Source organism: Gavia stellata, chromosome 15, assembly GCF_030936135.1.
Source record: "Gavia stellata isolate bGavSte3 chromosome 15, bGavSte3.hap2, whole genome shotgun sequence".
Classification (NCBI taxonomy): domain Eukaryota; kingdom Metazoa; phylum Chordata; class Aves; order Gaviiformes; family Gaviidae; genus Gavia; species Gavia stellata.
The window spans coordinates 16399528-16543706 of NC_082608.1; the positions used below are offsets into that span (position 1 = coordinate 16399528).

Sequence of the window (144179 nt, forward strand, 5' to 3'; positions counted from 1 at the left end):
AAAAATGTATTTATACTACAAAGGGTCATTAGGTAATCCTTCTGTCCCTCTAACCTTATCTCTTCCCAAAATGTAATCTAAGAAATAAGGAAGACAGAAAAAGGAATCGCACTTGTTTCTAATTCCTTGCAGAAGCTATAATTCTGTAACCAGAATGCTCACTTAGTGTATGGGATTCTGAGTTTCAACAAATTTCTTTATGCTTTATGATGTTAATTACATTTCCCATACTGTATGGTTGCCTGTTACTTAGTACTTCAGATTTAGGGTAGGCTTTGTTTGTTTTGCAAAATGGAAAGTATGTGTGCTGGGAAGGAAAACATTCAACTAATAATGAAACATTAATGAAGAATAATCATCCTGTTTGTCAGAATGTGCTGCAGGGGAAAGATTGTTCACTGACTAGCAATAGACTTATTATTTTGGGCACATTTACCTCCTCTCATCCTCAATTCTAATCCTTTAGACTGTCCAGTCATGACCATTTATTGACCTACGTCTGTGTTGATCTCTACTCTATTATAAACTACTTTTGGACATACATTGTATTAAAGATATACTTCTAAAATTCATCCTCCAGCTCCTGCAGTGCTTGACCACTAGCACAGCTGCTTTAAAATATTTGCGTAGCTGTTCTTAATGAAGTGCTGGCATCCCCTTTTAGGCCTATAGTAAAATCCAGAACTACTGGCAACAAACAGAACTGTTCTTCAGAGGAAAGCTGAATTTGTCTGTGAGCACTGTGGTAGATCATAATGCTCCTCCAGAGCCCTGGTAAGAGTCAGATATCCAGTTGTTGAAATGAATACGAATAATTCCAGGCAAAGAGTTCTATGTATGTTTGAAAGATTAAGGACATAGCGATGTAAATCTGTATTGAGATGGATTTGTATATAGAAACAAACACCTGTAGAAAAGGGGTTGACAAACAGGACATTTAAATAGTGTTTATTTTATTCTCTATTTTAGAGAAAATTAATGAAACGAGTTTATTTTTCTAATATTTTAATTGCTGCAGATCTGTAGTTGGCATAAATCACAATAATTTCAATGACCTTAGCACATTTGTGCCGAAGTACATGCTCTGAGGCTTTGGTTTATACTGTATACCTACTTTAACTGATAATGTATGTTATCTCAATTATCTTTTCTCTTTTAATTCATTATTTTATTTCTTAACATTTGCATAAGAGGTGTATAAATGGTTCTTCTTAATAAATCCGTGCTTTTAAAGAAGCCTAAATTTGTTTTTAAAAATATTAGTGTGTAATTCTAAATCTAAGAGCAACATCTTTTTAGATCATCTACAGTAGTTATTCGCAGATATTTATGGGAAACAAACTGAATAAAATGGGAGTGCTATAGTTCATTGCCAGGTTTCATTGCTAAAAATGGAAGTAATACAGAATGCATTATTTGTGGATTTCAGCTATTAACTATTAAATCAGAAATGCAGTAATGGATGAATTAATAACAGATGTAAATGAAGGTCCACCAATGCTTGGAAAACTGGGAATGCTGTTAACAGAAAGGAAGTTGATGTTATACACCTGGCATCAAATTGTTCCTTACTTGAGGAAAAGAAAAAAGGTGAGTGCAATGGATGAAGCACATTTTCTACAATCATCAGGCTGAAAAGGGCTAAAAGGCAGCTGATCTGACTGAGAGCTTTGCATCTGTGAGAGCCTGTTAACCTGGACAGAGCTCTAGAAGGCTGCAAAAAAATACTGAGAAAAAGTGATTTGGATGTAAGAGCACAAGAGTTCTGAGATTAAGAAACAGAATCTATCTGGTGAGGGGAAATAGCAAGGGGTTGCTCTAGCAGGGGCTATGGTTAGATGTCCCGTCCAATAAGGGGAAAAGACTAAAGAAATAGAAAGGTGCCTAACGTCGAGGTGAGGATGTGCGTCCGGAGAAAAGGAGGGATGAGCAGCCAGCATCTCAGCATGCCGCCGCGAGAGGGTGCCACCGCCCAGGTGCTTCAGAGCAAGCCTGGCTCAGCCTCAGGCCAGCACAGGTACCCCTCAGGTAGCAGCTGGTTAGAGCTACCTTAGACTGGCTGTTATCTTCTGTGGGGCAGCTAGATACAGGGTTATCCAAACAGCATGATTTATAGCTATTTAGAATGGGACTATATTCATCTATCTCCTCACCATCACATGATTGACCACACAGAACCTTCTGGTTTGCTCACATTATGACATCTGGAACGATGGGTTTACTAAATAATTCTCCTGGAATTTGTTCTAACATGCTAGAAATAATGATATTCTTCCGATTCATTCAGACTGACTGTACATCAATGGCTGAGCGACATGAAGATACACTATAACTATGAAGCTTTTCTTCTACACTGAATGAGTAGCAGATCTCAACTATCCCTAGCCTGCCTTGTTCACTCTGTCTTACTAGTCCATTATATGGCTGTTTAGTGAAGCCATGCAAATTGATAATTGGTTTTCTTAAGCCCTAGAAATGAACAAGAAAGAGCGCTCTGCTAGGAAAAATATTTCTCTGAAGTGGAAGAAAAAAACCTCTTTGGTCTGAGAAAAGTCTTCCAAATATAATCCTGTTGTTTAAAACGATAACACTGATTTTAATTATTAGAATTTGCTGTGGTATTTACTCTAGCTTTGACTAAAGATAACTGACGACCACACTAATTTAGGTACTACATAAAACGTTGCTCTGAATTTAAGAGCATCAGTCAAAATAAATGCTCCAGTAAAACTTTACAGAATAGCATTGTTAGTTAGATTCTTCCCAGATAGCCCAGATGGGGGCTGGTATCTAATACTGCTAATATGCCACATTTAGATATTTCCTTGGGTCTTAACTGTCAGTAAGGAAGCTCTTTTGACATCCTCCAAGTTGTATCTTTTATACCTGAAGTGTTTTTCACAGATGTCCAAGCTGAAAAGTTTTAGGTCAGCATTTTTACCAGTTTATGTTGTGAGTGTAACATGAATAAAAAGAATTGAATTTAGAATTCAAAGAGAGAAGGAGGGAAGGATGAAGGATGGTGAATGAGAACAAAAAGATGGGAAACAAGTTTCTTAGTTGCTTGGAACTATTGATCCTATTTATTAATACCTACATTTGTGTCCAGACGCCCTGTTTAAGATGTAAGCATCCTTCTGCTGAACAAAAACATAGGAAAACTTTCTGCTCTTGAAGCTTGCTCATTAAGAAACATTAATTTCAGAAAGTGTCTGGCATCAGAGGAGTTCCTCAGCTACATCCACAGAGGCAGAAATGCAGCTGTGTACGTTCTGTTGGCCATTTTGTACTTGGCAACTGCGCAGCCTGCAGCCTGATTTCTGTAAATATTAAATATTTCATTTACTTACTAAACATTAAGGCTTATTAGGCAGGACAGACAGATGGTTCACAATTTTCTGTGGTGGGCAGTCATATGGTTCCTGGAGATGTATTGCAGAGCTCAGGATATAAAGACATTTCAGTCACATTTAAGCACTGTGAGTCAGATCTGCAGCTGGTGGAAATTAGTGCAGTTCCAGAGATACCAATGATTCGTCTGCTGTGTGGAGTTGTCCATTAGAAAAGCAGGCATGGTAAATTTTAGCTTTTTTCAGTACAAAAAATGTGCTTTGTTCAAAAGCTCGAAGTTTTCCTTGCTTTCAATGAGACTGATCAGATAAATAGGACCAGAGCTCTTACTGAATTGGTAATCCAAATTTTCTCCCAGGTGCCTGTCAGCATGAGTCCTTTTACACTTGCACAGAAGTGTCTTTCAGCCATCAGGGACTGAGAGTCCTAGGCTACCTTGCAAAGGCAGACGAAGCAGAGAAACACCCAATTCCCTCACACCAGCCTGGGCAGCAAAACTTATCCTTTTCACAATTTCTCATAACATTTCTGGATTTCTTCAAAATAATCATTGGTCTTTTATTTCCACTCTATAAAATTAAACCTTCTCTGGACTGAATTCCTTCAATTTGGCACTTTCTTTTGACTTTCAAGTGTATGTACCTGAGAACAACAGACTCTGAATCCTTAGGCTTCAAGCTTTCACAGTAGTACAATGGGATGATGCACCTCAAAAACAGTCATAACTTGTCTATTCTCCTAAAGTGAGGATTGTATCTTAAGTAAATGCTGATTTAGTTCATCCATCATTCTCTGCTTGAATCTGACAGCCCAGAAATGTGATACTGAGATGTTATCTTTTGAGAATACACTATTTAAGCTTTATGTGGCGTTGTGGGCATGATTGTTGCTGGGGTTTTGAGGAAGGAGTTGGCACTTTTTCTCTATGTATGTGTTTTTAAAGCAGGAAAAATACTGAAGGTAGAATTATTTCCTTTTTCTAATTTTTTAAAAATTACAATTAAAGTGATGCCAGGTAAGCTCACAGAGCCAGCCTGTTTAAAACTTTACTAGTGGAATCACTAGGGACTTGAGTCAGAAAAGTATCTCTATTAAAAAAAAAAAGTGTTTAATTTTAGGCATGAACTTATATCCCATTAGAAAAACACCATAGCCAAGAAGAACAAAAGTAAGTGGCTTAAATGCTTTCCTGAATGAGATCGTATATTATATTATTTAAAACATTCACTATCCTGTCAGACTCAATATTGGATAAAATTCACCTCAGTGTAAACTGTTCTGCACAGAATAATACGAACCAGACAAGGGCCACTTCAGTCTCTTGTTAAAATTCAAATGTGGTTTCACCGAACATTTACCTGGGCTAAATAGGACTTCATCATAGATCTGATGCTTCTTTTAGGATCAAAAATCAGTCTGGCCACTACCAGGATGTGACAGGGATGAAAATAATGATGATGGTGCTAACAGTTAAAGTCTTATCAGGTGCTCTATTAAGACTATGGCATGTTCTTTGTTTTGTTATTTCTCATCCACCTTCCTTCTGGTTTATGCCTTACTTACCTGGGCTCTATTTATTGCTATTGTTAAGTCCCTCACAATAATATTTTCTGACAGATAAATATACAGTAGGTAAAAGATGGAACATGAACATGCACTCGAACATTGAAAAAGCCATTGGTGTGAGATGATTGCAGGTGGATGTTATCTGTTCTTTATATTGCATTTACGTCCTCAACCTGCAGTAACCTCAACAACTTTCTAATATTTATCTATTCTTTTCCTTGGTGCTTTGTGTTTTCAGGGAGATATTGGAACAGTTATTCCTTTATGAAGCAACATTAGATTCCTTTTGTAGTGAAGGCAATTAAAACTTAGTTGTGACCTGAGCATTCATTTAGATATGTCAATTATTCCAGAGCCCCTAGATCTTTGGTGAGTGAAGCTGAGTAACTTAAGTTGCTATGCTGTATATTTCTAAAAGAGCATGCATTACGAAAGCCTGCTGATTTAAAGACAACCCTCAGGCTGGCAGTCATATTTGATTGTGCTACTTCTTTATGTAAAAACAGATTTTATTAGCAAGCAGATAGTTTACTGTTTATTTATCCACAAATTGTCCTTTTTTTCCTTTAATTATGGTAGAACTAGAAGCCAATTCTGGAAAGGTGACCTAATCAGCCAACCTCAAGGGAAGAATGGGGAGGATTGGGAGGAAAAGGAAGATGACAACAACTTGACCTGCATTTCTGCACTGTTAGAAGCAGCTAAATTCCTTTAACGATCCCAGCTGAGGTGCTCAGGAGAAGTGAGCAGTACTGAGTGGTACCTCATTTTCACCATTGCCTGGTTGGGAGGGGAGGAGGAGAGGCAGAGGGGTGGGGGACAGGTTCATTTGCACGTACACTCAAAATGCTTTGTGCTGAGGTAAAGATGATGCAGAGGACATGAGCTGCTGCTGCATACAGATATGTTTGTTTAGTTAATTGAGTTGTCATGACAACTACTTCATCTAAACTGCTACAGTGTATAGGTTGTCATTGGCACCTGATGGCTCTACACAAACCATTATACTTTCTAACAAAATCAGCAAACTCTGTTAGGTCTACTTAGGTCACCACAGCTTAATTTCAGTGAGTTCAGCTTCAGGCTGGAAGCACTCTTCTGGCTCATCCAGAAGAGCTAGCATTTCATCTTGTAATCCACAAAATATGAAACAATGCAGAGTTGTTCAGAACCTAGAAAATAAGCCAATAAAGAATCCTAAGAGACTGATGAAGCTCAGAAGAGCCTCTGAGTATATAATGTAGATGACTGACTGCTCAATGGTAAATACCCTGTAACCTGAAGAAAAGATAGAGCAGTTTAAATTTGAGTCAAGAAATAAAATACTATCATTTTTCACATGAAGTGAATATTGTTTCATTTACAGGGAGCTAGGATTCATTGTGATAATGTTTACCACTGAACAAATTGCAACTGGAATATCCCTGTCCTAGCACAATCTGGCAAGTGTTCACAGTTAGAAATCCACGTTCCTTGGCACAACTGGCACATCTGCAGTTAGTCAGGAGCTAGAGAGCATGCAAAAATGGGTGCTCGTGAGGATGCTCCTCTTGCTAAGCTCAGAAGCAAAGTAGCACAAGTTATGGCAGTGATTTTCACTTCAGAGTATCCTTGCCTTTGGGAGTGCACCTTACTGAGGCTTCTCCTCTTGAGTTTGAAATCTCAGTATTGATTGGTGGGAAAGTGTCTGGAAGGTAGGGGAAGAGCTGCAGCATCACGCCCAGTCCTGGCTGAAGGGTACCATGTAACTGCAGAGAGGGGGAAAATATTTAACAGCAGGAATCCCATATCTTTGCTTGTCCTCAGCTTGGCATATAAGGTGACATATTTTAGGGAAGAGGGTCTGTGGTACCACATGGGAAATGAAAAAGTCTGGGAAAGAGATCATTGAGTGAAAACGTATGGAAACTGTTCCTCTAAGTTCTTGTTGCATGGACATTTATTTTCCCATGGTTGACATTCTGGGGCATTTTAAGCCCCAGCAATTCCCTGGTGTGTCTCACAGTGTGGCCACGTAAGCAGCTGGGCCAGCCCAGCTGAGGAAGCAACACCTTGCAGCAGGTTGTGGGAATGAACGGCGAGCAGCTGAATGAGGGGTACGTGACAATACCCTGAACTGCTGGAAACTTTGTCTTCATGAGTTGCAGCTTGATTTATAGTTAGTTAGTTCCTGACAGCTAATCTTCCATAACTCTTTGTGGACTAATAATGTGCTCTTTTCTTACCCAGCTGTGAGGTACAATGTGTTGGGCTGGTTGAAAAAGAGGTTTACCTCACAGATGGGGTGATCTGTGGATGTGCAAAATCCCATTACAGCAGTTCAGATGATAGGAAGTAACTCAGCAAGGCATGATACCTATCATAGGCATAAATCAATAAGAGCAGGACTGGAAGTTGTGACTTAGGGGTTGTTTTAAGCTCTGTCACTGATTAGCAGCATATGCATGTTGTGCAGGTTGTGATACAGGCATCATGAACACGCTGGATGGTGTATTACAAGATCTACTGTACAAAGACTTTCTTCTTCGATGGCACAATTCAAAAGAGAGAGCAATGATAAAGGGGAGTTACTATCAGGATGTATCATTAAGTGTACCCTGTAATTCTGTCGAGGAGCACGTACGTTCAAGGATAAGGACATGCTGCTGTTAGGCTGGACTAGCCTAATAGACTCTCAGAATGGCTTTTTCCTGATGAAGGAATCTCCTGTTCTCCATTCCGGCAGAGAAACCCAGCTCCTGACTGAGGTGCTCGAGCAGAAAAATCAGAGCCTGGCAGGAACCTCTTCCTTCTGGGGCCATTCTGTCTCTTGCGCAGCAATACGGTATGATGGGGCTAATGTACCGTCACTGTTTTTGGCATTGATGTGGCTATGTCACAGTCTCCCAATTAAAGGCCTTTTAATTTCCTCTTATTTTAATGATTAAAATGATCTCTTCCATTTTAACTTCAGTTGTTCCATTTCTGATGTTGCTCACCAGCAACGTGGGCTGGGATCACTGTAACTGTTCATTAGAATCTTTGCTAAAATTCTTGGCAGTTCCCTCCAAAATTTGACAAGACTTAGCTCTGTATTTTTATTTGAGGAGGGCTTTGGTCACAAAATTTATGGCTGCCTGGTCATGCAGGAAGCTTGCTGATAGGTGTTCTGTTCAATTGTTTCTGTATAAATTTTGAAGTCTCCTGCAGAGGTCAGTCTCTGTAGCGGTGAAGCTGGAGCATCGTTAAAGGAAGTACTGTTCTGTGTCCCTGATGGTTCTTGCCCGCAGTACCTCAGACCACTGAACACTCATCCTGCTATTTAAAAGATTTCTTGCCTGTCTTAAAGGAATGTTTTATTGGATAGGGCATGCCTTTTCAAAAGTAACTCGCGAACCTTTTTTGAACAGCTTCACATGAATTTCTCTTTTGATGTGCTTGCTTCCCATGAAATGATACCAGATTCTTTCGCTTAGGTGTGTCTGTAGGGCACTGCCTTCTCTCTTCATTCCTTCATGTTCCTACCCACATTTCTCTCTCAAAATATAGGAAGTTCAACACCCACCGCCACTCCCCCTTCCCCCTCCTTTTTTCAATTTATTGCAATAAGAGAAAAATCCTACAATGTTGACTTTCTGGAGCACTGTTCTTCTTTTCTGAATGTAGCTAATAATTGCGGATAGGTTCTTGCTCCTCTTTTAACTCGATTAACCCAATAGTAGCTTTATCTTTTCTAAACTGGAGAAATTAAACCCTTCAATTAAAGACTTGAAAGTAGTTTAGGCCTCTTTAGGCCTCTTCCATCTTCCTACTAAGGAGGTGACTTCAAGGTGACTAAAGGTCTGGCCTCTTATTGGAAAAATTCCTTTTTTCATACTCTTTTGGGACTACACATGCCTGACAATCCCACTGATTTCAAGGTCTCTGAGGAAACTTGGGTGACATTCAGCAGAAATAATTCTGATGCTGCAGCTTAACAAAGGTAGTATTGGTATCTGGATCTGATTTAGTAACACAATCCCCCTTCTCCTCTACCTGACATTCCAGATACTAGTCAGCATCTCCACATTTAAAGACAGATGCTGGTTGATTACCTACCATGAAAGGACATTGCTTAGCTCATGGTTAAAATATCAAGCAGAAAAGTTTCTGTTTATTTTTCTTACACAACAAAATAAAAGGAAAAGCTTTTCTATTTGTATAGTCCAAAATACCCATTTCTCTGGAAATCTCAATTTCCTTTGTCCTGACTTCACTCTCCATGTTAGCCCTTCCTGACTTTTATTTTTAACTGTAGATGTAGACTGCATTTTGAATTATTTCTTTAAAGAGTAAGGCAAATGCCAGCACTTGTGAAATCACAGTACAAGGGGGACTATACAAAGTGACTCTTGGCTACATTCCAAACTGGTGCCTAAAATGGTTTCCAATTTTAATTTAAATCCTCTGGATATATCAATCAGCTAGCCTTTAGATATAAAATTATCTCAAAATGAGGGGGAATCGAACTGAATGCTCAGGAAGTAGTTGTGGCCCTTCCATTTTACCCTGAAAGAAAAAGATTTATCCAGAGTGCCCAAATTTTCTTGCAATTTTTCTTAGACTGGACAAAAGATCAAGCAAGTGATTGTTTACATGAATATCTAATTGGGTTAGGTCATACAGGGAGATAGCTGGTATGATCTAAAGCTTCCACATAAAAGATCGTTTCGCCAGGGCTTTGAAGCCCTTTAACGATGTCTAAAAAGACAGAAATTTTTGAAATGCACAGTGATCACAATCATGCAATGCAGTTACATCATGGTAGTAAGTAGTCCCCACTTTGACCCCTTAGTTGGGACATCAAGATCTAATGTCTACTGTGGCTAAGTTCTACAATTCATGTTTAAATACTTTCTCTGAATACTTATTCCTGATAGTTCACAAGTTACGAAAATTAGAATCTATCTGCACAGTTTCTAAAGAGAGAAAAATACGAATGCTTCCATTATGCAACAAGATATGTTGTCTACCTTGAGTCTACAACCATGTCCCACCCTGCTACTACCCTGTCTCTTACCACACAGACCTAGTATCAGTGAAACAAGTGTGAGAAAGTTGTATGGGCTCTCAACCCTTTTGAGAGTTGACTTTTTTCCCCCCAGAAGTTCCAAATACACTTATAAACCATGGAGTCTATTGGACCAGATCTGATTTCTCAAAAGCCTGGAGCACTGAAGAATCATTTCTCTCGGTTGCAACTATGAAGGTTTGCTATGCAAGGTTTACATTAATTTTGTCTCCAGAAGTCACCTTTAGCTAACATTTAGCTGGTTATTATTGAAAAGCACATTGGAAATTAAGCCAATACTTCTCCAAAGCCCCTAAGAAACAGAATGGCACAGTCAGTCCTTTTCTGTTGTAACACTGGTGTCAGCAAGTGGGCCCTACTTCAGACTACAATGCTTGTTTTTCAGTTTTCTTCCAGTACCGTGAAATACAGCTACAGATGCAATAAATAAGTCATAAAACTAGAACACTTATTCTAGTGCTGTTATAAATATTGGGTACAGTGCTGTTATCAATAGTATAAGCTTACCTAAAGTACTGCACTAGTATGCTTAACTGTAGTCTAAGAAACTATCTCTAGGTGGAAAAGGCATTAAGCCTTTTCAGGCCTGTTTCCTAATTTATCAGTTTACCTGTTAAAATTACTATAAAAAGAAGACAGCTGTCTTTTTGGTTGTGTGTGGGTTAACTCTGACAGGCAGATAAGCCCCACACAGCTGCTCACTCTCTCCCCTGCAGTGGGATGGGGGAGAGAATAGGAAGGGCAAAATTGAGAAAACTTGTGGGTTGAGACGAGTTTTGCAAGCAAAGCAAAATAAGGAAATTTATTCACTACTTCCCAGGCAAGCAGCTGTTTAGCCATTTCCAGGAAAGCAGGGCCCCAGCCGTAACCCCAAACGTCCCCCCTCCCTCCTTCTTTTCCCCAGCTTTTATCGCTCAGCACAGTGTCATATGGTATAGGATACCCCTTCCATCAGCTGGGGGCAGCTGTCCCAGCTGTCTCCCCTCCCAGCTTCCTGTGCACCCCCAACCTACTTGCTGCCGGGCCAGCGTGAGAAACAGAGGAGGCCTTGATGCTGTTTAAGCACTGCTCAGCAATAGCTAAAACATTGGTGTGTTATCAGCACTGTTAAGGTCACAAATCCAAAACATATCATCATACAAGCTGCTGTGAAGAAAATGAACTCCATCCCAGCAAAAAAGAATACAGGTTCTAAACCTTGCCTGCAAACTCATATGCTTTTATTCATTAAAATCCCTGTTTCTGCCAGCCCAAGTGAGATCTAACCTAGAAGCTTTGTAATGAACCGTTCCATTAGCATCTTAAGAGTGCTCAGAGTAAAGCAATCTGAATAAGCTGGCGTTTACGTTTTTTGTTACGGGTATTTTTTTTTCTCTGGAGGGAGAGCAGAAAAGAATATAGCGGCACACTCAGTTGGTTTATTAAAATCAATGAGTTAGAAAGCAGTAACTAGCTATGGAACTGAGGAAAAGGGACCATTAATAGACCATGATAAAACACTCCATAGAAAACACAATGATGCTGAAGAGCATCCTGTTCCTTTCTTCAAAAGGCCCATCACAACCAGAGTGGAACTGAAAGCTGCATCAAGAGTTTGTGGGGGAAAAGGAGAGATCTTTGTATTGTAAACCCTACAGAAATTCTGTGCTGTGGCAGAGCTCTCACAAGAGCTGTAAATTAGTATAATGCCTTCAAGTTTAAATTCAAGCTAGAGGCGTCACTGCTTCCAGAGCAGCAGCCTTTATGTTGCATGCTCTCGGACTGCAACTTCGGAAATATGCAAAACAGAGCTCAGCTTAGTAAACCTAAAAGCTCACTTTCGTTTCCTTGAGCAGATTCAGGAGCTACCTGTATTATACATATAAATACTTAACGAGAAAAAAACCTGAGAGCCACAAAAAGGTAAAATAGCTTGGTAATTTGTAGAAGGTAACTTTGATCAAAAATACAATGCGTTATTATATGTAATCAGTCTGGAAGACAACATTCACAGATGTTCCTGATGATACTGTGCACTGTATTGTAACAGTGGATAACAACTGGATAATAACTGGATATATCCAGTATAACAACTGGTTATGCTTTTCAAACTTATTCTCAGTATTCATTGAATTCTCCTTCTTCTGTACACTTCAGCTCTGTTGTAAAGTTCAGAGATATTTTATCACAAGCTTCTAACAAGTTACTCTGGATCCATAATTACTGAGACCAAATTGAGTCAAAATGCCAAGCAGTATTACTCTTTCTCAATGCCTGGAGTCACACAGAATGAATAAGTACATAAAGCATTGTGTGCAACCCTAGATATGTAACATTCCAGTTACTGACCACAGTACTTTTAACAGGAGATTTCACATATGCAGTATTTTTCACTTTTGCTATGAATTACCTTAAAGAACAAGGTATGAATAATGTCTTGAACCTGCTGGAATTCAGGGATGGCATTGTAATATCCTAAAAAAGTCTAAGGGTACTTGGTGCTTGCACAGTACTACAGGTGAATTGTAAGGGTGTATTACTACTAGTCATTATTCATATGGGGTAAACACGATTGACCTCTGCTTTACAAAGAGGGAAACAAGTCATAAAGAGTTGATATGATGGAGTCAGGACAGTAGAGCCAGTCTGCTTATGTCCTGAGTGATGCTTTTAAGCAATGACAGTACTAATGTACTCATCTCCTGTAACTTTGCCCATTGTGATTTACTATCCATCTCTGTAATTGTTTCCTGCCCTTTTTTTTCTTCATTTCTCAGAGTTGAGTCCAAAAAGGAAACATATAGCTTCAATTTCACACTAAAAAATAATATAATAGTATTTTTTTGGTGTAAAAAATACTCGGAGCTTTCAGAAAACACAGCAGAAGTGTTAGAATGTACAGACAGCAAGCAAAGACACTGAACAGTATTTTTTTCATTATATCATTGTATTCAGTTAGCCAAACAAATGGATAGTATGGCCCTAAAAATAAATACATAAATGAAGCTTTGTTAATAAGCATTATTTTGGTCCATCTGTGTTTATTCACAACTATCATTACCATGAGGTAAAGATTTCACAATCTATTTAAATTTTCTTAAATTGTATTGTTTCTTGATCAACAATAGTGTGATCCCTTTATTCAATTTCTATTGTATCCATCACTGAATTATCTGAGCACCCTTTCCATACAAGCCAAATGGTAAAATAATGAAGAAGTACAATAACTGAGCAGTCAATAGGATAAGTCAAACTGTCATATATTGGTCTTGCCAGATCCCGCGTGAATGCTTTGATTTCTTTTCCTCTTTAATTTAAAACGCAACACATTTTCATTACTCCTGAGGATTCTGAGGAGCTTTAAACTTCTCTCTACTGTAGGGAAATGTACAGTTCTTTTCAGTGACTATAACCAGAGAATTGCTTCATTGCTTCTATGATTCATGCATAGCTCCACCTGTAAGAGAAAGCCCCTGGCTAAGATAAAATAAAATAAAACAATTATCTCAATGTGAATTAACCTTAGGAAATAGAGGTCTCCTTTGTTTTTAAAAAACCCAAACAAATAAATCTAGCACCCTATACTCTTAGAGATTCCTTTGGAAATGCCTTTCTTTGTTAATACATTCTGTGCACGGATACAGGGGGAAAAAGTCACTAAAACCATTTTCTTATTGTTAAGAGATGTTGTGGACTATAGGTTATAACAACAGCTGGAACAGGTATTCTGAACATGCTCTCAAAACATAATGCATAGGATTGCATCTTATGTCAAGCAATATGGATGCTTTATACCACACAAAGCTGTAGGGAGAAGATGTTGAATAAGATTGAAAAGTTAAAGAGTCCTAAAGATTTGTTTTCTGTCCCTGCACTAAACAGAATTTTTTAACAGTAGACTGTAAAGAAAACAGTGTTTTGGAACACAACGTATTAACAGCTGCCTTGTTTATGCATTAAAGCAGCCAGAACGTATATCAATATGATTTTACTAATGTTATTTACAACTATTAGAAGAATGCATCATTTAACTTAAAAATATTTTTAATACTTTATTCTTTAAGACAAAATGTGATTTATGCCCTAGAGAAAACTACTGAGACAAAAACTGCAATATTATCCATTCTAACTGAGGGTTTGGTTTTGCCATCTATCTGTTACTTCCTTTGAGCAAAGTGATTAGCCATTATTCAGGGTCTTAAATGTTGTTCCTGGTAAGAAGGGAAACTGATACAATGACATCAAGTCCTTCTTGAACACAAACCTTGTTCTTCTTCTTCCAAAAAAAATCTAACACAAAGTACATAATAGGTTTCTAATATAGGATAGTTCTATTCCACAAAGGTCCAAGGGTTGTTTAGTTTGTTTTTTTTCATCTCCACACAGACTCAAACCTTGCATTTAACTCATCTACTTCAGTTTTTGATTGACCTTCCATGTGGTCTGTGTTTCCAGTAACAACTTCTATTCCTTCAGCTATCTTACTCCCAAAGTATGGTAATACTACAACTAGATTTATCCTGAACGGCTGCTCCCCGCCATGAAATTCAGGCATGAACCCTCTGAACAAAATCTGTGAAGACGACTGGTTTGTCCCTTACATAGGTTCTTTTTTTGCTGAATAAATGATTATGTTCTGAAAATAAAGGATCTGAATTAGGAAGAGATGTTGACTGCAAGTGCCAGCATTTATCCACAAGTACACTGTTCCATTTCTCTTCTTTTCTAGATAGCATTTTAAAAAATCACTATTGCAAAGAATAGATCACACCAACTTGACCAGTAGATAAAGATGGTGATCAAAGAACTCTTAATTCCCTTTTGTTCAGGTTCTCACAGCTTGTTCATTAATGTTGTCACTACCTGACTACACCCATCAAATCAAGTCCTATGTTTTCACTTTTACAGGCCTAATCCACCGGCCACTGAAGTCAATGGAAAGCCACCATTAGAATGTTTTTATTGAAGTCCTAAGTGATATGAATGGCCATCCCACAGCCTATTTCTAGAGTGGTTAAATTTAAAATGAAATGAAATTTAAAATTTCTAGAGTGTCAGAATAAATCCTGCTTTTACATCTTAGTGTAACCTTCTGTACTGCACCATCTAATATTCTTAAAGAAGTGGTTATGAATTAAATCAAAATAATGGAATCAGGATTATGCAAAAATATCTGCTATGTGTTACCTCAGTTGCCACAACCGATGTGTGCAAGTACTGGTTCTAACATAAGCAAGACATTATGTTTCTACAAAATGGCCATCCTTCAATCATTTCGACTTGCAAACAGTACATGGTTAATTCACTTAGGATAAATTACTTTTGCTTCAGGATCAAGGAGTAATAGCTTTAAATAAATAGCTTTGAATCATTATGGGTGGGGTAAATCAGAAAACTCCCAAGCCATCAGCATAAAACAGGACTACAGTAGCGGACAAACCAATGCAAAACAAATGCAGTCTAAAGGTCCAGATTCACTTCTTCGGATGTTTCAGACCGCTGGAGTGATGCAAGGGAGCTGCCCCACGGCCTCCTCATTATTCTGGATGTCACTTAGTTGACACATGCTATCTGCTTCACTTTCCCCAGTCATTCTGCACTTTACCATTCGTTTGAGTTAGAACTGTAACAAGACGCCAGCTGAGTGAATCATTTGCAGTCAAATGCATGTTATTCTTTATTCAGCTGCTGCCTGCCTGGTCATGCATTCAAATGGCCAGATCTAAAGTGATAGAACTTTATATTCCCTATTGCAGCACTGAATTAGCCAAGTGTAGGGAACAGGGAAGGGAATATTCATGGTAATACCAGGGGAGCAAGGGAGGGAAAAAAGCTTCCTGACCTTTAAAATGGTTAGATCCCTCCACAAGCTGTTACATAAAATGAAGCGGATGGCATCGCTGTACTACGTCACATAGAGAATTCTTGATGGTGTTAATGAGCTGGTTTTGGATCTTTGTCCAAAACATATCTTAAGGACAACGTAAGAGGTGTTTGAGGCATCAGACTTCACTTCCCATAAAATCTGTTTGAACTTCTTGAGATAAAGAAGCTAGTGAAGCTTCCCTGTGGCTAGTACTCCTTCTCCTTTGCTCCTAACATGTATTTGTTTACTGCTTCATTTATGACAGGCTTAGATGACAAATTCTCAGAAATGGGCTTTAAAAAATACTTTGTCTGCAAACTTTTTACAGACTACACAGAAAAAAAAACAAGTGTTACGTACTAAGTACAAAGAAATACAAAACCTCAATCCGTTCCTCCATTTTGTTTGTTAATGTGAATGAAAATGTTTTACCCCATTACTCGTTATAGCTAAGACACTTCCAAGTGTTTTTGCTTCCTCTAAATAAAATACACTGAATACATAACCTGAGATGAAATAAATGCATATCGTGAAATTAAGGAATAGTGATGAACTCAGACTGCAACAAATCCACAGCCCAAATAGATGGTGATGATAATCCCTACCACAAGTCAGAAAGATCCTGAAACTTCTTAAGAAGACCTCAGCTGCTGCAGGGGGGATGATGGAAGAACTGTGTCTGCAAAGAGGTCTGCAGGAACGCTCGCTATGCATACAGCACGCTGCAATGAATTTTGAAATTCTGTAAATACATGCATAGTTTTAGGCATGTAAGCAGTGGATTTATTCAGACTGAGAAGCCACCAGCAAACTGATGCAGGCATCTAATACTGAACTCAAAAGACAAAATTTAGACACCCATGCACTCACAACCAGAGTTCCCCCCAAATCCACGTTCAGCTGTCATAGGTGAAGCTGCAGGCATCCACCCTCCTTAACACAGAGCTAAGTGGCTGATGCCTGAGCCTCGTTAGGGCCCCCAAACCAGGCTGCTCCCAGGAAGCTCCAGCTGGTGGGTCTCTTACAGCACACCCTGTGCTCACATTAAAGGATTGAGCTCCCTGCAGAAACCCGCAAACACCGGCATCGATCACCAGGAAGACACCTGTTCTATAAAGGCTTAAATGTCCGTTACAGCAGAGGTTCAGGCTTGGGTCTCTTGCTTGCAAGTGCATGTGTCAGTTGTGAGGCAACTGCCCGCCTGCATGATTTTCCTGACGCTAAGAGTATTCACTCAGTTGGCCCCAAGAACAGCTTCAGGACAAGGAATGGGTAAGGAGCAACTTTGCACACCTGGTTCCCCAGTGATGATCAAGACCTGGGCACCTTGAGTGGGAAATTAAGCCATGATGACATTAAGTGTGGGGCACGGAGGGGACGAGGGGGTTGGAGGGAGGCTGGTCTGTGGAGACAACCTTCCCCCAGGCCCCAGCTTGCACACCGAGCTCCCTGGGGGCTCTGGGCTGCGCCCAGGCCTAAGATGAAAGTATCGGGGGGGGATTTTTCAGCTTTGCCTCGCAGGGGTGTGGAAGCACCTCCAGCACCGGACTCCTGCTCCGTGGGGAGAAGGGTGAGAGGTAGGGCCGCGGCCGCAGGCTCCTACCTGCGGCTTCAGGCGCTTCGCTCCCGCTCTGGGCCGCAGGCTGTGAGGAGAGGAGCCCGGCTGCCTCCCCGCCTCGGCAGCCCCTCAGGCAGGAGCGAGCGCGGGGCCCGCCCGAGGCCGCCTCAGGGGAACGCCCGGCCCGCCCCGCCCCGCCCGGCCGCCAGGTGCGATTTTCGGCACGGCGGCGGCCCCGGGCGCTCCCCTGACGACGCCGGCGGTCCCCTCCTCCCGCTCCGGCGGCCGGGCGAGGACACGGGACCCGCGGGGGGCGCCGCGGGGCCGCCTCCCGCCGCGCCGGGGCGGCGGATGGCGCTGCGCAGCTAGTCGGTGCATTGCGGCGGGCGGGCGGACCGACCGACCGACCGCCGTGCCGCTCCGCGCCGCGCCCGCGGCCATTCCACACGGCGGCACCGCGCCTCGCACAGGAGCAGCCGGCGGGAGCCGCGCCGCCGCAGCCCCGCCATGGCCAAGGAGGGAGCGCAGCGAGCGGAGGAGACGGAGCAGATGATCGAGAAGGAGGGCGGCAAGGAAGCCGCCGAGGGCAGCGCCGCCGGCAGCCTGCGGGCCGGGGACACGAAGGAGATGAGGGCCGTGGTGCTGTCCGCCTTCGGGGGGCTCAACAAGCTCCGCGTGTCCAAGAAAGCCATGCCGGAGCCGCAGGAGGGGGAGCTGAAGATCCGCGTCAAAGCCTGGTCCAGTATCGCCTCTCGCCCTCTCCTTCCCCCTGGGGCGGTTGAGGGGCCGCAGCCCCGCGGGCGGGGGGGGGCGGGGGGCGGGCCCCCCTCAGGCGGGCGCGAGGCCGCGGGGCTCCCCCACGCACACCCGCGTCGCGCCCGCCGCCTCTCCCCGCGCTGGCGGCTTCGCCCCGCAGCGGGGCTGGCCTGGGCGCGGGGGGCGGCGGGCGGAGGCTCCCGGCGGGCCGGGGCGCGGGCGTGAGCCCCGCAGCCGCCCGGGGCGGGCGGGCGGCTGTTGCACTAACTTCCCTCACTTGTGGCTTCCCCCTCGGCGGGGAGCCCCGCTCCGAGCTGCCGCTGCAGCTCCCGCCCGCTGCCCAGGTACCGGCCGCTCCCCGCGGCAGCGCCTGGGAAACCCACCCCGGGGTCCGGGCTGAGCTCCGAGTCGCTTGGCGCAAGGTGGGCACGGAGTAAAGCCGGGGGTTTGTCTGCTGTCAGCAGCAGCTACGAGGGGGAAAAATAGTCATTGCTTTTCAGAGTACCAGCAGGGAGAAGTGGGGGGAAAACCTGGCCAACTGCCTTCGGGGTGTGTTGTTTTCTTTCCGAGAAGCGTGGATGCCAGCCTGCGTGTGTTGCTCAGCACCTGTCCCTTTCCCTTCTGATACTAGCTGTTATTTTTCTCCTGGGAAGCACTTACTTCAGTCATCATAATTTTCCTTTGGAGCTGGTGTAACAGCGTAGCTGGAGCTGAGGATAACTTACCAGCGTTTAATTCCTGTGCCCAGCTGACAAGTGGCTAGCAATCTGGTAGCATCCTAAACGAGCTTTCCTAGAAGGCTATTTTTTTTTCCCAGACAATTGGAGCAGGCTGTTCTTCCTAGATAGCTGGTTCTCAGTACACATGTTCCTTCATGAAAACAGGATTATTTTTTTTTTAAGTAGCGGGAGCAACATTAGGATCTTATTACACAACTTGATCTGTACCGAAGACCAAATTAATTTCGCCTAGGCAGGGATTTATCTTTTGTTGTCCTCTTCTGCTGTGTGAAAACATGGTGCTTCCAGAAGATAAATCCCAAGGTGAAGGCCAAGTTGTTTACTTTAGAAGAAAGTTGCATTAAAAATTATACTGGTACAGGGCAGTGAGCTAGTTTTGAACAATGTATCCAGTGGATGTGTCTCAGATCTCGGAACATCCTGGCAGGATGTAGCTGAACATCCTGGCCTGTTCAGACACTGGGCTTTCCATCCTGCACTTAATGGGGATCATGAGGTTTGTGATATATGTGAGTATCTCCCCCCCCAAGGTGTTGACCACGAAAAATAGTGATATCCATCAGTCTGAATGAGGACTAATAAATGAAGGGCTGAGATTTTTTGCATTCTCATTTGTTTATTTTTTTTTCCTCTAATAGTCACAATGGGAAATGCAAGAAATTCCATGCTAGGTGAATATAAGATGTAATGGTAGCATAGTAGCTGCTGGGTAGCTCATTTTGCTATCAAGCAGGGTTGTAATTCCATTTGAGAATAGGCTGTATTGTTTTCAGAGTGATTTCCCCCCCCCCCCAGCCATTGAGTTAACAAAAGTTAACATGCAAAACTTAAAATGTTCTGAGCATGTGGATGTATTCCCTTAAATGCCTGAGAGGTTTACAGCACTTTCCAGTACCTGTATGAATTCCACTTTTATCGAAGCAGTAGATATGATTGTATTGCAAATAGCAAGTTACCTGCAAAAGAACACTCAGTTGTAAAATAGAAATATTCAGCCCTGCTGCAACTACAGTTGCTTTCCAGGGTTGCATTATCACTAGTGAGCTGTCTGAGTAGCCCACTTGCTGTTCGACATCAGTAGAGCCACTCAGCAGCTTCATAGTTACTGCCAGGTTGCACAATACTGTGTGTGTTTGGAAGCTTCCCTTAGTGCCAGAGGAGCTTGTAGGCTGTATAGTGTCTGCTTGTCATTCCTGGCTGGAAATGGCCACAGGGCTGAAATGTTATCAGGTCACCAAAGTGTGCTTCCAAACAAGGCAAAATCGATTTGCCGATCTTCTTGACCCGAGTCTGTAAATACAGAAGATTGATCAGGATGATGATGGACTTGCGGTCTAGTCTGGGAGAGCGAGTGAGAAAAATGTCTGTTGGCTTTGCCCGGTGTAGTATGCACATGTTAATGCATGCAGTGCTGAACATGCCAAAGATGGGCTGCTCTAGTAAGACATATTGATGACATATAATGTTTTTAGTTGAATTGGTTTTACAGTTGACCATCATTATAGATGATGATTATTTTTCTCCATCAACTTGTGGAGAAAAATAATATTTATTTTAAGAAGAATGTGTGCACATATGATAAATAGAACTTGCACTTTTTACTGATACATACTATGTGTTCTCTACATTCAACTGGTTTCGTCCCCCAGTGAATCATATGTATACACTTTGTAGAATGGTACTATAAATGGATGAGATGGAGGATATGTTGTTGTTAGCACTAAGCCAGATGAATAATTCTTTTGAAGGTTTGGAATATCAATGATCCAATTGAAAATGTGTCAGCTGAGATGAGTCATGTGCTAGCCTCATTCAGTGACTAAGAAATGGAACCGCCATCGATGTCCAAGCTGAGTCACAACTTCTGCATATTTCCTGAAATAATTTTTGATTGATAATGATGGAGCAGTTGAAATTGCTGTATTTGTTTGTATTGTAATTTGCAGCCTGCAGAACACTAGGATGCGTATTGCTTAAAAGATTAGACAAGTAGCTAGAACAAACCGAAGCAGTATTTCAGACAGGGTGTGCGCATGAGGAATGGCATCCTGTAACTACCTCCCTTTATTTTTCTTTTCTCTTTTATAATTATTTCTTCCTTGTGCTACTATACATGTGCATGATGAGGAATGAGGCAGAAGTGAGCCTTCCAACTATGTGACTGTGAGATAACAGCACTTTAAAAAAACTGGTAGCAAATGAAAGAGATCCAAAGTATAGCAGAGTAGTGGATAGTGTATCAATTTTGTTCTTAAAGGCAGTTTTGTTCATATGCTGTGGGTGTTTCTGGATAAAAAGCATGAGATCTGATAATTTTAAACCTTTCCACCTTTTTTAAAAAAATAGATTGTCAGGCAATTTGCTGGCCAGGGGTAAGAGAGGAAAGAATTTTGAGAATGTAAAACTCGGTGGTCCTCTTATTTGCTGTGTTGCATTTCATTAACTACAGTAATTAATTTCAGTGGAGTCTTACAGTGAAATAAGAAAAACAGATCAAAAGCAGCACCTCTCCAAACCAAAGTGTGAAGGATGGTCTGCATGATTTGAAATTTTGGAATGGAAGGTATTGGGCATCCTCGAGTACATGGAACAGAGCAAGGAGAACCAAGCTAACTGTTGCTGGTCTGATGGTGAAAGAAGTCTAGAATACAGCTTTCTATCTGCAGGACTTTCCACACTTAAAAAAAAAAAAATGCAGCAAAGCTAAACCACAAGTATAGAAAATAATATTCAAGATCCTGAAAATTGCTGTTCAGGCAGAGGTCTGTAGACTTAGAAAGTCAGATTCAAAGATACTTCCATGTTTGATAAACTCTGCCTCCAGAAATGCACAGGTAATTCAGTCTATGCAGTTCACACCAATATCCCTGCTCTTTCACAGAAAGGTTCTTGCAGAACCCCTATGTCAATGTATTGATCTTGGTAATTCATATCCTTCCCTATCTTCAGTTGCATCCAGCTCTTGATTTAGGATTAAAAACACAATGACTGCAAGAAATTGTGCACCTTCTGTCACTGGATCACTTTGCATTTATGCTTCTCCCTCTGCATATGCCCTTACTTAAAGTTCAGGAGTCACTTTCTCTGGCTACACACCAGAACAGGCTATGCTGGTTTGTACTGATCCAAGAAAAATTGTGCTTATTCTCTAAAACTATCACTCTTCATGAGACATATTTTCTTGTGATGTTCTGTGCAGCCAAACTTGCCTTTTCCTGTGTCTGCTGTAGGTTGAATCTCAATGAAGGACTTGATGAGGTTGGGTGTCTTAGGAGGTAGTTACTAAACTAGCCATTAATCCTTGGGGCCTCCAGGTTATTCAAAGGAAAAAAAAATTGCTCTTTTTAACATACATTGTAATTGCATTTTCAGGTCTGTTGGTGTTGATAAGGCTTGTTCAAATTTGGCAGGTAAAATAAAACAACTTATATCTGTCCTTACTTGAAAGTGGGGAAGAATGGAAACAAATGCATGTATGAGAGTAACAGGGATGTGACAACACATAGATATATAGGAGATTAAAGATGAAGTGAATGAAGAAGAAACTCTCTGGAAAGTGACTAGAAATGTTGATCAACACTCTATGTCCCAGCTAGTAATCCAAATGTTAAAAACATGTGAATTGGTATTACATACCTTGTGTAGTGTTTTTTCTCTCCTTGTCACACCTGTTCTAGTATCAAGTCTTGCAAGTTCATTGTAGTAGAGATGAACTCTATTTTATTTAATATTGCTGCTTTTTATTGAGGATAAAGACAGACGAAAGAGAAATGGAACTAGAACAGAACTGAATTGCTAGTATTTTGTTAGATGCAAAACTGAATATGTGCCCTTTCAAAAATTGTCTGACAAGTGATTTCGTAAGAATTAATGTTTCTGGAAAGAGCTGCAATAATGTGTTTGTAATTATATGTCATTATCAAATGGCTATGGTCTTTACCATATCCATCTGTCTGCTTGTTGCCTGCTTGTTACGATGTCATCATGCGTGTTCCTACACAGGCTTCCGCATCACAGTTCTGCCTCCAGCTGCCCTTTCTTGCAGGAACGTAGAAAGTTAACTTATTGTAAAATGCTCACAGTGTGGAAAGATGTATTCAAAAGATCGTCACTGAAGTTAATGTACACAGACAACAGTTGCCACCACGTATGTTGTGGGGTTTTTGGTTTTGTGGTGTGGTGGTTTGGGTTTTTTTTCCCTCCCAAATGATGACTGCCTTGCAGACATTCTGTTACTTGGAATTTCTCTTTCATTACCAACATTATAGTGGTGATGTAGGAGGTGGTCTTAGCCATTGGATAAGAAATGGCCTTTCCAAAATTATTTCAAAGCTCCCAACTTAATGGTGCCAAACCCCTCCTAACCTTTCATATAGTTAATCTTACAAGCTTTGTGTATGGGCGTGTTGTGGCTGTTTTTTTGGTTTGTTTTTTTATATTTTTCATTTTTCTCCTTAGTTTGTCAAGCTAGCTTGACAAAGTCATGTTTTTCAAAAATAATCTATAATCTTGCTTTTGCAGAGTGAAAAGTTATGGGTTCAGGTTGCTTTTAAACCTTCCACCGCAATAACAAATATTTACATTTGATGGAATTTCCTTTTTTTTTCTGCCAGTGACCTGCATCTCATGAATGCTGTCTTGTCTTTGTGCTTATGCTGTGTGTCTACTCTGTCTTTTTGTTTGTTGGGTCTGTTCAATCTGTTTGTTTCTTGATTAGTATCTGACTAAAGCTCCATCTTATAAATACTTGTGCACATCAGTAGTTTTATGTATCTAAGCAGTTGCTGGTATCATGTGCATGAGTAGGACTAGCTGTGTGCATAGCTTCATAGAGTGGGGGGAGTTAGTATGCAGCAATTTCAGCTAACAATAAATACAGGGCTGTGTTTTGGAACAATGGATTGATGCTAAAGCATATTTTAGCTGGTTAGGAGTTTTGGAAGTTTTAACCTTGTATGGCATTTGTGCCAGTAATCAGCATATGCATGTAGTAGATAAATGGTACCTTTTCTGGTTGGTTTTTTTTGTGGCTGCCTAGAAAACAACAAAATTTTACTTAATAAAATTGGATAGCATATAAAAGACAAAGCATAGATGCTTCAAGATTTTTGCAAAACTGAGACTACAGGGGAAAACCTGTATTTTTTTTTTTCTGAGCAGCAACCCTGAGGGCTCCAAAGACCTAAATAACCTTTGCAAAACTGGACAAAAGTAGTCCAAGAGGAACAGTAGGAACAGTTTTAAAACAGCCTATCTGATACTAATAAATTCATGTCAAAGTTTGGACTTCTGCCTGGGATGAGCACAAGATTCATTCCTGAAGTCACATCAGAGTTTAGGACAGTTACACCAGGTTGCTCTTGGCCCGAAACATCTATAATGTGTGAGGTTTGGGGTTTTCTTCTTAAATTGAGCTGGGTTTAGTTGCCAGCTAGTAATACATTCATAGAAATCATAATGTTTCACTGTATTGAATTTTTAAATGCCCTTTGTGAATTTCTACGTGTGACTCCTAAACAGTCTTGTAAGCTTTGGGGCTAATGACAGATGTGGCTGCCTTGCATATGTACTCTTCTGCCCAAGGCCTGTACAGCACAGTGTAAAATCAGTCTGTTCCACCCATGAAGAATGTGAATGTCTGCTGGGGTCCCTCTTATGCTGTGGAGCCCAGCTTTTTAATGCTGCCCTGAAGTTTTCTGGCTTTCTCGTCACTCAGGTCAAGTTTTCATCCTCTGCTTTGATCTATGGTAATAGTCTCGATTTTACTTTCTTCCTGTGTTTTACAGTGGTTTGAACTTTATTGATTTGATGGTGCGACAGGGGAATATTGACAATCCTCCTAAGACGCCGCTTGTTCCTGGGTTTGAATGCTCTGGAATTGTAGAAGCTCTTGGAGATAGCGTGAAAGGATTTGAGGTAATACTTTCTTTATTTTCAGAGCAAGACTAAATAATCACCAGTTCACTGAGCATGTTGTCCCCAATCCCTTCTGGTCTGCCAGCGACAGCAGCGTTTGCTACCCTGTTGAGATTTGAAAGGGCAATTTTTCCTTGCTGCTTCCCAAGCATGAGAATGACCTCTTGAATTAGTTTCTAAAGCCACCACTGTCATCTCCTTCAAATCCATCTTGAAAAGTCACTTGTGCCATGAGCGTATCCTGATGGCTAAATAGGAACTGGAAAGCATGACTGTGCATTAAGAAAGTAAAATAAATGAACTTGTTACGTTTCTTTTCTTGGCCATGTTTGCTATCATTGTTGCTCTGTTCCTCAAAGTTCATGTGCTGCTGATTCTAGTTCCAACTTTTGATCTTGAGTTAACAAGACCCCCATCTACAGTAAGCATTGCTTCTTACAACAATGTGAATTCATGAGACGCAGATAAAATTGGGACCCTGATTCTGGGTATATGACTTTTTCTGATCATTCAGGAAAAGGATCTATTTCACCTAACAGAGTAGTCGTAAATGACAGATAGTTAATGTATATAATAAAGCTTTCATAACTGGATGGCATTATGTACACTTTCGTATCTCTTAGTACATATAAACAGCATTGTGTCCTACCTCCTATTCCATTATTGATATTAAACATCTATATTCCCTCCAATCTTGCAGTTTATTTCCTAAGTAGATAGAAAAATTTTGAAATAAAAACTGAGTTGATGCATGTCAGTCTTATCTTAGCTATTTGCTGAGTCAGTCATGTCATCAAGTAATTGCATTTTCTGAATTCTTATTGTACCTTGATCTTAAGAAGGCAATTACCTAAAATATTTTTATTTAAAGGTAACATTTTTTCTCTTCTAGAAGAGCTGTGAAATTCCTCAGTTAAGTGAGGATAATGGCCAATTTAGTTTCTAGTAGGGTCTCAGTGATGAGCTCTTAGGACATTTCTCTACCTTCCCCCTCCTGCCCCATCTCTGCCTTGAAACAAGTCACCATCTTCCAGTGGTTTTTGACAAGCAATAACTGAACAATAACTCTGCTATATGAAAAAATCTACTGTTTCAGTTGTTCTACTCTAGTATCTGTGTTTTATAGTTATATTCCATATCAAAGAATGTTCTATGAAAGGAGTAGAGAAAGTCTCTGCTCTAGGTCAGCATTCTCAGTTTAAAAGTTCTTGCTATTTTTAAAGGGCGTGATGAGGCCACGACATATGGTGCTTGTCTGAACAGCATTGCACCTGACTGAATGTACTGGCTCTCTTTTAAAGTTATATCTTCATTCTGACTATAGAACATGCTTGTGCTCTGGTGTACTCCCTGAAATTGAAACAAGCCATGGTATTTTATTTTTTGCATGTAATCTGTATAGCCATGGTAGTGTTTGAGTGATCTAGAAGAAGGGTTGACACTCAGAATGACTGCTGTGCACAGGTATGAACCCATCAACAGGAGAACGTACCATGAGGAAGATGCAAGAACATTCTGTCAGTTTCTTTATGGATTTCTTGCACAGAATAGGAGCATGACAGATGCTTGTTGTCTCCTTGACACATGCAGTTACCACTGTCCATAGCAATGGTAGGAATGGCAAAGATTGCACCCTACATCTTCTGACCTTCTTTCCCTTTGTAGATCTCTTCCAGTTCAAGTCACATTAAAGTTGTGGGCATTTCATGCTCTGGAAGAATGTGTCTTACTGGCCCTTAGACTGTACTACCTGAGATACTACACCTGAGATATTGCCACACACTTACTGTCTTCATTTGTTGTGATTGCATTATCGTATGACAAACGACAGCACTGAATGGCAGTCTGTTTTGACAGCAATATGTAAGAACGTACTTTACATTGAAAGAAAGCCTTTTTTTATGGAACAATGCTGTAATGCCTATTCCTTCTTCCATTAAAAGAAAAAGCTGATTTCTACTGAGCTTAAATGTATTAGGCCTGATCTCTGTAGTTGTGGGGATGATTCTCAGGAGCTAAGGCCTAATCTGACATGATGACTAGGCTCTGGACAGTGTTTGTGGTAAAATATGGTATTTATTATTACTAAGAAATCCCTTGGGAATCACCAAGAGGGACTTCTCTGCATTCTTTTTGGTAATCATTTATGTTTGTTTGCAAGGATATAGGCCATATTAACATCACTAATTAATCCTAGCAGACCTTAGATTTTTAGAAGCTTCTCTAACAGCAAAAGGGAACCACAAGGTGGTTACCAGTGAGGCATTGTTAATTTGAATGTGTTTTTCAAAAGGAGGAGAGATTTTGGTGAAATAGTCTCATTCTAAAAGAGACAAACCCTTCAGAACTGCACCTTAGCTTTTAGCAAACCTGCAATATCCCAAAACCAAAGTGATGACAACCACTTAGGAGACCAAAATATGCTCATGCTCTAAACACTTGCCTGAAGGTAAGTGTTGTGCTTTACTCCATTGCTGTGGAATATAGTTGAAATAGTCCAATAACCTGTAGTATTTCTAAAGCATTAGTTGGGTATTAGTAGAATGCAAGATAAGCAAAGGTATTTTATTTAGTTTTAGTTAAAACATGAAGTCCTGAAGTTTCATGCTATTCATGCCTTGTTACTTATACTGTGGCTCCACTGAAGAGCTCCTTTCATGGTTAAGGATGCTATTTTTGTTGGTGTAGTATAGAAAAGCAAAGAGATCTAAGACAAGATAAAAGATGCGTAGGGGCTGCTGGTGACAAGCCATTATCGAGAGTTTGTAAGAGTCATGCCTATGAAGATTTTAATATATATTGGCCAAACGTCTGCTCATTGTGGGTCTCCCTAGCAGACCAATTTCTACTTTTATGCGAATGTTGCTTTCCAGGTCTGGTTGTACACCTGCAGGAGCCTCAGAGCTTCAGTTGCTTTGTTATTATTCCTCCTGTTTGTGGGGAGTTGCTATCTCCATTTTAAAAACCTGAAGCTGCAATGAAGGCCATCATACAAACATATGAATTTGATGTGCCTGGACCTCTGAAATGTTCTTAGGAGCAACCAACTGTATCCAATATTAACAAAATCTTTTATTTTGCCATAGTGAAATACCATTTCACTACTATATAATATTTTCCAAAGAAATTGAGTAGACAAATGTTGTATTCAAAGAGAATATTTAATTTCTTCTTTAATTCCTGTCAAATTCATTTTGTAGCCTTAGTAGTACCTCCGAATCCAGCTGTATATTTCTGATGTTTAAGGTGGCTATTTGAGGTTGCAGGATCAAGTTCTGTTCTGACACGTGGCTGTAGAAGTGACAATCACAGAAATGTATTGGTAGAATCAGTTATTAAGTTAATAAAATAGAGTGGATACAGATGGTGTTATCTTCTAAATGAGTGGTTTCCAAACCCTTTCAGGTGGTCTCTCTACCAGAGTACAAGGCCTCCCCTTCTCAATCCACAGAGAGGAAAAGTAGCTCTAAATTAGTGTGAAGACTGAGAAGGCAAAGTGAAAATTATCTTAGGTGTAATTTGGTTTATTCCGTGCATGTCATCAATATCATCATAATCTTTTTTCCTTTTTTCTTTTTTCTGTAAGCAGAGTTCCTGGTTATTAGTAAGAATGCTGTTTTCATTGTTTACAGCCCCATCTAGCAAAAGATCTGTATTACTGGTAATGGAAGACTGCTTCATCAGAGAAGCAGTGTAGCAAAAAAGAGGTGGCTTTAACTTTGTTTGGCTATTTTTGTTAAATTAAACATTTTAAACACAATTAAAAATGGTAAAAGCCCAAAGCTGAGCAGCTTAACTGCTGTTTTGCCAAAGATGTGGAGCACCATTATCTTCACAGTCAGTCAGTGACCTACAGGAGAGCTGCAGGTCTTACAAGTTGCTCTCTACAGTCTGAGTTGCAGCCATATCCTTAATGTTGTTTTCTTCCTTGTTTATAGATTGGAGACAGAGTCATGGCTTTTGTAAACTACAATGCATGGGCTGAAGTAGTATGTACCCCAGTAGAATTTGTCTACAAGATCCCAGATGACATGAGTTTTTCTGAAGCTGCTGCGTTTCCCATGAACTTTGTAACTGCCTACATGATGCTCTTTGAAGTTGCTAACCTAAGAGAAGGCATGTCTGTGCTGGTTCACTCGGCAGGAGGTGGGGTGGTAAGTTGGAACTTTTCTTACTTTCCTGTCACCAAGTAACTGAAGCAGTTTGATGCATCTCGACTTCTGAAATGAGCCAGACCCTGCAGTTTGATTCGATATCAGACTTCCCTATGTGAGGGATTGCGGTGGGAGGAACTGCATGTGTTTTCCCATAAAAACACTGATGTGAACGGTTGGCAGGAGCTTTTGGTGAAATAAAAATGTTCTGACAAGAAACTCAACCCAAAAACCCCTTCAAAAACCCCTAACTGGTTGTCAGAGATCAAGGAGCAAATGTCCCAAACATTGACTTCCTGAACTTATGCACCTTGTACTTCTGTGTAAAAGAAGGCTGTAATGAAAGGAATAAATAGGTCAAGTCCTGGCACAAGGTATTTGTAGGTAACCATAATCCTCCTTGCGGTAAATGGCCCTCTTGGAATACTCCTGCAAATACCATGTGTGAGTGTGTGTGATGCTTTCTCTGTGAAAGATTTTTTTTCCTTTGTTGTAGAAGGATTGAAAGCAATGACAAGCATTATAATGCCAACCCTGAGAAAAATATACAAATGCTGAATCTGAGTCAGTGGTGGCTGCTGCATGTCATAGTTTGGATTATTAGTAAGGAGGCGTTGTGTTGCATGGGCAAAGCAACAGTAGGATGAATTCGGTGGAATACCAGGCCACACAATGAAATAAAAAGTCAGCATTTTGTGTTACCAGTTCCTTGAACAATCTTTTAGGAAAAATCTCTCTCCTTTGGAAAATATTTAAGCTTGTGCAAAATATTAAGATACTGACAGGGGAGTTTGTTTACATTTGAAATGACACAGTCCTTTTCCATAAGGCAGATTTTATGCCTGGATAACATTAGCAGATCTCAGCCTTTCAAATAGGAGTACCTCTTCTGTTTTCCTGTTACGCCTTATTTATGCTAAATTAATATTCTGTTGTCTACTGAGATCTGGTGGGCAGCTCCAAACACCTTATCCCTAATTCTGTGCCCTTAGACCTTCTTTCAGGTTCTCATATAAAAGAAGGCTGTAATCAAAGGAATAAATTCATGAGTTCCCTGTACAAAGTATTTTTAGCTAACGATAATCCTACTTGCAGTAAATGATCCTCTTGGAATACTTCTCTAAATGAATGGAATTTATAATCGTATTATGCTTCGGCACAGTACAACCTAGAGCGTTATGGCTGACTTTATTGTTCTTTAATATTAAATCTTTTTGTGTGGAATTTAGGACTGTTAAAGCAACACGAGGCCACACATTCAGGGGGACTGTATATTCTACAGGAATTGAAGGCTCAGCTTTAGCTGTAAGGGCATTTGCCCAGCTGACACTATACAGACCCAGGCTGAGCATACAGAATTAGCAAACCACCCAAAAGCAATCTGTGTGCATATGCATGTATCTAGAGAAAATGAACTCCTCCTCTGCGTTAAGGTAAAGCGTCCCTGTAAAATTTCTTTATTTCTTTCTCTCTTCCTCTTTCTAACCTCACTCACCTCTGTTACTACTTCCTTCTCTTCCTGAAGCACTGTTAATGCTCTACCAACTCTCATGTATTCTTCCTCACTAGTGCCCAGCCTCTGTGCTGGGCTGTTCCTGTAAGGAGCCGCTGGCTTCCTCTTTTATCGCAGTGAGCAGCTTTTGACTGGTCCTCTGCTGTGGCTGCTTGTGGACCTTTGCTAAGAGAAGCTAAAGGAAGGATGGGTCTTGGTTGGCTGCCAGGAGAATAAGGAGAAACCAGATCCATCACCTGCTAAGTAGTTAAATAAACCAGAGTTTCCAAGGGAAAGACCAGAGATGCAGGCAGAACAGCCAAGTTGGCCAATAACTGATAAAGGTCTGTGTATGATTTGGGGGGGGTCACTGTACGTAAGAGGGAGACAGGGCTGGCTGGCCTGCAAGACAGGGTGCTGATCACTGTGTCACAGGGGAAAGTGCCCAATGCAGCCTGTTCTTCCATGTAAGGAAAGAGCATGTGTAGCTAGAATTGGAAAGGAAAGACTTTTCCCATTGCTTGATAAGTCTTACAGGTAAAATATCACTCTGGAGATGCGAGGAATTTTTTTCCTTCCTACTAACTAGACATAAAGATTGCAGAGGGGTCTGTGTTACTCTTTAAACTGCTCTAATAATCTGTCTGTTAATCCTTTGAAAAATTTAACAGCCTCAATCAAATCATTCTCACAAAGTTCTTAGTTAATAAAACAGAAAACTGGCACTGAAATCGCTATGGGAAGAGGTATTTTTTGTGCTGTTGCTTTAATAGATAGAAGGCCCATTCCCACTTTCAGCAAGTGGGAAACCTGTCCAGTTTGTTTCTAAATGTCATAGAAATTCCAGAACACTTTAATGAGACAATAGGCTCCCTGTGGGACTAGAATTTTGTAATTGTTCCTTTCTCATTATGCAAGATCATTATTTTAGCTGCTTCAGGCTGTTTATGAAAACTTGTTGCTTCAAAAATGTTTGTGAGGTTCTTTGTTCTGGCTCCCTAGTCTCCTTTAGGAGGATCCTGCAGCTTTTTCAATAATTTGAGTCAGGGAAAATTCTCTAGGACCTTTACTTATGTATTGCCTCAGTTTATTTATGTGGCCTTACTTTTGTTTGTAGATATTTTTGGTAGTGAGGTAACTACAGCAGTTGTCTTCCCATCTGTGGCTGGGGTATGATTAGTATGTGACAGTAGCCTTTAATGTCTGACAGGATGCTTTAGATAAGTCAGTTTAGTTATTTCCAGAAGTTCCAGGGGATATTGGAAGATGATGCAGAGAAAAAGGAAATGTACCAAGATAACTTACCTTGGAAAAAGTATCATGTACCTGTGTCTCTGTTACAGAGACTTGAATCCCGTTCCATGTACCAAATGAGTACCCTCCCTGCCTCCCACTCAGCTGAAAGGTCAGGGCATCATGCGATCTTCCCTGTTCACAGTAGGAAACGTGTCTAGTTGTATGTAGGGAAGCACCTTCTCTCTCTGAACCAGGAGGAGAGGGGTGGACACTTTCAAACTCTGCTTCTGACACTGTTGGTATATTGTAGCCTTCCATCTGAAGAGGAGGACCTGCTGCAGTGCTTAAAAGGGGGTTTGAAAGGAGAGATCGTATTTGCTTTTGTTTCCTAGGGCCAGCTTGTTGATTTTGATTGTTTGGAAAGGGGGCTGCTTTGGGGGTTGGTTTGGTTTTCCTGTCTCTTTTTTTCCCCTTGAGATAAGGGCAGTTGAGAGAGACTGACTCTCAGCTCTCAACCTTGACGGTGAAGTAGGCTGGAGAAATTTCAGGGGCCTTCTAGGAAAGCATGGTACAGGCTCACAGTTGCATTGCATGATTCAATCAGACTTCAACGAGAAATTAATGCCTTGCAAAGCATTCTGTTATCATTGCTCGAGCTGCTACTGAGCAAGATCTAACAAGGACAAGTGGTTGTCATTCGCTCTCTTTCAGGCCTCTGCTTGGCAGGATGCTTAAAACTTCTGCTTAAACCATTGTATTGAGTAGCATGGCAGTTCAATAATTAATGTGTAATACACATGGAGTTAATTGCTTAAAGCTACGGAAGTGTTTAAGTGTCCTTCTGAACTGATTGCTAAAAAAAGGACAAAGTTGGCTAACAATGAACTTCAAAATTTCCTATTATCCATGCCTAGAAATTATGCTCAGAAATATGAGTTTTCAAGACTTACTGTAGGACACATATTGGCCTATTGTAACTGTAAAATGCTGTAATTAATGTTTGAAATGACTGTAAGACAATGGTAGAGTAGCTCCCTTCACAAATATACACCCACGTCTTTTTTTCAAGTGAAGCAAAGTGGCGACTGAAGAAAACACACTGAGAAAGCTGAGCAATAGCGTGCACCCTGCTGGGACTGATCTGCTGTATGAAGCAATTAGTTCTTTAAAATGAAGACTGTTTAAGTCAGTGCATTCAGTGCAAGTCACGGCACAGGCTTGTGTGAGATCATAAAGTTGCTCTTAAAGTTATTAATGTAAACTTGTAAACTGTATTCTAGATTAGTTGAATTAGTATAAATACAGGACTGTTGTATTAAAGAAAAACACAAAGCCCCAACAAAACAACAACAAAATCCCAAAGCAAAAAAACTTAGGCTCTTCTTTTCTAGCTTTAATAAATCCAGTCTCTATGATATCTACCTGGAAAATTAATTCTTTCAGGGATGTAGATTTGTGAGAGACATCCATTATGCCCATTTGCTTATTTGTTTGCTCTTTATATACTTCCTATTCTGAATATTTAGAGCACAAAATTTTGGTAATTTACCAAGATTGTGTAAACACTTCAATTTCATCACTTAACCCCTCAGGTGCAAGGCAGAATTATTAGCCAATTCTTTAGCATTTTGATCTTACAGATAAAATTAAGCTGCCTTTCATGCAGGAGCATTGATTGCAATCCTGAAGCTGTGATCTGACCTCTTTCAGGCTGAGCAACAGAGGAAGTGCAAGTAGAGTAAGTTACAGATGCAGCTCTCATGTTTGAATTTGAAGGGTAAATCTGACTTGGCAACAGATTTAGGTCATCCTGGCAGGATTGGTTACTGCTTGGCAGGAACCCTCTCTTTTTATTGTGTCTCCCCTGCATAAATGGCGAATATTGGAGGATGTGTTCCAAACTGAATCACTGAAGTGGTGATACTTTATCTGACAAAGAACTGGCACTCCTTAGTAAATCTAGTCACCTGCTATCACAGGCAGTGTATAGGAACCCTTTCAAGAGAATTATCAAATTTCTTCTTAAAAAAAAAAAAAAAAGACGACCTATGTGTTTATCCTGTCAAATTCTCTCTGCTCTGTCTTGCTTGGTGAGAAATCTTTCTCTATTTCCAGATGTTATTTGTGACCAGTTAATGTATCTTTGTTCTTCTGCTGGTGTTATCCATTAATTAAATTTAGCTATTCTTTCCTCTTGGGGTACTTCCTTCAGATCTTCTTGGTAGGCTGTATATGTGTTTATGGCTAGAACAAGCTCAGAATCAAATCTCTCCTTGGCCTGTATTTTTCAGGCTGAAAGCAGGTTTGTTTGTTCATACCCCTTTTTTGTAAGGTCAGATATCTGTTTCCTTGGTCACCCTGCAGACACTGGTCCAGGCAGATACATACACATTTCCTGGCCTCTGAGGTAGTTGGCAGCAAAGCAGCAGTAAGCTGGTACAAAAGCCAGAGCCTTTTAAAATAGGTCTCACAGCATCCCTGATCCTTTTAAACATTGTATGGGTAGACTGAATTTAGGTCTGTCTGCACCTAGCAGGTAGGAGCACATTAAATAGCACTCTTGTGTTTGAGTCAGTCCTTCTTGAATGTGAATAATTAGAATTTACTCCACTCTTCTGATTGTCCTGGCCAGCATACTGTATGATGGCATTAATACTTCCCACTTTGCTGAAATCTTTACTTGATACCTCCCAGGACTGCACTTGGTATTTTCATATTAGCAGTTCATAGCTATTCTGCATTTGATGAATACACCCCAAGTGCTTTCCGCTTATTTCATCTCCAGCAGCCAAGGAGGGGAATAAATCAGCTCACACAGAGCTCTGTGTAACCAAGTTTAAGCTGCTTTAAGTACCAAGGTGTCTCGCTTAAAGCCAGACAGGGTATCTCTACACTGAGCTGCCCTGTGCTGCTGAATGCCTCTAAAGCAATGGATGTGCTCCCTCAGCAGCTCAGGAGAGTCCCAGTGCCATGCCTGAGTCTATTTCCAGACACTGCATCAGACCATAATCTGATAATCAAACACGAAAGCCTGGCGAGTCATACACAAAGAGCTATTTCCCTGACCAAAGCAGGCTGCAGTCTCTGAAGGCCTTTCTTTTTGCCTGGTGCAGCTCTGCGCTCCCCAGAGGACATGTCCTTTCCCCGAATCCCCTGCTGAGTCATGTCACAGATGGGCAGTGCTTAACTTTTTCTTGGCTATTCTACCTTTTCAGATAGAGCTTATATCCTCTGGGGGAGGATCTCGGCTGAGGTACGCTGTCGTAGCACCACTAAACTGAAGAGGATTTATACCAGATGGAGATTCAGCCCCGAGTTTTGGATGCACCTCAGCTGCACGATTTTGCAAGGGGATAGGGATAAACACACCCTGCTAGTTGTTGCAGAAAAGAAGAGATTTTGAGGGTAAAAGAGATCATTATCTCATGGTGACTCTTTCTTCCCCTCCCTCTACTCCAAAACTTATTTGTGGTGCACTGAGCGTAGCAGAGATGCTGCTTTACACTTGTTCAAGAATCACATTTCAGTTTGTCCACTCTGCAATGTTCACCTTCGTGTTTGGTTTCCAATTTCCTCTGCTGTAATTGGAAAAACAACACCTTCAGGAGATGGAGTGTTGTGTATCTGACTTCTCCTAACACTAGAGAAGTTTTCCTTGATGCCAGGAGATTAGGAGATGTCTTCTCTTGCAGTTTTCTTACTATGTTTGTGTGCAGCATAACACCTTCAGATATGGTTATGTGGCATCAAAACATTTTGGAAATGTGGATTCTCCTCACATTCAGTTCCAGGGAGGTTTCTTGCACAAGATTAAGTCTGAATGATTTTTTTAAATGCTGTAATATCTCTGGGCTGCAAAAATATCATAGAAATGGTAATTTCTTACTGATGCTATTTGTTCTAATGTAGTTTTGCAGGGTGGTATCTTTTAGATGGCTTGTTCTCGCCTGCTATAAAGCTGGGCTCAGTTTACATAATAGCAAAAAAGATGCTTTCTTGAAAGTATACTGATCTATAGCTGCTGTAATTCAGTGCACAGCTTGCACATCAGACTGAGGTCTTGCTTGTGCCATTAGGTCAGACCCCTTTCGGAAATCCGCTTATACCCCTTATTTAGATTACATCCAGTGAAATGAATAAGCTAATAAATAAGCTAATTAGATTAGTAAGTTTTCTTCTATTCATGCTTTTTTATATAGACTTTTCAATGTCAATGATTACTTTTACTTTGAAATTGTTTAAATGCACAGAACAGTATTTCATTTTTACTTCCTGAAAATCTACTTTTCCATTCTTTTATGTGATTATCTCAGTATGAGAAGTTTCCAATCCTGTAGGTTTAAAGTAAAGGAATGTAAAGAAATATCAATCTTTTTACTGGATCTAAAACTACTATAAGCATATCTGTTTATAATAAATTCTGTAATAATCATATGTGTAGTTTAGGTTCAACATACTGGTTTTATAAATTGACAGGATACCTTGAAAAGGAATCCATCAAACAGACTTTGAAGCTAAACACAAGACTCCTATGCCAAATCCAGTATTAGGAGACATGCTTCACTTTCACAGAACGCTTTAATCCAAGTTATTAATTTCTTGGAAGACTCACAGTGTGGAGTTCTGCATGATAAGTAGTATATAAAATATATATATTTTAAAGGAGACTAATTCCATTTTAAGGGAATATTTTGTAACCATGTCTATCCCTTCAGTGAAGCAATTGATCAGTTTTTTCAAAGACTGCTAAATCCTGTTAAAGGTAAAATTAATAGTCTGAGTGAGAATTACTTTTTGCCACTTATTAATTTTCGCAGGTTCAGGAAGCAAGAAACTAGTCTGTACTTATATGTAGAAATTTGCATTGTATATGAAAAATTAGATGTGTGAAGAGTTTTATTTTCATTTTTTAAATCATGCCTATCTAATTAAGACACCCTCTCAGCAATTTTTAGAGTTCATACATTACTTCTGACAACATGGTGCCTGCATCCGTATCCATGTGGTCTCCACAGTGAAAGCTGGTAGCAGAAATGATGTGGCTTTGTCTGGGCAGGGAGGAGACAGAAAGCTCTCTTGTCTCGGTCTGCCCCAAAGCAGTTTTTAGGAGGGAAATGGCTTTGAAATCCAAACGATGACAGGGCTCGTGTACCCCCGTGATCAAAGGATGCTGTGTGGTGGGACAGGAGCCAGCATGGATACCTCGCCTGCCCCACTACAGCCCTGGGAAGAGGAATGTTCTTCCTTCCAGCTGCAACACTCTTTGTGCATACTTTGTGTGTGAACTATGGACATTCTGAACACCAGGGCCTCACATACGTGCAATTAAAATGGAGAGCCCTCTAAACACCAGCTGCTAATCCAGAGGTAGCTAGATGACTTGAGGGATTAGAAAAGAGACTTAAGAGTGACTTGCATAGGCACAGTGCTGTTTTGGAGCTTAGCTAAATGCCACAGAAATTAATGAAATGTTTGAGTTCATAGCTTGAGTTCAATTCTCTTGTTTTGGTGGGGAAAGCATGAGATGTCCAATTATCAGCCTTTATTCCAAGATTTCTGAAATATGAATACTAAGAATACTTTGCACAAAAATAAGTAAGAGTCAATGTCAAATTAAGATCGTCAGAAAGCTGTAGAAGAATACTTTGTGGAATTGCCTCAAAATACTTAAGTGATATTCATCCAATTATGAAAGTACTGGTCATGAGAGTCAGTTTTAGGCTTTAAATACCTACAGAAAGCTGAAAAGTATTCTGATCTGGGATTTTAGATAAGCTTATCTCTGTGGGGGGAGGGAGGGGCATACTAACGCATTTGAGTCAGGAGAAAAATAGGTTATGCACATCCTGGGGTTTTTGTGCATTTCTCCTATTCATCTGACTGTCAGTTTGTTAAATGTTAAATCACCTTCTGCAGGATAAAAATCAACATGTTTTCTACTCTAATATTTGACCTTTTAAACATTCAGTGTTTTTGATTCAGGATATACTCATTATCTCTCATCTTCCCAAGTTAGATTGAAAATGCAGAAAACGATTTAGAGAATAGATCAATAATATCAGAATTTCACTCAATTAGCATACATTATAGAATACTGACATACCTAAATCACCGTGGGTGACGGTTTTCTGGGAGGCACAGAAAGCGAGAAAAGAGGACTGCTAGTGAAAATGACTAGAAAAGGAGAGATAAAATCAGAAGAAAAATTAATTGGGATTTTGTATGTTACAATATTTGTGGAGGCTAAAATCTGGGCTTCAGAATGAGATGGTAAGTAATAGAGAAATGAAGTATGAGAAGAGTGAAACCTTTCTGCTCCCAGAAGACATTACATCTTGGGAGATGAAGCCCCTCAGGAACGGATTTTCCTGTGATTTCTAAGAGATCAGGGATTCCAACCCAGGGAAATGGTGCATGATTTTAAAAAGAAAAGATCATTTATGTTTGGTATTGGATTACCATGCTACGAATCAGCATTCATACATGGCTTCTGCTATAAGTTTCTCTGAGCTGTTGGACAGGTTGTTCAATTTGCTGTGCTATTCCGTTTCTCATCTGTAAAGCAAGAATGAGAATGCATCCCTTCTCCTGCTCTCTTCTCTATGTCTGTTGGTACTTGTCCAAATGATCACATAAACCTTGCCTTGCTGTCTAGCTGTTTACTGACTAATCCAATGGGGAACCAATCTGAAACTCCTGGATGCCATCATATATAAAATTGTCTTCTCTTGCGATGCTCACCTCAGAGGATTGTCGCTAGCAATTATGTTCAGCGTTACATGTGAGGATGCTAAGATCCTCAGGGTATGCAGGGTTATCTAATTATTCTACTGTAAATAAAACCCAAGCACTGATTACTGGTATTTACAGACAAAAAAAAAACCTGCCTGTCTGGGTGGTCAGGCCCAAAGGTTGTGGTGAATGGAGTGAAATCCAGTTGGTGGCCAGTCACAAGCGGAGTCCCCCAGGGCTCAGTTTTGGGGCCAGTCTTGTTTAATATCTTTATCAATGTTCTGGAGGAGGGAATCAAGTGCTCCCTCAGTAAGTTTGCAGATGACACCAAGTTGGGCGGGAGTGTTGGTCTGCTTGAGGGTAGGAAGGCTTTTCAGAGGGATCTGGACAGGCTGGATCAATGGGCCAAGGCCAGTTTTATGAGGTTCAACAAGGCCGAGGGCCGAGTCCTACACTTTGGTCACAACAACCCCATGCAACGCTACAGGCTTGGGGATGAGTGACTGGAAAGCTGCCCAGTGGAAAAAGAACTGGGGGTGTTGATTGACAGCTGGCTGAATATGAGCCAGCAGTGTGCCCAGGTGGCCAAGGAGGCCAACGGCATCCTGGCCTGTATCAGAAACAGGGTGGCCAGCAGGAGTAGGGAGGTGATTGTCCCCCTGTACTCGGCATTGGTGAGGCCACACCTCGAATACTGTGTTCAGTTTTGGGCCCCTCACTACAAGAAGGCCATTGAGGTGCTGGAATGTGTCCAGAGAAGGGTGATGAAGCTGGTGAGGGGTCTGGAGCACAAGTCTTGTGAGGAGCGGCTGAGGGAACTGGGGGTTGTTCAGTCTGGAGAAGAGGAGGCTGAGGGGAGACCTTATTACTCTCTACAACTACCTGAAAGGGGGTTGTAGAGAGGTGGGTGTTGGTCTCTTCTCCCAGGCAACAAGTGACAGGACAAGAGGAAATGGCCACAAGTTGTGCCAGGGGAGGTTCAGGCTGGATATTATGAAAAATTTCTTCACTGAAGGGTTGTCAGACACTGGAACAGGCTGCCCAGGGAGGTGGTGGAGTCACCATCCTTGGAGGTATTTAAAAGACGTGTGGATGAGGCGCTTAGGGACATGGTTTAGTGGTGGACTTAGCAGTGTTAGGTTTACAGTTGGACTTGATGATCTTAAAGGTCTTTTCAAACCTGAACAATTCTAGGATTCTCATAATCAGGGTTTCTGGTTGGAAGGAATAGAAATGTGTTTATCCATGCATGATTTTACTGGTCATGCTTACAGTTTACAAATGACAATCTTTTGACTGTAAATATAAGTAAGAATCTGCTAAATTCTGTCAGACATTATTTTTAGAATGACAGTGCCATTTCTTGCTTCTGGGCATATCTGCGTACCTGTGCTAGCTCCAGTGGAATAACGTGGTTACAACAGGAGGCAGGATGTGGCTACCAAAAGTCTGTCTTCCATTTGTTAGTTGTTATGGGTAAACTAAAACCCAGAGTTCTAAAGATATGACCTGTTAGGATCTTTTTTTGAAATCTAGATGGCTCAGCATTTATGCAGTGCTTCCCTTCTTCTCTCAGCCTCATGAAATTAGAGGTTAAAACTTAGAGAAGTTAAAGTCTTCTGGGGCCAAAAGCTGGAAAGTCGAAGTACAGATGTTTGAATGTACAAATTCTCTAATGCCACAAGTCCTACCTAAACACTGACATAGCATCAGATTGACTCCACTGGATTCCTGCCCAGACGTGAGGGTGATACACTAGAAGAATGATTTTCCTGTACATGCTCTGGGCCACTTTATTTCCTTTGCTGTTGATCGGTTTTGAGGTTGGGGCACTGGCCTAAGCAGACCTAGTGTGACTCAAGGCTGTTCCTGCATTTTGAATAATCAGTAATAATTTATTTTTATTGAGAAGAGGTAAACCAGATTTGCTTTACTGTGCAGTACTTGTTATACCAACTTGCTGTCTCCCACTGAAACCATAAGAAAATGTGATCGCTTAGGAATGGTAGACTATATGCTGTCCTGGGACTGACTACACTAGACCTTCTGTATTAGGACTGCAAAAAAACTGAAGCCTTAAAGCTGTATCTGAGTACCAGAGGAGCTAAGTACTTTTACATTGTCTGCCAGAAATTCTGTTCTGGCATCAGGTGCTGTAAGGCCTTCCGTGTGAGCAGAGAGGATTTGAATGATGTGCGAAAGTGGTCAACACTGTTCTGAAGTATGAAGTGCAGAGAGGACTGCTGACCTTACTCAAGGGGCTCTGGGTGAAATGCACATAGGTTGGAAGTAGCAAATGAGAAATATACCTCTAGTACTCTTTGAGTAATCATTTTTTTTGGTGGTCCTTGTAAACTAATGCCATTTCTCTTAAATTACACTGCCTTTGTTAAAAGATCAAGAAGAACTCTTTTCCAATACAATTTTTGATACTAAATTACTTCTATCCCTGCAGTTGCTTTGTCTTCAGAATATCCTTTTGATTTAATAGTATTTTTTTCCTGTGGCTGAACTGCATTGCACTGGCAAGAAATCGGTTTGGGAAGTCCTTGCACTTGTTTGGTCTTGGATTTTGCTGTGTCATGAGTGAATTGGCAGCTGCAAAGTCTGTGAACCTATTTTCATGTCAGTGAACTAATATAATAATGTGTTTGCAGGGTCAAGCTGTTGCTCAGCTCTGTTCAACTATTCCCAATGTTACTGTTTTTGGAACAGCTTCATCTTTCAAACATGAAGCAATCAAAGATTCAGTAACTCACCTGTTCGACAGAAATGCAGACTATGTTCAAGAAGTAAAAAGGTAATCTTTTATTTTCCTGAGTAAGTGTTCTATAATATCTGGCAAAATACTATGAAAGATGACAGGCTGATTGTATTTATGGGAAGAGATTACATGTGTGAGTTTGGGGTCTGTAGTTATTCCAGATATTCCATTTGTTTACTACAAGGGACAAGATAGCAAGCATCTCTCTATTTCTTTCTAAGCCACAAAAGCTTTGTTAGTCCATGTTCATACTTAGACATCTGTTGTGAGCAAAGTAAATTAAGTGAAAAAGAATAAAGGTCTTAAAGAAGGATGTACTTTGCTATTATGTGCATATGTAATAGCTCGCTGCAATGCACTGAGTAATGTATTTTCAGTGGATCTGTAAGTTATCCAGGTTTTGAAGTTCTCTGGTGTATTTCTATCTGCTTGAGTTTTTATCCTCTGCCAGGGATTGATATCTGAGCACATGATGTCTGTTTTAATTTCAGATCCTTAGATTTTGTTTGTTTGCATTCAGATTAGAATCATCCTGTTGCCTTTTGAAGTCATCCTGTGTGTTTCTATTTACATGCTTTCAAATACTTTGTTTTCCAATTTGTCTGTTTTTAGATATTGATGTTGATACAGGTGGCAAAACTTTAGAATTGATAAGAAAATCTTAGTAAAAAATGTTTTTGATTTTATGTGTCAGACAGATAAGAATAATGTTTTCCCTTCATCCTGTATCTGTCAAAATACTAGATTACGTAGCTGGGCATAAACCAAGAAATTTCTCAAAGGGGCACCCCAAGGTAGTACCATTGACAAACTGTCAAACTTCTGTATTCCTCAGTGTGACATGCTAAGTCTCAGAAGTATGAGGGCTACTGGCCCTTAAAGAGGGCCTTCAGTAGATAGCAGACTTCTGCCTGAGCTGTTAGTAATCTGGACTGGTGTTGGAGGAGAAAGCAGGGTGTCTTGCTACTGTTTCTGGACCACTCCCAAGGGTTCAGCAGAACACTTGAAACAATCCATCTCAAGGGATGTTTTATACCAAAGGAAAACTTTTCCATATGGGAAGTTTCGCCAAAAAAGATAAAACTGGTCCAGCAGATGATACCCCTACCATTTTCCTACAGCTCAGAAGAATTGCAGCACATCTCTTCAGCCCTTTGATAGTCTTTCTCTTGGGGAAGTGTACATACCTAAGTGTTTCGCTGCCCCTGGAAAATTGCTGTAGTGAGATGAAGACCGAATTCTAGCAATCCCCACTTTACAAACCTTGATTCAGCAAGAAAGAACACTTGAAAGCATTAATCAGAGTTCAGCACCAACCTTAATCCTAACTCTTGGCAGGGGCAGCAGAAGATCTGATCTAAGTGGGTATGTGATGTGGGGACATCAAAAAGAAATCAGTGCTTAAAAAAAGGAATTAAGCCCCTTTAACTTCTGATAACTTTATGATTGCAGATAATGTGGGCTGCTTCTGCCCTTCATCAGGACAGTTTTTTGGGAGAGTTCCCTGACACCACCCCTGACTCTATGTAACAGACTGTAACTACTGAAATCAAAAGACCTGGTTACGAAGGGGTGGAATTCTGCTCTGTTAAGTCTGTTTAAAATCTCTTTTGGTGATCCTGCATTTTCACATACTTTTCCACCTTGCAATAGACCAATGAGGCAGAGAACTAGAGGGTACAAAAGATAAAATGTAGATGTAACAAGCTAGTTTGTGCTTCTTTCCTGGAATAGAGGTGTGCAGTATTAGCACAATTGATAGTCCTGATTCAAAGTCAAAATTGGCACCCTGTAGAATATGCCAATACTCTGATTTGCTCTCAGATCTGTGTATTTTCACTTTGCACTGAAAAAATAAAAAGTAGTGGTAATTCTGAGAATGTTATGAAGACAAATTGTCTTTTGAAAGAGGCAGTGGGGGGAACAGTGTAGTTGTTTGGTTTGCTGGATATTAGCTGTATACTATGTTCTGCTTAAAAAGTTTGGCTGGCCAGCAGGGAAGACAGCTCGTCTGCGTTTGCCTGCTGCACACTGGGTCAGGAGGAGTCCTAAGGGAAGGGGAAGGGTCTTCATTTGTTGAGAGTTTGTGAGCAGGAAAGGGTGGGCCCATGGTTGAGAAAGGATAGTGGTAGGAACCTGTGTTCCTACCAGGTGACTGGGGTATTCCAGGAAAGACCTTTCATCAGGGAGCAAAGTCAAAAAAAACCCCAAACCAGCCCCAACCCCCCAAAACCCCAACCAAATGAGCAAACAAAAAATCCAGAGGGGATATAAATGTGGAAATGTTCCTAGGGGATGAGGAATCAGTTCAACCGTGGAAGCCACCGAAAGCTGTTTGATTGCAAAGTCATCATTCATTTACAGTGAAAACTCATCCAGTGGCCTGAATGTAAGCAATTTATTACCCCACATACAGTACCAGTACCAAAGAGTAAAGTTGTCTTGATTTTGGTGCTGTTTGTAACCAGTGAATGTCTGAGTATCACCTTTGTTTTGTGAGGAAACAGAAAGATGTATTACAAGCCATAAAGCTTTACCTCTTTCCTGACTTCTAATTGCAGTTATACCACTGCAGAAGGCATGGTCATCAGGAGCTAACTGATGTTCCTGGGGATTAGATGCTATTGACTGCCCCCTAAACTTTTGATAGTCTCCAGGTTGCAATTTTCTTGTAGTGTCTGCACCAGTTATTTGCATAATTGTTTAAGAGTATTAATCAAGAATTTACTACTGCTTGGGCTGTTTACTTGGTTAGGAGGTAGGATATTAGACTTAGATCAAACTAGTGATAGGGTTTTGCAGACTGGTGTTTTGCCGGAAAAAAAGAACTAAATGAGGACATTTGGGTGTATCTATTTTCTTCTTCAGCATCATATTGACATTGCATTTACAAAGCTATTCATTGGGAAATCATAAATATGCAAACAATTTATTGAATACATTCTGTTTTCTATAATATGGCCCGGTTGTATCCTTAGAGCAGGGTTTCTAGCTCTTGGTGACCTCACTATGCTTGATTTAACTCTTTGCTGATGTCTAGCTGATACAAAGTCTGAAACAGAAGACTCATTTAACTTTACAAAGACATCATTTTATCTGAGAACTAGGATAAGAAGTTTCATTTCCTTTTGAATTCAGAAAAAGAATATAAGATGTGTATAACAAAAATGTCCGTTTTCTCTATGACATTCACTGACCAAAAATAAGAGTTTCTCTGACATTTCCATTCACTCAAAAAGAACTTTATATCTATCACCTGTTTTTTGATAATATAATTTATTATTATTATTATTTTGATAATATAATTTATAATTCCCCTCAAAAAAGGGGAATAAGGTGGTTTCCCACTCTTCTAAGCCTGAAAGGTGTGGGTTGGCTAGCCCAACAAACTCACATTCCAGCACTGAATGAGTTTGAATTGTCTTTTGATGACGAGAAAGTTTTCACATAGTCAAAGCCTCAGCCTTAGAGCCCTTTCTAAAGTACCTCAAAAATGTTACTATTATGTTAACCATCAGCCTGTATCATGCTGGCTGACAAGTCCTGTGGATCTTGATGCAAAGTGAGACTTCTTTCTTGCTTTTTAGAATCTCGACAGATGGAATAGATATTGTTTTGGACTGTCTTTGTGGAGAAAATACTGGGAAAGGCCTCAGTCTTCTCAAACCACTTGGAACTTACATTTTGTATGGTGAGTGGAAAAAGCCAAGTACATATTTCAAAACTAAAGCTTTGCAAAGCTTAAAATCTCTTAAAATCACCCATGCCACTCCTTCCAGAACTGGAAGCTGCCATGTTATACTTTCCAATCAAGGATTTTAGTGAAGCTGAGAATGGACTAAGTTATTGAGAAACAATAGATAATACAAAGAAACTCTTTAAAAACAATTTTAAAAAATCCAAAAGTGAATCTGCACATATGTTTCAGATTGTTAAACGTTATTGGGTGATAGAGGAGAAGTGTAGGAGAAAGCCTGGATCTCTCATTCTACACACCATAGGAATCACAGTGTGGCCAAGGAAACTGTAATATAGTTCTTGTGGGAGGGAATCTTGGAGGAAGATTTCGGGAAGAATGCTATCTTTTTTTTTTTTTTGACATGTGTTGTGGTTTAACCCCAGCCAGCAACTAAGCGCCACACAGCCATTCGCTCACTCACTCCCCCCCAGTGGGATGGGGGAGACAATCAGAGAAAAGGTAAAACTCACGGACTGAGATAAAAACAATTTAATAGGACAGAAAAGGAAGAAAATAATAATGATAAAAGAATATACAGAACAAGTGATGCACAACGCAATTGCTCACCACCCACTGACCAGTGCCCAGCCAGTTCCTGAGCAGCGCGCCCCCCCCCGCCCCCCCCCCCCCGCCCCCCGGCCAACTCCCCCAGGTTTTTTTGTTCAGCATGATGTCATATGGTGTGGAATATCCCTTTGGCCAGTTTGGGTCAGCTGTCCTGGCTGCGTCCCCTCCCAGCCTCTTGTGCACCTAGCAGGGCAGTGTGAGAAGCTGAAAGTCCTTGACTTAGTGTAAGCCCTGCTCAGCAACAACTAAAACAGTGTGTTATCAACATTATTCTCATGCTAAATCCAAAACACAGTGCTATACCAGCTACTAGGAAGAAAATTAACTCTATAGCAGCCAAAACCAGGACAACATGACTTTGAGGAATTCAAGCCCAGGCTTCTGTTCACAAATTTCCATTCATGTACATGGATTGCTCTACATAGTGAGTAAAACATGTCTTTCCTGCAGTTCTGCCAGGTTGCCATGTTGTGTGTTGATAAAGCAGGTCAAGCTTCTGTAGGAGGACAGCTGAAGGGGTTGCTAAACTTTTGAAACGAAGAATATATCTGTATCTCTGTGGAGGGTGCAGTGGCATCATGGATAAGCATACCTGCTTCCTTGGGCTTTCAGCTAGCTAGAAGGGTGGCAATAATGAATGCATTGTCACTCGGATATCTGCTTGGGCTGTACGAGCCAACCTGGTTGCCTGTTTGTAATGAAGTCCCTGCCAGTGAATTGTCATTACGTTTGTTAACAGGTTGCAGTGTACAGTGCATGTATGTTCACACATGTAGTAGTCAGATGAATGTATCTTTACAGATACAGAGAAAGGACACCTGTGTGGTGATTGCTGCTAAATAATAATGTGTCAGAGACAAATGGCATTTTACTGCAGAGAAGAGAGCTATAGAAGAGTTTTGGTGTCAAGATGCCTAGTGGCACTTGTCCTGTTCCTGGTTTTGGAAGATTTGATAGATTGTTCTTGTCATCTCAGAATACCTATAAACTTGTAGGGCTCAGTCACCTCGGCCTCTTTGTGATTTATTCCGAAAGTATAAGGATGTCTACTAGTCCCTTTTTAAACCTGGGGAATATTTTTTTCTTAAATATGAATCATGGAAGTGATTTTACATACAATAAATGGTCTGCTTGTCAGCATGTAATAAGTTGTGTGTGAATGTACTCATATTTTACAGGATCATCTAACATGGTTACTGGGGAGACAAAAAGCTTCTTCAGTTTTGCAAAATCAGTAAGTGTCCCAGTGCTGTGATTCTGCTTTTTCCTCTAACTTCAGTTTTTTCTGTAGCATTTTCATCTTTATCATTCTCCTTTATCTCTACTAAGTTGTGACTTCTGATGTTGCTAAAGAGCATTTTCCTGACTGCAATGTGGTCTGACATGTTTTCTTCTGATATGATAGCTAGACAGGAGTTGGATCTGTGTGCAATGGATATTTAAATTGTTATCTATCAGACATATATCTCTTATAAAGCTAAGTTTAAAGTTAGACTATTAATTATTTACTTATGGCAGAATATCCTATCCATGGATATGGATAACTGTACGCTGTAGCTTCCTCATATCTGAAAACACTGTCAGGACAGTGCAGTGAATTAAAGGAGATATTAAAGGAGATATATCTCTTAAGATGGGGCTTGTGTCCAGTCATTTCCAGTTTTTCAGAAATTAGTTCCATACAGAAATGCGTTTTTCAGTTCTCTGTTAATTTCTAGTGACATCAAAGAGATGATGATGTTTCATTTGTTTCCTAATTGATGTCAACAAAGCCAAAACTCAAATGTTAATTTTTTGTTCTTCAGCTTACTACAACAAAAATCTGCTTAGAAATCCTAGAGATCAAAAAAAAGGGACAAATATATCAAATAAACTGCTAGCGAGAAATAAGTTAACCAGGAGTGAAAGTGATTCCTTCAGACAGAAAAACAGAGGGAGAAGTCTTGACTGAAGATCTGTCATACAATCTTTCTGCCAAGAGCTCATTTACAGCTTCCAGCAGCAACCCCTTCCCAGGAGAAATTAGCTTCGAAAGTCTCTATGTAGTTGAAAACAAAATAAATCAAAGACTATAGCAAGAAGCTATTCTTTGCCTCCTACATTTTCTTAATGGTTGTAGTGGCACGATCTTTGTTATTGTCATGCATTTGAACTAAAACAAGGTAGTCTCTACTATGCAGCCTTTTTACTGTTAATATAAACATGTCCAGATGCGTATAATTTGTAGGGTAGGTTGGCCCAACAAAATCAATTTCAACTGAAACGTTTTTCAGAGAGTACTGGTATTTATTGACTGAATAAATATGAATAAATCGAATTAATAAAAAAAGCATATAAAATTTTGTATAAAAGTATAACTAGTTTATTTATGTAATTATACTGCCACATTAACTAAAATTGTATGAAAATTTTCATTAAAAATTGACCCATTCAATTAAACTTGCTAGGAAGTGGGATCTCGGTCTCAAGGATGCTCTTGGGCTAAATGAGATAAAATAATTTCAGTAGATATTATGAGGCTTGCTCAAATATCACAAACATAATAATGGGTGAAAAGTAAATGGAAGCTGATAAGCAGTGCATGGTTTCCTTGCTTTTGAGAGAAGAGTAATAGTCAAGAGCTGCTTGCGAACGTTTGGGAAGCTTGCATGGCTCTCTTGAGATAGCAAAGAAGGATAGCAGAAGTAAGAAGGGAGGTCCAAATTCCTTACTTCTAGACCCACATCCTAAAACCAGATCTGTTCACCATTCTTCTAACACCCTAATCTCATGCAACACAAGTCTGTGTCTTATTTCTGCATGTCAGTCAGCTGTGTACTTTTTTTGCCTCTTCCTTAAATAAAATCCTTACTGCTTCTCTTGGCTGTTGCTTCAGATCTGATAGATGAGTCGTGTATCGCGTCTGCCCAGACAGTTTTCTTGTGAACTTTCCTGTACGTTTCTTGAAAAATGTTTTTCTAATCCTGCTGTTGTTTATTGCTTTCCAGTGGTGGCAGGTTGAGAAAGTAAATCCTATCAAGCTGTATGAGGAGAACAAAGTCATTGCTGGATTTTCCCTCTTGAATCTACTTTTCAAACAGAATCGAGGTGGCCTGATCAAGGGTGTGATGGACAAACTCCTAAATCTATATAACAATAAGAAGATCAAGCCTGTGGTTGATTCATTATGGGCTTTGGAAGAGGTAGGAGCAAAATTTCTTTCCACATTTTGAAATTTCAGAAATATATGCACTTTTAGATGTAAACTTAGATTTAAATGTGTTTTCTAGTTATTAATGTATTCTGCTTTTTATTTTGTGCACAAGTTGTCTCCAAAGCCCCTGCTATTCAGAAACTCCATGATCCAGAGTTATCCACATACTTGTCTAATAAATATTTCTGGACTTTCAAATGCTCTGTGCAAAGTTCTTAAATACTAATAATAAATGTGGTTTTCCAATCTTAGAAAATTGTTTCTGTTTCCTAAGTGCATGAAACATGTGACTAACAAGTGCAGCATGAAATGCAGACATTATAATTGAAAGCAACTTAAAATCTGTTCTGAGGAAAAGATCTAATACATAAGCTTTAGTTTCAGAGTTTATTTGTGCTAGCAAGCCTTGGAAGCTTGGAGGTTTTCAGGAAGTTCCTGAAAACGTATCACAGGCAGTCAAATCAGAAATCACTTTTAATGTAAGTTATGTTTGTGTGGGTTTTTGGTTCTTTTTTCCCTTCTAATTACTCAGGTCTTCTTAAAAACATGTTAAAGAAACTAATCTGATCATAGCCTGGGCAGTTATAAGCCCCATGACCAAAGCACTGTTTCAGAGACCTTTATGCTTAAGATGCTGATGAATGAATGTAAGTATCTTTGGAGGTGTGAACAGTCATTAACATATAAAGAAACAGCATGATTATAGTAGCACCACTAGATTAATATTTGTGTTTTATGTGTTTGAAGTGCACTGAGCCTGACACATCACTTAAGATGCATGATCTGTAAAAGCTCTGCTAAATGTGAATTGTGGTTGTATCGTTGTATGGTTGCTATTCAGAAGGTGCTGCCACAAAATTCTGTCTGTGTCTGAACACATTAGCTGGCATTACCATGCATCCATGAGGAAATAGTAACCATCAGACTTAATACATTCATAATCTTGTATTTTAGTAAGATTTTGAATGCCCTATGGGCACAGTTTTGAGCCCAGCATGTTGTTCGTTACTCAAGTGGCATTATAGCACCGCCATTGTCATGGACACAGGTGAGATATTTTGAGTTGCGTGGCAGGACTCCGCAGCCTGTGACAGCTCTTGGAGCAGGATGCATTGCATGTTCACTGGGGCTTGTATGTGCCTGGGCCAGGTTATATGACAAGGCGTGTACTGCCTTAGGTTGTGCTAATGTGGGAACTATATGTCTCTTCATGCTATCACTACATCTGCCCCAGTATACCCCAACATACCACTTACGTGGTACAGCAGAGGCAAACTGTCCAGCATGACATGGGCTCCGTTTGTTCCTCTCCAGCAAAACAGAGGAATGATAGCTTCCCCAGGAATCTCTTCCTGTTTCTCTAAAATGTCTACCTGAGGCCACGTTGTCACTGACAGCAACTCGGTAACACCTCTGCCAGCCACTGGCATGGGAGTGGATAATTCTCACCATCCACTGCTTAAGGGAAATCCGATCTTATGATAAAGGGCACCTGTCTCGGGCAAGACAAAATCCTCTGCTAGTGTCTGAAAGGGAGAGCCCTTTGGAGAGCGGTGTAAAAAGAAATGGAGTAAGATTTAGATTTTTGATGTGAGGTTTTTAATAAGCTTAGAAAGTATTTAAAAAATGTAAGTGGCACAAGTCTCTAGGCATTCTGCAATTTCATTGTTCATGTAAATATGTACTTTTCATGTATTGGTGAGTAAGAAAAGGATAATTAAAATAGCAACAATAGCTTAAAAAAAAAATCTTGATCGAGGACATAATACGAAAAATTACTCATGGCAGGCTGATCTTAGTAGTCAACGTAATGGGAATTTGTTGGGAGACTTCTGTTTGATAACATTTCATCTAACATTTGGCAGTGACACGCACCATCCCTACTGGTAGATTGTGAAATGTGTAAATACATCTGTTAAAAAGTGCAGTCTAGAAAACTACAGCTCATTTATCATGCCTGTTCACTTTCCATGAGCTATCTGGTGATTTACAAAGGAAATGTCTGGCTAGTATCTTCAGGGATAGAACAGTGCTAGAGGTGTCCTTAATCAATTGCAAAGTATTACTGAAATATTAACTCATGCAGGGCGTTATAATTTTGGGGATATATTTTTTGTAGGTATAAAAATAACTTAGGGCTGACTCTCAAATTAATATGATACACAGAAAAATGTGGCATAGATGAGGACTAAATGGAACCAGACTGAAGAAAGGTTGGTATGTATTTTTGTTCTGTTTTGGGAGGTTTCTTTTTTTAGCTCCATAGCTCTAACATATCTCCCCCCTTCAGAGTTTGACATTTGATTGCTTTTCATTCCCTATTAAGTAAGCCTGACTTTCTCCAAATGTCCACTTTCATTTGACCGTTCTCAATAGTCTTCGTCAGAGACTAAACCAATTTTTACCATTGATGTTTCCTGAGGAAATTTCCTGACCCATGAGAGCATTGAGAATAAATATGTTTAACTAGTGAGTGGCAGAAGGGTGGAATCCCTGCATGGCATTTGAAAATGAATGATTGAATAGTTTTCTATGGAAGAATATCATCCTCTCCAGAGGCTCATGGGAGAATCCATTTGTCCTCTGACAAGTAATTCTGCCATAGAGATGAGCTTGAATCCAGTAAGTGACATTCAAAATGAAAATATTTTAAGGAAAAATCTCAAAGGAGCCTTAACTATGGGACACCTTTCCAAATGTTTAATGTTAAATACCTGAATGTATCATCACATACATAAAAGTTTTGGTCTATATATGAAAGGCATATCCCCAACATACCCCTTCAGCTTGCTTTATCCATTCTGCATCTGCATTTGTTTTCGTGTATTCCTTCTTTGTGCAAATATCAATTCACAAATTAATGCAGATTCTCTAAAGCTAACATGGAAGACACCTGGTTTTCTTCCAGAACTGTATTATAGTACAAGTACTTATCTCTCCAATCCTGTATCTCTTGCAATAGCCATCTGTGTATCAACGCTGAAAAGTATCTTTGCAGTCTTAGAAGACAATGAGTTATATCTACAGTGGTGTTCCCCTTTGCTTAAGGCTGGTTGCTACAGGACTGCTTCCTTGCATGACAACCCCAAAATTCAGGGCTTTATGTTCTAGTGCTTGTGAGAACAGCCAGAAAAAGGTTTTGTGCCTGTTATAAATGGTCTCCGTGAACTGTGTAGAAAAAAGATTTCATTGTTCTAAAAGCCTGGTATGGTTCCTTGAACAGCATTTATTTCTTAATACTTTCTGCAGGAGTACACAGTTTGAATTTAAAAGAATATACTGATTAGAGAATATTATAATTGCAGTGAGATTTTGCATTTTAAAGTGTTTCAAGTGGCAGTAATACAGGGTTTAGAGAAAGTTATTAGATTCCCATTTGTCTCTCACGTAGTGTATGTTAAGTGATGTCTAGCTGATTGTCGAAAAATACTCAAGATAGCAGTGTTCAGAAATTATTAGACAGACTTAGCTTGATACTATTCCTGTTGAACAATGAAGGTTTGTCTGAGTGTCAATGAGATCATTCTAATTAGGCTATAATCCCTTCTGGTGTTCTGAGCTCTCTGTTTTAGGGCCTCATCCAAAGGCCATGGAAGGCAGTGGATGGACTCCTAGTTTCACTGGCCTTTGTTTTAGGATGAGGATTGCTGGGCCTCTTCAGTACGGGCTGCTTAAACAAATTTACCAGTTGACTGAAGAGGGAGTGGGACAGAATTTATTCTGGTGAAAATTAATGGTTGGACTTGATGATCTTGATGATCTTACAGGTCTTTTCCAACCTTAGTGATTCTGTGAAAACTTAGAAGTGACTGCATTTTCTTCAGTGCATCAGATTATTGCTGGCACAAGGGAGACCACGGTCTAGACTACTGACTACTGCTATGGAGCAAAACTGCTTGTATTGCTGTGTTATCTGTTGGTGTGGGCTTGGGAAAGGTAATTTTTATCTCAAATTTACATCCATAAATCCTAGTAAAGTCAAGTCTCTTCTCAAGTAGGCCAGTAGAGCCATTTTATGATGTTAATGTAAGAAAGATTTAACTGAGACAGTAACAAAATCCATAGATACTTTAAAATTGAAATCTAACTGGGGAATTATTCATCATGAGATGAGTGAAGTCATACAATAAATTAGCTGCTGTTGAGATGTCTCACTATTTTGCAGCTATTTGTTTGTGCGTTCAAGTGTTTAAAAGGAGTTAATTTGTAGATGGTGCATGCTTAAAATACTGTTCTGTAGTAAAAAGCTGATTGTCTGGTAAGATTGACATTTCATTACAAGTAGTAGAGTTTAAAACAGAATTAGTATTCAGTGAAAATTTGTTGAGCTTTGTGGCTGTTTCTTTGTTAGTAACTGCTTATCTAACCCTTAATTTGCAGTTAGTGACTCTTCTTCCTTCTGATTATTTTGTAGTGTGCATTTGCGCATTAGCATTCTCCTGAGGGTCTGTGAATCTTTGGCTTTACCCAGTAGACGATTCTAGATTATTAAACAGGATGAAAATGGAAGGTTCTCACATCTGGTGTGTTGAATAAGAATGTAAACATAGCATTTTTCTATTAAAATTCTGTTTTCTTCAGCTTTCTATAATTGCAAAAGAAAATATATACTCAAGGTAGAACGGGATATTGACACAGAAGTTACATGCACCTTCTTTGGTGATTTACAGCAGTTAAAAGTAGCACTGATAGCGTATAAAACAAAACTTACAAATTCTGGCACATGAACTGCCAGTCAGGAAAGAGACAGGGAAAAACATGGTCCGTGTCGTCAAAATATCTGTAGGCCCCTTTCCCTCACGCTAGACTAGCTTTTTCAGAAAGGACTCTCAATATGTCAGAAAATTTTCAGACTTGGGCTATTTTGGCCCATATGGGTGACCAGTGAGACTATGGAAAAACATCCTGACTATGGATCTGTGTAGCGTACCAAAGGATTCATTGCGCTCTTGTCTCTCAGATGATTTATGTACACTGTTACATAGTAATAATGGTATCAAAGACCTGTACTGCCTTAGGGCCAGTAAGAATGATGAAGATACTGAAACCTGTGGAATAGAGTTGCTATTTACTCTTAAAAAGTAAGTGGATAATCTGATAATATTACAAGATCAGGCCGGTACCTTATAGTAGGCACTGAACGTCACCCCATGTTATAGTTTTGTAGTGGTAATGTAGTAATGTCTTTAGCAACTCCTTACTTAGCAAAGAGTAATGCAACAGCAGATCCACGAATATACCGTGGCACTCAGCTGTGATTGAAATCAGTGGAATCAAGGCACTAAATACACTTATGGATCAAGCCCTGTGGATTTTGACGTGAGTATCAAAGGACTCTAATGACTGTGCCTCGTGGTCGGTGCATAGAATATTTTTCACTGGAAAGAGCCCTGCACCTTAATTTAGTTTGTAAGGATCACTGCACTATCAGTAGCTGGTTTTTTTGGCTGAATAATTATGAGAGATGTTGCAGGGAGAGCTGTAAATACAATTTTTATGTAAGTGAGATTTGCTTGTCTTGAAACCAGAGCTTTTCTCCATAGTAAATTGCTAAGGAAAAAACAGGCTGTGTTTTAAGAACCTAAACCTAAAGGAGTGCAGTGCAACCGACCACACTGTAGTAACATTATAGAATACCTGCTGATACAATAATTTCCTTAAAAGAAACATTTTCTCCTATGTTGCTGTTCGCACAGACTTTGTTCTCTGTGTTAGCTTTTAATGTTATTAGCATGCAAAGGAAAACAGTAGAAACCTTAAGATCATAGCCTTATCAAGTTGCAGTCCTCTGACAAAACTGGATGAAGGAACACTTCCCATACAGAATTTATAGCATGTTTTTGGGAGGGCAAAGCCATCACAATATGTCTGGTTTTAGCACTGCTCTGTGGCTTCAAAAGATTCAGGTACTGTAAACCTGGGGTTTTTTTCCACTGAACTCATCCTCTCATATAAATTACCATCTCAGTGCGTGCTTTCAGATCTCAACAATATCAAAATTATTTGGGGCGGGGGGACAGGAGATATCAAACCTGTGATAGCAGAATAAGAACAGTGAACCCCCTAAAGCAGAGACTTTAAATCAGATTCAGTTTAATCAAAAGCTATTCATGTCTTTCTACTGATCTTAGCTTTAGGGCAAAAAGCCTTTCATGTATCACTATAGTAAGACACAGAGAAGTTTGACCCATTAGTTACTTTTAACATAATAAGAGGGCAATCTAATAATATCAGATCAGGTTGGTACCTTGTTATGAATACCGAATGCCATCTTGTGTCCTTTTTTTTTGTTTGTGATAATACAATAATGGCATGTGCAGGTTTTTCTCTTTTCTGCTTGATGAAAACAGATTCTTCAGCTGAACAACCTACACCTTTTTTGAAGTCAAGTGACTTCTATAGCATTTAGAACCTGTATTTGTTCTTCAAGGTATGCAAAATAATCTAGAGTAACATGATAAAAGGTCATTTATAACCAATCTAATAACCCACCCTGAAATACAGAAAAAAATAATTTTTTCATAAGCATAAAACATTTCGCTTTGCAGTATTATATTGTAGAAAGTGGGAAAAATGTAACTTACCCTGTGAAAACACCCATGAGCATAGCGGTGTTTCCTTTGCTATGATTGCTCCTCTAGCATTACAGTGCAGAGTCTGCTTGTTTTGATGCTGTGAATATTTCTTTGACAGTACTTCATTTGCAGTTGTTCATGAACTGCTTTCCTGATTTGCAGCTCTGCATATATACTGTCCTGTGATACTGCCTTAGAACTCTTTGTTCTTCCTATGTGTGAGATTCTGTTCCCTTTGACTGTATAAAATAAACATCAGTAGTTCAAAGTAAATTTAAATGTTTTATCTGTACATCACCATTGTTTCTTTGTATACAAACAAGTCTAACACAAGTTTAATACAAGCTTCATACAGATATCAAAGTGTGCAAAAATGCAAGGTGCTATGTCTTACTGATGTAACACGTTTCAAAATAGAGATGTGGGGAAAGCAGCCTGAGAAGCAAAACCTGAATAATTCAAGGTAGCTTGCTTCTGTGTTCGTGATCCAATTATATGCAGTTATAGGCCAAAATATCTTTCAAATTTTGGGAAGAGTAAGGGCAAAGCTATTCCACTTGAATTTTACCTCACTAACATTAAATGTAATGAACACAACTTCTAAATGAATGAAAACTGAGCCATGAGTAAGATGATTTTTAATAAAGACCTTGCAAAGAATCTTTCCCAAGATGCTTATCTGAAGTAAATATTAATTAAAACTGCAAATAATTTCAGTGCTATATGCTTAGAGGAATAAAACATACCTTGAAAGTACTGGAGATAATTAGGTATTGCGGTTGTTTTTTTTTTTCCCCTCTAAAACATTATGTATACCTGATCATGGGATCCTTGTTGCTTTTATATGAATTATTAAGTTCCTACTAAATGCCTATATAATTTCATTTATATTTCTTCCCCATTTAATGCTATTTAACAACACTTCATATTACTTCATAATTCATTCTACCCTTCCTACCTGTATCAGCAAGTGATGGCAGAACCCAGTAGTCTTTTTGGCTTTCGCACACTGTTGATGGCAATGTAATGTGATTATAATTTTATTGTTAAGAGTAAGATAGAAGCAAGCCAAGACTTAGATATAGGCACTGTGGTTCCATAGTAAGGCCTCAGATACACGACATGAGCTGTGATTATGACAAAATCAGGTTGGGTAAATGAGCTGTTTTAGGAAACTCAGACTTCACTTGTTAGGTCTGTTAAGTATGTAAGCAAAAATCTGTTTTCAATTGCTATATATTATTCATAAACACTGCATGAAATTCAAGCTACATAAATGGAATTTAATTAAACAAGTAATTTATTTCAGCTCTGTGCTTTCTTTTCTTTTATTTTCTTTACAGCTTCTGAAATTTAGCTTGTTTTGTCTAGCCTGCCAGTTGAATACCTGTGTTTAAACAATTTTACCATCTAGAGTCTTCAAAATGTCTCTTTGTGCATGCTGAAAATACTCATGCTATAATACTCATTTAATAGATAAATAACAAAAGAGAGAGTGGCTATCTTCACTAGCCTGATGCTGTGCAGCATGTTAATGGAAGGATCATGGACCAGCCTGAAAATCCCTATTTCCAGTTCTGGCCTCTAACAGCCAAGCCCCTGGGCTGTGTCTCAGCATCTCTGCCAGCCTTTGTGATTCAGTGCGTTTATTGGGGGCTCTAATCTCAGAATGGTATGTGTTCTACCAAATTTCAGTAAGCTGTTTCATTTCAGGGGAATGGTATCTTAATGTTTTGGAATGAAGTAGCAGACATGGAAAAGTATTTTGGCAATATTTCTGATAAACGTTGATTCTGTGTTCAAATATTGCTGTTACAAAGGTTAAAAGCTGACTAGTGTGAGACTAAACCTCTCTCAATTAACATAAATACAGCCCGCAGCTACAGCACTTTTCTACTCTACTTAGTAAGCACTCTGCTAAGAATTAATTAGTTATGGAGATACACAGGCAGAAAATACTTTCTAGAAGGCACGAGACACTGGAAGTTGAAAGCGCAGTGGTGAGTCATGATACGTGTTTCTGGGTCAGGACAGATTGTCATTTCTATTTGCCCTTGTGTGCTACAGAGGTAATAGCTTTCTGCAACTGCAGGCCAAAGGAAAACAACATGTAGACCTGGTTCCTGATGGATAATGTCAGGGCAGGGGGAAAATAATATAGGCAGGAAAATAATACAGGAAGCATTGATAGATTCTAGTCAAGAAAGTGTGTACTATTAAAGATAAACTAGTCACATGCTTCCAGTTAATTAAATTAGCAACAATGGTGAAAAACTGGTTTGTCATTTATTAGAAAAAAATAAGAAGAAACTTGTTACAGGAAGCTGCTGATTAATTACTGTGAAGAAGCAGTATTTAACAGGACTAGTCTGCTTACTGAAATATATTAGCTGGCTTTTAAGTAATAAATTGGCATACGTTCCTTATGCATTGAACTGATATGGTGATCCAGTACCCGTGCAAGAAAATAACCAGAGATCTAGCTAGGGAAAGCTTTACCAAAGCAGAGGGGGGATATACTTCAGACATCAAGGACACCTTTAAAAACATTGTGTATGCATAAGTCCAGGAGATAGGGTGTATTTCGTCTATGTTTATCTTGAATGTTTGACTCTCACATATTTCTTTTATACTTCATTTTTTACTGTTTCTGTCATAGAATTTAAGCTGCTTTCAAGAGTCAGGAAAACAGGGTTTCACGGAGTCGTTTTCCTTGTTCAAAAATAATTTCTAGAATCTTCATGAAGTATTAGAACAAAAGCTACTTGCTTTTACACCTTTGATCCAAACATGCTTCAATCCATTCCTTTTTATTTCTACCTGATAATGCAATGAAACGTCTGCCTGTCTTCTCCCAGTCTTGCATGCAGGTTGATTAAATATTTGCCAATACATTACATCCACCAGCAGAAATAATTTCAAATGGATTCTAACAGAAAGTTTTCTTTATCTCCTGTTCCACGGAGTTTGTAGTACCACTAACTGGCAAGGAATTCTTAAGATTTGGAACAGTGAGTGTTTTCTGTCACTCAGAGATAATGCTTGGATGCCATAAATGAAAAACACTAGATAAATAGCAGGTACTAAAGGGAAAATATTATAAACTAAGTTTTCAAAGACACTTTTAGATGCTATTTCAATCTTGTGCTATGTGCTATTAGTATGTGTAGTTTAAGCCATAGCGCCTGTGAATGGAACCTAGGATTTTCCTCTGCGTCAAAAAATTCCACTCATGCTTCTTTGTTAATTAGTTGACTGGTTTGGAAAGAAAGCCTTTGGTTGTTCAAGTTGAACTGGCAGGGACTGCTAATGTGAGAAACTCAGCTTTTCTCTGAGGGTATCATGAAGGAGAAATCTGAGGTTTGCATTAACAGTTCCTAGTAATTGTTCTCATTCTCTCAGAAACTTTTTTTGGTCTCAGTTCGAATTTAAAAAGACCTGTTTTCCCAGGTGCTAAGGATTTAAAAAAAAAAAAAACTGAGATAGAAATAATGAAGTCTACTTGGTGATCTTGAGAGAGCTGAGAAATGTCATCCTTATATGTCTGGCATAATACAAATAACTCAGATTCCTTCTGCCTTTGAAACCTTCCCAGTTTCAGACTGGGAAGAGATCCCTGATGATTTTGGATGAGGTTTTGCAAAAAAATCAGACTAGTTCTTTTGGGGTTTTTTTCTGGGTATAATCTGTGAGTCTAATACTTCATTAATCAATGAATGCCTAGAAAGCCATCTAAGGAGTCACTGAAAAGAATCAAAAGGGAGTGGGACATAAGAATAAGGAAAATATCTCTCTATATTTAAATGTGATAGGTCCATTTTGTCTAAATGATGCTACACTGGCAGCATTGGTTGCTGTGGCCGTCTTCCATGACTGACAGCAAGCAGAAAGGTTAATAGAGCAGAAGGAACTGAGATGCTTTCAGAGACTGCAAAATTGCTGTGGTGAGAAACATCAGTGGATACTATGCCTTCAGCATTTCTGCTGTATAGTCTAGCTCACATTTTTCTGCTTTTGGGGATTTTGGTCATTTGGCCTATATAAAGAGGTAACATTGACATAAGCTTTTAGCTATAGTATGAGGATGTTTAGTTGTTGATAGACACAGAACTCTGGTAAATGAAATGAATTGGGCCTTTTTGGTTTTCGAAATGCCTTTCTAAAGTGAACATTCTAGCTATTGTCCTGGGATCTGCTTATCAGTGTATCTATGTAACAATAGCCAAAGAAAAAAATAAATTATTAGTTCTATCAGCAAAACCAAGTTTGGCTCTCAGCAACTTACCATGTTGATGACTAGTTTTGGCAGACTGGTAGAAGTTTCGGAAATCTCACAAGCAGTAGCACAAAAGTAATCTCCGGGGTTGTTTTTTTTTCTTTTGTTTGTTTTCATACTAGTAGTCTAATTAGGTTACTAGATTCTCTTTATTGCAAAGACGACACAAGTTTTGTGTTTCATACAACTTTGGCGATATCCCAAAACAAGCACTTATTACTGTCTTATCTACAAGACTTGTAGGTAAGATAATTTTGTAGTTTTATGTAGATAATCTTCTACATATTAAGCAGATGATCCATTGCTGGTATTGATTGTAATTAGGAAGGACAGTTGAATATTAAACTTCATGAGTCAACATATTGCAGTGTTTGAGTCCTACCTTACAAACCTTGAGATTCATTACTGGACCAATTCGCTACTCTCTAGAGAGCAAGAGAATGAATATCCCAGTCAGTGGAAACTAGCATCTTCCAGGTTGTGCTTCAAGCCCACATTTGGGGTTCAGACTCATGCGCTTTCCCCAAAGGCTGTGAATGTTGGTCATGGGCACTCAGTAGTAGTAGCAGCACACACTATGTACAACTCTGTTCTGATGCCACCTGATTATTAGGCTGTTCTGATTTGGAATTTTTTTTTTATTATCCAAAAGTCCCTGTCATGTGATTTTTAAAGTCTTAAAGCTTTAAGATTTTATAACATTTTACAGCATTCATGCATACTATGGTTAAATTCTCCTTTTCTAATTATAGTGGGGAACTTTAGTTAGAAGCAAGTTTACTTTTCTGGTTTACATAATTTTTAACCTGAACAAAATGCAATGATTGTATCCAAAATAACACTTTATTTTAGTGCATAATAATCATTAAGCAAGATAATCGTTCTCACCTAATGAAAATGGCTCATACATTCTTTTCAATTGTTTTAAATACAGATGAGTTTTAAAAGCAAAATTACTCTTGGGCATAAAGACATCTCTTAGCATAATATAATCCAAATTTAATGTGATAATTGAGAGGTTTATGTGGTATTACAGTTTAGGAATTATATTATTGCTCATTACAGATAATGATATCAATTAACACCAAGCCAGCAAAGCAGATATATTGCTGATACTAAAAGGTTCTTTTTTATATATACATATATATATATATTTAGAGAAAACAATACTAAAAGGAAGCAGTGTAACTTAAGATTTTCAAGTGAGCAACTGATTTTCCACTGTTTTGATTTTACTGAATATGCTGGTTTGAATATCAAAGTTCAGGCTTTGAACATGGTATAAAAGTGCACACACCTGAAAATGTAGGCCATATCTATAAGAAATAAAGCCTCACACATCACAGACAGCTCCAAATCTTTGTTTAAATGCATTCAGTTTAGTAGAATAAAGGTTGCATAAAAGTGAATTCCCTACCATCACCAACTACCAACAACCTTGAGAAGAACCTGAGTTTTTTTCTATTATATGCTATGGTTATGTCCTGGGTAAAATATCTTAGAGATCTTAAACCTTCCTGAGGAAAAAGAACACAACCTTTGAATTCTTTAGCAGAAGTAATACAATGCTGTATCTTTTCCTTCAATTTGAAGGAAACATCCAGCATAATTCTAAGAGCTCCTACAGTTAAGCCTACATTAGCCTAGAGCTAGCAAAATGTGTGTTATTAACGTTCTTGCCAATTTTCCTGAATTACTGTAGCTAGTATACATGCCGTTTGCTTTTTTGGTGCATCTACACATGCAAGTTAATTAAATTAGATTAGAAACTGTCTCAGCTGAATCAGGGACATTCTATCACATGAACACTTCAGCTTTGGCTCCCTGCTACCAATTACATAGTGATTTGATTTCAGTCGATACAATGTAATGCTAAGCTGAGTGAGTATTCACACGTAAGCGTTAAACTTGTTGTAAACTAAATCAATTTTTATAGCAATCACATTGGTACAATACTTATGTGGAGTTAAGATCTTTAATATAGGCTTAGAATGAGACATTTTTTAACAGTGCCAGGAGAAATATTAAGTAATAAAGCAAATAGAACTGCAAAATATATTGTAAAACTGTCAACTAGCGAACAAGATAAATTCAAATACCTTTCACCTTACCTAGATGAACAATTTCAATCTTACTGTAAACTGATGTAGCTCAAACTGAGGATAAGGATGAATCATACTCTCTAATATTACAACTGTATTACAATTTAATATATCAGTGGGTTTTGTTTAAGTATAATTTTAATGAAGTTATGGAGTGGCACCCAATGGTAGGATCTGACTTAGAGAGCTTTTTGAATAACCAAAAAATCCAATGATGATTTATGAATAATTAGATTTGCAATCCTTATGGTACTACTTTCTGAAGCAACAAAAAAAAAAATTGCACAAGAAATCAAAGGAGAAATATTTTCTCATTTGTATCTTTAGAGACCTTTGGGATTTACTTTAGTGAGTTTCAAGAATTTACATAATTGGTTTACTGATTAGGGATGGATTTTATTGGAGATAATCCATTTTTACAAAAGAACGTGGAGATTTTTTCAAAGACACAATATTAATGTGTTCTTGTAATCTGATCCTAGTTGGTGGATTTGTATATGAAGCTTCTCAGACTTTGGAAATTACAGTGTCAAGGCTTTTTAGTGATTATGTCTTTACTATCTGGAAGACTGAATGTTTACTGTATTTTGTAACCAGTAAGTTTAATTTCCATGGTTTGGAATAGTGGCTCTGCAATAGAGGACAATTTCTTCTCCATAGTAGTAATAAAGGAAGACTTGAACTTTTTTCTTTGAATAAGCAGATGGGTAGTACAGGAATTTCTAATTTTTTATTACTGATTTTAAGATCCCATATTGTGACATGAATAGTTCAAAACAGAGCTCAAGGAAGAGTCTGAGGAATATGTGATAGAAGGTCTTTGGGAGTAAAAATATTTGACTCAATTGAATTGTTTAGAAAATATGATGAAAAGTTACAGTGGCAGAAGTCATGTTGGTCACAGGTTTTGTGCCTGACTTCCAAAAAAATCACCTGCCATTTGGGAAAAGTAGGGGAAGAAGCACATGTTTTCGTAAGGCATGATCTTATTACAAGGTTCAAGTTGAAGAAAGCAAGGCACAGTCAGCAACCCCTACTACTGCAAGACAAAGAAAAGAGGCCATGACAGGGAAGGTTAAGGGAGAAAAAAAAGGAAACTACTGTCTTGCCGGTTGTAGTGCTTTAAGTCTGGGTTTAAAAGTGTTGGTGTGAAATACTGAAAAAATCAGTGGTTCTGGTAAGCTATGGAGAAGTTTCTTAATAGCGAGACTGTAGAAATGAGGTGGTTTTGTGAAGATCCAGTTATTGAATGATGGTTCTGATGGATTAGAGAACTGGAACAAGCCTGAAAGACAAATGAGGTGGGAGTAATGTAGGTCATCAGCATGGAGTGCTGGTCAAATAGTATGAGATAAAAAAGGACCTTCCTTTTGGGAAGTTTTCTGTAGTTTTGCAGCTTCCTAAAACAAAGCAAATCCTCTCTAGTGAGGTACACTCTTGCCAATAAACAGAAATTTGTATAAACAGGTACTGATAAAAGCTTGGGAAAGAGCAAGAAAGTAATCACATGTGGGTTCTTGTTGTGTCCAGGAAGACACAATAGGGCTTTGGGTCTAAACATACAACTGTAAAAAAAGAACAGCTGTTTTTTCTTCATAGTAGCAAAAAAGTGATAGTACAAATTATCTTTTGCATACATATGCAAACCCAAATGGTGTGTGTAGGTCTGCATCCTGGAATGAGGCAGAGTAACCAGTACTAATAACACATATGAGTTAAATGTCCATCTTTATTCATGCCTCAATCTTCAATGTACCTGGGTGAGCTCAGGTTGCATTATCCCTAATTTGATTGCATTTGGAGCATATGAACAATCATAGGAGGTCAGAACAGGGTTTCATCTACACCAATATCCAGCTTCTAAGTCCAGACAAGGACTGTTGGTTAGAGAGACAATAAAAGAAACAGCATATAGAACAGGCACTTTGAGCTTTCTTGAAGAATTTTTTAATATTATTTGACTTTGAACACTAAAAATTGTAATAGCCTGTACACTAAAGCTGTGGTATGGTTTAAAGGGCCACCTGACTGATGCACTAGCACACAGCAGTATTCCTGGTTTTTTACAGACTATGTAAATACTGTGTGGTGTTGTTAAGATGAAGAAACCAAGGCATGTAATTCAAATGTTTTTCACACAGCAATACAGTGAAGCAGTGTTAAATCCACAAATAATATCTACGGGTGCTGTCACTGTGAAGGTTTAACACTGCCATGAATGTAAAGTCTGCTGTGCCTAGAAACCTTGGGAATCAGGGCCCCATAGTCCCCAGTGTCGCTCAAATGAAGCGAAGTCCCTGCAGAAAAGAGTCTAGTCTTTGGTATTTCATTTGTATTCTGGTGTAACTGCATACATGTACAAAAACATGGTAGAATTGGCATTGATTCTTGATAAATGCATGTGAAGAATTGCCTAATATTTTGCAAGCTGGTTTGTTGGGTTCCACCCCACCCCGCCAGAGTGCAGAGTTAAGACATGGATTGATTTGGAACACCTTGAAGCTAGTTACCTTAGGGCAATTCAGAATATGGTGTTGAAGAAAAGATTCTTCTGTCTTTAAAAAGTGTCCTGCAAGTGTCTAGACAGTCTGTGTGAAAAGCTGTGGTTCTGGAAGTATTTCAGACTTGGAGTTCTCATATGGCTGTGAAACAATATAGTTCCAGAAAGGCTGTCTGATCTTTCACTTGTGTGTGAAGAGGGATCTCTCTTTGCCAGATTCCCACAGAGAAGTGACCAGACAGGATTGCTGCTGCAAGGCTGTGCAGAGGAGATCAACAACATTCACCTTCTACAGTCTAGGCATTATAATTAGAAAGACAACACTACAACACTACACAAAGCAGTATGCTTACAATTAAGTCTGCATGTTCTGGGACTGAAGGAGGGGGAGAGTTTACTGGCACTCTAACTATTAGAGCATGCTTATGTGAAAGAGAACAAATGAGACATACTTGCGGGTTGGTGCAGTTTTTCTCCAAATGTTTTTTCGAAGACATCACAAGGCAACATTGCTGAGGCAAGAATTTAAAAACTGATGTCATGGAGCTTGATAGTCAATAACAACATAAAATGTCTTTTTTAATTGCATAGTGATAAATGTAATAAACTGTATTTCCTGCCATAAATTGTTATAACAGATTGTGATGGAATATAGGAATACACCAAACTGAGCATTATATATGAATTCAATTTAGGCAGGAGACTGCTGCAACTTAACCAAATACAGAGGGCCTGTTTCTTTTGCCTGTGACTGCCAAAACTCCTTTGCAGCCAAAGGAATTTTCCCCAGTGTAAGAGCTGCTGCTGCAGACCAAACCAGACTCACTAGAGTGGAATCTGAACCACTAGACTTTTGAATATCCCAAGGTTCAGGAGTGTCTGGGGCATCCCTGTGTGCACAGTTGGCTGCAACTTACTAGAAGATGCATTATTGCTCAGAGTGGAGAAAGTACCATACAGCTGACCACTTCTGAGCTCCTCTACTCGTGGCTTTGATGTTCTTAAAGCTGTCTTCCTAGTATAACTGGGACCATGCTATCATAATTTCTACTAGCAATCCCAAAGACTCAGACAGCAGCTGGGAGTCAGTGGCTCACAGACATATAGTGACAACCAGAAGTGTGATGTAGGAGGGATCCCCCTTTGGTCAATGGATTTGAGGAACTTTTTAACTTTATCACATTTCTATAGCCGTTCCATGCAACACTGTGCTTGCCTTCAGACTGGTTAATCTCAGTATAGAGTCAATATGATTGTATTGTGCTATCAACTAGACAGACTGCTGCAGAAGATTTGGGTCCAGAAGTTCTGGCTTTATTGCTGCTCTAAAAGAAATTCCAGTGCAGGATCTGTAAAGCTTCATCCTGATTCACAAGATGTGGCTTTTCTCCTTGAGTGTGTTCCAGGGATTTATTCACCAAATTTCTACCCTTCAGAAACAACCCCTGACTTTGAAAGTAATAAGGTAATTATTTCCTATATTAATGCAGAAAAAATTCCCTTTTTCTTCGAGCTTACGTTAATAACAAGTGATAATGAGAAAAGCTGTGCTGCACCAGTTGAAATCAAAAATAGCTTTCCCTCTCACTCTGTGCAGGTTTTTCTAATATAATACACATATTCTTACAGAGATGTTCTTTCTATAGCACTTCGCTTGCAACCAAAGCACTAGTCTTTAACTTTCAAAGTGCTGAATACCACTGAGCCTGTCCTAACTTGCTGGAATTCTGTGTTGATGGATCAAATTTCAAGGTCTTTTCTCCTCTTTTACCATGTAGGAAAGCTTCCACCAAATTGATAATGTAGGCACTGCTGTTTAGTCCTTCTAAATATTTAATTTTATGTTGGTTCTGCCTTTTTTCTGCTTTATCCCTGTTGACTCCATAAGTGAAAGCTGGCAAGATTTGGCTCAGTTATTCTGTAATTACAGGCTTTAAATCTCTCTTTCTTTGAATTTTACTGAGGCAAAACAAATATTCATTGACGTCAGCAGGAGCTTATAGGAATAAGGAAAGAGTGAAAACGGCACAGTTCTGCAGCTGTAGCTCTCCATCTAAATGATGTATAACTTAATATATATCTTCAGTAGCCGAGGGAGGACTCAGAGTCAGGATTTGCCTGTAGCATCAGTTTTTATTCCTTTGACATTTTTCTCATCTTGGGTCTGGTTTTAGTCTTGCTGCCATGGCAACATACAGTGAGGCTAAAAGGTATTCCAGAGAAAAGGTCTGTCCTCGCTGACAGGCAGCAGAAGGGAATAGAGGCCAGAGCTGTGTTTGCAGCTGTGAATAACAATGGGGGAATGAAAAGGATTTAAAAAATACTTTCTATTTGCATGTATGTAGGCAAAACTATTGGTGCAAAAGTTCAATGTAACAGAGCATAAACAGGTGAGTTGGATAAAATAGTTGTTGATTTCAGATGGATACTAGCAGGATGACATGACATGTTAGCTTCACAGCAAGTAAATAGACTCCATGACCCAAGTTACTTTCCTACTCCTGAGTCTAAAATACTCAAAGAAATCATTGCTAATGATACTAACTTTTTAACACTGTAGTAGTTGATTTTGATTATATCCATGTTGTCCCTATGCACTTTTTTTTTCAGTAGATGTTTATGAAAATTGGGCCCTAGATACCCTGAGTTTGATGTGTCTTCTTGCATATGCTCAGTGCTTGATTTCTGTATGTTAAGAGCTGGCTGTATTCACCATGGGCAGGAATAGAGCCTATTCAAAATCCTTTAAATATTATGCTGCTTTTCCATCTGTCTTGTAAGATGCTGCATACCCTCAGCCTCCAGGAGAACAAAGAGAGTTTGAGAGGTCTCTTCGTCGAATTAATGGTGTAGGTAAGAGAAGAGAATCAGCCTGGGAAAGAGAGGATAGTCCAGGCCAATTGCAGATGCGGGTTTGCCAGCCTCCCATATACCCGGCTCCCATGCGAATAGATAATCGGAGGATTTTGTCACAGCAGTTAGGTCAATTAAATACTAGAAGCACTTTTCTGCTAGCTATTCTGATACACAGTGCAAGGAAAATATTCCTATCGTGAATGCAGATCATTCCCATGGAAGTGTGTTGTGGTCAAGACAGGTTATTCCGTTGCTCCCAAGGGAAATAATCCCTATCAGTAAAAGGATGTTTTTGTCCAAGTAACTGTGTCTGTGATAGGGTAAATTGCCAGTACTCACACCCAGGCAGACAGCTTTTCTACAAAAGCTTGTACAGAGGGCTTAGCCTGAGAAAGGAAAGTATTGCAAACTCATTAAAAAAAAAAAAAAAGCTATAAAAAAAGTCAGCATGTTTCCTAATGAAATATTACTCCGCTAAATCATATTGCATAAACATGAGAGAGACATTTCAAGATTAGCAAGGAGGAAATGTGCCAGCAAAACAATAGGACTGAATTTTCACGGATGTCAGTTTTCAGAGTAGAAGGACACAGTGCAAAGGAGCCCAGTGACTGCTCACCGTGTGTGTGTCAGGATAGCCAGGGAGCCTGTGTCCTGTCCATTCTCTTAGCCCAAGCCACGTTAACAGGGCTGTGGCAAAGGTAGCCTAGAAGGAAGATTTACTTTCGCTCTGTACTTCCCATGCCCTAATGCCCTGGCAAAATCTGCATGGAGTAGTATACCAGTTCACTGCCCTCAGAGCTGCCAGCAAATTAAGAAACTGTTATCCTTGGTTTCTTGAGTTTCCTCCCTTCCACAGACCAGAGCTAAACAGACATAATCCAGAAGACAGACTACCTGATTTTTCTTCATATGGAGTGCTGTGTTCAGTTTTAAAAGCTGTATATGCCAATGACATGAAAGAAAACTCTTCTCCTGGTCTGAGAAGAGCATATGCAATTATAATGCAGCTCACAATTCATATTAAAGACAACAGCTTTGTGATAGACCACGGCAGTGAGTCTGATAATAAAAATCATGTTGCCTTATAGCACTAATGAAAGCTATATTATTAAAGCTTTGCTTATGTGGTATCTCAGCTAGAATAGACTGCAGTATGCATCTTCATTACTGCACACAAATGATGCTTAAATAAATATTATTGATATTAGTGTTTGTAATTCTAATGGAGATAGCTCTGGGCTCATTGAAATAGTGTGTTATGAACAGCAACAGAACAGAACCAGCACTAGAATGAAAAATGGGCAAGTTTTTAATTCAGATTATTCTTTCATAAATCTGAACAAGATTTGGATTATTACCTGTGACACTTGGGTTGCCAAAGTAACCTTGACTAGCCAGCTGATGTTTGCATACCGCGTGGCACGATCACCATGGAGATCCTGTCCATGTGATTTTGCAGACATGATGCAGTTGCAGGCTTCTCAGACACACGACAGTGAGCAAGAGAGGAATTAATTATTGGTAAGGAATGCTCTTGCAGACAGCTCTTCTCTCTGTCAGAGCCTGCACAGAAGTAATGCAGAAGCTAAACTTTCCCGTGTTGTTTTAGCTGTGTATAGAGGACTAGGCCAAGGGTACTAGGAGGAAGCTTTCATAAGGAAAATACTGAGTTCTCCTAATGGAAGGTTTGTGGTCTGCGAATATTGGAGGAGTGGTCGGAAAGTGTTGACCTGTGTGAAAACCATGTTTGAAGGATAATATTCATTTACAGAACATATGTTTGAGTAATTGAAGCCTATTGAATACTACTAGTATTTCTTTAGCAACAGAGAATTTTGTCCTCTCCCAATAACTACTCTTCTCATTCACGTGCAACCTAGTGATGTCAGGGAAGTTACATCAGTAGAACAGGGAGTGACATTTGTTTGCATACATAAAATATTCCAAATCCTCCTCAAAAAGTAGCTGGCATCCTGTGCACTTTCCTTTCCAACATCTACTGAACCTCACAATAGCACTGTGAAGTAGATGTTGGACCTGTTCTGCACAACAATACCAAACCAAAGACCGCACTGAGTGTTAGAAAGATCCTATGAGATAATTTAATATGTTTTTGTCTTTTCCAACCTATTTCTGCACCAAGGCTTCTAACTTTAAGTTCTAGCACGTGCCTGTATATTTAGGCAATTATCTAAATCCCTTTGCTAGTTCCTGCATTTCTTGTATTTGGTCTCTATGTTACTGCTATTTCTTTCTCTCCTGAACTTGAAAGTTCTTTTATTGACAATACAGTTCAAATAAACAAACAAAACTTTGAAGAAAAGACATGATTCTGTTTCTGATGGTTAAGCAGGCTAAATGGGTGCTCCCTTCTTTCTCCCCATATTCTTTGGAGAACAGAAGTAAGAGAGCCTTAGGATAAAGCTATTTTGCTGTTGCAAAATGCTTTGTTCCACCTCTTTTACTTATATATGAAATTGGCTGTACAATGACAGATGGTTAAAAGGTGCTGTTACTATTTCTGTGTCCTACGACTGTGATTAGCAGGCTTGGCTATGATCAGGTGGGGGTTCAGTTGACATGATATACACACACCTTAGAAGCACAGTCCCTGCTTCAAAAAACTGTCCAAGAGCATCCCATGGTATGAGCCAGTAAGTGAGGGAGCATGGGGTAACTGTTACATGACTATGGCAGCTTTTAGTCTGAAGAATCATCTGAAGGATTAAGGAGGGAAGGGACATAGTTGGAAAAGTAAGACTTTGGGGTGATCTTTGCAGCACAGGTTTCAATGGATGAGGGGATTATTTCAGGGCTAGAGGGAAACATCTTGACATGCTGGAAGGCTTGGATATTTTCAGTGTGTAAACAGAGGACAAAAGGTGATTTTTTGAGATGCTATGTGAAAATAAACAGCAACATTGAACCTAAAGGTGTGGAAGTAATGAGAGGGAAAAATTACAGTTGTAGATCATAAACTAAATTGATGCTCTGTTCCACTGTGCCTATCTGGAGGTGAGGGATGTTCCCTTTATTTGGGTGCTGATCACGTTTTTGACAACACGTGATGATACAGTGTTAGAGCGATTGGCAAGTTTGACAGATTGCACTGAGATAATTGAAATAATTTCACTTCTGGCTTGGATTAAATTTGTAACCTTGGCATAAGATTCTTTAGTCTTTCATACTGTGGCCTAATTTACCAAAAAGGGGAATAAAGGATTCCTTTATTGTAAGCATAAATCCTTTCATATAGCTCAGGGAAACCCACTATCACCAGAGGGGCCCAAGACAAGGCCCCCAAGAAAAGTTTCTGCAACAAACTGCATTCAACCTCATGGAGTTAAAAGAATATCTACTCTTCTATTGCACCAGTGTCTTTCAATTCCATTTTTTTTCTAAAGTAAATGTGTAACTTTGAAAAAAATTGATAAAATTCATGATATTACTGAGCTGAACAGCTTCATGTAGGATGATGAAAGCACTATATTTTGACATTCACACTAGGAAGTTTTTCCATGGCATGTTGCCTTTACTGTTTCTCTCTACTAAACATCCATATTACTAACATGAGCCTAAAGACCCCAATGTGTTTTGTTGGCATAGCAAGCGGCTTAGTGTTCCAACTTTACAGTCTCTCTTATTTTACTCCTGAGATTGGTTCCTTATAGGAGCCAAATACAGATATGGATCATTATGTGTAAAATAATATCCAAAGGCTTGAAAATAGCATCCATTTCTTAGGCAGGCTGCATTTATCTTTCACACTGCGAAATGGTGCAACAGATAATTAGTAATACATTTTCCATTTAACTTTTCCAATATTTATAAAGCAGTTGACTGCTTTTGCTATATTCTAACAACAAAATGAAGTTCCAGAGACAACTGAATGTCAGCAAGCATTTATGAATACCTCAGTAGAGACTACTGTTGGCTTTTGGTTTCAAACGCAGAACAGCCAACAAATCAGTTTGAAGTAAAATGGGTAAATAAGTTGAGGCTTGACTATAGCAATGCAAAGTTGGAGCATAATTGTTTGTTTCAGGCATATATTATTTATAAAGGGTCAGACTTACATCCAGGAAAACATCTCTGTTCAGGAACTTTCCAAAGTAATCATGGTCTCAGCACAGTCTTCAAGCTTGTTCTGTAACAGGGATCCAAGGTTAAATCATAAGATATCTTCTGTAAGGCACTGCACTCCTCACTTCATCTCACTTCAGTTGCAGGCTTCAGCAGATTGAAGGATCAGTGCCATGACTACCAGGACAGTAGAGGTGGAGACCTGAAATTAATTACTTAAGATGAAAAGCCAGACAAAAATCTGTCCCAGTTACTAATTTCAGCTGGGGAAAACATAGTGCTAAAAGCAAACAAGAAAAATCCAAGGACAACATAGAAAAAACCCCTCGTACTAAGGCAGGTGTACAAGATGCATTTCAGGAAAAAAAGTCTTTTAGTCAATTTAAAATGGACTGGTTTTACACACTCCCATCAAAAGCTATGGAAAACCAATGTAATCAGAAGCTAGTTGAAAATATCCAAATGTAATGTCATAATCTGATAGCATATTATGTTACTGGCTCTGTTTGGAATACACCTTGTTTTTCATGATTTTAGATTTGCAGAAACTATTTGAGGAAAACAACTGTGTTGTGGCTGTTATTTTTAATTTCAGTATGAAGATATTTTTTCCAGTCTGAGTGGTTACAGGTAAAAACATGCTTAATGTTGTGCTTTTTTTACATATATTTCTCACATAGAAATATATTGCAAATTAGTCAGGAGTGCTGACGGAGCACTTAATTAAACTTACATAAGTCATTTGTGGATATAACGTGATTCCTAAAAGCTGATTTCTTAGTTGCAGTATTAGTACTTTACTATTAGCACTCTGCTATTTTTAGTACTTTACTATTTTAGAAATGCCAGTAAGAAACCAAAATAATTTTTTTCTCTTTTTTTTATGCAAGCTTGTACTTTATTTTAAATTAGAATTGCTATCAGCTCACTACTGACAGAATGGCTACAATAAAATCATACCATGTTCCCAGTGCATACACTGCTGTTGTATTCAGTAGAGGAAAATAATTTATGGCTGTTGTTGTACTGTATTCTCTTTTGCTTTTAGTGAAATAAAAACTTTGCAAATCATATGGTCTGCCATGAGGTATTAGTGAAAGAAACATGGAAATCTGTCTTTCTTTTAGAGATACTACATCAATTTAGCATATTATTGCTACAAGGAACAGGGAATCTTTTGTGTTTATAATACCATGCTATTTTGCCATAACAATATCTAGAGCTAATGTGATACTACTAAATTAGCTGTTTTGTTAAATTGAGGCTATATAGGCATCTCTGTGAACTACAGCCTAGTTGAAAACATTCCCTTTGCTGCAGTGACAATTTTTTTACAAAAAGATTTTTTGTGTCTTCTTTTTTGGCTTATTTTGGTAATAGGTAGTATCAAGACCTAAGTATCAGTAATTTCAAGGTACATAATCGGTCTTTCTAAAATTATGTCAAATTCCCCAAATCCAATAGAATCATCAACACTGAATGAATCATTTTAGCAACCTACTCCATTGGAAAGTTATCTTTATAAAACCCCACAGAGTAAAGACCAGACTAACCTTTTCCCCATCACAAAGTGCAGAAATAAACACTCACCCAAAACACACGGACAGAATACCCCAAAATACATACAACTGCCTAGTTGAAGCATTGTCCTGAGATGTGCTGAGATTTTCCTGTTGATTCCTTTGTGTTACTCTTGTATGAACAGGACAGGATTATAATTTTCAATAATTTTAATTTTTTAATCAGTGAAGGAAGGTTGAGCAAAATGTTGCATGCCGTTACCCCGAGTGTGGCATCATTTCTGAATTTGCAAACAACTATTAGCACAGTCAGTGATTGTCAAAGTTCTCATTAGGAGGAACAAGTATTGAGCTTTCTCAATCCAGGTTTTAAAAATCTGTTACACCCACATGGAATACCAGACTTGGCCATTGTTAGAATTTCCAAAACCCTATTCTTTACTGTATATCATTACCTGCATTGTTTTTGAGAGCCTGTAGAGCTCAGATGTTTGAAAGTAGGAAGACAAGGCAACTATCTGTCCCTTGAATCTAGAACCCAGTGTGGCCAGTCAACTTGCTTTTTCTTTGCTTTTCTGTTTTAGTTTGTAAGCAGACTTTTAAAAATACTAACTTTTTGCAATACTTACCTGTATAAAAATTGTTAGAGGGAGGCTTTGTTGTTACAGCTTGTTTGTGAAGAGAGAGAAAATCTAGTCTGGTAGGAGATGAAAGTATTAAACAATAAAATTATCATTGAAAATTACCATTTTAAGATAAGTGCCTCGGCTTGATTTTTAAAAGATTTGAAGGCTGGAGAAGATGAGCCTATTTGAAGCAAAATAAGAAATTTTAAAGAGGACACAATATCCAAAGTTCTTGATACTTTTGAGGAGTACCCCAAGAGAGACACTATGGTGGCGTTAGAGAGGATTCAGTACAGCTGTCAAACTTCATACTTCCAGAGAACACAGCTGTCGTGAAACACTTAGAACATTCTCTGACTGGTAACATGAAGGCATTTCTGCCCTTACTCTCCTACCAAGGTCTACTGACAGTAATTGTTGCTCTTCTCAGTATGATACACAATACAGATGGCCAGAAATGGCTCTGATCCAAGAGAAGCTCTGAGATCCCGACCATAACATCCCCTCAGGAAAATATACTTGAATAGGCTTTTTCACAACAGGTCTTCTTTGCCAGCTTTGTGATTTTTTTTATCCTGTGGTTGTATCAAGACTTCTTTGAAGAATTCTGTTGGTAGCGTTGGTAGCATAACACCTTTTTAAATGTGCAAGGGTGTGTTAATAGATTAAAATTTTCGAAGAAATGTTAAAGCTGCTAAATTTTGCCTACAACGCTAACATAGTGCAATGGTTCTGTACATTCCCAGTTAAGCTCTATATATGTTATATTCCTTGCCTCTCTGCTTGGGTCGAGCAGAGTGGTATGAGGAAGGAGCTCATAGAAGGCTCAGAAAATCTGCAGCACTCGGGGAGTTATGATGGAAAATGAGAATTTGAATATTTCTCACAGGGCATGGTAAGCATGACTTGTAAAGGACCTTGAGGTACATTGGGTTTGTCTTTCTAGACCGTGGTTTTTGTTTTACAAATTACCTCATTATTGCATAGGTCATCTTAATTTCCAGATTCACTGTCATTGCTGAAAAATACTTGAATGAGGATATGTGATAATATATCCATGACTGTACCATTTGTAGAGCTGAAAGGGATCAGAGAAATATACTTGTTCAAAATTGTTTCTCCAATTACAAAAGCATATTCCCTAAAGCAAATGCAAATTGTTTCAAACTGAGTTAGAAAGTGTGGTTTGGGTTTTTTTCCTGTGTTTGCTCTCATTTTCCACTAGACTGAACAGAGAGGGGAAGATGATTCTATTCTAGAGTATGCTTAAAAACACTATGTCAAACTAAAATACAAATTAATGCAAGTGTGCTTGAGGGAAAAGGCAAACTTGGGATTCTTTTTATTTCTCCTTTGCTATTAATCATTTTCCTCTACTGCTGCCTAGGAGTGCCTATGTTGGGTTCATCAGACAGTGCATGGCTGTGCAGCATTCTGGGTCTTCCTTGTTTTTCAGTAACTGGTTTGCCAATGTTCCTTACATAAACAACATGGAAAGTGGAAGCATTTTCCAATTGTCCACTAATGTGTAAAAATAGTTCTGATTCCAGTGCAGAGCTCTGTGATACATACTGTGTCAATTTTGGGGCTCTCAAGGCTAAAATCTGTAGTTCAGCATTAGTTTAGACACAAACCCTCTAAGGGCTGAGCTATACTGAAAGCAAAGACCAACAGAATTTTTGTCCTTTATTCCAGCGAAAACTCTTTATATTAGTAAATGCTCCTTTGCACTATTTCCAATCCAAGAGCCTTTTGCTGATGATACTGCACAAGAAGAAATTCAATTAACTTGTCCATATAAACAAAAGTACGTCAGATCCATTTACTTGGATTTGAGCTGACAAATGCAAATAGCAACCAATACAGAATAATTGATGAAAAGTAATTTGGGGACGGAATTCTGTAAGAAGAGGAAAACCCTTTTGATCCTTGCTACTGGAAGGGATATTTATTTTGAATCAAGCTTCAACCACTTCAGAGAACCTCCAGTAAATTCCAGGATTTCCACATGCCTCACTGTACTACCAGTTAAGCCTGGGTCTGATTTTAACCAAGTGGAGAGTGATTCACTGTCTTCATTGGTAACATGCAAACACTCAGGCACAGGCTTAGCAGAAGCTCCCTACCATGCTCTGTGAAAGGCAGACAGCAGCTTAAATGTTCACATGAAAAAGTAAATGCTTTTATATAGTCTGCATAGAACTTAAGCCTTAACCATACTTGCATAGCAAAGAAGGTTTTTAATTCTCTCTGCCCTCTATAGTATAAGAGGGAATGGTTTCAATATTCAGGCACGTTGGGAAACAAGTAGTTGCAGTCTTGGTTGAATAAGGGGACTTTTAGCAGCCATAAACATAAAAATTACTCATTTATAAAATAGCTCATGGGCTCTTAACTCAGACATAGTGTACTGAATGGCATTGCACTAGTACAGAATTTGACTAACTGGGTAGGTAAGTTACAAATAACACTAAAATATGCAGATGTTGTATCAGCTCTTCAAACTTTTTTTTTCAAATTTTTAATATATTTTAATAGCTCCATCTGGATTCCATAGCCCCTATTATTGTTATAAGTTTTATTGTTCCCTTTGCCTCTGCCTGCTATTTGCATTTGCAAGCTACGTACAAGCGTCCTGGAAACAACTCCTGAACCTTTCTCCAGAGTCTTAAATTTGATACTGTGCATGCGAAAAATGCAGGGAAAGCACATTTTCCTCAAATTTGCCTTGCTAAATGTGATATGGTACAAATGAAAATAAATTTTGCATACCCTGCTTTCCACATGATGTTCTGGTAATAAATTTCAATGGATGGGCAATTGTGTTTGCTGATTTCTCCAATTCTGTCACATCTATGTTGGTTATTTATGCTGTGCTATAGACTCCTAGAAGCTTGATTTGGCTAGTAAGAGTAATAAAAAAGAATACAGCTGCTGCTTCTTCAGAGTCTTTGTTGGATATTCTTAAAGGAATATTGTCCATAGCACAGAACAATTAGGGATTGTTTATGCTGTAAGGTAACTTCATAAAAGTTACTGTGATTTTGTGGACTACATTTAGAGGTCAACCTCCTATCCAGTGGGATTCATAAGACTGTGTTTTCCAAGGTTAATTTACAATTATGCCCTAAGTTAAAAAGTCATTATGTTTTGAAGTGCAATTTTTCTTTTTTTCTAACAGATTGGATATTTTTAAGTCTCGTATTTACTAATTGAGGGAACCACTTGGCAAAATTAAGGTTGTAATACTGAGTTCACTCCAGTCAGCTTTCAAAATAAGGCCGACAGATGCTAAAGACATTTTGTGCCCAGCATCCATTAAATTTAATTGAAAGTTGAAAGCTGTATTTGCTTAGTATCTTTAAAAATCTCATACTTCCTTCTGTATTAGACATTCAGGAATTATCTTAGGTGCCTGGACCCCAATTCAGGCTTTTAAATGTACTGTGGGACCCACCTGTTCCCAAGTCAGCATATTGTTTCAAACTTTTATGCCATTACTCTTAAAATATTCAATAAAACTATGTCACAGATGGTAGATCCTATTAACATAAAACTCTTTCTTGTCTGAACATATCCTGTTATGCCAGCAAAAAATAGCGTGATGAGGATATGAAACAGCCTTTATGTGTACATTTTCAGTTCCTGAAGTTTCCCACCGTGAAAGTGAGGAAACTTTTGACATTTCCAATTTTCAGTGATTTAATAGTGGTCTGCATGCTGCACATTGAACATTCAGTGCAACACACACAATTTCAATTCATCAACACTGAGCTCTCATGAGTTCTGAAACTTCATACATCAAAATAAGCTCCTCTCCAGTGCACTAGCAAGAAGAGGTTTTTGTTCCTTTCTCACATGTGCTAATTGCAGCCAGCTGTTAAATGTCTAGTCTTAGTGGTATCTGTAGGACTCTACTTATTTAAAATTAAAAAAAAAAAAAAAAGTGGAAAAAGAAGGAAAGAAATACTTATGCAGTGAGAACCACAGTATTGCATTGATCACAGCCACTGTCTGGATATGGCATTCTCTTTATAGGAACACAAAAGAAATTAATTGAAAAATATCATAGGTCAATTGGAAAAACATTCCATACTTTTAGTGAAAGTAGGGTTTCTTGATAAATATTCTGCAAAGAGAAAATCTAATGAACAGCCTGTAAGGATTAACTCCCTGAGCCTATATTTCTTTCTGCACCTCAGCTAACCGTTGCTTTTGTACTGCATTAACATTATGTATGTATCACACTATTCAGAAACTGTCATCGAGACTCACATCCCATTTTTGCAAACACAATGCAAAAATCAGGCCTTGCAAATGAACTAAAAATGTTTAACTATTAATTTTGTTTCAAGCAGCTGTTTGAATGACCTTGCACATAGCATGCCTTAAATGTATTGCTGGTTTTGGAAGGAAGGAATTCAGGCTTCTCTTAGTGTGTACCTGAAAATGATCAGTAGGTTATCTTTCTTTCAGGTGAAGGAGGCCATGCAGAGAATCCATGACCGAGGAAATATAGGAAAACTGATTCTGGATGTGGAGAAAGCACCAACTCCCCTGGTGAGTGCAAAGCACTACACATTCAGTGTACAGTCACACAAGTTAAAGCATGGTAGTGACTTTTGGAGACATGTCCCTTACTTTTTTTTATACAGTTTTCTTCTAAATCCATAGCACCTAAATACAACCAATAATCATAATTTATATATTTAATCCAAAGTGGAATAGAATTGTAATTCCTAGAGTCCCAGCAGTTACTTTTCTATAACGAATGGCTATCAGCCTCTCCAAAAATGCATCTATAAGTCTTAGGTCAGGGTGAAACTGCCACATCTATTTCTGTCCCTGTGATGGAAAACAAATAGACATTTCACATAATAAAAAATTCCTGTATTAATAAGTGGATTGAACAGAAAAAGACACAGTCATTAGTTCAGTGTACAAACATAGATGTGCTTTCTGATTTCCATGCAAAAGTCAGAGTATACCTTTGGTAGGAATTTCTTTTACTTTTTTTATAATATATGAAGTATAATATCTAAATACTTCCTGCTAGAAATGTTCTGAAGGAAGATAGTTGTGATGGAGCTCTGGTCCACTGGATTTGGAGCACTTAACATGGTACTGAAATGTTACAGAGAGCAGTAGTAAATGAAAAGTCAGGCTCACACCTAAACATTAGATGATGATGTAGGAAAGAGCAGTAAAGATCATGAAAAACTGACTTCAAAACAATACTGATGTATGAAGTTTGCTTTCAGACCTGAGGTATCTCCTCTTTCAAAAGAACAGAAAAGAACCTGGAATTACAGTTAAGGTCTTACTCGCGCTTAATCTGACATTGGCCCCAAATCTCATACAAAATCACTACAAGGAAAAGGAAGGCTTTTGGGACCTCACATATGGAAACTGGGCATTATTTTGTAGCTGAAATGCATCTTAAAACTGAAAAAATAATCCATAACACAACATTAATATGTTTATTCCATTGGTTCTCTTGGTATTGTATATTCACAATAGCCGTTGGTTAGAAGGTGAGAACAAATTTGATACACTTTCACAAAAGGGTGTTAATTCAAAAATATGGGGAACTTCAGAGCATTGCTCTTCCATTGGAATCAGGTTCTGTTTGAGATTTTTATTTCCAGCAGAGGCTAGTGATCAAACAGGGAAGGTACAACGTCACTGCATTTCTCTTTAAAAAGTGAATGGGTCCCTTGCTTAGTTGGTTTTGAAATAGTTATAAGCTAATACAAGAATCTTCTTGTGTCCTAAGAGAGCTAATGCTGGTGTATAAGAGAATTCAGTCATACTAATCTATGCTGTTAAATGCTACCACCTGTCAGGTTAACCAGACTCTTGTGCCTCCAGCGACAAGTCAAACTGACAAGGTGAAGTACAGGAGAGTCTTGCACCTTTACACAGCTTGTAATAAATATTCCCATGGGAAGAAATACAATGTTCTCCTTAAATGCTACCCTGAGTTACAACTTTCTGCAATTGCCTACTATTTGTACAGACATCTTCGATAAAATATGGAAATGCAGCTTCTCCCCAGTCCTGTATGATCCAAGATGAGTACTCAGTCCTGTATGATCCAAGATGAGCACTCTGTCATGGGTATATTCTGCCAGCCTCTACACATCCACTGCTCTATACAGTTTCATTGTTTTTTATATAAAACAGTTGCGCTCTCAGTTTTCATGACACTATGCCTCATGTGGGACCCGATTCCATCCATTAGCTGGCGTTAAAGAATAACATTACCTGTTTCTGGAAGAGCAGATACAGAAGGAGGTAAACCAGAGGTCTCACACATTCTGCAAACTTCATACACAGTCATATTTCCTGTCTGAGAGCCTTAATATCAGTTTGCTACAAGTGCACAGATCAGAGTCTGCTTGTGCAACTGTCCTACAAAGCAGCTTTCTGTTACATAATTCAGCTGTAAGCCGTGAGGGAACAGCTTACCATTTTAGCTGGAAGTGGTGTAGTGCCAACAAAAGTTTTGCACAGACAGAATGTTTATTTTCATGTTGCAACCATGTCTTCTTTCATTTTTGATTCACTTTATCAAATGAATCAAACTGAAATAAGAATGAATAAAACAATGTGAAAGGTGCTTTAATGTCCTTCATCTTTCATCCTACAGATGGCCAACGACAGCACAGAGACAAGCGAGGCTGGAGAAGAGGAAGAAGACCATGAAGGGGACAATGAGAATAAAGAGCGCATGCCATTCATCCAGTAACAGCCAGAGGTGGCAGAAGCAGGAAGATTGATGAAGTAGAAGGGAACAAGACTGGGAAATCTATTCTGTGCATCAGTGAACAAATGCTGTAGTACAGTGTGTGTTGTATTTGTCTGCAGTCAGCTGAGCTATGAGCTGTTGATCATTGTTGTTTTGAACACAAGTGCCATTCTCATCCAGTGCAGTATTATGACATTCCTGTGTAATAACCAATTTCCCTGTAGGAGTCCCGTGGATTTTTCTGTTCTGGTTTAAAAGCCTTATTAACTTACTGTGTAATTTTAGATGGGCATCTTTCTCATGCAAATTCCAACATTTTGAATAAAGTTATTTGGGGGGTTTGGGCTTTTTTTGCAAGTTGGAAACAGTAACAAAAAAAATTCCCCACTTGCTGTCTGGAAGATTCTAGTAACTAGAGGGAGGATTTTAAGTTTGTGGATTTTCAGTGTTAAAATAGTTTTCCTTTTATGAACCACAGATAAAAGTTGCAAAAAAGATGAGTTTTCATTTTCCTCAGTCATGCTTTATCATTTTATAAGCAATCCTATCTTCATTTTCAAAAATACCTCATTTAGAATTGTGGAATCTGAAATTGTGCAAGAAATCATTAATTGAGAGACTTTGATTAGTATTGTATAATCACGTTAGTCATCAGTACCAGTAATTAAACACTTCAGAGTGCCAACTATCATGCTTTCCTGTTGATCTGAGCTATCACCCTGTACGTTACAGGCAAAGAGAAGGATCAGTGAGCCACTCTTTTTAGACCCAGGACTTTAATTGCCTGTAGTGTTTAGCATTGTTATTGACAGATCAACATCTTCTGCTAAGGACACATTGATTCATCTGTGTCCAAAATCCAAACCAATTTAAATTTAATTTTTAAATCATATTGGTAAGGATCACTCATCAGTATGTGGAAAAATTTGTTGACGGAGTTTACTGCTCTGAAATAGCTAATGCATTGATCAACTATCAAGCTGGAGCTGAACTCCTATGGATGTTAACCCTGTTAAAAATGAGTTTTAGGCCTTAATCCCATCAGAAAGTATGCACAGGGATAACTTTATCTAGGTGAGTAGTTACAGAATCACAGAATAAAAAGCTCTGCTCCACATGTACAGTTACGTTTGTAATTATTTGCAGGATCAAGACCAGCTAGTCTTATCTACCTCCCACTAGTGGAAACTATATCTGAACATGACAAAAGTAAATATTTTTCCATGTCTTTCAGCTATCCAAGCAGCAGCTACTCAGGTCCTCAATTGTCTTGTTAAAACAATTATTTTAAAATGACTGCAATCACCTACAGCAGAAATGCTAAAGGAATGTCAGAGACCTTGTATAATGCCATAAATCTTTGAATTAATAGATTTTTTTCAAAAGAAAGTATTTCCCTGGGCATGGCTAGTTGTTCACCTAAATCTACAAGTATCCTGTAGTGATAGAAGTTAAAAACTAATACAGAAAAGTGGAGAGGGAGGGCTTCTCAGGCTTTTCTCAATGTGAAAGGACTTGTGGGTCTGGATGACTTTTATGTGTGGTTTTAGAAGATTCTCTCTTGTTTTTTCTGTTTTTTTCATCTTGCTGCCTGAGTATTAATGTCCATCTCTTTACACTGTACTCACTAAGTTGCTGTTCTAATACCAGATAATTGTGCAGAATGTTCATTCTGAAGGAGTTTCCCTTGGGTTAAACAAAAAATAATGAGAAGAAATAACTCTGAAAAAAAATGCCAAAAAAGCTTTTGAAATATTAATTGAACCAGAACTTCAGTTTTCTCTAGATGTTGATGCAGAACTTCACTATAGTTGATTTTCTTTTCAAGCTGGACTTGCCTACACTTCCAGTGCCATATTGGGCCCAAATAGGGACTTCATCCACAGAAAAAATATATATTCAGTGAGAGTTTTCCATGTATTGGGCTTGCCAGTTGGGCTTTTAAGGAAAGCCATTAAGTTTTCACGACTCATAAGCCAACAATGGTAGGAAACATGCCCAATTTTGTTTTGCAGTTAGTGTAATGCTGTTGTCCTGCAACAAACCTTAGCATAACTAGGAATTTTGATTTGACGCCAAAGTGAGCAATATTGCTGGTGACCTTCAAGCTGGCAGTAAAGTGGCATTCTCAAGGCCTTAAATTAGTAGGGCAAGCAGAATAGCAAATCCGTTCTTCTGTTACAAACCGCAGTATGGTTGGCTCTACAGTTAAATTGCCCTTCAGGACAAATAAAGATGGGTGATCTTGGTCAGGGCCACAGACACCATAGGGACAACAATCAAATTAAATAATTTTGGCTAGTTCTTTCTGGTTTTGTTAGCAAGGCAAAAATAGTCTTCATGCTAATTCATACCAATTTTAGGGCCATTTTCTGATCAGCAGAATATCAGGTAATTGCAGTTGAGTACAAAGAAATACTTCTGAATCTACCTAAGTAAGTGCAACACAGATGAGTATTACCATCAGCAAGCTAAACTCTACTCTGTGTTTTACTGGTATTAATATGGCATATATGAAAGTTACTGCTGAAATGAATGGAAATTTTTCAGGTATCTGTTCTGGAGGCAGGATTTGTGCTAGCAGGATTTGGCCCACAAGCCCCAAGTACCTTTTAGAATACCACAAACGGTAGTATCGCATCTGAAGTGGTAGAGGGCATGCTATACAAAATGATGATGCCGAGACTTGTTAATGACCAAGTCTTGTTGTAGTAGAAATGAAGGTTTGTGCTTACTACTGACAGTGTTGTTTAAACAACTATAAAGACAATTGGATACTTTCTTGAAGTGAAACAAATTATTTCTCAATTTGCCTTAAAGGAACTGTGAAAGCTTCTCTTTAACTTAAGCTTGATTGAAGTGAACTGAAACACTGTTCAATTGTATTTGTTGCTTTAGAGCTTTTGTTATATTGTGCCTACAAAGCAAATTATGTTTACATAAAAATATAAATAAAATATTGAGCATAGCATTATCCTTGGCTTGTATGTTTTATTCTAATATTATGGCCACATTAGGGAACTGACTTTGAATTGGTTACGAGGAAAATTTGAGGTCTTATTTTCCATTTTGGTCACTGAGGGATATACAAAGAATTTTTTTATTCCAGAGTACATGAAGATTATTAAAATGGCTGAGTGTGCAACTTTACAATTTAACAATTTGGGTAGACTGTAACATTCAACATTTTCTAAGAAATTCAAAATACTTTATAAGCACCATTCATGAAGTGTTCATGGCAGTGTGTTTTGATACGGATAGAAACTAGTTTCCAGAATTTTTGCACTCAGATTGCACTGGGAGATGGATTGACACACGGGTTATCCTCACAGAGACAGTTCCTTCCAGAAATGAAGATATGTAAGGGAATAATCTTAAAATAGGATCCAAAACAGCCACCACAGAATTAGCTAATAGAAAGCAGGAGAACATGTTTGAATCTAAAACCCCACTCTCCCTGGGTCTTGGTCTTAACTCGGGGCTGCAAGGAGGCTTACACCTTTTCTTGCAAAGACCTGATTACAGTTACCAAACCTTACAGGTCATCTCAAGCCTGTACTTGAGTACATGGCTTTAAAGGTCTCCCTGCATGAAAAGAAGAAATGGTTCAATGAACTTGAGTTTAATATCTAAACAAAGAGGAAATGTTAGCTTTGGTTCATTCCAGTCATGCAGGACGTGTTCTAAAGCCTGTAATGTCCCTGGAAAATCTCACTTCGGTAGTTACTGCATCTGCTCTATACTAAAAGCTCATATGAACACGTGCCGATTGTGAAAAGGAGCAGAGTAAGTTTCCGCCTTCTGTTTTCAAGTCTTAATAAGCAAATAATGATCAGTGCATCCCTAATCACAGGGTCAGGATAAGGCTGAAAGCAAACAGCCATAGCCTTTTGCAAATTCTCTGTGATTACTAATAAAGCTCTGCCTTTCACCAGCTTTCCCGCTGGGCCATCAACTCGACTGTCACACAATCTAACACACAGAGGCTGCTACCAGGCAAACAGGGATGCAGCAGGCAGCCTCTGTGTGGCATCTGGCCAGATAAAATGCAGAAATTATCCTAGGATACTGAATAACCCTGGGTCTCACCTCATCTCTCATCCTATCCTCCATTTTGTGCTTCCCTTCTCATTTTCTGTGAGCTTAGTGATTAATCCTGGTTGGTTTTTTTATCAGAAAAGATTCTTCTAGTATGGCCATGATTGCCAGCACACAGCACACTTAAAACCTCCAACTCCTAGAGAACCGTGCAGTTTCTCCCCCTGGCAGCACCTAAGTCCCTTGGTGTGAGCTACTGTTTTGTTTCACTGCAGAAAGAGCCAAAACGATCAACACCCTATAATTGCTAACTGCATCAAGGTACCTTTTTTCCAAGTAATTTGTAACATCTAGGCAAACATCCTAATGTTCTCCTTTGAGAGAACAGGTTAGAGTATAAATGCAAACGTAGCTTTGTCTCCTCAGTCTTAGCTGTCGTGCTGATTGATTGCACTCGGTTGATCCTAACTAAGCCATTTCTTTCATGTTTATCTGGGCTATCTCTGTCAACTAGTTCTGCAGCAAATGGCATGTTTTTCTGAACATTGCCTCAATCTTTGGCATTTGTACCGATGGTGTGTTGGGCACCTCACCACCAGGATGCTGTGCTGAAACTGGAAGGTGTTGTGAGAACAGTGCAGATGATGAAGAGTTAGAGGATGAATGTATGAAGAGAAATGAATCATGTATGTCTCTGCCCAAGAGCAACAAGTGAGTAGAAGCTGTAGTATGTTATCTGTTGATCTATTTGTATGCTTGAAAGGGAGGCTGTGGGGTGATTTGTCACAGGCGTGGGGTTTAGTCACTGCCCAGACTGTTGCACTCCTGTGTGGCAGCCTCTAAGGCTTTCTAGTCTTGCTCTTTTTTTACCACATCACTAGAAACCTGAGTCACTTCAGGGAACGTTCAGTGCTCAGAGTTCAATTTAGCTCCTGTCTCTCTGTATGAAGCCATGCACGTTTACCAGGCTGCAGAACAGCCCATCAACACAGCCCTGAGGGGTAAACAGGGCAGCTGCACCATTGCTTTCTACCCCAGACAGCCAGGCCTGCACAAAGCTGAAAAAGGCAACGTTCAAAGGATGCTGCTTTTTGCTGTATAAAGGGGTGCCTGACACTGACACAGGTCTTGCTGAAGTCAGTATCCTCATTGGAGCTACTCTTACAACCCCCCACCTCTCACCAGATTTGACGTGAGGCTCCCAGCCTTTCTCTGCGGGGTTTCTAGAGTCCCTGCAATACTCAATAATCATCGTTGTTTTCTAGTAGCACTTCAGGAAAATTAATTTTTTACCTCCTGAAGAATACTGGGTCATGTCTACTTTCATCCCCCACAGAGAGTGACAGACAAACTCCTAGTGGACTTAACGCAGGTAGATTAACCCTTCACATAAGGGAATGTTTCTTTTCTGCAGGCATTTTCGGCAAGATGAGAAAAAAAAGCCAGGAACAAGCATTGACAACCTTCATAGTGATTGGCCGGCCTCTTAAAAACTCAAATACCTGCCATGATGTAAAATCAGCTTTCATTTAGAAAGGAACAGTCTTCACAGTTGTTGGTAAAAGCTTTAAAACTGACTGAACTAAAACAATCTAAAAAATGACAAAGGAAGACGCTGTGATCTTGCAGCTTCTGAACGCTTGTGACGTTTAATGCTTGGTACAGACACCACTAGACAAAGTTGCAAACTGGGCAGCCAGGGATTAAATGGGTGGGCTAAGAGATCCCACTGGCACTTATTAGTTTAGGAACAGCAGCTGCCAGCTATAAAAAGGGGAAGAAGGTTGTGGTTTGGGTGGATGGGATCTGTGACAGTGGGAGGGCTGCAGGGCTGGGGGCCTGCTTGTTTTCCTTCTGAGATGAGGAGGGCTTTGATCTGTCTGGAAGAGCTTTTTTTTTTTTCTTGCTTAGTGACCATGCTGAGATGCTACAATTAGTCCAAAAGAACTGGGAAAAATAGTGGAGGAAAAACTGTTCTACTGCAAGGGCTGAGGGGTTGGGGAACAGCAGGTGAGCACTTCTCTGGGGGCAGGTTTGCTCTCAGAGCTGCAGCTGTGAAGTACTTGCGCCACTCATGCCCACAGCTCCTGCAAGCTGCCATGCCCACCAGACACCGGGACTCTCTCGGTCCCTGGTCCGGTTCTGGTCCAAGGCCCGGCTGCCATCAATCAGCCTCCTGCTACCTGCAGCCCTGCTGGAAGCAGCTCTGCCTCTGCAACTGCCAGAACTGGAAACGTGCTACATTCTGCTAGACATTAGCTGTGTCCCTGCCAAACATCATTTTCCTGATAAGCTGCAGGTTCCAGTACAAATAATTTTGTGCTCTTCTGCTGGGTAATCTTTGCAAATACATTTCCCACATGGAGCGATGTGTTTCACTATACAGTGAAGCAGTAAATGATGCAGCATCTTAGCTGCCCTAGAAGAACAGAGTGAGATGGCAGATGTGCTAGGTGCATTATTTATGGTAAGGATTTCTGTACTTTCCCTGAAATGGCTAGCCCTTGGGCTGGCCAGGTGATAAGCTAATAACCAAGCAATATTTGTAAAGGCTGGTGGGTGAAGTTAGCTGAATGGTGACTAGGGTGTCTTCTGGTGATACAGGCACCGTGTGTCCTGGAGGATGTGTCAGATCAGTGATGTTTTCCAGAGGAGAAAACGTTTCTTTTGTTGCTAACGCAGAAGAGAGATGATGACAAGTGAAGTGTTTTTCTTTTCTAAGTCAGTTTGCTTTGGCAGATTATTTTTCTGTTTCTCTGCTGCTGTTTTTTCCTTCTAGTGTCTGCATTTTATATTAGGAATATTTTCCCATTGTAAAAAAAAAAAACAAACCAGGTTTTCTGTGACTCACCAAGTATCTCATTAGTCCTATAAAAGCATCCCATTGAGTTCCTGGACCATTTCTATTGCAGAAAGGAAAAATGAAATTAAGTGACTTGTCCAATGCCATATTATTGCCATTTGGTTTAAGGACTTACAGTTCTCCGGTATTTAATTCTCCACTTACTGAAGGAATCCTGATTAAACTTTGCAGCTGAGGCGGAAGTTTTGCCTCCATGGCTGAAAGCTATGTCTGAAATCATACTTGTTCCAAAGCAAAGGAGATGCACAGAACCTTATACTAAATACCCTGAGACCCTGTCAGCAAAGCCCCATAGAAATATATGCAGCTGAGAGACAATAGTCTAAATTTGCCTTGCTTTCTCATCAAATACAACACGTCAGAGCCTAAACCAACACTCGATGTGGCCATTATAAGCATTTTCTACTATTTTCTTGACCATCCTCTCCATGTATATCTGAGTAATTGCCTCTGGTAGGGCATCACAGGGAAAGGAACAACTCAGATCCCCAAACCAAGCCTTTTCCGACAAGCAGTGCCTGGATTCAGACGAGACTGCAAATCCCACCGTTCGGGCTCATCCTCGCCTCATGGGTGGAACTGGCTTGCTCCATCTGAGGATCAGATGGGAAACGGTGTTGTATACTGGGCTGTAAAAATGAGTGCCATAATGAAGTCTGATTGCCAAGTGATGTTGGACCCATACATCAGTGGTGTGTTTATGCAGTGTGTCACTAGAGAGAGGCAGTACTCAGACACTCAGCATAGGCACGCAACAGAACATTTACAGAAGGAATTGTCTTTAAGGTCTCACCTGAATGATCAATCTGCAACTGCTCACCTAAAGGTATTAGATGCCATTGGCTGTGCTGCATGACACTTCCTCTAACCAATTCTCACAGTTCACATATTAAATGTTAGTCTCATTTCAATACTGTCTTTCTTGCAACGCATTCCCTGGCATTGTAGGTTAATTTAATAAAGCATACATAATATGATTCATATGAGATTTTTGATCTGCATTTTGTTCAACATGTCAGTGATGTATAAAGTTATTACACAGTGTTCTGTTTGCTAATCATCAAGCAAAACAAGATAATAAAAGGGTAATTGTCACAAGCTTCCTTCCTTATTCCCATTAAAATGGTAAATTCAACTCAAACTGGAATCTCACAGGAGTTTTACCGCTGGCTTTGATAGGGCCAGCGTCAAGCTGATTGGTCCTCTAAATGAACCTAGTCATAGCTGCAGTATTAAAAATTCAGGGAGTAATATTTTTTTCCATGTCATAACTTTTTTGGTAGGGGGAAAAAAACATAATTCTTTTTTTAATTCCTACTCAATTCTCCATATTAAAATAAACTATATGCATTTCCAAACCCAGTTACCTTTCTTGAGGATGCAGTATTGGTTTATACTGGTTTTATGGAGCCACTGGAGCAAACAAGTGAAGTATAAAATGGAAAATCCTTGCACAGAAAATGCAGCTGCTCCTCTGCATTTGCAGCTGTGCTGCTTCTGACGCTCCAGGGACCCACGGCCCTCTGCTCGACCAGAAGCTGTGTGCAAAGGCCGGCCAAGCTGCTGCGTCAAGTGCCCATTTGTATAAGAATCTGGGATACGTAAAGCAAGCACTTGTCTGACAGGTCCTGCATTGAGAGATGAATTTGCTAGCCTTTCTTTAGAACAGCTGTTTTGTTTCCTGGTCACAAGGCCTGCCTTGATAGAGATCATTCATTGCTTGCAACCTGGGGAACATCTACATCAAGCAGCAGTGTGCAGTGCCAAGTTCCTCAAACTAATGGACACCTAAGCTGTTAAGCTTACCTAGCAGCATGTAGTTCTGTGCAAACGTGCCAGCTCATATCTGGAAGCAGTCTTGCCATCTCAGCAGGCTGGACTAGCTCAGATCTAATGCTGCACAAATATTACTGGCTCACTTGTACATGTCCAGCTTTGGTGACCTGGCACCACTTTTCCTCTGCATGAGGAGATGGTCCCTGACTGTTTTGCCATTAATTATCAGAGAAGGAGCAAAGGCCGTTGGCCTTAAGCAGGCAAAACTCTTGCCTTTAGTGAGAATTTAACTCACAGGAACTTCCCCTTCCCCATTTCTGTGGGCTGAGAGCCTTCCAGTAACGTGCAAGTCTGTTGAGCAAGGGAGAACACAGGGCTTGATAAAGCCATAAAATAGCAGCTCTCTCCACTATTTGATTGCCCAGCGCATGTGAGCGGAGAGGAACCATGGCACATGGCTGCAACCTGAGCCTGCGCTTACCAGCACTGCACCGCAGCTGCATACAGCTACCAGTGCTGCAAGAGAAGCAGCACAGGGCAAGGAGCAATGTAAAGCATAAGACTTGGCGGGTTCGTGTTAGCTGCAGGCCTCCACATCAGCAAGGAACCTGGCTCTGCAGGGAAGGGTATGAGAACTGCAAAGATTTGTCCTATGGCTGGAGAGGCACCAAGAATGAACATAGGTAGTGAATGTCAAATCCAGGCAAACCTAACCTGTTCGCTATCCCACTGCAATGAAGCGGTGTCAAACACATATAATCCTGAGACTCAAAAATCTTTAGAAGATTAATCAGCCAATTTAATCAGTCAGATGTTCATGTAACTTGTAAAATCCTGTCACCTTTTTATATGAAGCTGATTTAATCTGGGCAGAACCCATAGCATTATTTTAGGAAACAATATTGACAAACCCAGTACAAACGATCTCCCATTCCTTCTGAAACCCCAACTGTACAAACATGTTTGACCTGATGGATGTCTGTCTGCAATTGCTCTTCCTACAGTAATGAAGTCTGTATAATCAGACTGAGCCTGATCCTCTACTGGGTAACACTGGTGTAGGGCCATACAACAAAATGGATTTACCCTGAGTATTAAGCAGACAGAGGAGACCCTGGTCTTTTACTTTGATGGATGAGTAATATAAAATCAGAGCTCTCCTAATCATTCCTAGGGCACTTAAGACATCTGCTGGAAATGAGAATAAACTGCAGTAAGAATGTATATGACAGAATGAATAATGAAATAATGAAAAATTCTGTGAAGTTTACATTTACAGTGTCTAGATTACTTGGCAAATGCCAGAATATTTTCCATTTGAAAGTACTATTTGAAAATATTTGAATAAATAGCCTGTTTATTCCTGCTGTTCTAGTTGCCACTGAGGAATCAAATTTCAGTCTCAAAAAACTTCAAGTCTGAATACAGTCTTTGAACTCCCTTCTTTCCTGGTGCGTAAGGTCACGCAACTGACATACATGCACAATATGAAACATCGTGTGCTGGGAAGAGGCTCTGACACTAAACTGCAGGCCACGTTTCAGGCTTTGGATGGATGTGAGCATCCATGTAGTTGGATACAGGGCATCACACAAATCTCTCCCCCTTTACTTACAAATCTTGCTTACAAACATCTTGCTTGCAAATAATAATGTGACTCCAAGTCCTCTTTAAAGAGCTTGCCAGAACACTGTATATTTTGTCAGAATGTGTGGGCCTGCCGCTTGCACATCCTCAGCTGCTTAATGCCACACTATAAACCCACAGCTCAAGTTCTCCAGTGGCACCTGGCTTGTGGCATCATGGCGCAGGGAGAGGATGCAGCACCAGGCTGGAAATACATGGGAGATGGACAGCGATCCGGGAGTGTGACATGAGGCTCACATGTAGCCCAAGCAATGCACAGAGAGATACATGTCTTACAGCATCCCCCATCTGTATCAGAGGAATCTCATTTTTCAGGAAGAAAAGAAAATGAGAAGTGAGGATTTGTATCCCCCTTTTCATGACGAGTAGCCACTTTTAGCTAGTTATAATATTATAACATGAATTCCTTCAGTTCTGAATCCCAAAGAATGACATGTCCAGACCCATAACCCCTGCTTCTGAAATCTACCTAAACTGCAGATGAGTGCACCCTCTCAGGTATAACTGCAGCTACCTTCTTGCTGATCCCTTCAGCTTTTCATTAAAAACTCTGGGGTTCTCCCAAACATGTAGTGCAGGAGCTGGAACATCCCACAATTTCTGGAACAGACTAATTCTCCTCATTAAATATTGCCAGTATCTCAACCAGGGTCTATCTGCATAGACAGTGTAGACAGTGCAGTGAGTGTGTTTTATACAGACATTAGCAAGCTGGCTTTATACTAGATATCTTGAGTGCTATCAGCAAAAAAGCTACAGAACATATCAGAAAAGAGAGGTAAATATGTGTTCTGCTAGTTTGCACTGGAGGCCATGCTAGTCTGGCTACAATACCCACCCAAGACATGTACTAAGATTTCAAATCCTTAAAGACAGCAGCTAACAGGAAAGGCAGATGCTGTGCTACCTCATCATGTTTCTTTCTGCCCAAGCTAGAATTCAGCTGGGAAAAGTAACCAAGACTTTGAAACAGTCCTCACAGATTTCTGTGTTGTAAACAGGAAAATTTTAGGGACGGCGTTTGAAGCGACATCTAATACAGTAACAGCATATAACTCATCTGTATATCACCAAAACACATCAAAAACATCCTACATTAAGGGTAGGAGGGCTGAAGATGGGAGGGAATGCCATACTGTTGACCTTTCACAAGAGGGCAGCATTCCCAGCAACGAGTGTTAACTTCTCAACAGACATACTGGGCTGCTAAAATTGCACTGACACAGGTTATTTTTTCTTTTCCACCCTCAGCACCCAGTAGGTGATGTGTGATTTGCACTTTTATCCCATCATGGGGTCAGGGATGTGCATGGCGTGTGGTGGTAGGGCTTGCTAGGTAGGAGCTAGGCACTGCCCCCAACTGCCCCTGTCCCAGCCTCCAGCAAGGCAGGGTCACTTTCCACTTCTCACCCCTTGAGTTTGCTTTCGGAGACAAGCAGACATCTCCCCAGCATTTACATTTAGATGCTGTTTTTCCTTCCTGACCAGGCAGCTAAAAACTTCTTTTAAATTTTAAAGAACAGTGTTTTACTTGGACCACACCACATGTTTTCCAACCCTGGGCCCTGGTGCATGAGCTCATTATGCCGGTGCATGGGGCTAGTGCTACTTCTAAGACACAGTAAAGCAGAGCCAGCTGTTTGCAGATCCTGTGACAGCCCTGAACTGCAGAGACATGGTTTGACTTCTTGGCCCAAGCCAGGCTGGCAGCCCCCAGCTGAAGCATCTCCTTGTCAGTGGGCAGCCATGCTGGCTGGGTGGGAGCAGCAGCACTGAGAGTGTCTTTGTAGAAGGGTCATGGCGCAGGAGTTAGGGACCTCAAAGGTTATATGGCCATACATGAGGTGGGAACGTGAGTTTCTGGGCTGGCAAAGCAGAAGGCCTCAGCCCTTGAGCAGAACCTTCAAGTCCTCAGTGAAGTGCAGCCGCCAAAGGAAGACATGATCCCACTCCTGAGAAGGTCTGATTTTCCATCTGTTATAGGAAAATCCTCCAAACATCTACACAAGCCAAAACGTAATCCTCATTCTGGCCAGCCCTACTGGCAGTACGCAAAGCTGTACTGTTGGTAACCTGCTATGAACCTGTGAATGTACGATTCAGACTGTCTGGAGAGCTTCACAGTGCCTAAATCAAGGCTTTGTCCAAATCATTTTGTCTGGCACATGCAAGGATGAGCAGAACCTATTAAGATCATGTTAATGTGAAGCTGAAAAACTTCATATTAGGGAGATTTTTGGTGATCAAAAATAAAATATTTAAAGGGAGAAATTAAATGCTCAGGATGTTTTCAGATCATTTCCAGGAAGGAAAAAAGGCAGCATGCATTACAGGAGAAAAATTATCACAACAGGTAATTTGTGTTTACAAAAGAGAAAGAGAGACGCATTCTCACAAACATCCTGAGGGCTAAACAAGCTGAGCTGCTGCCAGTAATTCCCAACATGGATGTTTTGCCAAGTCCGCAGGAGTAGCGTTTTAAAAGACCCCATTCAACTCTTCTATTTGCACCTGGACTGCAAAGAAACTGCTTTAAATTTTCTCCTAAAGTCCCTTGTCTTTAGAGATGACACAGAGTCAGCTGATCTGTAAAAAAGTCTCTGTTTTGAGGGGGATTATGGTTTGCTCTCTTTGCACATTTCACATAGCAATCAAAACACTTATCTCTAAATAAATAGCTATTTCTTTGGGGTCCTTCCTGCATAAAGAAATAGGCAATGACAGTCAGCAAAACACTCATCACCTACTTATTTTTGCAGCTAAAGGAAAAAGGATCTGGCAACTGTGCCATTCCTTTGAGATATCCAAACCCTATAAGAAGGCAACTTTATCAGTGCAGAGTGGCATTGGATAGGTAACAAAAAGAGAGTGCAATGGCTTTGCTAACATTGCTTCAAGTAGATTCGGTGAATCTCTTCTGACTTTGATAAGCAGTATTTTCTCAGCTTTACAACCTGTAATCTATATTCACTGCCATTACAAGAGCATGAAAGGAGTACAGGTGAGATAGTTTGGTCTATAGACAAGATAATGATACTTGCCTTAAATACGTGTGATAGATGTAAGGCAAGTCGTTCTGCTGCCTCTTGCAAATTGTTTACCCTCCTTTTTGCTTGCTAAGACCCAGCTGTGAGATGCTGTTGTGACAAAGACCCCAAAAAAGAGATACAAAAAGTACTTATTCTGGAAGCTCAAAATACTGCCCTGATTCATCTTTTCAGTACACATACATTATTTATATCACAAATTTCTTCATTTTTTGATGCTTGCATTTACAGCATGGGAAGTGAAAAGCACTAGACCTGTAGGTAATAGCAGCTAGGTTTGGAACTGAAAAATACCACCTCGAGAAGCCTATTTATTGATCAATCCCATTATCAGTGCCACAGTGCCAAGGTGAGGCATGCATTTGGGATAGCAGCACCACATATCTAAAGAAGGCCTGAATGCCCTCATTTCAACACTCAGTGACCTTCAGTGCAGGTCACTGGTGGGCAGCCGGGTTTTGCAATAAAACTGGAACCTCCTTTAATTCTAACAGACAGAGCAGATCACTTGTAGCCAGAAAATTTTCTTTCCAAAGAGCAAATTAGCACAACAGGAAAAAGCTTGAATTGATTGCAAAAACCCAAAATACCATTAATAAGTTTCAAAGAACCTCACATACCATAAGGTTAGCCCTTCCCTTTTGTAAACACACAGTTTGTTTGTACAAATTTCCCCAAAATAACTTTGGTACTGGGATGTCAGCCATAATCTTGCCTCATACCTGGTTGGGCTGAGATCAAATCCTTAAGAAAGACTTTGCAAGACTTTTCAAGGCCAAAGAAACCAATCATACCGTAATTTTCCAAGCACTACATAATCCATGACTAGCAGAATTTGCAAAATTTGTTACATTTAATTGAAACAAATGAAAATCAACCAGTGGATCCCATTTACCATGACCCAAGGCAGTCATAAAAACTGTTGCATGAGAGGTGATAAACCTTTTACTAACCTTTGTGTTATCTACTTTTCTTGGCTATGCTGGCTCTTTGGATTGCCCCACTTGAAATTCCTTAGCCTGGTGACAGCTCTGATCAGTTTTCATTTTTTCTTCATACTCTGACTAAAAGGGGCAAATAGTTACCCACATAGAAGCTTTTTTTCCAAATCCTATGCTGAGCAGAATTTTCCACAACTGAAATGCTGGGGGAAAAAAAAAGTTTGCTATGATTTCAGTAGCAGATATAGCCCATCAGTTTCCCATTTGGTCAAACATGCCACAACACAATTAGCTCTGAAGCATGGAGTGGACTGTAGATCTCAGTAAAACATAGCCAGTCTACTAGCAATGTGTGAGCAGTTCACTTTTCAACAGACTGAAGCATTAATTTTCTTTAAAGATACATTTTACAAGTAGTGTTTTATCTGTAGGTCTACTACCTCAGGAGATAAGTAAAGGACACAATTTCCCTACATAAGATCTTACTCCACACAACAGGAAATGGCTTCTGCAGCCAGACCTATTTCAGGATCTCAGCCCAGCATCCAGTCCTCCCCTCACACTGACTTCTCATACTCTGTGCCCAATTGCATGTTCTTTCCACAAACCCAGTGATGGCTGAGAGCAGAGGGGAAAAAACAACTGTATGAAGAGTTTTTCTGAGCCAGTTTACAGGAGCATATAAAGGTAGAACTGTCTCTGAGGGGAATAGACTTTTTACCTTGAAAAGCCTCTGTGGAGAAACTGAAATAAATCCTTTACCAAAGGATGCTTATGCTCTGAATGGTTCAGTTGTCTGAAAGCGAACGGAATGAGGTGGGGAGATGGGAGCCATAAAACCAGGTGCCTGTGCAGTACAGCAGCTATAGCTTTTGCAAGACGTTTCTTATCAAACAAAGCACTTCAAGAGTGCTTTGAAGTGAACTAAGCACTTCAAGAGAAACTACGATTTTGTCTGTATGTAGAAGTTCTACTATACTGGTGTAAATAAAAAAAGCACAATCCCATCCTAGTCTGGATGCAGCTATAAAGGTATGAGGCTATTTATACTTGTCTAGCACATTCTGATATGGAAAGAGGAATAATTTGTCCCAGGAAAAATTACACCTATACATAGGTGTATAGGGCTGTATTATCACTCTCTGGGCTGTATTATATTACTGTAACTATGCTAGTAAAAGAAAAATTACAGCTATAAATGACATTGTATTGCTGGTTTCAAGACCATACACAGACCAGGTACTCACTTCAGTGAGGCTCTAGGCCTCCTATGTGGTTCCATTTCCTGCTTCCTCACAGTAGCACTGGGAGTTTACGTCTTCTCAGCAACATATTTTGACTTTTCTCTGACTCTCCTGCCCACACACTGTATACAAGAAGTTAAGCTTTCTTCCTCAGTTGCTATAGATTAGCCGTAAGTGTGAAACCTATTTCTTAGGTACTCTAGACAAATTCTAGACAAACAAATCCCCCTTGTGGTCTCTCACAGCAGCTGCAAGAACAGCTTTGTGATTCAGATTTTAGGACTGAAGTCCAGCTGAGCTGCTTGCAGGCTGGTAAAATGCTCAGAGAGACTACTGAACAAGGGGGATGAAGCTTTCAAAACAAAGTTTCAGTCTGTTCTTAAAAGGACCTAACGTAGCATACTCCAAAAAGCACAGGTTTTTACTCAGGCTCTTGGCCGAGAACTCTCAGAATACCAAATCTGTGGGGTTTTTGTACCTCCATTTCTAAGGAGTTGTGTGCTTGCCTCAGTAGAGTACAAATCTTTTTCTGTCAGACTCATTTCACAGAAAGAAAAGAAAGACTGTGTTAGAAAACTCAAGTTCCTAGGAGCAGGAAAAAATACATTCTGGCATTGAGTCCTTAAACATGCACTCTAAAATGCTTGCTGACCCCAGCTGCTGGTCCTGCCTCCCTCAGAGCCTGTGGGACAGCTAAGCTCCATGTGAAACACCTCCAGGGGTTTACAGCTCCCTTACTGAGGTAACCCAAAATTAGCACTAGTTTAATATGTCAGACTAAAAGCTGCAGTGGTTCAGGGTCAGCTTCATGTGCAATTCCACAACCTCTGAGAAAGGACCGAGTGAAAAACTAACTGGAGGCAGTTATTGATTCAGCTGTCAGCCCTTAATTAGCTTATATTGATGCCCCAGTATTACTGGGATAAAACATGGATCAACCCTGAACTTAGGGTTAGTTCTAAATGACAGATTAAATCTTGAACTAGATGCTTGCAAAGCTCCTTGTTTTCCCCTCTGACAGCTCACATTTCAGTTTCTGGTGTGCTAGTTGGAATGACAGCCTTTTCCACATTTAACTGTGTACTGAAACATGCAGCTGTGTGAGTGGTTTTTTAGACAGTCCTGGGCGGGTGGAACCTTATAGTAACTGTCTCTGGTGTGCTATGCTCCGTAATAGCACTTGAGGACTTAGCATTCTTGATCCAGAGGTTTCCCTACACAATGTAACATACTTCAATATTCTGAAGCAGGACCACTGAAACTAAGTTTTATCATATCAGGGTGCATTTATGAAAAGTTTAGTAACTAATGATTATAGATGCTTACTAGTTATAGATTATTAGAATACAGCTAGTTGTTTAAAGGTATACAAAACAGATGGCATAGGTGTGTTTTACATTGTAAGTACTGAAGTGCTTTTAGACTGTATGTGGGGATTGGAAAAAGCCAGTATGCATTCATGTAGTATAGCAGAACGTCCCTAAATCTCAGCTTTCATTTAATAAAGTAGTAAGTCTTTTGCTGTTACAGTTCTGAAAAAATCTGGCAACATGAGCAGAATGTAACCAAGGCAGAGATGGCAAAGAGATGTCTGGAACAACAGCTCTGAGGGGCATGAACTGTGCTGGCCGGCCTCCCATTACCCAATGATGACTTCAGTGTCAACATTTTAAACAAGCCCTCTCTTACTGGGGGTGGCGAGGGGAAAAAAAAAAAAAAAAAAAAGAAAATGGTGTGATGGATGGGCACATTATTGTGACAATTTCATTTGTCCACCAAAATCAGTGAGAGGTTCTACTACATATAGCAATCCCAATTAAAAGGCAGCCCCACAAAACTCAACAGAGCCCAAGGGCAAATGAAAGAGATCCAAATGCAGAGAGCTCTCCTGTGTCCGGAGGGACACTGTCCTGCTTTGAGCATCTTGTGCTTTACTGAGAGCAGCATCTCGTTCTCTGACCATATAGTCAGGACTTGGGAACCTTTGGAAGAGTATTGCTATCTTTTGTTCCCCTGACTAGACCCTGCTGATAGCACATACTGTTCTTAATCAGAAATGCAGTTATATCTACTAGGTATTTATTAACTCTTCATAAATTAATAAATGCACTCCTCAAATGATGTGATCTTCATGTATATATACACCTAAGTGTGTGTGTGTGTAGCTGCAATGTTTGCTTACTCAGGAGTGAATAAATTCTTTTTTTGTTTCAACGTAAATAAGATCATGACCTTTGTCACGACTTAGCCAGCTTGGGTAAGAGCCGGGCTGGGTGAGCCTGTTGTATTTGTAGAAATCTTTTAGCTACCCCTCCTTGAGGCTGGCATTGCACAAGGTGTTTTTGAGCATCCATCTGCTTTTCCATACATTTTGGCGTCAAAGTTAAAACAGGAGATACGGCATTCATAAGTGGCAATCAGTGCACTGTTCAGTGCTGGTACAGCCTCTGTAAAAGCAACCTGTCCCAGCTGAACTCAAAACAGCAATAGGAATTTCAGATGAGATGTGAGAACAAGGGGGTTCCTTATGCTACAGCCAAAGTATTAAACACATTTCGTAAGCAAGGAGTACAGCCAACCCTATCACTACACTTTTATAAAATTGACCTCAGTCAGTCCCTACTGAGATGTGTCTATGTGACTTGCTCTCAGAGCTGCTAAAGAGAATCTCTTGAAGCTTCTAGCTAAGTTCTTTAGAAGAGACATGGCACAAACTGGACTTATGATTTTTCTACTCATAAGCATACTACTGCTGGATCAGACCATCAGCCAGGCTTCCAAATTCAAAGCCAGGAAGCACAGCAAACGTAGAGTGAAAGGTACTGGGTTTTAACTGGGAGGAGGGATAGAAGCTTATAGACTATGCAAGTTTACTGTGTACTTAAATAACATTGCATGAACCAGAAACTAACGTTATACAAATACTTATCAATAAAGGACAGCTGAGTCTATAATATATCTGACTTTAAAATATTTTTATGTGAGTTAGTAAAGCTAAAAATAAGGTCGCAGAATGAGTTATGGAAATAGAACTGTATAACAATTGTAAATATGTTGCTCTGTTATGCCTATTCATCTCTGTCAACATTATTTAGGACACAAAGGTACAGTTGAGAAAGGACTCTGGCCGATCATTCTTAGTTACGTAGTTATATTGACTAAGATCAGAAGAATGGAAATTCATGTACATATGGTGGAAAAGAACAGAATAAAATATTCGGTCTCCAAGCGTTATTGTTCAGATTTTTGTACTATTTCCTAATTTTAACAGAATGTCTGTCTAATATTTGTGGAATATTACTTTACCTGTGTGACAAGTACTGTGAAATGGCAAGTCAAACTAATGAAAAAGAATTAGCAGAAAAAGATAAAGCCTAAATTCCCAGAGCAAAGCTTACAGAGCAAATAAAAAACTGCTGAATGCTGTTTGGAAACGTTTGTGTATTTAATTTAAAGACTTATTTCTAATAAAAGAGGGTATGATGGAGGTTACACTAATGGCAAATATTTAAACTCTTAGTCAATGAAAAACCCGCAGCTTTGATAAAGCCGTTGTACAACATGATTACACTGCTCTGGAGCTATACAGTTGTATATACTTCCTTCTCCTTTTGAATCCCTATAGTTTTTAGCTTGGTGTCCTAAGGACAGGCTGGTGTCCTAAGGACAGGCTGGTTATACATTTGTCTGTCAACCTTCCACTACTTTTGAACTTGAAAAAATTTGGCAGAAGAATGGAGCTCCTGAGGATAAGTTTCCCAATATTCTATGAAGTTCAGAATGGGGTGGGTGGGGAAGATCTGCATTAGTGTCCCACTATGAAAAGGTTGCACCAGGAGCTCAGCTTGTTCTGCTTTTTGCCTCTTCTGAGGCATACAGGGGACATGGAGAGGCTACTGGGAATCGCAGGGAGGAGCATGGATTGAGGAACTGGGAGTCCCACCTTGGGGAACCAGGGAGTCACAAAGGACAGCTGGGGTTATCCCCACAGGCAGTAGGGAATATGGAGAAGAGATGAACTTTCTGGGGTGCAGCTAGAGGATTAGATGATGTAACACACATCTGTAGGAACTGTGGTTTTGTTAGTTCTGCTGCGCGTGAAAGAGCTTATTTATTCCTCATGTTCATTACTGTGGCTTCTGGAAGGTCTGGTTACTGCTGCAATCAAATTGTCATCTTGTGCAATGGAAACATGCCTGCTAGTTGTTTGGTGGTGGTGGAATATTATAATGATTAAGAAAAAAGAACAGAAAAGAGGACATGAAAATGGAGTTACGTGCACATTAGATTCTTTTCTTGTCCCACCGTCTTCTTGGTGCTTTTGTAAGTGCTACAATATGGTACTTCAGACTGAATTTGTGTGACTCAAGTCACCAGGACCTCTCTGTACTGAGGGAGAGAGGGAGGCTCCTCCTGGGAAGGGGAAATTGCAGCTCAGCAAGCTTGTCTGCATACATTCAGGCTGTGAAGTTGGATTGTATTAGTTGTTCCTCACTGTGTTAAAACAAGAGTTGTGTGAAACTTCCATGCTCATTGAATTTCTTTGAATAAACACAACTTGTGTCCTGCTATTATTTGTATGTCATATACACACACACCACGGTGTACAGGTTCAAAAGTAAATAGGCAAATTTTGCTGTAAATTAGATGCTGGCATGCTAAATAATGATTAGCTGCAACAATCCATGGTTTTCAAGCAGTTACTAGGATACAGTCCAACTGAAAATGAGATTTAAACTATGAGGGTGAAATGTAAAGGTGGGTTCCTCCTGTTTTTTATAGGAACCCTACAGGAATCCTTTCATTAAGGAAAAAAACTTTAAAAGAAATCAAAATCTATCTCAACAATGCAGAAACCAATGATATTTTGAAACAGCTTTTAACATAAAATTTTCAAATTTTTTTTTGCATGCATATCTGTTAATTTCTCTATATTTCTTTTATTTAAGAAAAAGATGACCTAAAGACCCAGATTGACAAATTGTGGCGAGAAGTAAATGCTTTGAAAGAAATGCAAGCACTTCAGACAGGTAAAGCAGCTTACACTGGTCAATGGTGCCCAAAAGTTATCACTGCCATTCCTCTCTCCTTCAGTCCCATCCTTCTCTTTAATGGGGATTTGCGACTGAGAAATACAACTCCTTAAAGAGCATGGTATGCCATAGCTGTAACGGGGAGACAAATGTTGAAGCAGGCATTCAAGTAAAATCAAGTCTGAACTAATGGCATACAAGTGACGATTCTTCACTAAGAGCAAGAACTACTTTTGTCTTTGCTATGCACAACCCCGAGCTGTGATTTTAGGTATGATCAGGCAAAGGCAACACAATGAGGGTTACTGGGTTTGAGAGTTTAGATGGGCAATGAATTAAGTCCCCAGCTTTGATATGAACATGGCCTAACTATCAAGGCAAAAGTATTCATGGAAAAGGCTGAAAATACCCCCAAAAGGAAGATAAAAGGACTGAGCCTTTTTATTTTAAAGTGTGCAGTTTGCGACATTCAAATGTGAACGTCGCCATAAAACTTCAAAGTAATACCCACTGTGAGTTCAGAAATATCCCGTATCAATCTGCAGAATCCTTTAAGTATTTAAATAGCCAGATGGAAATTTCCAAACAAAATAAGAAGGGTAAATACACATGCACCTACTAGACAGTTGTGCTTTTTCACAGCTGTTGACACAAAACTTGGCATTTAAATATGTACAAGAGGACACTACAAAGGAAATTACATCATTCACATGAAACAGAACATATTTTCCTTAGGGATGGTAATATCTGGGTTGTCCTGTTTTACATCTTGGCTTACATAGAGCTTTTTGAGCTTTACAAAATATTTTTAGTTTAAATTTCTTTTAAGACGACATTAGAAGTTTCTTAAAAGAGGGAGCCTGTGCTAGACAAGTAACTCTTGTTTAAAAGTGATTCTTGTATTGCTTCCAGAAGGAGCTTAAGATTAAGCATGCAGTGGCTCAGAAATGAAACCAGCATCAGGAGATTTTCTATCCTCAAAACTTATTTTGAGCTATATTCTAAATTCAGAACCCACACTGTTTGACTTGATTCCAATTTTGGCAAAAAGATCTATCACCCCTCTAGCTCTGACTGCATTTATTAATGGCCTTATGATACTTGAAAAAGGAGCTGCTTTTTTAGCTTGTGGACATTTCCAAGACACACATTACAATCTGATTTCTTCTTTTGCTTGAATTTCCTAGGTTTCCTTTCTAGATACCGTGAAATGTTGCCACACGCCATTTAGCAGAACATACTTTCTCCCTAAAGAGGGCCAGTCTCCATCATTACTGCAGCATTGTTGAAATAGATAAGGTCTCTCTGATCTTTCCCATGAATATAAATTTGTTAAAGAATTCAACATTTAGCAAATATGTTCATTACTTTTCTTTGGCCATTAGTAGTTGGAAAGGATAAAATTTGAAGGATAAATCCTAATACAAAATGATGACCCTGAAAATGCAGCTAAGAAATGCAACGAATACTACAACTGGAAATACTGAAAAACTGAGACATATAGGATATGGTCCAAAGTGGATTTCCATATCCTGTTAATCAGATACATAATTACCTTTTTACAAGAACAGATGACAGGAATTGGAAACAGATTATAGAAAACATCAGGACAGAAGATATTCATATTGTTTCACAACATATTTCTAATATAAGATGAGTTTAAGCAATAAATGAAATAATCTGGAAGTAATCACATGCAGGATTCTAAAAATAATTGTTACAGGAGTTTATTCAAGGCCTTTGCTACCTTCCTCAGCTCAGAAAGAACACTCCTTCGAGGAGGGTTCTCTTGTAAGTATTTTTCTTGGGATAATCAGTTTTTCACATATCTGCATTAGGAGAGCTGGAAAGCAAAGTTTAAGGATTCATTCCTGCAAGCCTGCCCACACCAGACCTTGGCCTGGAAGAACTCTGACAGCGGTTCTGCAAGGCAATTCCAGTTACAGAGCATATGCCAAATTAATGTTCTAGTACATTTGGACTTTACATCAAGACTTCCCTGATATGTTCCAGTAGAACTAAAAGCAAACAGATTTATAAATGCAAATGTTTAGATTACTTGGTTCAGATTGTCATGCAAGCTCAGTAATAAGTGTTCACTTTTTTAAAGTGTTTATAGATTTAAGTCACTTTACCTCATTTGAATTTAGAGTTGAAGGGATAGACTTTGCTGGAAAGACCAGAAATTAAGAACTAAAGAGGTGAATGTATACTGTTCTGCAGGTGGAAATATACTTTTATCAATCATCCAGACAGAGATTTGCATTATGAATTTAAAAATCAATATTTTTTCTGGTGAGCAGGACACATTTAAAATAGCAGTTTTCTGTCCTGCCTTTGTTTGCTAGGAACTAGGCTTAGTTAATGCATAAAACTTTACTTTTCTGTGGCACTTAAATATCATAAATATGAAAAGACCTTTAGATCTGTCTCTCTACTATAAAGCCAAGTATAGATTCCCTGATGACCAACTCACATCTGCCAACAATACAAACATCCATACCTCAACCATTCCATCAGTTTTAAGACCGATGAAATAAGGTAAAAATGTGTGAAAGCAGGACTATTTGCTAGAAGACGACGTAAGATACACTGACAACAGGCCTGGGTTATATTTTAATATTGTGAAACAACAAAAGAAAAAAATCCTTGAAAGAATTACATTGCTGGAGGGAATCTGGGGCTCAAGATCATGCCTGAGGTTTATCATTATAAACACAGGAAAGATTCTCCAAAGCACTTTATGGTGTTAAGATCACAGCTATGTCTGTCCTTCCTCTTAAATGCCTCTTCTCTGGAGCAGCTATAAGAGCATGCTCTGCTTTTCACCATCCCTTGTAGTCCAAGCTGCTTTGATGAGTGCCTGTGAGCTGTCTGTTCAGACTTCCCAAAGGCATACTAACATGCTGGCTGCATACAAGGTCCTACATGAACAGGAGGAAGAGCAGGGAGGTCTGATCTTACTGCTACTTTCAGGCCCACTCTGTGGAGGCAAGAGCCTTTCACTTGCTGAGGGACTTGTCTGCTTAATTCCCAACATACCTTTAGAAAATTATAATTTTAGGAAATATTATTCAAAGCTATAGCTCAAGCTTTTACTGAACATGCAAACCAATATCTATTCACAGTCTGTCTTCGTGGGACAAAGGCCCATAAGAAGTGCTATCTCATATCAGAAGGTACCAAACATTTTCATGAAGCCAACGAAGACTGCATAGCCAAGGGAGGAACACTGGCTATCCCAAGGAATAACGATGAAACAAACACTCTTCGAGATTATGGCAAGAAAAGTATGCCTAGAGTATCTGAGTTTTGGTTGGGTGTCAATGACATGATAAATGAAGGGAAATTTGTTGATGTCAATGGCATGGCTCTACAGTACTTCAATTGGGATCATGCCCAACCAAATGGGGGGAAGCGCAAAAACTGTGTCTTCTTTTCTCAGTCATCACAAGGCAAGTGGGTGGATGAAGTCTGCCGTACTGCCAAGAGATACATTTGTGAATTTCTGATCCCATAATTACATATACAAATGACCATGACCATATTTTTGGTTATTAACATGCAGTTTTGCTTGTTAGTAACCCCTCCCACTTAGACAGTGGTAAGTTAAAAATATCCATCTTCTGCATTGTACTCACTCTTTCCTGAAACAGAAGTTTACTCTATTAATTTATTTTCTATTCAGATGCTAAAAATGTTATGTTTAGTGAGTGCTTTCATTATGTACAGGAATATATATTACATTTTGACCTATATTGTATCATATTTTGGCATATTATTTCAGCCTGATGTTCGGGTTGCTGGAATTCACCTCCTATTTCTATACTTTATAACTCCGTGGTAGGATAGTACTTACTTGAACTCAGAGCTCTAGTGATTTTTATTGAAAGTTTACTTTCACTTTTACTACAGAAGATTGCTGTATGGTGACATGTGCCAATATAAGGTGTAGGTGCCAGTGCTTAAGAGGGACTTTGGGATTATGTGAGCTCCTATGAAAAATGGCCATCATCCATGCAGAGTTGAACAGGATGGATCTGTGACCAAGAGTTTTACCTATGGATTAAGAAAGGCAAACGAAACAGAAAAACCTGATGTTAATTTTTAAACTACATGGAGTTAAAAGTGATACACTGCTAGAAAATGGGGGAAGTAGCTGTTCTAAAACATCAGTTAGTCTAAACATGTTTGCTTCTAAATGTCTCAATTATGGTTAAATATTAGATGTTATTTGGAACATTCCCAAAGAAGAAACCAACCTGGGACTAGACCATACCTCTACTATGTCATGCTTTAATACGATGTGCAAAAGCCTTCTCTCCTGCAGGATCAGAAACAGGCTTTATAATTCAGACAGTAACACTGCCTGAAAACACAAGTAGAGAGGAAGGATCCCCTTTCTGGGCATAACATCACCGCGCATTCACCTCTCTCCACATGGCAGGCAACAAGCCCAACTGGCACACAAGTGTGGGGCCAAACCATGGCTCATTTGGCCACATGCAAATTTTCACAATTTAAGACCTGACATTTGAAAATTAAGTAAAATGCGCTGGTTGTTTTTTGCTGTTCTTAACCTCACAATAGAGATTTGCCTTCACGTTATATGTAGCAGTTTCTCTCTTGTGTAAAGGAATTTCATTTAAATATTTAAATGTATTGCTGCTCGGAGGCTAATTCCTACTTTTTAATCTTTTAGTTGTGCAAGATTTTCTTAAATTATGCAATAAATTTGTGATTACTGGTATTTAATTGTAGTAGTATTTTTGACAGCTTATGCATCCATATGAAGGCCACTCTTTCCTAGGACTTTTCTTGAGAACTCCAAAGGGCTACTGTCTTGGGGCACATTATACTATACTTCCCCCCCACACACACGCCACAGGACAAAATTCGGATCCCTGCTTGCTTAAGTGCTGTATGAGATGCAACTGTTCAATGCACCGCTGGAATGTGTTGTAACTAATTTCATTTTCCAACACATAATGTATTTGTAAAGTAGGCCTGATTCTGAATTCTCTCACTTAGCTCCTCAGTTAAAATAAAGGAGAAAGAAGTCCCCAAATATCTCCAATTTTCTTTCAGGAATCTACCAACCTTTGCTAAGGTTAGGATCAATATTCCTTTTACCTCCATTTTAACATGATTTAAAAAGTCTGCAGTAATTTTATATGGCTTCTTTACCTCTGGCTTGTCTGAAATAGGTCAGTATCTCAGCATAACCCTACAGCTATAGTCAAATTAAAAATTCACCACAAATTCCAGAATTTGTTTACCTTTGAGGAGTTTACAAATTTATGTCCTATTCAATCTATTTTAGCCAAGATTCTAAAGCTGTACACAGGAATTGAAAACATTTATAGATATTATTGGTGGATGTTTATTAACTGGTGGATACAGATACCAGAGACAGAAATAACTATTTGTTTAGTAGTGATTTACTGCACAAAGACAAAATTCACCATACAGAAATCAGTAATCAATTTGAAGATTCCCAGCAGAATGCTTAGTTAAGAAATAACAAAGAGACGTAAAGTAAACAGGAAAAACAATGGAGGAAAATTCAGGCAGATAGAGTTGGAGAGGAGAGGGAGAGGAGATGGTAGGAGGATAAAAAACTCCTCCAGAAATGCCTGCAATGGGAGCAAGACAGACAGAAAATGAAGTAGAAACACAGCAGGGAGACGAACTTTGTCCTGTCAAATTAACTGCCACTATCTTTCCTCTCAATGACTGAATGTGCCTGTGCAAAGTGAGCCAAGAGTGAGAATGAGTATTTGCTGCCTGGTGGGCCTGCTCTGACCTGCTGCTGCACCAGTTCTTGTCCCCAGACCTTTGCTCCCTGCCTTCCCTCTCTCCTGACAAACATGTGGTATTGCCCATCTTTTCCATTCAAGCAGATTAGGCTCCCTTCTCTACACCTGTCTCCCACAATTAGTTTCTGGAATCCTCTGAGGTCTCCCAGTGATGTTTTCCCTTCAAATTACAGCTCCAGGTTCCTCATCTCTGCAAAAGTCACACAAAACTGTGCACCAAGGACCCCTGCTCCCCAGTACGTGCATGTACAGCTGGCAAAAGGGATGTAAGAGGCCGAGTTTCACATGCAGCTGGGGTATTCTGCTCTGCAGATGTGTGCTGTTTCATGGAGTGGGCAGTCACTTCGTGATTTCCCATTTGCACACTGGATAGTCATCACGGTTCAATTGGGAATTGCTTGGGAGACTAGGAATTCAGCAGGGCACACGGTAGCAACTTTTATATACATTACTGCAAAACCAACAGAAAAAGCTCCAACACTCACACCTAGCGGTATAACAGGAGAATGCAGAGTTTACAAAGTTTGAAGTGCCACTTAAATGCAATTACTGTAACAAACATTGCTTCTAGTTGCTTGCTAAAGGAAAAAGGTCCAATGTAACATGTCCAAACACCTACTAGCATCTTTGCAAGAAAATAAAAAAAATTTGAAAGACTTTATACTAATTTTCAAAAGTGCTTGACATTCAGCTGCTAAGCCTACATTCTTTTTACTTTTTAGGACAAATATTAGGAAATTTTCATTTTAGGCAGAAAAAAAAAAGATTTTTTTTTTTTAACCTGAAACTGTTTCATGGACTCTCTCTTGGCAGACCAAGCAGTCATTGTGATAAAAACCTCAGGAATGATGCCCTGAATATATGATACAACAGCATAAAAAAACCCTAAACCCACTCCTTGCATTGCAGCATCACAACAGGTTAAATAATACATGTTTTTTTCTCCCCACTTGTTTCATACTTACATTTGTCCTCCTGCCTTGTATCTGATGTGTCTGTAGATTTCCCTCCTCCTTTGTCTCACCCCAAGAGAGGTCTCATTTTTCCACCTTCCTGCCCTAAAAGAACGCAAAGCTGGCTGTGAGCACCTAAGTGAGCAAGTTCCCTCCCCAGCCTTTATGACTCGATAACAGAAGATGTTCACAGTCACATTACCATATAGGGTGGCACAGGGTTAGGAGACCATTCTCCGCTCTGTCCCTAAGCAACTCATCTCTTAGTAGAGCAAGAGGTTGTCCCTTGCAGTATGCACATTTCTTTGCTTCTGGCTTGCTATGTGATTCAGCAGTAATTTGTTTCTAGCATAAGAGCTGGTAGTTACAAGAGGTCTTCAGAAGGAGAAACTCTTTCACCCTGTTTGTTACACACAATACATGCCCAGTATCATTTGGTCTGGCTTCAGTTGTGCTACATCTCACAGGATTTTCAGTAACTCACTCAGCTTTATTCCTTCCTCTCTCTTTTTGACCACTTCAGCTCTGCCTGTGTATATTAAACCAGGCTGATCATCATCCTAGTGAGTCTGCTAACACTGCCTGCCAGCAAGGGGAGAGTCTGAGGTGGAAGAAACACTGCGAGCACTAACGTCCAGCTGAGAGCTTAGCTGTACTACAGAGTTACCCTCCTTGGTCTGCTCCTGAAGGGAAAGTTCTGGTATTAGCTGAGAGGTGCTCAGGAGTATCTCCCAAGCTTTTCAGACTGCACAGCAGAGCCCAAGGCTTGCTGATTTGCCCCTGACCTTCACTAGAGAGCTTAGTAGGGAGTATAAAGCTCAAAGTAGAGCAGCTTGGAGTGGAAGGAAGTTACAATTCAAAGCCAAGCCCAGAGCTGGCTTTACACACAAGAATGTAAGCACAGTAGTTTTATTTACTGACATTTTCACCTTTCTCTCTTGACTTTTACTCCTTCCATTTATTTCTCTCCATATGTTCTTTTCCATAGTCTTCACACATACACATTAAGTCCCTGGGAAGGAAAATTTTCTACAAACATAGAAGTTTGCTTCTGTAGCCAGGTCTATAATTTAAAAGACTTTAAAGTTCTATTCTTGAGTACTCACCCTAGTACCAGTGCAAAATTCAGCCTTGTTAAACTCCTTCCATCCATCAACAACATCCTAGTACCTTGCAGGGCACTCACTGTTTCTGAGGCACTGATGTTGTCCCAGTAAGCTCAGACCAGTTATGAAGTCACCTGTTGCTATGTCACAGGGGCATATGATTTGTCTGAATCACACACTGCAATTGCCTAAATCTGGGTAATTACTGAAGGACAACAATTGTATCTGTGACCAACTTAAAGCAACCTCAGAGAGCCTTCCCTTTGAACAGCAACGAGCAAGGGGACTCCTCTGTAGGAGCAAAGAGCCTCAGCTGTAACCTCTGCTCATATTTAAGCTCAGCCCAAGATTGTTAGCATACATCAAGCACCCATCCCCACTTGAATGCTTGGATTCCAGTGAAAAGTTCTCAGCTGTGCTTGAGGCACAGGTTGTCTGATGGATTAATGTGTGCTGTGGATTTCAGCAGCAGAAGCTTTAAAAATGGAAAATAGTCAAATGTTTACTAATTGGAAATCCATTAAAATGTTGGGAAATGGTTTCAAATTTCAGCTTTCTTGGTCTTAATCTCCAATTTAAGCCTTCTTCTGGGATTAAGCCAGCTCTACAGACCACAGAGATGGCTGTGCTTTCTGGAAAGCTGTGTTCCTTCCACTGTAGGGGTGTTTATAAAAAGAGAAAGTCCTCTTGTACCAGATTCCAAGATAAGGGTTTGGAGGATGTACTCTCAGATAAAATTTCTGCATCCCAGCTGGAAGCACCTTTCTGTGCTCAGCAGACCAGGCATATGTGTACCTCAAAGCCTTCAGCAGGAGCTGGATTAGCCTACTTGGAGCAGGAGGCTACTGAGCACAGGACACAGATGGGGGTTACACGCACAGCCACCACCTGCATACAAAAAGCCTCTTTGCTTGCATCACAGGCATGTAGCTTCCTGCCTTGCAACCTTTCTGAGGAGAAATGTGCTATGTAGAACAAAAGTACTATAGGGGTTTTGCTGTGCCTTATTTGAACTGCATGAGAATTTTCTCATTAGTACAAGCCTTGTCCCTCCACCTTTGGAAAGAAGCAAACAATCTGCCTCAAGGAGTCCCAAATCCTCTTACTGATCACTATCAACCCAGGAAAAAGGAATATCTGCCATGAATTGGCCTTACTGGTGACCAAGTAACTTGCAGATAATCTGTCAAAGATCACATTTTAAAATAAAAATGTGATGCATGATCTTAGATCGTTTGTATTTGTCCTAACAGCTGGATGACTGCTTACAAACTGGGGCAGAATTTGGCCCACGTAGGCTTAGCTAAACCTCTAACAGTTCTGGCACTATTTTCTGGAAAAATAAAGTAAGGCTTAACTATGCATACTTTCTTCTTGAAAGGAACTCTGCTTCTTTTTCTGTTTATTTCTTCCCTTCTGTGGCCTGCAATTACTCCTCAAAGTTTGGAAGTATTTCCTTCTTTATTGATTTTCTGTTTACTATACAGGAGGTTTTTTAAAGACTTTCTCCTACAAAGCCTCCATAGCTTCTCTTTTCTTGTTAAATTCCATCTTGTGGATCACTTTAGAGAAGGATAAAAGCAGTACTAGATCTTGGAAACTAAATGATGCGTACCTTAAAAACAGTTTATTGCACTGATAAATATAAACCCAATCTTAGTTAGTGTTGTCTAAACAAAAGATAACTTCCCTGGCCTGATGGTCTTGATACAGCATTCCTCCCCCCAGCCAAATTTTAGGCAGGAGAGGATGGCTTGAGAGTATTTTAAAGATATCTTTGTTCTTTCAGGTTGCAGCTGTCTATAGGCTCAGAGAAATAGAGGGACACAGTATTGCACTGTGCCACATAGCTTCTTCTCCTCCTTCAGCAGCATGAGATGAGGGTACAGATGGCCAAACTCTCACTTGCTAGGGAGGAATAGCGCAGAGGCTGGGGTGAACGCAGAGCATTGCTTCTTTGCACTGCCTGTGCAGAAAAGAAGTATTTATAGTACAGGGGTTTGATTGTAAATAATCTAGTTTGAGCAAACCTGTAACACATTTTTTCTTGAGAAAATCACCCTATGACATTCAGAGTATTACTTTGGCTCATACTTGCAGTCAACTAAGTAGAAAAAAAGTTTAAAACCTTTTTTTGGTAGTGATTAAAGCCTGTTACTGATAAAGTATGGCCAGGCACCTGTGGGTGGCCCATTTAATTAGACAGGCTGCCTATAAGATATATTCAGACCTAAAACATGGGAACATGATGCACATACTAAAGCACCGTGATTTATTCTTTTATGCTTATGCAGAAGCAATGTGGAAAATTCCACACACATAGATCCCTTTTGTCACCATAGCCAAAGATAAATATAGGTGTAGTTAAAAAGAAAAGCAGCAGTGCAGCAGGGACAAGACTGTAAAGATGGTTTAGTTGTTAAAGTAAATGATGTACTTTTAAATGAGCTGTCTTTTCTCTGTATTGTATCACAGTTATGAGAGCTGCTGGTAATTAATAAACCGTTCAAAATTAAAGTAATCTCTCTTTTTAATTTAACCAAATACAATGAAAAATAGCTTTTCCAGGGATACTCAACCTCTTCAGTAGCACAGTGGCATTTCTCTTTGTTCTACTAAAGTACTACATTATTTGCCCATGTAATGCTAATCATTTTGTAAAAATAAAATGTACTTCCTTAGGGAAAATGGAGCAGAAACCTTCTAAAGTTGCATTGTTAGGGCATGACCCAAAGTTCTTTAAAGTGAATGGAAAGACTCCTGTTGAAATCAAGGGGATTTCAATCAGATTATTCCAAACTCTTAGTACACGTATGTTGAAGTACAATCTGCTTTAAGGCAAGCATTCTCAAGTGCTCCTGCAGAAGATGGTTGTTCAAAAGATGGTGTTGCCAGGTCCTTTTGCGTTTTCAGAAAATTCAACTGTAAATGAAAATTCATTCCTCCTTCAATAGCAGTGAATTTTTCCTTCCCAGTGAAGGAAACATAGAAGCAGAACTAGGTCTTAGTAGTGTTTGCTTTGGAGATGTATGCACTAGTGAAATCCTTCAGTCCATTCAGGGTGCAAAGGCCTGATCTGCAAACTATTGAAGGAAAAGGACTGTTTTTCAATTTACTTCAAAACAGACTTTGGGTCAAAACAGGAACTCGTCATTCCTCTTCTATTTTTACTGGCTGTCACCCTGGTTTAATTTCTGGAGGTGTTTAAACTAGCAAATACAGACATCAGCTCAAGAAGGAAAGGAGCAGAGAAAACCCTGATATTTTTCCTATGATTTCCCAGCCCCAAAGAGGCGTGAATGCTCAGTGGGCTAAGGGGGTATCTCAGTAGCAAGAGATTTTGTCTTCCAGCATAGCAGCGCCCGTGAGTTCTGGCTGCTCCAAATACCAATGCCATCTGCTACATCACTGCTGTCCCTCGACGGTCCCTGCTCAGAAATTTCCACCCTGAGAACAGCTCTTCTGCCTGCTCTGCTAGGACCCAGAGAGAGCTGTTGGTGGGCAAGAGCAAGAGGTTTTTTGGGGGAAGCTGCTGCGTGCTGGAGGAGCTGTTTTACACACTCCTTTCGCGCTTCCCTCGTGCACGCAAACAGCATTCACCGCCCACCCGACGGCGGCTCCCGGGGTACAGAGCCGCATCCCGGTACAGCGGGACCTGCCCGTCCGGGAAACTCAGAGCTCCGCAATCGCCAGCCCGCTACTAGCTTGGCTTTTTTTTTTTTTTTTAAAGATGATTTTTTGTCCCCCGAGGTCAGCAGTGATCGAGATGTGGCCATGCTGAAGCGCTGGGGCTGGCCGCCGGGACGGCTCCGGCTCCCCGGCCCCCGGCGGCGGCGGCGCTAGGGGCGGTCCCGGCCCCGCGGCCTCCCGGGACGAGGCGGCGCTCGGGGCGGCGCTGCGCGGGGCGCTGTCCGCCGCCCCTGGTGCTGAAGCTGCCCGCGAAGGAGGCGCGCAGTGTCCGGCCCCGGAGGCGAGGAGCGCTTCTGCGCCGAGTCACCCGCTGAGCACCGCGGAGGAAAGGAGGCCGCGGGTGAGGGCCCCTTCCCCGGTGGCTGTCCCAGAGGGGGATCCGCAGAGGGGGGAAGGCTCCCTCTGGCTGTACGGCAGACACTCGGTGGGGTTCCGTCCCTAGCCCCGGCTGAGAGCAGGGCTGCTACACTTGGCCCGTGGACTCCCTCTGGAGTCTTGACCCCCCAGCTTCTGCTCCTGAGTGAGGGCTGCATCTCCTGCGCGGCACCCGTTGGCAAAAAACGTTTCTCACTCTTTGAAATACGTAGGATTTTAGGAAATTTTCTTTAAGTTAAGTTTTTGGGGTAACCTTGCCAAGTTTTTGTTGAGCTGGGGCTAGTGTGCAATATTGGGGGTATTGCTTTTCTGTAAAATGTTATTCAAGACATCTAGAAAATCAGTTGAAATGTGTTTGTGATCACAGCTTCTGTCTAGGCAAAAAGATATTTGCCATGTATTGAACATGTTGTTAGGAAAATGCATCCCTGCTAGTCCTGCTGTCTGCTTTTGGAGGAAGGGAGCGCAAAAAGAGTATGGAAAGGAGGAGAAAGGTGTTATGGGACTCTTGAGAAAGTAAAGAGGTAAGGATTAAAAAAGCAAGCTGTTTTCTTAGGGCAGAATCAACTTTAACCAGAAGTGCCCAGCAGCTGCAGAACTAGCCCTTTACAAAAGATGACTGATTTGTTTAATTTTCCCCTATATGTAATCAGAGTTACTTTTTCTAACTTAAAATATTAGTATGCCCTGTGTTCGAGGCTTTCTTGTGTACATGGTAAAACAAAGTATCTGTTCCAAAAAGTTTACAGTCTTAGATAGACAAAAGGAAGATTATTATCCCCATTTTACAAAGGGGAAGTTGAAGCATTAAGAAATTAAGGATTGAAATAAAGCAACATCGAGCAACGAAAAAAAAAAAAATCTTCTGGACCCAGTATCTCAGCCACTAGGTTATCCTTCTTTCCCAAGAGTCAGATCTGGGGTGTGTGATGAATTATAACAAACGAATACCTCCATCCCGAGCGCAGCAGTTGAGTGTGCGTGTGCGGGAGTAGCACAGGCTGAAGGATCTGGGTGCCAGATAACAAAGATGGCAGCTGGGAGAGTGAGGAGGGCAAGGACTGTTCCTGCCAGAACTAGCCTGTTCTCTGACAAAGACCCTGAATTTCTCTCCTATGAAAAAGCCCGTATCAAATTAACTTTATTTTTGATTCCTGGGTCAGGTAATGCTATGCCAAGCATTCAATTGATAAATATTATCTTTCATATTTACTCCAGTATGCCTAGAGTAATTATGTTAGTGTGTGTTATGTGATTAGTGTAGCCAATAATGAGTTACTGTTGAACTGTTCTACAAATCTAACATGCTGTTAAACTGATTATCATCTTATATATTTAGCTGAGCAATCACTCTAAGCTAGCTAAAGCAGTGTGAAAAGTATCAAGATTAAAAGCATGAAACAAACTGTGGCTAGTATCTAATTAAGCAGGGAACAATATGGTGAAGTAGAAACGTGGATACTGCAGGCAAATTTTTTTTCAGAAACCTGTCCAAGTTTGAGAAGGCACTATTTCAGTTAATTTCACTGTAGTCTGCTGAAGACTGAGATTTGTCTTGGTTCATATATGTATTGTAGATTTATAATGTTACAATTTTAATTGGTTAGAGTAATGGAAATAAGAGAAGACTACTTCTGTTCCTATTGCAAATACATTTCATACATGCTACACAAAGTTAAACCATTTCCTATAAAAATATGGCTAATGCAAAGTTTTAAGACTCAGTAGTCTGTAGTCTCCAGGCATAATTCTGTTGATACACTAGATGGGAAACAGCTTCCTCTGTTCCAAGCACCAGCGTCAGAGGTTCAAACATTATCTTCAAAGATGTTTACTCATGCCTAACTTTATCTTGGCTCTGGACTTATTGACATTATCAACCCATTTTTATTGTTAATCGCTATACGTATTACCTGCAACCATCTAGTATGCTCTTTTGCTGATTAAAACACAATATTTGCTGAGAATATTGCTTACTAAGAATCACTGTAACCATTTTGGAACATTATAAAAGGTAGTTGAAAGACATTGCTAAGAAGCCCTTTGGCAACTATAAATCCTACATTTCATAAAATCTGTTGTGTGAAGACAATTATGTGAACATTGCTTAGCCTCCAGTTCATGAAAACTTTGGTACTAATTATATGCAAAGACCTCAGTGCAATTTCTCCACTGCTTTAAATGAAATTAAATTCTAACTGCTTAATCTCTTAGACTTCATCCCATGTCTATAAAACGGAACATACATAACTAGTTCAATGTGTTATCAGGTACTGCTGCAGTACTTTGAGACCTTTCTAAAGAATTGGCAGGTGTGTTTAGTCTGGACAAGGGATCTTCCAAACGAGATGTAAAATTTTCATTTATCTTTTCTTGTAACTTATTCCTAATGAGTTTAACTGACATAGGACTATATTTTCAAAGGTAATTTTGCTGATATACCCATTTTAAAGAATGTGAACTACTTCATGCATTTTCCTTAGCAAATGTAAAATAATCACATATGAATATTCTTTTTAAAAAATTATTTTTCAGGTGATTCTGTAAGGAAGCATTTATCTTGAGACTGGCCAAAAAAAACCTGTGGTAGTGGATGGATCTTGTGGAGAATCCAGTTCAGTTCTTGGGATCAGCCCAGATTACATTGTGGAATCTTGGAATGCATATGGAGCAAATGCAGCTTTTGAGATCAGAGGCAGGTAACAGAAAACAGCTTCAGTTTTCTTTTGTATACTCTGCTATAGAGACACTGTGATAAATGGAAGACAATGGACTAATAGGGCTTTTATAAGCATGTGAATCTTCCCAAACTTTTGTCTGCACAGCACTATAGTTTTTCCTACAATATTTTTGTCAATATATGGAAATTAAGTAACATCCACTGGATCTTACTGACATAGCAGGGACACTAGGAGACTTAATGTAGTCCTTACCCACCAGAAGACAAGCTTTGCTGTCTTTTTTCAAATTTTTAAATCCAGATTTTTCATTCTTCATTAGATGCCCTACTGAAACTCGATATTCTACTAGTGTTAAATTAAAACCAGATGATTTCTTAGGAAGTATAAACTATATCTGCATGTGTGTGGTGTACGCAGCTGTTCAATAATGTTAATGACTGGAATCTAGGTCCATGAGTACACAACTTGTAAGAGTTAATAAAGAAACTGCTAATATCACCTTACATAAGCAATGTCTACCATACATCACTATGCCTCAACCTGGATCACTGATGGTTTGCCAGACATCACAAGGTAGCCTGCAAAATGGTCTCCCTCCCTTCCAAAAAAATGGTCTCACAAACACTCCTATGCACATGACCAAACCATCAAGGCAAAACAAAGATAGATATGTTAATATATATAGCGTGTCCAGAGAAGGGTGACAAAGCTGGTGAGGAGTGTGGAGCACAAGTCTTAGGAGGAGCGGTTGAGAGAGCTGGCGTTGTTTAGCCTGGAGAGGAGGGGAGACCTTATAGCTTTCTACAGCTACTTCAGAGGAGGTTGTAGAGAGGTGGGTGCTGGTCTCTTCTCCCAAGTGACAAGTGATAGGACAAGAGGAAATGGCCGCAAGTTGCACCAGGGAAGGTTTAGACTGGATATTAGGAAAAACTTCTTCACTGAAAGGGTTGTCAGACATTGGACCAGGCTGCCCAGGGAGGTGGTTGAGTCACCATCCTTGGAGGTATTTAAAAGACGTGTGGATGAGGCACTTAGGGACATGGTTTAGTGGTGGACTTAGCAGGGTTAGGTTTACAGTTGGACTTGATGATCTTAAAGGTCTTTTCCAACCTAAAAGATTCTATGATTCTATGAGTATGAATAACAAAATTTAATAAATTAATATGAAACACATTATTGCAGTGATGCACAAAATAGTCCATTTCTACAGGACTAGGCAGTCAGCATTTTTTTCAGGATAGTAGGTGGCCCTTTCTTTTTAGAAAGGTTGAGAAGTACTCTAAGCACATCAGAAGAGCTTTTATAGTTACAAGCAATTTATTAGTTGGCTGGCCCATGTAATAGCTGTTTATTAAGGCATACATTAAGCACTCTGTAACCTTTAACAAATTATTTGTAAGTGTCAATTAATGAAAAACATCTTTTTGTTAGCATGCTGTCAGCATTATTAATCTGTTCTCAATATCATGGAAGACAGATACCCCCAACAGTCTCATTCAGCTTTCTTGGCAAGTAGGAGTAAGTAGGAGTGAATAAGCAAGGTTACATATGAAACACTGATTAGAAGGAAATGATTACCATATGAATTGGATAATTCTACTGAAATATTAAGGGAAGGTGATAAGAATAGAATGTTCTGGAGACTCTGCCAGTTTCCTTTCCCATGCATTGCATTAGTAGTATTGCAGTGTTAATCCATTCAGTCATTGAAAGAAAAGAGAAAAAGGCCGCTGGTGAATAGGCAGGGAAATGTCAAGCTTTACGCAAGATGCAGATGTTCTTCATTATGCAGGGTACAAAAACTCTGAGAAAGGAGCTCATTAGTAGAGCTGGGTGAATAACGGGTTGTCTTGTTTTGTGGTCAAACCAAAAAAACAGGAGGGGAAAAATGATCAAACTAAGCAGAAAATTTTGAGGGTTTTTTTAAATTTTATTTTCTTGGAGGGAAGAAGAAAGAGAGACTGGATGCAGTGAACGGGGTTAGGGAGAAAGGAACCAAAAAAAAAAGAAAAGCTGATCTCTGATCAGCTTTGCCTGGTAGCAATGGTACAAGTTATCCTCCCCAAAACAGCTGATGGGAACAGATATTTTTCAGGATGGAATAAATAGGGTATGTCTACAGTGTCAAATCCTCTAAGTTACATGTCCTGAGACAGCTAGGCATGAATTTCCTTTTTGGAAGCTATGCAGTCACTAAGCATGGAGCTGAGAAGCTCTGCTGACAACAACTGTCTGCCTCAGATTCTATAGGTCTACCTTTTGCCTTTAAACTCAACCTTGAGAAAGTGAGAGAAGAGCAACTGCCATCATCTGTGACTGTTTCACAAGTCTTCCTTAGCTGCCATGTCAACCAGGCAGTATTAAAAGTTGATTTTAATACTATCTTTTTGTCATGATACAGTAAACTTTGCTGGAAATATCTTGGTAAGGTAAGAACCTCTACTTCTCTTACTTGTGCTTCTTCCCACCTTCTTGCTCGACAGTGGTATGTATACCACGTAGGCATCTCTGCTCCCTCTCTTGTGTCAGGAACTAGGACGGGTCCTCACATTCTTCTGTAAGTTTGAGATACAATTGACTTTTATTGAGGAAAAAGTTAAATAGTATGTTGTCAAGCTCTGTTCCCAAAGGAATCACACATGCTATTAGAAGCTAATGAATAATGTGAAAAACATTCAGGAATATGATCTTTAGCTGAGAGGACTGAGATCTGGTTTTTAACACTGTCATATGCTAGATTTGAGTATTCCAAACACCTGTTGAATATTTGTAGCAGAAGATCCCATTAGAGTCTTGTGTCTGGTTTAGGGATACAAAAGTGTGTGTTTGAAGATTTTTATTAACACATTTTGAGGGTTTCATTTTACCACTGAAGATAGAGTAATTGTGAAGAGTTTTGTGAGTTTGATCAGAGATTTAAAATGCTGGATTCTCTCCAACTACAGAATAGGGGCTCCAGCACAGAAATGTTTTGTGCCAAGAAAAGCAATTTAAACATGAGTAATGAGGGCACATTGTTAACCATTACTCTTTAAAGATCTATTTTTCATTTTTAAAGGCTGCACAAGCACAGACTATTTTTGGAAGTAACTTTCCCTTTGGTCCCTCTTCAAAACCACAGAACATATATTCTCATTCAGTAAGGAAAGGTGAATACCTTGTTTCAAACGTCTCGTACAGTAAAAGCTAGACTTTCAAGGGAACTCATGATCAGGTTTTTAAGAGTACATTCAGACTCAAGACCCAAGGTTCAGCAGGATTCAACACTCAATAACTTAAGCCCTTTTGAAAATCCAGCTACTTGGTGCCAACGTGAGATTTTAGGCATTTGAAATTTTTCCTCCGATAGGGACATACCATTCAGTGAAATGTACTGTGTTTTCCAGGTCATTATGTAACATTTGAAATTAAATCCAAAGTATCCATTAATTGCACTTCCATAAATGCTTTTGTTCTCATTAGATCATCTTAGTACTAAGTTAGTAGATTAAGCAACTGTGACTGCTTTTTTGTTACTGAATTACAGCATCACTAGATGTCAGGAATGTAAATGAATGTACTGCTAGCCTTTTACTGAATTCAAGTTGATTTTCAGGCAGAACGAAAATTGGCTAAAGGACCATAAACAGAAGATAATAGCCCGCTGAGGAGAAGTACCCAGTAAAATGCCTCAGGGACATGCATTAGGCCTCACACTATTTAATTTATTCTATTTAGATGACAAGGCTGACTCTACAGGACACATTTTCAGCTCTGCGAGACTGTAGACCATTTAACTTCAAATAAAAAACCATGACTAATGACTGACACAGAAATTTTACAAAAACAAGGTGTTTGTCACTGGTCTGTGCTGCCAGGCTTCTCTCTATCCCTTCTCAGTAAGCCTTATATGATGAGCCCTTTTCTATTGTGCCTAAACCTACTGGCTAGCCCGTCATAACCCACACATGCCATAAGAACTCTTTTGCCATGATTTTGTTGTTATAGGTGGCCTTACACCAAGATTTGCATGATATGTTTTTTGCAGAAGGTCACATGCAATATGAATGAAATCCAGCTGAATTTAAATAGTTGGTCCCTTTCCCCTGCATTCATGGATGTTTTTCTAAGAGGTACAGTATCATTCACGCCAAGCACATGGATATCCTGAAACAGATGATGAAGAATCTTTAAAATCAAGTTCTATCAGACAGCTTGAAATGCTGTTACAGGGTTGTACATAACATGGATTGAGGAAGAATTCCCACAGTCTTACAAAGGAAATAAAGTTACTGCCTCAAACCAGATGTGGGATCTTGCTTTCATTTCCTACTCTCTCTGAATCTCAAACGGTCATCCCACATTAACGTTCCTTTAAAATATAAGCTGGATTCAAATCTCTCACAAGTGGAATGTCAATATCTCAGTTATCAATAGTTTAAGCAAGATCAGAATCAGCCCAAGATTTTTCAGAGTATTTCCAAAATGAGTTTACTGCAGTCCATACTGCACTAACTCCTCTGACATATTAGTCCTGTTTTTCCTTGACATAATCCAGCAGCCAGCCTATGAAAATAAAATGTCCACTACAATATTTTTGTAAAATTTATCAGAAATACTGTTTTTCTTTGTAGCAGTTCTATTTTTTCCTATCAGTTTGATGTGGATTAGAATGCTTTGTTTAGCAGTGAGAGTCTTTTCCATTTGATCTTCTTGATCCTGTATCTAAATGATACCTTTTCTTCCATAGTGCTGTAAAGCAATTGCATATCAGTGCTCAATACTTACTCTAATGTCTTGCTTTCATAAATAAGGCTGTCCTCGTCACTAACCTGCTAGATCAAGGAAAGGAACATGCAGTTATTTAGTTACAATGGGCTATTGTGCTAAAATAATTTTAGGAGAGAACAATCTTTAGGGAAGAACAATTTTTCTAAGGAGAATGCTAGAGTTTAATCTAAACAACTGTGTCTAAAGTGTATTGATTGTGCATGGACTGCATCCATTGCTATGAGTGTGAAGAAGCTCATTAAAGATGAGATTAATCTGGAGTGATAGCTAATTGGATTAAGAAAGGGTACTGGTGATTAATATTTATAAACAGTTACAATTATTTTTCTATTTTTATTTAGCTATGCTCCATCTCTTTGATTTCTCCTGAGTAATTACAGACAAATCATCTGAATGTTTTTAAACCTCTCAGAGTGAAAACATCATCTTTTCACATCTGTGGTCAAATATCAACTGTCATCTTCATTTTAAAATATACTGGTAATTGTCCTTCTTCTTCCATTGCCAGTAATGTTGGACATGCATATTCTAGCTTTCTCACTGTTGCCTCAGGTAGGAGCTGGACTAATAACAAAAAATGAACTAGATGTTCTCCTCTACCTTCCAGGTCTGATGCTGCAAACATTCCCGTGTTTAACTCTAGGTGTGTGACTAGTATCTCTGAACTCAGAGATTGCAAAATCAAGAGTGAATAAAAGTGTTCCCAGAATGATGAATTTTGACACTGGTAAGTTTGGAATTTATCTTACAGGCTTTTATGCATACTGCTGTACAGATAAAGATATGGGAAAAAAGAAACTTCTTGATCATGCAACATGCAAGACAGGAAATGCTTTATTATCAGTGTGTTTGTCCCTACAAGTGCCACTCCTGGTGGAACCAGAGCACTCAAGGCTAAGGATACTTAAAGCTTAGAAAGAAACAAATAGCATGAAAAATTACTGGTGTCTAAGGCAAAAACTTATAAGCTCTAGAAATAACATATACATGGGCTGAAAGTTTGGCTGAACACTGCCTCATCTCTTGGATTATTTGACTTTTACTTTTCTGCAGTGGGTAAGGTTTGCTCCTGGAGAGTGACAGGAAGTTCTTGCCCGAATGATGAATAACAAGGTAAAATCTTGTCCTTTTTAGCATTTATACCAAACCTGTTAAATATCACTTCCTACCATTATTTTTTTAATCATGTTGAACAAGTTTAATATTTCTATTAATAACATATCAGAATTTTCAGGTAAGGACATCTAATATGACCCTGCACATTAATTTCCACACTGTGCATGTTCTTAACAAATGAATATTAAATTAAATATAAAAGGTAGACTTTCCAATATTCAAATATGGCCTATTGGAGGTTACTGATGCCACAAACATTTCAAGGCACAATTGTGTTCCACAGTTTTTTGCATCTCACTAGTATGTTGTCTTCTCTGGAAATATAATAACCAAAAAAATGGACACAGAAACTCTTATGACTGGAATTCTATCTCTGCCATTTCCACAGAGGTTTCATAGATAGATTCCATATGCAAACTGTTCTTTATGTTGTTTTCAGAGGAAACTGGATGATCATCAACAACAAAGCCTATTTGAATCCTATTAACTTACTAACTTTGAAATTATGTTGAAAATTATGTTACTGTATGTAAGGAAGGAGGATATAATTCTTGACATTTCTAAGAATAAACTTGGGTAAAAACTCAGGGATTTAAAAAGTTTAAACAGTTTTCATAATTTGAAAGAAATTCAAAAGTGGCCTTGTAAATATCTTTATGGAAAGCTGAGTTTAACTCCACCAAAAAAAAAAAAAAAAAAAAATTGTTCACTTGAAGGACTTGGCACATTCACACTAGGCAGTAGCTCAAATATTCATTTATCATGTCGCAGTATATTAAAATCATAGCCTTATGCAGACTACACTGCTTTAGTCTAATGCTGAGGTAAGAAAGGCATGAGTCACGGAGGCAGAATTTTCACCTGAAAAGAAACAGCTGTAGCCTATGCAAACATGTTTTGGCAGCTGCTAAAAAATTATGATCTGAGGGCTGCTCAGAATTTTGTCATATTCCTGAATCATGATTTCTATCAAATAGACACATGTTCTATCAAAAGGGTGAATCAACCTTTTGCTGTGTCATCTGGATGCTTTTGCAATATGTCATGATTATTTCCCTCTTGTCCAGATAACTCTCAGTGGCCAAATCAGATAAATCAGTACTCAGATCTTTGACAGACACAGCCACGATTCAGCAAAGCATATAAGCCTGTGACTAATGTTAAGGAAACGTTAAGTTTTTGCTGCCTTAGGCCTGCCAGTGTAATTATACGACCAAATTTTTGTCCACGTTTCTCATGGAGAAGCTAGACAAACGCATTTGATTTTGATGGTTTAAAGTATGGCTAACAGAAAATGAGATTAAGATTCTAATTGACATTTGTGCTATTGTGAAATCAACAACCATTTCTAAATGTCGTCTCATTTTAATTTATCCACTTTCTGGCAGGCTGTGGAATTAATCTTGGTCTGTGAGGCTTAGAATCATCAGAAGAATTAATTTACAGGATTGCTGCAGCAATGGATCAGAATGATATCTTTGAAGCACTATTTGCTAAAATATGATTCTGAAAGCAAGTGACAGAAGATTTTAAGCAGAATGGATTATTTACTATCCTGCCTCAATGAACATGATGACTGAGATCACTGTAATAATACAGAGATCCATTCTTTTTCTGTAGTGCAGGAAAATGGATAGTAACTTTACACAACTGCTATTACAAAAAACCCCAAACCAAAACCCAAACCCAAAAAACCAACCAGAACAACGCACATACTGTATACCTCAAAGATAAGTGCGTACACTCAATCAATTTATATACAATTTATTGTTTTCCTAACACAGAGCTGATGAGGAAGAAGTTATAAGGAGGAAGGCTGCATTACTCCTATCATTTTAGGATCTGAAAAAGTGTCTTAACTTGTGGTAAAACTGTTATAGACCTCAATCTGTGTCCTGAAGTTACAGTCCCGCTCTTATGGAAATCATGGCCATTCCTTTATGGAATTTGAGAAACCTAACAGAACTAGTTTTACAATTTAATACAAATGGACAGAAACCTAAACTTGCATGAACTCCCACTGAAATCATACCTAAATCTCGTCTATCTGCATGAAATTTCTTGATGTAATCTGGATTATGTAGGTGAGATATGTAGGTAATTGATATAAAAAGAAAAAGCTGGAAAAGATGGCAAAGGATTTCTCTGACCCTCTGAAAGAGAATGAATCTTTCATTTGCCAGAATTTGAAACTGAAATACATGGTTGAATTTCAACATTCTTTGAAACAATTAAGTAAATAATATGAGTCACCAAATTATCAAAACTTGTGACCTTTTCCCAGTGAAAACTTCCAGAAAAGTAGGAAGTTAAAAGTAGGGGGGAAGAAATATTTGTGAAAAGTATCATAACTGTTGGAGTCTCTGTTGATTCTGAATTTTCAAAGAGGGAAGTGTGGGGTTTCTTTAATAATTTTGTTGAAACTGAAATTCCACTGAAAACAATATAAACCCATAGGACTTCTGTGGTATCGTATTACTTGTGTACCAAGGACTTCAAGACAATTTGTTAATATCCATGTTGCTCTGTCAAACAAAGCCTTTGCTTTTTCATTCAATAAATATTTCTCTTCTAAAGTACACTGTACACACTTAGCACTGAAATACTGTAATGCTGCTGTTGACATTTAGGACATAATGCATACTTTATGCAATACAGATGGTTGGGATAAGATAATTGTCAGACAAATTATTTCCACATTCCTACTGAATACAATTTATGGAATGCTGGATGCTGAATACTAACACACTGAAACAGGAAGAAAACTAACAACTACCTTTTCCTACAGTACTACTGCTAGATTAATGCTCTTTTTCTGTACTTCAAATATTGACTTAAATAATCTATTTTCTTGAGACCTGGCACATCTCTCCACTCAGTCACCTATGGAGTATTTCAGCAGCTTCCTGGACCAGAAGGAGCATGTCACTGTATTTTCCCTTCCCATATGTTTACCCAAAAGAGTATGGTCACAGCCTTTTTTAATACTCCCAGTAATACTTACATGAAAATTGGCTCTTGATGATGCATGAGTTTTTATTTTTAGTAGGAGAAGATAATTTAGTAGGTGTAATTCCTCAGGGGAACCTGCAAAGTGATGAGAGCAGCAGGGTAGAAAAAAGTTCAGGCTGCTTCTTCTAGACAGGTGTGTATGCCCTTAGTAGGGAGTGAGCGAGCCATATAGGTCAGTGTCTCAAACAGTGCAGAAAAATGTCACCCAAAGGAGTCAGAGCGCTCTACTGCATTTGTGCGGTTGCACTGCCACCTGGTGCAGTCCTCAGTGATTACAGTCTCTGTCCAGCGCTGGGTTTGGCTTTTTTTTGCTTAAAACACCTGCCAAAGGACTACAGTGGGAAGATGCTGTTACAAATGCTGACAGTTAGGTTTGGTTATATAAATAGGTGCGAATATGTCAGCATATGGGTACGGGATCAAAAGTACTGCGGTAGGTCAGGGGACGTATGCCATGCCAACTGAGTAGTGGTAACAGACAAGGTACTTCATCTGTCACAGCTGCAAAGTGGGCTGCCTGGGCTTCAGCTGCCAGGACAGGAGTTACTATAGGTTACTGCCCATTCACTGACCTGGAATGCTTCAGCCTTTGCAGCTGAGTGTATTTGTGCCACCAGGTGACGCAGGTTTGGGGAAGGGGCCTGCAGAGCTGGGTGCGTGAGGCAGCCTGCAGCCTCCCAGGCGGGCGTTCAGCGCAGCGAGGTACTTATCTCCAGCCAGGCCTTCCTCACCACGTAAAGCAACGCGGAGGAGCTCTGATTAACTTGTCCACGACAGAGAATCTCGTCCCAGCGATCAGAAGGTGACAACTAATGGCAAAAAGCTTAAAGAACAGTTCATTTTTCATTGCTTTCCAGGGCCTCATTGTATTCATGACTGGCTCTGAAAACAGAGGGCTGGAAACACTTAATGCCCCCAAAATCTGAGGTTCTTGTGCCATCCACGACGATCTCAACTAGGTCCAGAGCCCCTTAGGGGTTAAAAACTCCGTGACACAGGCAGAACCCACGAGTCTGAGGGCGAAGTCGCTGTTCGGCCCCGGTCCCCGCGGGCTGAGGCGAGCGCCTCGCGCCCCCTCACCTCCGGACTACACTTCCCATGGTGCCACCGGGCCGTCGCGCCGCGCCATTGGCTGGGCCGACCGGAAGGGGCGGTGTGGCGCGCGCCCGCTGGCTGGCGGCGGCGGCGGCAGCAGTGCGGGGCTGCGCGGAGTGCCCGTCCCAATGGCGGCGCTGAAGTACGCGGGGCTGGAGGACACGGACAGTGAGGAGGAGCTGCCGCCGGGCTGGGAGGAGCGCACCACCAAGGACGGCTGGGTTTACTACGCGAAGTAAGGGAGGGGGGCGAGCACGCCTGGAGCCCTCTGACCGCCCGCCTCTTCGCCGCGGGGCAGCATCCGTGGAGCCGCCGCTGCTGCCCCCTCAGCGCGGGGGCGGGGGAGGGGGGGCAGGAGCCGCCATTTCCCGCCCTTTAGCGCAGGGGTGAGCTGCCGCCGTCGGGCGGCTGGGGCCGGAGCCGGGCTCGGTGGCGGGACCGGTCTCCGTGTGACTCCATTTCCGCGTGCGGTGCCCTCCTGATTCCTGGGAGCGCTGAGTGTGGGCTGGGCTCTCCAGCCACAGCCTCCCCGTGCTGAGCCCCGCGGGTGTCCGGCAGGAAGGTCTGTGCGGTGCTGACCGCCGCCGGGCAGAGCCACAGCCTCCTCCGGCCTCCTGCGGGCGTGATGCTGGGGCAGCTGTAGGCACTCCTGGGGAGAGGAGTGCTGGGGCAGCTGTAGGCACTCCTGGGGAAAGGAGTGAGCTGTCGCACAGCTGTTGCTGTTGCAGTACACCTCCTGGTTCTGCGGGTAAGCTTTGTACATACGAGCAGTTGAGCCTTACACAATAGTGTAGTTGCCTTAGTTTTCCTCCTCGTAGGAATAGAGAAGAAACAGGTACGGTGGAAGTTAAAAGGTATAAATGCTCTCCCTCAACTCTTCAATATGCTACAGCTTTGACAAGATACAAAAATTCACGTTTAGCACCATCTGCTTGTGCCAGTCTGAAAGTGATTGCATCCTCTCTGGTTACAAAAGGGGATGTGCTAAAGGGCTAACTAACTTAGTGGAATATATATTTATACATTTTCTCCTTTCTTATGGTTTCTGCAGCCATGCTGCTCTTGGAATCTGTTTCAGTCTGTTTAAAGCTGCAAGACTTACTCATTTCCACAAAAAGGGTCAAAAGTAAAGTGCATTCTCACCTGTGGTGAGTTGGCATCTTCCTCCCAAGTTCTGCTTTACAAACACTGGACAGAATGCTTTAGTTTATCTGCACTTGGTTTGTAAACATTGGAAATTCTCTCCTAGGTGTTTGTTTTTCTTAGGTCAAGCTTTTGTATATTTCCTTTGACTTCAAAAGCTCTTTCAGAAAGGAATTACTTGGTGAAAGTGGCAAACCTACAAAATAATAAGATATTACTGAGCGTAATTCTTACACAAACAATTAATTCAATAGGTCTGCTTTTTATCTGTTGTGAAACTGAACTGATTTAATTTAATGACAAAACATTACTGTATCTTTACTGGCTGAAAATCTTGCCCATTGTGTCTGAAAATACTTGACATGAAGAGGTGTTACGCTGCTGCTACCTTTAATATAAGCTCTATATCTGTGATACCTCTGCATATTGTGGAAATTAGTTTTTAAACCTTATCAACAATATGAACTTTAAACTTAGCTGGAATAGGGTCACTTTGTTTTAAGACTTTTAAAGGTCTTTATGATGAGTTAGGTATGCACACAGTCAGTTACTGGAGCACGGTGGGCAGGCGTTCGTTTGTCAAGCTATGATAATTTGGTTATGTATCTCACAGACTGGAGTAACTCAGGATCTTGTATCTTAAGTGTATGAGTGTTCTGAAGTTCAAGTGCTACTGCAGGTCACGCAGGTGTACTTATTTAGTCTCAGACTGTGATTCTTGTAATACAGTATGCTGCCACTGTGGGCTAACTGCATGGTTATTATAAGAAGGAAGAGTTGCTTATGTTATGTGTGAATTGCCGTTGGTACTAGATCTGTAGTTTAGTGATTATTTGTGTATGTTATTCAGTAATGCTGTCAGTCTATTTCATACTTGGGCGTCTATCAGTTTGGACACTCTTTCAAGTAATCTCTGCCTGACTCCTAAAAATTTTGGATTATATCAGAAAAATTATTAGGCAATTTTTTTAAACTTAAACTTTTCTTTTCCTACAGCCACCTGGAAGAAAAAACACAGTGGGAACATCCTAAGTCTGGGAAGAGGAAACGTGTTGCAGGAGGTTTGTGTTAAGCTTTTGTAATGAACTGAAATTATGTTACAAAGATCAGTTGGAGTTTGTGCAGGAACTAGATCTCATTTTGATCTTCTAGCTGACGCTAATCGCCTTGTCAAACTGAGCTTGCAAAATACTGCTGATTTCAGTGGGGTTTTACCTATGTGATTGGTGTCTGTGTAGGGCGATCATTTTGCAGTTTTGTGTCTTTCTTGTATTGCTCCATAAAGTCAAAGTACTAATTCCAGGATAAAGGGATTGTTTTACTGTGGCTTGTAAAGCATATAGTCAAAGGCTGGAATTCTCTGATTGGGTTCTGATATCCTGGTGTCCATCAGATAATATTTATAGTTGGATTATATTCTTCAAAGAATGAATTTCATCAAAGAATATCCCTGGCACAGAAAGAAGTCTCATTAGTTTTCATTGTACTTGCTTTCCCTAACCCAATTGAATGTTTGTGCCAGAACAGAAGACAGACAATGTTGCAGGACACTTCCAAAGCTATATGACTTCTTAAGGACCTTGGATCAGTGCCTTAAATTAGATCTTCCCAGAAGCTTCTATATGGGGTACTATACTGTTGGCAAGCCATGTTTCTTTTGGCATTGGTAATGTGACTATAATGGGAATGTTTTCAGTAGATTTTCAGGCAATTGAATTATAATTGAATACTTTTCAGCCAGGATTAGAACTACTGGGAATGCTACTGTTGAGTACTTCTGTAGGGTCTTATATCTAAGAATTTATTTTGTAAAGATTTGTCTTTTTTTTTTTTTTTTTTTTCCCTGGCCTTTGAACTTCATAGCATCATTTAGGTTCGATTTAATGTATCCCATACCCACTTGAATGTTCTGATCTTCTGACTTTTGGTATGTGTTACATGTAACTGTTGCTACATTTAGTTCAATGTTTTTGCTATTTACTTTATCGGGGATAGATACAAAACTGTGTGCAGTATAGACATGCGTATCTACTAGGAAGCATGGTTGCATTTTGCTGGTTTGTGCTATAACATGAAATAATCTTTATAAAGAATTTTTAGATTATCTTTATACTTAATATGCTAGTCATTGCAGTTGTACCAGGTCTCCTGTATATTGTACTTTTATTAGAGAACAATTGCATGTGATTAGGGAAGCAATCCTTTAAAGTTCCAATATTCAAGTGCAGCAGGTAGTTGCATTACCTACAGAAATAATGCAGAATTTTGCCACATCTGTCTGAGAAATCATTTGAACTTCAAATCTGAATGTACTCTAATGCCTGAAAAAAGATAATGTTTTATGTGTTTCCTAGGTCTGCCATATGGATGGGAGCAGGAGACTGATGAAAATGGACAAGTCTATTTTGTAGAGTAAGTATGTCAAAATGTAGAATATGGACAAGTAGGACAACTGTGTTTCATGTTGGGTAGCCTTTTTGAGTTATGATACTGTGACAATATCAGCTAGAAAGACAAAGAAACAAGTAAGTACAAGTTTCAGAATCTATATGCAGATATTACAGTTGTAGCAGTATCTAAACACCCATTTGTGGTTTTCTGAATTGTTCCATGTGCACAGAAATACTAGCTTGGTTGGCAGATTGAGGTGATTTGCATATCCACATCTCAAAGTGTGAGCTGACCTTCAGGCAATGTTGATGTAGGCTCATTTTGTTTGTATACCTTTGTGGATAAACTCTGTACATATAACTTTACAAGCATATCCAGAACTTCATGGCTGATTGTTAACATTGCAGTAGTGCTTTAAACATACAAGATGAAAACAAACTTGCTGCAATTCTGACTTGCTTGCAATGTGAAGCACAGAAAGAAAAGAGAACAGGGATTGAGCTAGCAAAGATTTTTAGAAAGGTAAGGGAGGAGGCAGCTCACAGAAGTAGAAAGATTTCTGGGAATGTTCCCTTTGTATCTTTTTCAATGGCAGGGTCAAAATGGGATAGTTACCTTAAACTGACTTGGCAGAATGAAGATTATTCACAGGCCAAAATAGTGAGTGTTGCCTTTCTGCCCTGTAATTAAGGGCTGAAGACTGAAAGTTGTTGCTTAGTGTCTCTTTCTGATAATAGTCTGAAGAAAACTAAAACTTGGCTTTAGAAAAGTGAGCCTGACCCAAATTGTGCCATTCGCTGAGCTGATGTGAAGCTATTTGTTTTCAGTTGTTTAAGAAAAAAGTACTGAGCTACGTTACTCATTGGTATATTGTTTCAAGGCAGTAGTGTAGGCCCCTCTTATAGAGCTCCTAAGAGAACATGATCTTCCCTAATATAACGAGATTTTTCCCTTGTCAAAATTCTGCTTTCTATGTCAGGGCTTCACATGAAGTTCAGAATGGCATTATGAAGTTTGTGAATACGATTATTAATGGACACTCTCACAATTGGAAAAATGTTTGCTAAAACAAGTAATTGGGATAATTTTAACAAAACTGAAAAAAATAATTTGATTTTTTTGAAATTTAAATAATCCACTGGAATTGTACACAACAGTGGTTGAAATATATTTAAAATCTAAATGCAGAGTACAAAAGGGTTCAAGCAGTTGAATTTTTGTGTTCCTTTGCAGCCACATAAACAAAAGGACTACCTACCTTGACCCAAGACTGGCGTTTACAGTTGAAGATAATCCAGTAAAACCTACTACCAGACAAAAATATGATGGAAACAGTACTGCAATGGAAATACTCCAGGGTCGTGACTTGAGTGGGAAAGTGGTTATAATCACGGGAGCAAATTCAGGAATAGGTAGGTTAACATTACACATGAGGTAAAATATGGCAATCTTTATCTTACAGGCTACTTTGTTGTTTAAATACCTGTCTACTTCTGGTATTCAAACTTGGTTTGCATTATTTCCATATAAAACCTCTAGTTAGAAAACTTTTTTCAGGTTTGTGTACTGCTTTTTAAAAAAGTGTGGAGAATTTGGAGCTTGAGAAGAGAGCTACAGGAAAGACATCAAGTTCTGAAACAATTGATTTTTGTCCAAAAAAATATTGATGGAGGCAATTTACATTATGTAAATATATAAAGGATGGCTGTGAAAGGGAAGGGAAGTTTCTTTTTATGATCTTGATGGCTAGGACAAGGAGTAAGGTTTGTATGGCTGCAGGAAAGTTTAGATAAAGTATTCAGAAAAACTTTCTAATGGCAGCAAGTAAACTCAGGTAAAGATTTTTCCAAGGAGGCTGTGGAATTTTTACCTCTGAAGGTATTTTCAGGCCAACTTGATGATGAACTTGTGTCAGAATGTCATATTCAATGCTCCTTCAGGGAAAAAAAATGTTTATGATGTTTTGGAATCCCTGTTAGTTTTATTTTCCAGCAGGTTCATAAATCCTTTCAGACACTCAGCTTGTTTAGGTATCTGTTACGTAGTATTACTTCTATAGCAGGTGAGTATTTGAGAGATTCTAATTAGCTGCTTTTGTTTCATTTTATAATGAAGCTTTGGTGCTTAGGGGCTTTGCCTTTCTTCTGAGAAGACAAGATTTCTTCTCCAACTTAATTTGCTAGGCTGTTTGAAGTTTCACTCAGCAACCTGCACAGGATATGTCTTTTTCTGTGGCTTAAATTTGCGGCGGAGCCACAAATATTAAAACACTGGTGTGGTTTGGTGTTAGATTTGAATTTTTTTGGTAAATTGGGGGATCTACCTAAATCCTAGATAACTGTTAGTCTTTTGTTCCTTTTTGTGGTTTGCATTTTTCTTTATGGTGGGATTACATCAATATTGAAAGAGTCCTTATGCAAATTATTTGGCGTTTTTTTTTAGTGCAGGATCTTGACTTAAATGCATTTATAAGGACATTGGAAAACCTCGGAAACATTCTGGAAAATAGCTGGACTTATCACTCTGAATTCTCTTGGTCTTTACCTCTTAATTATTTAAGGGAGTGTTATCCCACAGGAGTCAGATGAAGAATTTAGAGCTTTATTGTGGCTTGCAATTTAGGCGTTAACAGTACATGTCCTGCTGTCATAGTATGATATGCTACTACAGATTGATATTGCAGTTAGGGCAGGAAGTGTTGTACTTACCTGTCTCAATGAGGAGCTTGTGTTTTCTAGTAAGGTTTACATTCCGGTTTCTTTATAATCTGGATTGATCACAAGTAAGCGAGCCTATCCTTGCACCAGGTACATGCACAGATATATCTATACATATACGCATATACTTTCTTGATTACTATTGGTAGGTGAGGGCAGGATATCACCCTTGGTCAGCAGCATACCAAGAAGAGTGGGTAATAAGAGTGTAGCAAGAGTGGGCATTAGTGAAATAAGCCTTGGGCTGTGCTGCTATATGAGGTTAGGACATAAGGAGTCCAAAACTCTGAAGGTGGTGTAGCAAATATGTTATTAAGGTGTTGTTACAGCCTATATAACTCAAAACTCTTGCATACCATGTTGCATTTAATATTGCTGTAGTCCTAGGCTTTGTGTCTGATAATGCTTACCAATTGCCATGGGGCGTGGATTAAGGAGAAAGCAGTTCTAGCGTTTACGCTTCTTATGTAATCTATGTTCTTTTTTTCATAGCTCTAAGGGCTTCTGAGAGAGGATATAATCTGAGCTGGGCTTGTTCTGGTTATGACTTCTGTTTGACCTGTTTGATGGAGAAAAAGAAGGTTCAAACTCCTTGGCATTGTGTGAAGGGAACACTCCCCCTTTGACGTTGTAAATAGTGTTCTTGTCCAGTTAATTTGGATGTAATTGGCAGAATTTGAAGTTTTCTTGAAACTCTGTTGTCTGAGTTTTTAAAACGTATCAGTCTTAGCTTAAGTCTTAACCATGCTTTGTGACTCTTGGCAAACTGCTTTGAACGTGTCCATGTCATTTAATGGATTGCAATGTAGAGATCCCTGTGAGCTTTAGTACGTCTACACAATTCTTTGGCACTCCATGTGGAAATGCTAATTAGTTAGCTCAAGAGAAGTGCTACCAGTTTTGGAGCTTATTCCCCAGTTATTTTAGGATTTCAGTGCTGTGCTCCACTTCGTGTTGTAGATACTGCTTTTAAACTCTCTGTGTATTTTGGAGCTAATATTTCCCTCCCTGAGTATTTTGAGGAGTAAACAATTACTGTGTTTTCAGAATGCTAACATGCTTTCTTTAAGAGGTAAGTGTAAATATTTCCAAGGAAATATTGCTGTCCATTAAGTAGAAAGTGATTGAAAAAGAATGTATTACTTGTTGAGAATTTGTAATTAATAGCGTAAGGAAAAAAATCACTCAACCCTTTCATTCTTGTCCAAATTAGATTCAAATATGCCATTGAAACTAACTTTATGGTATCTGTACATTTGTTGAGAAATCTTTCCAAGATGGGTAGAAAGAAGATGAAGGTGTAAGTTGGCAGACTACAGTCAATCAAAATGCAGAAAAATGCATTTTTCAATTACTGCATTGCTGGATACTCAAGATAAAGTTTGTAAAATGCTGAGAATCCCTTGAAAGATGGATGAACATAGAAGTGTTTTTATTCATCCATATACATCGCTTTAAGGTAGCAAAGTTAAAAATATATCAACAAAAATGGAATGATGTGTTAATTCACTTTATTTGTGAATCTAATACAGGGAATCCAATGTAGCTTGCCAGGAACATTTTTTTTTTGTCTATAGTTGAAAAATCCCCTCAGCTTCTGAAAAATAGAGATGCTTACTTCATTACCGAGGGAATACTTTGGATGACTTCAGCAGTGGTAGAGTTTTAGTGGTATCACACATACTGGCTTCTCAAATGTTACTTCATTGCCATTAACTTCTCTTAAAATATCTTAAAATGGGGAGACCATCTGCTCTGTGATTCTTCTTTTCATTACTAATTAGGAATATGGACTGGAAGAATTTCCTAGATTACATACCCAATTTCTTAACTTAGTCCTTAAAATTGCTTGCAAACAGTGTGGGGGGAAAAAATATACTGAAAACATGCGATTTATAAAAACTTCATTAGTTTTCATTAGCAACTTGGGAAAGGTTAATAAATTATTCAGTTCTTACAATATAAAGAGATCATAGAAGATCGAGTTATTAGTAAAATATTTTCTTGTTTTTTATTTTGGAAGCTTTTTCTTCTGACAGTGCAGTCCAACTATTCTTTGGATTCTTCTGTCATCTTTTTTTCTTTTAAGCTTAATCAAAATTTTAGTCTGAGTATCGCATTAGAAGTTGAGGTAACTTTTGGTCACAGTAAAGGTGGTGTAGTAAAAAGAAGACTGACTTACTGAACAGTTTAGTCTTGTGTCAATCCTTCTGGTTTTAAAAACTTATTGCTCTGTGTACATTTAAACATGAGTAGTGTAAATTGTCAGTTTGTTCTTTTAAAGTAAGACATTCCACTGTGAGGAATTGAACATAGTGTGCAATTTTGTGTGTAGTGTTTTTCTGTTTTAAAGGTCTCAACATCAATTAGGTTATAGAGAAAATATTTCCCTAGCGTGTTTCTTGTATGAATAAAGTCATACTTTCTAATTTTTCCACTAGAGGGCTGTGTTGCTCCTTGAAAATACTAAACAAAAGAGACCTGGTGCTTTTTCCTGTTTTTAGTAAATGCTCCTGTAATTTTTTTTGTGTTCTTAATTATTAGGGATAGAATTTGAAATTTTAAAAAGCATATCAGCTGTTCATCTAGGTTTAATTTTATAAAGAGATGTGGTATTTTCAACTGCAAGTGTAAGCAATCTCCTCAAATAAAATTCTTTTTAAATAATATTACTTGATTTTAATATCAAAGAGACACTTTTGTGGCTAATGTGATTTTCTATGACTTGTATAAATATTGCTATCTGTTTTTAAGATTCATATAGCTATATGACCTTGAAACTACAATGTGTTCTGTTTTCTCTGTTGGGTGCAGTTGCATCTAACCTATTGTGACTGCTAGAGTATGCATGAGTAGCGAAACTTAAGTAGTATTGCAGTATATTATGGAAGGGCAAAAAGTGTATGTTCTGTGTAGACAGGCAGATTCCACAAAGTAGGGTTTTTCTTAATGCTTTTCCAAGATTTTATCACAAAACCGTATTGATAATCACAACCAGACTCAAATTGCTCAAATTGCAATTCTAATTTTTCTGCTATATGAAGGTCAAAAGAAATCTGTTGATTGCTTTTTGTAAGGGATGCCCAGAACAAGCACAAATTATCTCTAAGAAAATAAAAACCACTTTTTGGCTTTGAGCAGCTTAAGTTTCAAATACTGAAGAAAATCCAGAAAATCCAGAAACTTCAGTCATAATGTGGCTTGCTATATTGCTTTTCTTGATTATATTTTACCAGAGTAAAGCATGTAATTTTATAATTGTGGAAATGTTTTAGATTATTTCTTCAAAATAATTGTCGGTTAATGTTTGGTTAAATGGAATTCTCTTCTTCTGGCACTTTCATTGCTATGCAATGAAGAGGCCTTAGCCAGGAGAAAAATTGTGTATTAATCAGTACTTAAAAGACGAGTCACTGCTCCAGTGAGCTTTCAGTCTGCATATACTTTTGGTGTGAGAAGTTATCGTATTTCTTTTATTTCTTGTACAGAACTTCAGTATTAGCAACTTCTGTCATACTGATGCAAAAGGCTGGGAAACATGCTTATAATTTATCGCAATTAAACATTGCTTTATAATTTAAAAAGTTGTTTTGAATAACCATCCCTTTAATTTATAAATGGTAAACAGAAGTTTTTCTGTTTTTTTTCTCTCATAGCTTTTTTCTCCTGATGACTCTATTGTTGTATTATGTTTTAAGTGTGGAAAGCTAGCTTGACATAATAATAAAAAATGGTTATTGCAAAACTTGTGCAAGTTAGATTGCAGCATATCAGGTTTTTAAACTCTTAAAAGTCTGATTAAGTTACAGCTAAAAATGATTAGTAAATTTTAGCAGAAGATGACGTGTTTTATTAAAACATGTTTTTACAAACAAAGGAAGTGCAAAGCAACCTACTTCTTTTCTCTTAACTACTAAAATACAGTTAGCAGCTATATTATTTGATTCTTTCTTTTTAAATTGATTTATGCTACACCCGTGGCTGATTTGCATCCTTTTAAACAAACGTAGCCAATACTTGAGGATCAGGTATATGAAATCGGGGAAGAGACTTAGAGCTAAAACTCTGTTTTGACCTCAACTATCACAATAGAGCCTATGCAGCTTTTGAAATGCATTATATATTTAATGAGCTGTATTCCCAGTATCAAATGTCATAGTTAATTGCAGTGAGAGTTTGTGTATATATACACAAACATAACTGAACATTGTAAAACTGTAGAATGTAACACTTTGACGATGGGTAACTTGATAATTTACTTAGTATTAATTGTCATGGTAACATGTAGATGATTAGATTTTGTTCACACATGATGGTGCTTTTGTGATAAATACAAATTGGGTACCTCTGCAATTTATCATGTGTCTTTCACTGTATCACCTGCACCTAATTCAGAAATCTCTCTCATATGGGACATTATTTGAACACTTTACATCTGTGAGCAATGTAGAATGGCTACCCCTCTTAAATTATTCTGCTCCCAAAATACTAGAAACTTTTCTGTCTCCCTTACTGGAAAAAAAACTAATAAAGTTTCAGTGGTCTGGGATGTGGGGTTAACTGTGTTAATGCCGGGACCAGTAGCATCTAAGATCTGATAGTCAGAGTGGAAAATAGAACTTTAAATTATTGGAAAGCTAGGAATCTCTTTTCAGTAAGCATACAGTGCTTACATTAATTCAGAAAGATCCCAAGATATTTGGTTTTCTGTCATCGTTTTATTGTGTTAAAAAAAAAAGTTCTTTTTGGTAGCTTTTTACTTTTCTGTTTTTCAAAGGAGTATAAACAATAAGTGAACCTGTACACAAATGATGCAATACACATGGCCAGACTGCTGTGCTTTTACTGTGTGCTTTTGTACTTCACACTGGCAGAAGCTAATGAAAGTTTGTTTTACTGGGGGAGTGGCATATTGCATAACTTCAGAATTTCTGAAGTCCTGATTTCTGAGCTATTGTTTCTGTATGTCGTGTAGTAGTGTTTGAACACTTCCTATATTAGTATAATTCTGAATCTTTCTTGTAGTTAAAAAGCAGAATCTACCTTCAGAGCCTTGATAGAGGCAGGTGTGGTTAACCTTTGTTGCATTTCTTATGCCAATTGAGTAATAGCTAATCGAGTAATGGCTATTTAAGCTACTACCTATAAGAGGAGCAGAATTAAATTTTTAAAACTTCTCTAAATTTCTTGTGAAGATCGTTTAAGGTCTCTAATAGATGCTGGCTTGCTTTTACCACTATGCCCTAACTCTTGGCAATAGAGATATGAAAAGTGTGATGAATAAGAACGCCCTTACTTCTTAAGAAATCAAAAATTGACTGCTCTGTACCTGCAGAGAAGAGAATTTTGTGAATATGGGGAACTATTCTAGTTGCAGAAGTTACTGAGATTTGTGGGTGACATAGCGTTTTTACTGAGGCTGGCTTTATTGGCCCTCACAAAGAAGGTAACATTTGCTGAATCCTAATTAGACCAGTGAATGGTCTCATTTAAGTCAAACTCAGATCATATGGGAGGAATAAAACAGACCCTTACAAATACCATTGAGGACTCTCATTTTAATAGTATTAGTCTGGCTGTTATAAATATGTTCATTGTCTTTCACTGTGTTGCATGGAGTTTGGTGGTCTAAGCCCACAGACGTTTGTCTGAATCTGTCAGTAAGGAATTGTTCAGCTGTATTTTTGAGCTAGATTGCAAATTTTCCTTGAAAATGTGCACATTTTTCTTTGAAAGCACAAAGTTTATTTTCTAATTTCTCTCATCTGTTTCCAGATGAAATAGTATTTAAAGGTTATATAACTGGCAGGACTTCTACAAAGGAACTGCTCAAGATGGTTCTCTGTTTGAGATTCACTTTATGATTTCTTGTATGGTTTTGGAATTTTTCTTATGCTGTAACACCTGAATTTTGTCAGCCTTGAAAAAAATCAGCCTGTTCTTGTGGGATAGTTTGTTTTGGAAAAAATAATCTTTAAGAGAAAATATATCTGTCTGGTTTTGGTCTGTATTGTTGTTTTTCTCAATTCTATTCATATGTTAACTTTTCGAAGATTTCTAACTGTAAAATTTTTCCTATGTTTTATGATGCATAAACAGCAAGGTGTTTGCTTTCCAGTAATGGTCTATTATTTGCATCCCTTTTTCTTATGAGAGCAGAAAAAAGGGATGCGACATGGAGGAGCAAGTTTGTGACAATGCTTCTTGAATGGTCTTTCCTACTATCTAGATCTTTTCTTCAATTTAGTGAAAGGAGTTTGTCGGAATCAAAATTTCATAGTTTTCATAAATGCCAGAATTCCTGTGGATTAATAAGTTGAAACTTCTGCCTGTTTTTACTAAGAAGAATTTCTGTACATAATTCTGTTGTAGCTTGATGGTGCAGAGAGAAGGGAAATACTGGGGTTTTGCTAAGGAGATGCATCGTATGTTCTTGCTAAACCAGTGTAACTTGTGGTGAACAAACTATTACAGCCTTTGCACAGTTGTATGTTTCCATGCTGGAAGTGTTTCACATGTGGAGAACTGAAGTGGGTATTATTTATGGAGGTTTGGGTTCAAAGCTTATTGTGAGGCAGACGGAAAGATCGGCAATATATAACCTTGGGTTATTTTTCTTGGCTGAGTCCTAGCTGTCCCCGAGATTGTTTTCATGGGATACTTCTGTGTTTACTGGGCTTTTAAAAGCATTAAAGAGTGGTTCCTTGATATATATTTTATTTTTTTTTGTGAATTCTAGGCTCCATGTATTAATGTTTCACTATTATAAGCAGCACAGTATATTAACGGAAAAGCACGACTGGCCTGGATGCAACCAGCATGTGTATGCTTTGCCCTGGTAGAATAAAATAACCTCGCATGAGAAAAATAAGGCACCCAATAAAAACATTGTTTTGCAGATGTAACTTTTACAGCAGGGTCTTCTGCCAGCACAATTGTGTTGTTCAGGGACTGTTTTCTTGCCATCCTTTGCCAGCGAGACAGTGGCAATGAAGGTTTGGTTTTAAGCCCTTTTAAAATGCGGTTGGGTGGGGAGGCTTATGGGAAAAAATAATCATCCTTCAGCCTAATACAGTTTGGTATTGTATATGCAGCTATGTATTTTAGTTTCATGTTGTTACTCTGGCTTCTGTGATTGTATGACTTAATCATTCTCTTGAGGAAAAACTGCTTGCTTAATGAAGAATTAATGGGAAAAATAATGCTGAAAAATTAAAGGTTGAATTTTTTAAGTCCTGTGATCCATGCACTGTGGACCTAACTTGGCATGGATTATCTTAAACCACATGACTAGCCCTACCATAAAAATGTTGGTGTCTGTATAGAAGTTTTATTGTTTGCTTCTTACTTAAACACACCTTAAAAACAAACACACTTCGCTAATTTTTTCAGGTATTTTCTTTGTGGAAGTCCAAAACTTTGTAGCAGGCATGAATTTTGTTGTACCAGTGTTTTTGGGGAATGGGAGTACAGTGGGAGTACAGTGCTTTTCCGGAGAGCCTGGATCTTTCAGGAAGTGTATGTTTGGCCAGAGTATGTGATCTGGGTAATTGGTGTAGAGAAGCACAGTTTATGGTGGGGAACGTGCCTGTGGGGTGGAACTTCTAACTCATTCTGTTGTGGGATATTAGTAGCTGTCAGTCAGGGATTAGTACTTTTTTGAACAATTAGTACTATTTTGAACAATTAAAAAAAACTACTAAAAGCTATTATTTTCAAACTTTGAATAGTGTTAATAACAGAGGGTTCTCTTTAATTTACAGTGCTGTATTCTGAAAATTTATGGTAGGTCATAGTGATTGAGTTTTCCATGAGTGCTATCACTCTGTTAACTCTGGCTTAATATTGTGGAACACTAATATTGCTCTGCTTTATGTAAGGCTCCAACTGTCTACTTGTTACATATTGTAAATATTAAAAGGTCCTCTTGGACTTCTGTAATTTATTTTTCTTATTGAGTAAGCTGAAAATGATGTCAGATGTTCATACTGCTTTTTGATGTCCATTTTGATGAATCTATTTATTACTTCTGTAATGAGTAGTACACATGGTTGGTTAGCCAAGTTATTGAACTTCATCAACCTTGGCTGAAATTCACAATGCATGTGAAACTTGTTGTAACATGTAAGAAATTACATCTTGGCTAAAAGGTTCAATAATGATTACTACTTGTAATGGAATCTTTTCACGAAGGATGGGATTGACTGTGTTGTACTGTTTGGTACTGCTTTTACAGGGGAATAACATATTGTAGAACAGGAGCCGTCACATGTGGTACTTACTTTCTTGTCTGTTATCTAAGTCTTAAAGACTTTTAAATGGGCCCCAACATAACTTGATCTCTTTTCTGTCTTTTGAAATATTTAATTTCACAAAGGTTTTTCTCATTATTTTATGCATAGTCCAGAGATGAAAAAACCTTTTGCATGATTCAGTCTATCTTGGTGCAACACAGAACCTATTCTCTGCATCATTTGTGTCTTCATGTTTTGAAAGTGAATTGTGTGGCAAGAGTTGTTTGAATAGTTTCAGCTGTACATTTGTATTTTTTTGAAATGCTTGTTAGATAATGCGTACAGAAGAGGTTGATAAATGTATACTGTTTTCTAGTGACAGTATCTTCTGAGGCACATAGTGACTTTTCTAGATACTGTCAACTGTAGTTACAGCCTAAAGATGCACATTAATGGACACAATGTTTTTGACTTACCAGCAGAAAATTTCTTGGTGACTATACCTATGCTAAGCAGTAGGGTCACAAGAAGAAAGGATTTCAGTATCTTCCGTTTCTTTCAAACTCCTCATGCTTGATTGTGTCAAGGATTTATAAGGTTTTGAAACTCGAGTCTGAAACAGTAAATCCGTACCAAGATGGAAGTGAAAGGAGGCAAGTAAGAACTTGAGAAGATAAAGATCGAAATCCTGACTTGATTACAGGAGTCTTGCTGCTGACTTCAGAATTAGTGAGGCCAGAATTTTTCCTGAATTGTAGAATAGGAATAGTACTGTGAGAAGTTGATCTTACATTCATCCTAAAGTCTATGATATGCAAACCTAGAAAGATGGTGTGTGACTTAGGAAAATAAATACATCAAATGTCACATTCTTATAATAATTCTCAAGGAAAGACTGTCAAAAACAAAAGTAGTTTTGTCTTTCATGATATTTTTTTAATTAATGATATTTGCAGTTCTTAGTTCTGTTATTGACCACGCATGAAGTCTTATGCCTTCCTGTTGTTTTTATTTTTCTTCTGTGAGTGAAAATTATTTGTTTCTTCTCCTTTTTCCATTTCTTCTATAGGCTTTTCTTTTTAATATGTGGATCTTTGTCGCCTTCTGTTCAGCTATATAACCTCAGTTTTTCTGTTCCTGTAACATCTAGCTGGTTTTGATTTCTTGCTGTACTTCTACATGGTGGTTTTTAGTACTTTATCTGTAAGTTCAGAAAACTTGTGGGGCATTTTCCTCTTGGGACGATTAGTCAAAAAGCTGCCTTTGTGCAAAAATTCACTGTTTGTTTAAAAGTTTGTGAGGAGGATCTCTAATTCTCCTCTAACACAACCACGTTGAAGAAAACAATATTATGTTGTGTGTTCAGAGCTCTAGGAACTGTGAGAGGTTCTGGTTATGTTCCTCTTCTGCCATTGGCAAGCATGAGCAGCTTTTCTCGCTTCTATGTATTTGCATGTTACAGACATTAACTATGCTACTTAAGATTTTGAGAAATGTGTGATTAGTCTTATTTTACATGTGGAGCAACAAATGGCTGCAGTAACTGACCTAAGTTTACAGATTATGTCCATGTCTGTATTCCAGTTTAAAGTGGGAGTTGGATTATTCTGTCACAGGATAAAAAGTATATTACTGTGAAAGCTATTCTAATTCTTTAGCAGAAGGAGTAATTAAGATGTATTAAGAGTAGAAAATATGGCAACTAGAAATGTGCAAAGAAAACTTTTCCAAAAAGTGCTTTATTTGTCTGGGTCCGTGTCCAGCTGTGAGCAGTTGCTGAGGGGTATAAATCCTACTTTTTTTGAAGGATTTTTAACTCTGAAGGTAAATTTGGACTATTTTGTGCCTTACTAAGATAGGCGATGAAGAGTACATAAAAATGTGCATGAACTGCTTGGCAGCACGCTTTTGGCATCCTGAGTGGATGAAGATTGTGGTCTGTGAGAAGGTATCTTACTGTATCTGTTTCTGAATCTAATCTGTGGTCAAAGGAATAGAGACCTAGACTTCCTGATTCTGTTCTTTGTATCTGGTACTTAATCACTCTGGCAAAACACAAAGTTATGTATCTAGAATGTAAGGCAGAGATATGCTTCATAATGGTATATGATGTAATTTGATGAATAAATATCACTTCCTAGACTTTATACACGCAAACAGGACGAGAGGTAATGGGCACAAACTTGGTCATAGGAAGTTTCATCTAAACATGAGGAGGAACTTCTTTAGTTTGAGGGTGGCAGAGCATTGGAACAGGCTGCCCAGGGAGGTTGTGGAGTCGCCTTCTCTGGAGATATTAAAAACTTGCCTGGACGCATTCCTGTGCAGCCTGTTCGACGTGAACCTGCTCTGGCGGGGCCGGTTGGACTAGATGATTTCTAGAGGTCCCTTCCAACCCCTGTCATTCTGTGATTTGGTCACTTAACAGGGGAGCTTGTCATGGACAAGGCAGACTGAATATGAGATGAGGAATTATACAGCCTGATTTCTGTGTGATCTTGTGTGAACTATTCAGCACTAGATTCTGACTATCAGTAGAAGTAATGCTTTTTACCTGCTTCACACTAATGTTGCAAATTGTGACTCAAGATTTTAGAGTACAATATCATCAGAAAACTAGTAGGTTTTAGAAAATGTTTAGTATGCTTGTTCACCGGGCAGTTTTTTCTATTTTACAGATATAAAGTTTCGTAGGCATATGTATTTTTGGATTTAACATCCCCTTCCCTAAACTGGCAAGGGCTAACTTCTTGGAAGATGAAAAAAATTGCTATAGAACATGCAGCTGTAATTGGTCATTTGCTTTGGAAGATTGTTGTCATTGAGCTCTTGGATGGGTTGCTGGTGTTCCAGCTGTTAGCAGGTAGACCTTAAATGTAATCTGAAAAAATATACATTAGTTTTGGTGTGAGAAGATGTGTGATATGTTTTTGTGCCCTTCTTGAGAGTGTGGCAAAGAGGTCTTTGATTTTTTTTTTAATTTTTTTTTTGCTCACAGCCTTACTTTATATTTTAATGACTTCTAATTCTTGCTTGTTTTCCATTCTCCTTGCTTTTGTGTATAGGTACTTTTTGTTAATACTGTTCTTATTCTTCATCTTTTGTTTCAGAACTCCATCTCCTGCCTTACTTTGTATGTCGGAACCACATGATGGATCATTTGAGTTACATAACAGCTTCCCATCTCCCTCTTTCCTTCGTAGTTTAAAGTACGCCCAAAAGGTTTGCCAATTTTGAACCTTGGGAGGTTGGTACCCATCCTGAATACCATCTAATCCAGAAAAACTAGAATTTAAGGAGGTAACCCAGGACTGTATAAATTCCCAAACCTCCATGTCTTGTTATCTTGCCCTTTGCTAGCTGTCTCTTATCTGCTGTTTTTATTTGCTTGCACTACAAAGAACAATGAACTGCATCTTCCCTGTATTCAGTTCTTTCACAGGATCCTGAAATGACTTTTGTATTAAACTCTTCCTCTGCTGCCTAACTAAACAAATTGTCTTATCTCATGTTGCCCAAAGACAGAGGTGGGTAGTGACTGCCAGAAATCAAGTAGCATTGTTTTAATTTTTGGTCTGCTCATCTGTTCCTTTCCCCCATAACACAAACTGTGAGCCCTTTAGAACAGGACCTAGCTATGTATGTTTGATTCTCTAAGACGACATCTTTCTTTGTAACCTAAATTGTGAGATGTTTAAGACAAAACCTTGTTTTATTATTTATCTGTAAAAAGTCTAGTATACCTTTTAAAATCTTCCACTGCTCATGTAACTGATACAAATAAATATCAAGTTTGTTTTAAGAAAAAAATTTGGTCCAATTTTATATTGTAGTACTTTCTCGGTATCTTTACATAACACTGAGTATTTCCTCATGAAATAACTTATGGATTAAAGCTTGGAGGATCTAGCACTTTAGCTGACAGCACAGTATGTCTTTTAATTATTCTGCCTTGGATGAAGTATTCCTCTTTATTAAATTTACTTCTTTTATTAACATTGCACTGTTGTACTTGCCAAAAGGAGATTCAAAACATGCAACTAATTTTTTTTGTTATGTTTAATTAGGGCTCAGCTCAGCAGTACAGAAACCTATGATACTGTTGGCTTACAGAAGAACAGAAGTATACTTGAAAAGAAACTAGACAACTTCTGGCGCTTTTCTCCATTTTTGCTTTCGTGGGAAAAGCTGTTGTGTTGCCTAAAGCTACTTCTGATGCAAAGAGCAGCTTTAGAGAAGGAGAGTTTGCCAACTCCATTTCTCTTAACTTGGAACTCCTTTTAAATATCTGATTACAAAAAAAAAAAGCCTGAGAGAGACAGTCAAAGATAAAATTTAAATTCTCTGGGCTTTTTTCCGGTCACTTGAGTAAGCTTGTCTAAGAAGGTGTGTTAAAAATAGCAACAACAAGGAGAAAAAAAAGCCCCAAAGTTTTGGGGATGAATTGGAAAAAAAAAAATGCCCTTCAAAACAGCTTTCAAAACCACGAAGATGCTGAATATCTGATCAGACTTTATAAACCCAGTTATGAATGCTC

At 39.2% G+C, this 144179-nt stretch overlaps 3 protein-coding genes across 3 annotated transcripts in view; all 3 read left to right on the forward strand.

The window, feature by feature from the left end:
* The first annotated feature begins 17877 nt into the window (after positions 1-17877).
* VAT1L (vesicle amine transport 1 like) lies at positions 17878-79951 on the forward strand. The gene is made up of 9 exons (XM_059825042.1): positions 17878-18107; positions 24653-24782; positions 28721-28936; positions 41054-41196; positions 44748-44851; positions 46645-46700; positions 48454-48648; positions 77677-77760; positions 79853-79951. Exons 1-9 carry the CDS (start codon positions 17878-17880, stop codon positions 79949-79951), a joined length of 1257 nt encoding a protein of 418 aa, XP_059681025.1.
* An 18260-nt stretch (positions 79952-98211) lies between these two features.
* On the forward strand, positions 98212-104060 carry CLEC3A (C-type lectin domain family 3 member A). The gene is made up of 3 exons (XM_009808459.2): positions 98212-98326; positions 100457-100537; positions 103669-104060. The coding sequence occupies exons 1-3, from the start codon at positions 98212-98214 to the stop codon at positions 104058-104060; spliced, it is 588 nt and encodes a 195-aa protein (XP_009806761.1).
* Positions 104061-125285: 21225 nt separating this feature from the next.
* The window catches only part of WWOX (WW domain containing oxidoreductase), a 532815-nt gene continuing 513921 nt past the window's right edge, over positions 125286-144179 (forward strand). The window contains exons 1-4 of the mRNA XM_059825031.1: positions 125286-125392; positions 127297-127361; positions 128655-128712; positions 129925-130103. Coding sequence (XP_059681014.1) covers positions 125286-125392; positions 127297-127361; positions 128655-128712; positions 129925-130103 — 409 coding nt within the window. The remainder of the gene's footprint in view (positions 125393-127296; positions 127362-128654; positions 128713-129924; positions 130104-144179) is intronic.

What these genes read in the sequence shown, in the direction of transcription:
- VAT1L (XM_059825042.1), top strand. Translation starts at nt 17,878, where the DNA reads ATGGCCAAGGAGGGAGCGCAGCGAGCGGAGGAGACGGAGCAGATGATC. An exon ending in TGGAACTTACATTTTGTATG is followed by an intron (nt 44,852 to 46,644) that starts GTGAGTGGAAAA and finishes CATATTTTACAG; the next exon opens with GATCATCTAACATGGTTACT. An exon ending in TCTTCAGTTTTGCAAAATCA is followed by an intron (nt 46,701 to 48,453) that starts GTAAGTGTCCCA and finishes ATTGCTTTCCAG; the next exon opens with TGGTGGCAGGTTGAGAAAGT.
- CLEC3A (XM_009808459.2), top strand. Translation starts at nt 98,212, where the DNA reads ATGGCACAAACTGGACTTATGATTTTTCTACTCATAAGCATACTACTG. An exon ending in CAGCAAACGTAGAGTGAAAG is followed by an intron (nt 98,327 to 100,456) that starts GTACTGGGTTTT and finishes CTTTTATTTAAG; the next exon opens with AAAAAGATGACCTAAAGACC. An exon ending in AATGCAAGCACTTCAGACAG is followed by an intron (nt 100,538 to 103,668) that starts GTAAAGCAGCTT and finishes ATCTATTCACAG; the next exon opens with TCTGTCTTCGTGGGACAAAG.